Source organism: Mytilus galloprovincialis, chromosome 4 (assembly GCF_965363235.1).
Source record: "Mytilus galloprovincialis chromosome 4, xbMytGall1.hap1.1, whole genome shotgun sequence".
Classification (NCBI taxonomy): domain Eukaryota; kingdom Metazoa; phylum Mollusca; class Bivalvia; order Mytilida; family Mytilidae; genus Mytilus; species Mytilus galloprovincialis.
The window spans coordinates 70,207,136-70,346,456 of NC_134841.1; the positions used below are offsets into that span (position 1 = coordinate 70,207,136).

Sequence of the window (139,321 nt, forward strand, 5' to 3'; positions counted from 1 at the left end):
GTAGAAGTCCGTTTCTCATCCGTTCAACATCCGTTTTATCCGTTAAACGTCCGGTAGAAGTCCGTTCGTGAATTTGTCTTCCAGACCTCCAACGGATGTATAACGAACACGTAACGGATACAAAACGGAAACGAAACGGACGAGTACCGTACAAAACGGACGCCTAACGGACGTTCAACGGACATTTTATCCGTTGGACGTCCGTTCAAAGTTTTGAACATGCTCAAAATTGTCCTCCGGACAGAACGGACGTCGACGGATAAAACGTACGCTTAACGGACATGCGACGGATATGGACGGACGTCTAACGGATAAGAACGGACGTCTAACGGACATGAACGGATTGAAAAAAAAGTTATCCGTTAGGCGTCCGTTCGAGTTATCCGATAAGGTGTGACCGAGGCTTAAGAAAGGCAGCATTTCTTTCATTTATTTAAAATTACTTATTTAGATATAGGAAGATGTGGTGTGAGTGCCAATGAGACAACTCTCTTGTTTACTTTTCCTTTTTTTGGTACTAGTATATTTTATATGGTCTTTCTGGTTGTTGTAATACTATATTTTCATCTGTGTTGTATGACTTCTTGTACTTCTAATTCAATTTGTATTGGCTCCTTGTTGTTTTGACAGTTGAAGGATAAACGCACCCAAATTGTCCTGGTCATTTACAGTACCTCAAAATGCACCTTGCTGATATAAAAATAAGAAGAGGTGGTATGATTACCGATGAGACAAATACATTTTTGATATTTTACTGAAGTGTTATAATTAAAGGTCACCACACGGCATTCAACAATGAGCAAAACCCCATACTGTACAGTAAACGATAGTTTTAGACAAAGTAGTGTAATAGCAAACCCTAAAAAATAACTGGGAAAAATCAGTTGAAAAGGGACGATTTTAAGATCGGCACAAAGCACTAAAATAATTATTACCAAAAAAAACCCAATTCCAGTCATGAGATATTAGTTCATCACATATATTACAAAATAACAACTGGAAACAATTACGACATGGACATACAAGCTGTGGCCGTCCCATTCACATAGAAAGTGGTGTAAAAGTACACCAAAATAACAAACTGTTGAAAAAGACGACTCTTTAGATTAGTACAAAGCAACAAAAAAATTTTTATTTTTTTTATTTTTTTTTAATAGATAAAAATGATATTATGAAAAAAAACATTGGTCTTTTTTTCAAATTACTATATTTAACCTCCACATTACACCATAAAAAGGCGAGAAAATTGTTTATACCAAATTATCGATATCTCTTGTTGTTTTTCAGTTGATAAATATACGAATAATGTAGTTTCTGCAAACAATAAGGTTAACACAAGATGAAATTTTCAAGTGATTCGGACTTTTTATAAATTTTTACATGGCAAAGAACTTCAAGTCACGATTTTCAAATTCTTCGAAAAAGATGCCGTTCCAAATCGAAAACGAGGTCGGTGACCCCATTTTTTGTGTGGCTTATTTTGAAGCTTTAAATAGGCCAAAGTGTAAATAAAATTTAAAGAAGGTATTATTGGTAGAACTGAATAGAAGGATGTGTCTTTAAGTAAGTTTATGCATACCATTTAAGAATTTGACTTAACTAATGAAATTCTTAGTGAAATCTAAGTTTAAGGAATACTTAACACAGGCGGATCCAAGGGGGGGGGGGGGGGGGGGGGGGTCGCCGGTCCCCCTTAGGAAAAGTTCTGGATCCGCCACTGCTTAAGTTAAGATGTTTTATACATACGGCCCCTGATCACTAATATTAGATTTTATCACTTAAATATAGTTTGAATCTTGATGGCAAATGCAAATAATAAACAGAAAGTAGGTTTCTGATATAAAGAGGGGGGGGGGGGGCAAGGGGGTCCCAATAACAGCAAAACAGCAAATTGATTTGGCTCATAACAGATAACAAGGAATTAAAATGGACAAAAACAGATAACAGTAAATGAAATATTAAAATAATTTGGTCTTTGACAAATCAGTATTTCTTATTACGGATATAACCCTTTGTAATGCATTCCATTTTCTATGACTTTGTTTTTAGTATTATAATTTATGTATCAAGAATGTGTTTAAATTACTACTCAAGATATTATAATATTTTTATACGCTCGTTTACGGAACGTATTATGGTATAATGTTGTCCGTCTGTTGTCAACATGTCGGACATTAACTCAAAAACTCTTTAACCAATTTGCATTAAACTTTGGGAAATTTTTTATATCTATTGACGTGAGCTCCCTTTTTCTTTTCTTTTTTTTTTTTTTTTATAAATTTTAGATTTTAATATCAATTCTCTGTAAATATAAAAATGAGCTGGCCATCACATGATACAGAATTTCACCAAATTTGACCTCAATACATTTTATGTCTCAATTTTCAAAAAAAAAATATTTGTCACTCCATAATCATAATGTGTCACCCTGTTGTTGCCATGGAAACATGACTTTTCAGGTAAAAATAAAGGTAATTAAAATTTTGTTAAATTTTTGTTTGTAGGCTGCTTAATGTCATGAAAAATTTTCTCCAAGCTTATTTTAATGTTTTCAAAAGTTTTAAACAGCCAATATGCAGATTTATCAAGGTTTTCTACTTTTTAAAGAATTTAGTGGTTCTATAGATCCTTAAAATCTGTAGATGTTTTCATTCCTTTCCACACTGATTTCAAAGTATTATCTGACCTCAATATAATCTATATTATATAAATAACCAAATAAACTTGTAAATTGAATGGGATATTCATGCATGTCCTTAAAAAAGTATTAAGAAAATCTTCATTATTCATTATTGAGAATATAGAGTTATCTCCCCTGATAGAACTCTTCTGATATAAAAGCACACATGGTGTACACAGGAAGTATACACAAATGGGAGAAACTTGGCAGACGATATCAGTGATCAACAGTCAGGGTGTTAAAACAGTATGGTCTGTAAATAACCATGTCCTTCTGTAGCTTTAAAAGCTCACAGATATGTGAATGCATAGGTGAAAATTCCCCACTGACTTCTTTGTCATCAGAATTGCAGTCCATTATTCTAACTGAGGCTGGTCTACTGCCAAGTGATCTAACACAGAAGTTTCAAGTGTGCAGTGAACATTTTCACAGGTTTTTGAATAAAAACAAAGCAGGCTGTAAATCAAAGATATGTGGGATACCTGATATAATTTCGTCTCACAACAAAGACAATAAAATATATGGAGGATGGTATGGGGTAAAGGCAGACAGAAATGTATCTTTGGAAAAAGTGAAAGAGATTCATGCTAGAACAGGAATCATAGTTCCAGTTGGAACTCGAAAGTAATATAATTAAAATGATTTTTTTTATAACTGAGTATCACATAATTTGTTATTTATATTTAGTAACCAACTTGGGGACGACATCAAAAGTTCAATGTAGGATAAAAAACTTAGTTCACATAGTTTTTTCACCCCCAAACTACAAATGTATTTGATTTAAGTTTTTTTTTATCCTACACCATTCTTTTGATGTCGTCCCTTACTACAATATGTAAAGAAATGCCCATGTTTTTTAAAACAGAAAATTTTCGGCAAATGGGCATTACAGAATCACAGCTATGCATTAAGAAAGGGGGAGGGGCGGGCTACTTCCTATATGTATATACAATGTACAAGGTGATAGGACATTTTTTTTTGCATTTTGGTATTCCACGTTTTACATTACACACCACATGAAATGTAAACAATATTGGAAAATGTAAAATTTTTACCTAAGCAATATAAGAAAAGGTATACATTCATGACATTACTAGAATCTAAATTATATGAAAAGGGTAGGATAACAGAACCCCAGCGGCACCCCCTATCAATTAATTATTGAAGTGGACCCCACCTCCAGTCAATACTGGACCATTATGAATTAAATCAAAATGTCATTTATTTCCAAAATAAGAGACAACTATTATTAAATTTACGAGGAACAGTCAGGCTATTGCATAAATGGCTGACATCTTTCTAGAGTTATCAAAGAAGAAAAAACGCCTTTACATTGCATGATTTTATCATTTCTTTCCCCTACCTAAAATATTACCGATGTTTGCAGAAGGTAAACAAGAAACAGAATTTCAACTTAAAAAAATGTAGCTCAACCTGTCAACAACAAAGGTACAGAATAAGTTCAGCAAAAACTGACAGGGGGGGGGGGGGGGGGGGTGGTTGGGGGGGGGGGGGGCTTTTGGACTAGTTTTTATTTATATTAAAAACTTATGTACATGTACCGGTACATAAAAATCATCATAAATGAAACTGACATATAAAACAAAACAATCAAGGTATGAAAAATGTTAAGAGTTGTTACATGCATCTATTATTTTTTTATTTTTACTGATAAAATGATTTAAATATTCTTATCAAAAAGAATTCCCCCCCCCCCCAAAAAAAAATGAGCATTACATTTTACCTTCATTTCAAAAGCAGAAACTACAATATATTTTGGAAACAATGAATGATAGTGATTTCTATTATTCCTGGATATTCTACTTCAAATTTGCAAAAAATATTTGATATTACAAAATTTTAGCATTATAAACAAAAGCATGAAAAGTAAGATGGTAATTGAGTTGGAAATAAATTGTTTTGAATGTAAGAGAAAGGTAAATGATACTTATTTTATCAGTACAAATGTATTTGCATATACTAAAAATGTATCTAATTCTTTATAAAAAAATAATTTGAACTGTATGTTTCAGCAATATGTCCAAGATGCAGAAAGACTCTTTATTGTGGGCAATCAACTTCCTGTAGCCTAGCTGAAAATTTTGCAAATAAAAATGTAAGTTATAATGCTAGTACATGTTCTTATTTTATTCAGAGTCAATGTACATGTATGGTATCTCTATCTGTTAATGGGTTTTATTTTATCAGTCTAACTGGCATATAAAGGAGTATATCAAACATCATGATATATTAAAATAGTTTACCCCGGTACTGAAAGTCTGAATACCAGAATTTATAATGATTCTCCCAATTTATTTTTATTAAAAAAATATTAAAATATTAGTTAAATATTAAATTAAACTTAAACAAAAATTTGGTTTGGTTAGTTTTTCTATCAATTTTGAACTGAGCAAAATTACAGATACAGACAAATTTAGTTAGAAGATCTGACAGTGAATTTTTATTCAATGCAAAATACATGTACATGTAAGTGTTGTGTTTCTATTGACATTCAGTATATTTCAGCATTTTTAATATATATTGAGAAAAAAAAATGATGATACTTCAAATTTATGTGTGTACAAATTACAACAATATTTGTTCAATAAGTAAGTGCAGAATATTAACATTATTATAATTGAATATATGTGGGTTCATTCAGTACTTTAAAACCTCTAGTCATATATATATACTGTATATATCATTATGCAAATTGTGTTGTCCCATTTTTTCAGTACAAATATACTCATCAAAATATTTTTTTTTGAATTTGCCTATGAGGGTTGAAAACATACATGACATATGATGGACAAAAACAAACGTAAAATTCACAGAGAGTCCTGATAGCCTGTTAATGGATAAGCTTACTGTGGTTTATTTTTGTAAAGACTAAGTTATCATCTGATATAAGTAAACATTTTTTTTATGCAGTGTTTGATGAACAGTGACAACCTTGGTGACACGTGTAGCTATCAATATGAAGAACAGTATAATCTCAGACCTCATCGACTTGCTAGTGGTTATAATGTAAGTATCATTGAAAATTTCGTTTATATCAAAATTTGCAGTATTAAAGCTAGATACGATAAAGTATGCCCAATCACAGCCTTACGCTAGTTGGGTCTAGGTAAATGGATTGACATCATGTTTTCGATAAATGATGTTTGAATCGATTGTATTGAATAGGTTTATATAAAAATTTGTCTATATGTTGAATGTTACTCTGAATATTTTTTGCTACGTTACAAGGCCACAGACCGTATCGTAGCCCCATACAATAAGATGAAGCATCTCCTTGTCGTCATGGCTAAAGACTAAAAGATTTCAAGAACTTTCAATGTACTAACTACATGTTAAATAATTTTGTTCATTTGAGATCACTCTAATAATTGTCTAGAGTGTCTACAAATCTCTTGGCCAAGTTCAAATTTGGGAAAATTCCTATTTTATAGGAGTTATTGCCCCTTGATTGTTTTTTTTTAATGAATTTCATTTGTAAACATTCTAGCTTTTATATTTGTAAATTAATTGACTTCAAATTTATATTTAAAAGCTTCATAGTGAGAAAAACATGCATTTGTTATTTCAGCAGTGGTTTTTCAAATCCCATTAAATAAATATAGCATTAAAATTATTTTGTCAGTAATCAAAGGCACTCATTTAATAAAATTTGTGAATTTTTATTTATATTTTTTAAAATAACATTTATTTTCAGTTTGCTGTACATGCATCCACATCATCAAGTCAGGAAACAACCAGTTATTTTGAAACTGAAAGTTGCTGCAATACTGATAGTCAGGGTACAGAAGCATCTGTTATCAGAATTGATAGACTTGGAAAATTCAATGAATTCTTGGAAACATGTGACATAAGCCCTGTAAAGTGTCTAACTGAATCTTTAGAGAAGTCAAGTGAGAGAACAAAAAGAAGATATTTATCAAAAGCAAATACTTGTATAACTGCTCTACTGAACACTATTTGTCCTGATGATTCTGAGTTCATCAAAAAGTCTCTATTTGGAGAGCAAGAAAATGACAAAAATAAAACCACAAGCTCTTTGTTGGATGCTATTGTCAGCTCATACATGGTTGCAAACACCTCAACATTGAGGAGACAGTTATTATCAATAGCAACAAATGATCACAGTTTTGCAGAAGTCAGTGCAGTATACCAGGATTATCACACTACAAGTTTTATTCTGCTAAGAAGCATGCACAAAATATTGGTTTAGGTGTTCCTGCACAAACATCAAAGATTCCTCGTTCAAAAATAAATGATGGACAGCTTGACCATTTTTTAGACTTCATTACTTCAAACCACTTGATCAAAGATTTACCAATTGGAGAAAAAACATTACAGCTTTCAACTGGTGAACTCATTCAAACACCAAATGTAATCAGAAGTATTGCCCCTGCAACAATCATCAGGCAGTATACACAGCTATGTGAGGATGAAAACATTCAGCCTTTAGGTATTTATTTCATTTGGAATACAATTTTGTTTATACAGTTTGAATTTTATGAATTAAGTATGTTTGCTGGTGACGTCAGACATTTTGTTAACAAAATTTGAGGTTTCTGGCTAATCCCATTTCATTACCTTAAAATATAAAGTCCACAAACATTTTATTTTTAACCGCCCTGATGGTCGCCTTGGGGTGGCATGTCTTCCTGTGGACTGTTACCTTGTGTGGTAGAAAGTTAAAGATCGGGTTCAGCTTGTCCGACTAGTACAAAGCAGGCTTCATTTCATGTTCATGTTCATTACATACATACACTTCATGTGAAATATTGTAAAATATTGGTGTTCTTTTTTGGCCAAGAGACCTTCCTTCTTAAACAATTTTAATTCCATTTGCAGGCACAAGTACTATGTACAAGATTTTGACCGACTGCAGTGCTTCAGTCAGACAGTCTATGGAGGGTCTTGACTACTATATTTCTGAGGGAAGTCGAGCATTTACAGATCTGACAGAAACTGTAGAACAGTTAGATTTAACCTTGGATGAAAAGAAGAAAACACTGGATAATTTGGTGGTAGCAAAGCATTACTTAAAAACAGATTATAAGGTTTTTATTAGTTTTTATATTCCCTTTTTCATACGACTTCAAAATATTTTGTGGTTGTACATTGTTATAGGGTTATGGGTCTGTTATCCATCCATAAAATTTATGCCAGGTTTTGTGTCTACTTTGGGTAATTAATAGAGCCTTATCAAATGTTTACATATTGTATTGGCATATAACTTTGGTTATTTTTTTAATTTGGGATTCTGGTATCACATGTTTCTAAAAAAAAGTGCCAAAAAGGTCTGATACAGTATGTTATCCCCCCTCCCTCAAAACAAAGTTTTTAGGGGTATATAGAAATGTGACCTTCAAAGCAACCATTATTCTTTATATATATATATCTTTTCAGAAGCCACTCCAAAGATTGAATAAACTATATGTTTTTTTTTCAGCTACATGTAAATACATCATCATCCATAGCAGACCACTGTTGTTCGTATGCTTTGAGTGAAGAAAAAGGAGCCTTCTGCCAAAAATGTGATGACCATTCACATACTGATGAATGCCAACAGTGTAGTTTTGTTGATGAAACATTATCTTTTATTTCAAAGAGTGCAATTGAAAGACACTGGGATAATCCTGAAGCTGTGCTCTTTAAGGTATATTTAAATTCTGGTAAAATTTTATGTCCTACTTCATTAATAAGGTACTGTGTGACTAATACAGATGTGATTTGCATTTTGAATAGAGACAACATCTTATCAAACTTCATTCCTCATAGTTTTTGGTTTCAGTGTAGATAGATCCAAGTTCTTTTCTACGTACTAAATGAATGACAGTTACATGTATGCGACTTGGTAAAGGAGATACAGCACCGAGAGTCTGAGAGCATCCTTCCAAAAAATGGAAATTTGACCTACATCACACATTTCTCTGGTTTTTAGATCACCTGGCCCACAGGGCCAAGTGAGCTTTTTTCATTATTTGGCGTCCGTCGTCCGCAAACTTTTACAAAAATCGTCTCCAAAACTACTGAGCCAAATTAAACCACACTTGGTCACGATCATCATTGGGTATCTTGTTTAAAAAATGTGTCCGATGACCCAGCCCACCAACCAAGATGGCTGCCATGGCTAAAAAAAGTACATAGGTGTAAAATGCAGTTTTTGGCTAGTATATCTGAGACTTAGGCATTTAGAGCAAATTTGATATTAGTAAAATTATTCATTAAGTAAAGATCTAACTGCCCTGAAATTTTTAGACAAATCAGGCAACCAGTTGTTGGGTTGCTGCCCCTGAATTGGTAATCTTAAGAAAATTTCGCAGTTTTTTGTTATTATCATCACCAAAACAAATTTTATCATGAATTCTCATCTCTATATTATGTGTCCTTTGTTTAATATGCTACTTGCACATAGACCAAGGTGAGCGACACAGGCTCTTTAGAGCCTCTAGTTTAAATTCTAGATATAATTGTGAGAATGAGGTGAATATGAACTTGAACATAAGCACAAGTTTTATTGTATTTTGTTCTTATTTACAAAAACAAGTTCAAAATTTGTTTTTGTTTTAGGTGGAAAAAGCAATAGCTGACATTTATGAATGGAAGAGTCATATCCTTCGATTAAAAAATCAAGAAAAGGCAAGACAAGCTGTTGTGAACTGTATTGGGGAAAATGAGGCTTTCATGGTAACTGACTGGGCCATGAAATTTTTACCGCGAAAATTTAGAGAGGGCCAGACAGATTGGTTTGGAAAGAGAGGCATTAATTGGCACATCAAGGTTACTATGTTAAAATCAGAGGAAAGTGTGAAATTTCTTACACATGTGCATATATTTGAACAACCAACCCCTCAAGATGGAGCTACAACTGGAGCTATTCTTGTCGATGTGGTTAAAAATATTCCATCTGTCAAAAAGGTCAACATATGGTCAGATAATGCCGGTTGCTACAAAAGTACCTTGACCATAGCCACTTTACATCAAGAGCTAGGCAAGAAAATAAAATCCTACAATTTTTGTGAGGCTCAGGATGGGAAGGGCGCATGTGACAGGAAGGCATCCCATATCAAGTCGGCTATAAAAAGATATGTAAACGAGGGCAATAATGTGACAACTGCACACCAAATGAAACTGGTATGTTAATTATAATAAAGGCAATGAGTTTAAGAATATTTGATATGCAATTATAGTCAAAGTATAATCATAGAAAGTTTGAATTATTCAACTTTTTAATTTTTAGTCCCCTACAAAAAAAGTTGAAGGGGACTTTAGCTTTGTACTCTGTTCCTTCTGTAAAATTCTCTATCTCCTTGTCTGTAACTAAGGAAGCCATCATTTTGAATTGCTGAATGTATTGACATGTAATTTCTACAATAATAAGCAAAAAAACTCACATGTTGCACCTAAAAATCTTCTGTTTATAAAATTTTATTACATTCTAAAGCAGCATAGAAGCCAGAAAATGCCCAGTGTTTATGTTTGACGAAGCATACATATGACGTCACCTAGTGTAGGGACCAAAAAAGATAACATCTTTTCGCTGAATTTTTTTAATGAAGATTTTACACAGAAATAATGCTTAAAATTAAATTATGAACATGTTTTGCATTAAAATAGAGATAACTGTATTGTATTTGAAGCTTTGCGGACGTCCATAGGTAGTTTTACTGTCGCAAATACTCTGCGTTGCCAGGTAAACTAAATTTGCGACAGTAAAACTACTGATGGACGTCCTTAAAGCTTTAAATACAAAGCAGTTATCTCTAAATTATGATTTTTATCATCTTATTTCTTTTATTATTATTTTTCAGGCAATTGATTCGCAACAAAGAGGCCAGTACAGGGTGAAAGTGATAAGTCCTGTTATTAATGCTGATGATGATAAGGTCTCACTTAAAAGTATTCCATTGATTTCTATGCTCCACAATTTTAAGTTTACCGATAATGGATTGCAAGTTTGGAGAGCTTATGATATTGGTCAAGGTAATATAATTTTATGATTTACTTGTCAGCTTAACTATAGCTTGAAGAGCCATTTTAGTCACTTTGGATATCAATGTTAACATTTCTCAAGAATATTTCATTACTCCTGAGAATGGAAGAAAGTTTCCTTCTATTATGATTTTCATCTGTATCAATTTCTGCTACCCACGTAATTGTTTCTAGATTATCATAACCAAAATGGTTTGCATAGATAATAAAGGAGAAGAAAGAATGTCTACTTTTGATACTCCAGGTGACCAGAAATAGAAAATAACCTGAGGGTTAAGTCATTTGACCTTAAGCATTTATCTGTTATAAATTCACAACTAAAGAATTTTTGCTCTATACATGTACATGAAAGCATTTTGAAATTTAATTTTATTTATAAAAATATACAACTCGTCTTAACTTCAACCCAACAATGTTAGATCTGTAGAAAGCAATTTTTTTGTTCTTTCCTCGCGGGGATTAGAACCCATGCTACTGAGATATTGTGACACCAAATCGCCTGCACTTTAGCTGTCCCGCTAGACCACACGACCACCTGGGCTATATGTACTTCAGTATATTGATATTAGCATCCATACAAGATCCCTTTTAATTAATTTATAAAAAATAATTTATTTGCTTATATTTTACATTTTAGGAAAGTTGATATCATGGAACAGCATTATTGATAAGAAAATTCCTGTGATACAGCTTTTTGTTCATCATGATTGGTCTTATACCCAGAATGCAACAGTGGGTTCAGTAGTTGTTGACAGAGGTAGTTATGTTTTATTGAAAAACAGTGTATATGTAACAATTTGTGTTTCTTTGTGAAATTATTTTCAAAAGATACAATAAAAAAGATTTAGCATATAAATTCATGATACAGAATCCTTGTTCATACATGACAAAAAAAAGCAAATAAACAGTGCTTTTATTGTAGTTCTTTGTAATAGAGTTAGGCCTTCAACATGGAGCAAAAGCTCACACCTTCACAACCAGTTTATGGCACAACACTTACAAGGTCACATATAGACAACTCTTTTGTTATATTATGATGGATTTTTTTAATATTTTGCATGATGTCTTTCCATGAAAACTATGTTTTGTTTAGTATAACAAAACACTGAATTTTTTATTTATGTTTTTGTAGAGGATGATGATGTTGATGATGAGGAGGATGATGATGATGAAGATACACAAAATGATAGTAATGATAAAGATACAACTACAGAACCAGTTCCTAAGAAGAGACGAACAATACCAAAAATTTTTACTTGTCCTGAGGAAGGATGTACACGTTCTTTTAAACATTCATCCTCACTAGATAAACACAGCATGTTGGGTAACTGTAATGTAAAGGAAGAAAAACTTAGCCTTGCAGATAGAACAAAGGTTTTATATGCTCAGAAGTTGGAAGATGGGAATTTAGGAGTGTCATTTACCAAACAATCTGACAACAACAACAATACTGCTACTGACAAACTAAACAAAGGATGGGCATTAAAAGTGAACAAACCAAAAACAATTTTCACACAAGACCAAAAGGCTTACTTGCATGACAAATTTATGATTGGGAAAACAACTGGAAGAAAAGAGGATCCATCAAAAGTAGCTGAGGAGATGCGATATGTCTTAAAAAATGGAGAAAACAGGTTCACTAGATCTCAATATCTAACCTCACAACAAGTAGCTAGCTATTTCTCAAGACTTGTGCAAAAAGAAAAGAAGATAGATGAAACAGATTTAATAGCTGTAACTGCAGACAGTAAATGTTCTGTTTTGAAAAGGAAGGTTTTGAAAGAATGTTCTCTATAATTTTAGAATAAGATGAACAAGTTTATAGTGAAATATCTGTATTTTATAAGTATTTTTAAAATACTTATTTGTTTTAATATTTATATTAACTGTAAATTCAGAAAGTCATGAATGTATTTTTTATTGCAAATCCCTGACCAGTGACATACATGTGATCTCTTATTAATGTCATTGAAACTTTTTTTGTATAGGAAAATCGCCACTAAAAATGTCAATGCCAATTTAGGTTATTACAAACCTGATTCTAACATTTTTCACATTTTTCGCATTAATAAAAAAATCCCAAATTTTTTTAATTTTCAGTATACCTTTTATAACACCTATGCATCAAAAACACAACCTTGATCATGACATTCCCCTGGTAGGCTAACTACCTTGATTTTTGGGTAGGGAAGTGGCACTGAAAGATAAAAAAAAACTTAACCCCAAAATTTATGTATTACATTGTATGTCTCCCAACTACCACAAATTTGGTTAAGAGACATATTGTTTTTGGCTTATTCGTCTGTCCGTCACAAAGTTTATCAGTGCAACTCCTCTCAAACTACAGAACTGAATTTTATGATGAAACTTGGTATGTAGCAAGGACACTATATGTAGTTATGCATGTTAACAGGACATTTTGATCAGCTAAATTTGTGGAAGTTATGCCCTTTTGAACTTAGAAATTTGTCAAATAGTCATAAAACTAGTTTTTGTCAGCACCCACCACCAGACAATTGTAATTGAGAATTATAGTGCATTATAGTGTGAAAAGTTGCTCTGATACCCATCACCCATGTATTATTAATACAATGTGCCTTCCAACCCCCCCCCCCCCCCCCCCCCCCCCCATACATTTTTTTCTGGAATAGCCCTGAACTGAATAGGAAACTTTGTATGTAGCAAGGAAATCATATGTAGTTGTGCATAATACCCTGAATTTTGATCCACTAATTTCTATTGGAGTTATGCCCCTTTGAACTTAGAAATTTACCTCTAAAACTACTAAACGGAAGTTGACAAAACTTGGTATGTAGCAAGGACATCATATGAAGATGTGCATACTATTGGAAATTTTTTATCACCAACTTATAGGAGTTATGCAGCTTGACTGCATAAGCATAGCTATTATTTCTACTCAGATTAGTTTGCAGGACGGGGGAAGACATATGTTTTTAGACAAATACAAACTTTAATTGAAGTTATTTTACATAAATATATCTATATTTACTTGTAAATGCAAAAATCAAGACCCAATTTTTAATATTACTATCATTTACAAACTTTCTAAAATTTATACTCTTTCTTTTTTTCCAAAAAAGTATACCAAAATTTTTGGCACATTCCCATATTGCATTTTACAGGACTTTCATGCAAGATGATGGCAATATGATTCTGAAAAAAATATTAGGGAATATACATTTTTTTTGGATAAGGTTCTGAAATGTACACACCTCAGTCCTCACCTATTTTAATACCACGCCACACCTATTGGTGAGGTATTATGTGATACCCTCCAAGTTTGTGTGTGTCTGTACATCTTGGCTTGTCTGTCAGTCCCTGATGATTCCAGATGATAACTTGAGAACCAATCAAACAATGTGTAACAATCCTTACACAGTGTTTTAATCCTATAAACCACAGATCAAGTTCAGTTTTCATCTAAATCCAAAAAAAAGTTTTATGATTTATGCCATTTTCAAGTTTATGCCATCTGACCCCCCCCCTCTTTTTTTGAAAGTTTCCAGATGACAACTGGAAAACAGATAAACCTTTTATTTAAAACTTTACACAGTGTTTCAGTACTACAAAACAAAGGTCTCCTTCAAATTTCATCTAAATTAAACAAAAAAATTGAGAATTGTGCTATTTTCAAGTTTTCAAGTTTTTGCACCCCCCCCCCCCCCCCCTTTTTTTAACGGTTTCTTAATGAAAACTGGAAAATTAATTAACCTTTACAAAATGTGGCCAGGTATCATTATTTTTGTTGATTGTTTAGTAAAATATTTTGCCAAGAGACAATGTTAAGCAATTTGAAATGAACTACCATTTCCATGGAAATATGCATATTTTGCAATTTTTTGTCATTTTTTAGGATTTATGTACATAAAGGTCTTGAAATTTCCCACAATTTTTTTTAGGTGTTTAAATCCAACTATATATCTTCTACATATATTACCATTAGTTTAATTTCAAATCAGTGTGCAAAGGTAAAAAAAATCTATTCAAAAAAGGCTCCCAAAGGGAATTTTCTTGATTTGGTAAAATGCCAAAATTTGTATAAATAAAGTGCTGTTTTGAATTATGCAGAAATATTTTTATGAATAGTTTTTTATATGATAAGATACTTGAAATACAGTAGTTTAAGATAAATAGCAGCATATTCCACTTTATTGTAAATATTATACTATATTATGTCAATTAAATTTGTCAGAATTGCAATTTTTGTGTTTTTTCTCAGGAGGCCATTGTATGAAAAATAGGTAACACTGTTTCCATAGCAACCCATCATTTTGGTTATTTTTTTTTATTGAAAACATTAATGGTAATGTAGTGTGACTATACACAATAAGTTTAAAGAAATTTGAAAAGGTAGTGTGGCCAGCCAGTATTGACATTGTTTGATAATTACAGAGAATTGATATTTAAAAGTTTCTGGGTAATGGGTTTTTATTCAATAAAATTGGTGTTTTTTCCAGTTTTCTGATAATAATTATCTCAAAAATGCTTTCACAAAGCAAGGAATATGGTGAACTGTTTATATCTATTAACATGAGGTCACTTTCAATTTTTATAAATTTTAGATTTTACGTTTCCGAGTTGACGGGTTTTATAAGGGGGGATTTTCCAGTTTTCAGACATTAACACAAAAAATGTTTTCAGCAGTTCTCATGAAACTTTGCTGAAATGTTTATATCTATTGTTGTAAACTCCCTTTCGATTTTTATTAATTTTCGATTTTATGTTATTGAGTTAAGGGATTTTATTCATTAGAAAAAGGTGGTATTTTCTAGTTTTTAAAAATAACTCAAAAATGCTTTGAGCAGTTCTCATGAAACATTGGTGTATTGTTTATATATATTGACTGAAGCTCCCTTTGTTGCTAATACAAAAAATGACCTAAAAGAGTTTGAATATTCTGACTTTTTCTAAACGACCGTTTAATGAGGTGTGTGAATTTTTCTTAATAAGACTATGAAGGAGAAAATGTGGTATATTGGGTAGAAAAATCAAAAGCACCAAATATAAGCATGCAATTTATCAAGTACATGTACTTCGAACAAATTTTGACACTCCAAAAGCAATTTATTCCACTATTTTCAAAGGCCTTATTTGAACAATTTTTTTATCAGCTGAGGTTTTTGATTGTACCAAGTGTACTAGTAAGTAGAATATATAGTTTAGTAGGGAAACAATGGCTTGAAACGAAATAAATATTTGTTTGTAATGAGTTATGTGCAGCTTCGGACCCAAGTACATGGTTGGAACTTTCATTGTACAATGCATTTGGTTCTGCTTTGAAAAGAATCACAGAGCTGAGTCTATGTACCATGTTATATAAAAGGTTAAGTGGTTGTTAGGACCTAGTCCTTAATTGAGATCCTTGTCGGATATTCCTGGCCATATGTTTTCCTATTTGTCATATTAAGAATTGTTTTAATTTAACATGTTCGTACGGGAAACAAGGAACATTATTCTCATACAAAAAATTAAGATAATTCTAAATACACATTCATAAAAAAAAATGGAAATTATTACAAAGGATAATCATAAGATATACTTGAATTGTCCTGGACCTCACTTCTGAGTTGGGTATATGTTAATGGATTCCTTCACTGAATATGGGACAAACATATCAGTCTCCCAGGTTTTTTATTTGACCATGACCTCTTTTTCATGGCTTAATTTTTATGTTTTTGTCTGTTATTCTTGAAACAAAATCCATATATGCAAAAGGTCACTTACATTTGTTGTATGGAAGGATTGTAAGCTGTACATGTCTCACACTGCCTGGCATGGTTCATCTGACTTTTACCTCATTGTTCATTGGTCAATGTTAAGTTTTCTTTGTGAAGTCTGTTTCTTATAGAAACTATAATCAATAGATCAACTATATTTAGTGTATTGAATGATTGTAAGGTGTACATGTATTTCTTGATCGGTTTATTTGAACTTGACCTCATTTTCATGTTGAGGACTATTAACACAATATGAATGATTAGTAAGTAAGGCGAGACATTTCAGAGTGTGCACTCTACTATTGTTTAATATAAAGAAATATTTTTTTATTTATCAATATTCATAAATGTTTTATTTTTAACATTAAAAAAAAAAAAACAAAACAGGGAACAAATGATTCTTCAACAACTTGACATGTATATTAGGATCTTGACGTGGATCTTTAATTTCTGTATTTCATAATTTTTATGGCATTTTTTTTTTTTAAGAAAAACTTTTATTCTGTAAAATACTCTTGAAGCACATTATTTTTTTCCTGTCTGTAATACAGTCGGAAACCAGGTTGAAATAGAACAAAAGAATCGAAGCTCTTTGTTAGAGAAGGCGATAAATGTGTACTGTAATGTTTACTATAGTGACAAAAAATTTAAAAGTTAATAGAAACAAACAAAATTACGATTTTCTTCCCAATAACGAAAGTGTTTTATTTTAAACACCATTTGCATAAGTTTTCAATTTATCTAGTACATAGTTAAGCAGAACAATTAGATATCAGGCCGACGACATGGGTATCTATCAAGTTGGATGTAGAAAATGCATATCTTCCGATTTCTTTAAAAAAAAAATACCACGGACGGAAAACATATCAATCTATTAGTTCAGTAATTTTCGTGTCTGCCCTTCTATTATGTGACTCAAGAAAAAAATACCCCAAATGGGTAACAATAGTATCGAAAAGAGGAAATCGAGTGCACCTTTTTATGTTAAGGCACGTTTGAGTTGAATATTTTGTCTTGATATCGTACAAAGCAAGAATATTTCATACATCGTCTCGCTTCAGATTCTATCATTTTTATATATCAAAGCTACAGGTTGACTTTATAACTTAAAAAAATCACAGTACTAAAAGATGAAATATATGGGTCAAGTGAAATACCATTCTAATGAATCACAAAAACAGAGAAGGTGTGTTCGAACAGCTATTTTTTTTACTAAAAGTACTTGACGACAGTCTTTCAAGTTGGATGATGAAAATGCATATCTTCGAAAAATTATAATTTTTTGTGTGTGATAACTAGGGTTTATAGTCTTCAACCACTAAAAAAATCTAGTCTGCCCTTACACGAAATATTTAATTAGAATTTTTTTAAATGCTTATGAATTTTCGAAAATTCCACCTGACAACCGATCAGACAATAGTTTTAAGTTTAATCAATGCAGAAAAGATCATTAACTGATGCTCATTAACGAGTTGATACATTTGTCTTTTAAAATGCAACTGGCCGCATATAAGGATCGTACTGGTGCAATGTGGATAAATTTATCGGTTTCCAAGAGCAAAATTGGTAGCGCGTCATCCCTACAATGGCTTCCATTTCTACGATTGTGAAAATGAACTGGCGTAATGGGGAGATAATTTTGACGAAGTAGGATCCTGACTGTAATAAGAAGCCGTTCTGTATGGTATATATATCATTCATTTCTGTAATCAATAACCTAATTCTTTCAATTTTTCCAAGATTATTCTATGAACTTTTGCACCGAATTATTCTCTCATCTTTTCCCTGTTCCCTCACCCTTTTGATTCTCTTTTATAAATCCCAGCCATACCCTCGTGTATTGATTAGACCTAAATACAAACTAAATACGGAAACAAATCGGGTCCGCTGATACCGTTTTATGATTTATAATTTCCACAAACCGGAAAATGGCTTCTGTATCAAAATTGACAAGAAAAATGTAAAGTTCTATTTAAAATAAGACTCTTTGTTATTTTGACGATCTGTCCATTGGATTCTCGTTGATCAGTGATTTTGTATACCGTCTGACTGGAAACATGCAAATGTCGCACCAGGCAGCATAGACTCATTCTCCGTCTAGTAGAAGTATAACATTCTTGTAAAGAATTTATCCAGTCCTTATCAAGCTCTCCTTTTTTTCTGTGAAAAATTCGGTTTCTTATATAGGGAATCACTGAAGCATGACCGGAACGGGCCCCCTCTTAGGCAGTAAGTGGGCCCCCACTAATGTGAATATCTGGATCCACCACTGTATCTTCATTAGGAAATCCCTCTTTCAGCAGTTCGTAAAGAACAAGGTTTCAAGAAGTCTATATGTCTATATATACTTAGTTTGAAAATATAAGACATGAAAAATATAAATTTAGGCCCTGTGGGGTGTACGTTGGCTGCAGTTGTTGACCTTTGCGCTTGCTAGACGGGAAGGTCTTTTAAGAGTTCATTTCTCTTGGCATGACACTAAAGCATAGCATAATTTTCTGGATATGTATTCTATGTACATATCCACTGATATCAAAACACCTACATGTAATTAATCATTTCGAAAATAACAACCTATCATATGAATCCGGGGCCGTTCGCCCTGTACCTGTTTGCCTAGTTGTTCAGCAGCTACTGTTAGTCCTGATACCTTTTCACACAAGGTCTATTTGCCCTGATTTTGATTTTTTTCTTATTGTCTAGTTATGTTTAAATTTGATTAGAATATGTTAAAGTTTGTTGAAAAAAAGCACAATATTTGTATTGCCGCAACCATTTTATTAGTTTCCCCTTGATTTACATAGTTAAATACTGGAATACAATGTATTTATCTTTAATGATTAAACAAATTGAATATGTCCAGTGCACAATGTTTTGTCAATATTGTCAATATCGCAATGCCGTCTTTAAAGTGTTATAATTGTGTTTACATTGTATCCTCTCTTTATGTTCTGTACCTTTGTGTTTACATCGTTCACATCGTATATTAATGATGTTAACAATGTCATGTCAACATCGTGTTGATGTTGTATATCAACTCTATAACATGTATAACTTTCTGTTTACATTGTTGACATCATATACATTGTGATGTTGATTATATTGTTTTTTTTTACATTGTGTTTATGTTGTAGGTATAGAGTCTATACCTGTCTGTTAACATCGTTCACATTGTATATATCGTGATGTTGACAATATAGTTTTTACATCGTCACCATTGTATAGATGTTGTGAACCAAGGGTTAACCTTTGTGTTTACCAAGGGTTAACCTTTGTGTTTACATGGGTCACATCGTATACATCGTGGTGTTGATAATATTGTGTCAACATCGTGTTTATGTTGAATATAGAGAACATACCTTTCTGTTTACATCTTAACATTGTATACATCGGGATGTTGATAATATCATTTTTACATCGTCCACATCATATATATGTTGTGAACCAAGTCTTCACCTTTGTGTTTACATCCTTCACATCGTATACATCATGATGTTGACAGTATCTTGTCAACATCCTGTTTATATTGTATACAGAGTCCATACCTTTCTGTTTACATCGATCACATCCTATACATTGCAATGTTAACAATATTGTGTTAACATCGTGTTTATGTTGTATATCGACTCTATAACTTTCTGTTTTCATCATTAACATCGTTTACATTGTGATGTTGACAATATCGTCGACATCGTATAGATTATGTGAACCAAGTCTATACCTTTGTATTTACATCTTCAAACTTACATACACCTCCATTTTTTGTACTTACATGCGCAGCAGTTAGTAATCATCTAAAATCTGATAGATAACTATATTCTACTTTGTACTCCCTTTACAATGGTTCAGGTTTTAGGGGAACTTAACTATAATTTTTCATACTAGACAAAACTTAACTGTAAGCATATCTCACATGTATATGAAGCTTTACCCCAAAAATATGCATTTGTGACAGAAAGCTTGTTAACATAACCGATTTCCATGGTATAAGATCATATAATTGAACCTTGGTAAATTATTATGTCAGGGATTTTGTAACCACAAATTACTTAAAACTTTTACTATATTCATCCATAGATATGAAGATTTGGATTTTAGTATATCAAGCAAGTTATTTTTTCAATGTCTTTGGTAAAGGCATGCCAACTTGATAGAGGCAAATCATAACTCAGTGATATGTTTTCATACATTCTCATTGTCGATGACTTAAAATATTTCTTTTTCTATTTCAGAATGAGTCCTTGTCACTAATGTCAAAGACACTGATAATATAAAAAAGAAGATGTGGTATGATTGCCAATGAGACAACTATCCACAAAAGACCCGTACGGCCTTCAACAATGAGCAAAGCCCATATCGCATAGTCAGTTATAAAAACCCATTAGTGCTGAAAAAGCATGACAATTTTGAATTCTTCTACAATTACTAATACCCATAGAATACTCAACTCTATACACATAACGCTAATAAATAACCAAACTAAAGTTCAAATTGAATACTCACATGACAATGCCATGTGCTGATTTTAATTGCACATTATGATATATAATATCATGTCGACTAAATATAGTCAGTATTCCCCATTTCCATTCTCAATTTGAGTAATTTATAATTACTACTGAAATCAAAACATTAAACATAACATCAAATAAATTCACATAAGCAAAATAAAAAATTAGCTGTCAAAACACATCTAATTGAGTCGGCCTTGTCGTGCTGAATGGTTATATCCCATGAAGCGCGGGAATACAAATAACGGTCTATGGGCAGAAAACTCAAAGAAATTAATTTCAATTTAATTCAGTTCCTTCAAACGGTTGAAATTACATATATATTGTCATGATTGTCTGTCATACACCTTATCGCTATTTAGTCCATTCCGGGAAAAACAGTCATTTATACAACTTCCTGTTTTGGGTCACCGGCCGAAAAACGGAGGTCATCAGTAGTGAACTGAGGGAGAAAAAACTTTAGAAAGTGATCATCAAGAAACTTTGATATAGTATGATCCACTTTTTTCGAAATTAAAATGGAAGTAAAAAAATATTTTGTTTGAAGTATTTACGGTAGTTTAAACAGGTCTCATTAAAAAGTATCATGCATGGTGAATTGTTTAAACAGGGTCCCAGATAGCTTCAACTGGATGAAAAAGTTGTGTAATTTTAGAACTTATCCGGAATGATTGATTGATTGATTGTTGGTTGCTTAACGTCCAGTGGCAAATATTTCATGCGTATTCAGGACGCTACCCGGAATGGAATAAATAGCGATTAGGTGTATTGGTTAAACAAATCTTAAAAAATGAAAATTACTTCCCTTTGCTGTCAAGCAATAATTGTAAAGGGTACATGATATATTAATATATTTTTTTAAAATGGGTTCATCTAAACCCCTTAATCCCCCAAAGATTAAAAGAATAATAGATATAATTTGTACCATTGTCATGAAAGTCCAGTCAAACCCAAAATCAACTTCTGCCTAAGCAAATTCAGTCTCATACCAGGGTAGTCTGTATCACAGTAAACTCACACTTACTTGAGGTTCATTTCAACTTCTCAAAATTTCTTCTTCTGTACAAACAAACCTGTGTACTATGTGTACTACATGAAAGGACTCAATAATTCTTACAGCATTCAACAATAACACTAGTGTTACTTACTATTTACATACAACTTTTACAAAATGTAACATTATTTATTGAGATAGATAGCCAGATGTGATTCATGGTATTTAAAAAATGGTGAAATGATCAAATGCAATCTTAAAAACTTAAGTTAAATATTTGCAGATATCACTTCCATGGCTGTATTTTAAAAAAAAATTGACATGCTTTGCTTTGACATGTTGATTGTGTATCCCTTTGTGTTCTTTTTTTCAGACTCTTAAATTTCAGTTAAAAAGACTATTAAGTACTTAAAATGATTTAAATAATAGAATTTTGTATTTTATAGACCCTCAGATTTACTAAGATCATACCAATGTAGAAGAAAACTGTTATCCCAGTCATGGAGGACAAGAAACTACAGTCAGACAAACACATCAATACAAACCATACAAACAGGTACCTAAAATGGCAGTACAATATACATTTTCAATATTTAATTACTGTGGATTCATAATTATTCCTTGGATACCAATTTTCCTGGGTTTTGTTGACAAAGGTGAAACACAAATTCATATGTTTTAAGACTTGCAAATTTTCTAGAGGCTTTGAATGCAGAAACTAGCAAGGGGAAATTGAAATATCTAGTTTCTAAAAATTATAGCATGACATCCATAATATAATCTTTAAGACAATTTCAAATAGCACACATTTAAGATAATAGCATCACATTACCATGATGCTAAAATGTCTCTGGAGAGAACACTGCCCATGAAAATAAATGAATCCACAAAAATAAATGAATCCACGAAAATAATTGAATCCACAGTATAAGTTTTCCAAATGAAGAACTTACTTCTCAAATTTCCATTGATGATGAAAGTTAATCCATACATTGGTTCATGTCTGTCGAATTAATTTTCAGGACTAGTTTTAAAAGATTAAGCCGCTAGTTTTTACAAATTGTTTAAATTTTTCATTTTTGGACTTTTATAGCTGACTTATGATACCGTATAAGTTTTTGTCTTATCTTTGTCATTTGAATTCATTTGGATAGTTGTCTCATTACCAACCTTTTACTTTAATTATAAACTCATCTTTGAATATTGTTTTTATTGGTATAAATATTGATTTTGTTATCAGTAAATTAAAAGCTAACTAAATATTACTAGTATGTTATATACATATACATATTCATGGATCTACAATCTGTCGATACCTGTAACTTGGCATTGCATAAGGTCATGTTTTTCTCTTGCTGTTTATGACATCTTTACACTAAATCCATTGGATGTTGGATGTGTACGGATTGATAGTTTAGTCTTAGATGCATGATTTTTTATTAGTTGTTAGTGGCTTTGAGCTAGCTGTCAGATAACTGCAAGTACTCTCAGATCTGTTTTTGTGTCTTTTTGTGTCGGGATGTATAAGTACCCGGCCACGTTCACTTGTATGTTTGTCCATCTGATGAATTAAGCCTTTTTCAACTGATTTTTATAGTTCGTTCTTATGTTGTACGTTTTACCACTGTCCCAGGTTAGGGGGAGGGTTGGGATCCCGCTAACATGTTTAACCCCGCCACATTATTTCGGTATGTGCCTGTCTTAAGTCAGGAGCCTGTAATTCAGTGGTAGTCGTTTGTTTATGTGTTGCATATTTGTTTTTCATTCATTTTTTTATATAAATAAGGTCGTTAGTTTTCTCGTTTGAATTGTTTTACATTGTCTTATCAGGTCCTTTTATAGCTGACTATGCTGTATGGGCTTTGCTCATTGTTGAAGGCCGTACGGTGACCTATTGTTGTTAATGTCTGTGTCATTTTGGTCTCTTGTGGACAGTTGTCTCATTGGCAATCATACCACATCTTCTTTTTTATATTTGCATCTTTTATTCAATCTAATGGAAAACCAGAGTGCTTGTATTTTTGACAATATTCATTCTAAAAATTATTTTTGATTTATTAATATAGCAAGGCACAGACTGAAAGAATTAGTAGGAGCACAACTAAGTTGGGGGTAAGTTAAATACTAAGTTAAATACTAAGATTTATTAATATAGCAAGGAACAGACTGAAAGAATTAGTAGGAGCACAACTAAGTTGGGGGTAAGTTAAATACTAAGTTAAATACTAAGATTTATTAATATAGCAAGGCACAGACTGAAAGAATTAGTAGGAGCACAACTAAGTTGGGGGTAAGTTAAATACTAAGTTAAATACTAAGATTTATTAATATAGCAAGGAGCAGACTGAAAGAATTAGTAGGAGCACAACTAAGTTGGGGGTAAGTTAAATACTAAGTTAAATACTAAGATTTATTAATATAGCAAGGAACAGACTGAAAGAATTAGTAGGAGCACAACTAAGTTGGGGGTAAGTTAAATACTAACATTTATTTTTGTGGGTACCCGGTATATATTTTCGTTGATATTTGATTTCATGGTTTTTCTCAAGTCTGCATATAAGTCTTATGTTGTGCTATAATACCACTGTAACAGGTTAGGGATAGGTTGAACCCTCACAACCATAGATGAGGGTTTGGATGGGTCCTTCATTTCTGCATACTTTATTTTTTACAGTCATTGTTTTCTTTTCTTTATATATTTTGTCTATTATTTTATGTTCTTAATATTTCAGCACCCCATTTTTCTCTACTCTTAATTTGTTTTTTTCTGTAGTAATGATCTATAATTCTCTGTTCTCTGTTCTGTAAAACCCATCCAGACCCTTAATGAGGTCCTCATGACTAAATTTGAAGACAGTACAAATACTAAATATCCTGGCTTAGAAATAAGGTCCCCTTTTATGCCCCACTTACGATAGTAGAGGGGCATTATGTTTTCTGGTCTGTGCTCCAGTTTGTCCAATCGTCGGTCTGACCTACTTCAGGTTAAACTTTTTTGGTCAAGGAAGTTTTTGAAGAAGTTGAAGTCCAATCAACTTGAAACTTCGTACGTATGTTCACTATGATATGCTCTTTCCAATTTTAATGCCAAATTAGAGTTTTTTCCCTAATATCAGGGTCCAATGAACAAAGACAATGATAGTGCGGATGGGGCATCCTTGTACTATGGACACATTCTTGTTTCAATTAAGTCACAGACCCAAGATGTCTCATTTTCTAGTAAATTTAGATTTACCATGCACGGATTTTAATATTGCAGAATGAAAACTATCAAGGTTATTTTGTATTTATTTGGAAACCTTTGTGTACTGTGGATAATTATTCATGGGATATCAATTTCCGTGGGTAAAGGTGAACGACAAATTCAAATGTTCAACGAAATATAAATGTTATATCCATGTAGGCTTTTATGCAGACTTTGGCAAAACCACGAAATTAATATCCACCAACATGCATTGCTTATTGAATCCAAGAAAATTGATACCCACGAAAAATAAATGAATCCACAGTATGTTGCTTAAATTTCGATGTATATATAGAATGGCATAACATTTAAACTCCAACAATAATCTTATTGTGTCTCCTTTATCAAATTAATGAAAAGGTTCAATGAAATACTCTAACAGTGAGTGACTGAAAAATCTGTGTTGCACTATTTAACCTATGCACTACTGTTTCTAGTTTTATTTTGAAGGACACAAATACAAGATGCTGGTTCAGAGACAAATATTATTACACAACAGTCTGATTTACCAACACGTACAATATCTGACAGCTATACTGAAGCCATGATTCCTGTAGGAACGGATGAAATTCTTCGGGAAAAGTACATTAATTTTTATGGTGGAATGAGATTTGGAAGAATTTTAGAAGATCTGGATACTTTCGCAGGTAATTTTTTATTCAGCTGTTCTGAAGGGTCAAGTGAGCTATTCTCTTCATTTGATGGTTGCCTTATATATATGAGTAATTGTTTTTAAATGACAGTATTAAGCATTATTTCTCCATTTTTGAAAACTATAGAAAATGAAGAGAAACTTTTAAAAGCAAAATGATTAGCAAGACAAGATCAACTAATAGTAAATTACTGTTGAAATCGACAGTTGACTCTATTAGGCAAGTTATTGCCTTTCAATGACAGGTTTTACCAATTTTTGTGTTATACCCGGTTATTTTGTAATTATATTTATAATACATATGAATAAACTTTAAAGATCAAGATTGATTCAACAGACAAAATCTACAACTAACTCATATTATCTTGTAAACTAAAATGGACACAGAAATTTAAATAGCAAAAATTATTAACAGGACAAGATCTACAAATAGTTCAACATTGCCTAAATTAGTCTACTCTAAACATGAGTTATAACCCATAAATGATATTTTACAAATTATTTTTGTATGTTTCAGTTTTAATATCCTACACACACAGTACACAGGGAACAGAGAAGAAATCACCTATATCAATAGTCACAGCTTTGGTGGATAGAATAGGTTAGAAAATGTTTGCCATCTCTAGAAACAATTTGTTGAATGATTTAATAACTATCCTTTTTTGCTGTAATGAACCTAATTTACACCTTACTCTAAATGTAATCAACAACAGGGATTTTCATGTGACTATTATAACCTGAGTTGAAAATGTGAAAATGAAATGGCAAGTTGAATTCAAATAGATGTGCAACAGATTAGTTGAGAAAATGCTTTATTTGATATCCCCATTTTTGGTTGATTAGCTGGTACCAAATGTACAATAAAAAATTCATGTTTGCTATATGTACTTAAAGAAAAGGAAATAAAGGATTGTTGCTTCTTATGCCCCTTCTGACAAATCCAATTTTCACTTCTTTAATGATAAAGGGAAAGTTTTATTGATACATGATGAAAAATACTTTCTGACTTTCGATGATTCTAGTCAGGTGCATCTTTATTCATTTCAGAGCTAGGAGAAAAACCATTTTCTCCATTTAAAGATATCAAAATGAAAGGCAGTGTTACCTGGGCAGGAAAGACATCTATGGAAATAACAATGAATCTAGAACAGGTATGATATTTAATTGTGTTAAATGCTAAATCTAAGAGCCAAAAAATTAAGTTTAGAAAGAAAAGTTTTGTTTGTACATATATTTTACATTGTCAAAGTTGTCAATACTTATATATTATTTAGTCATTGTATTGATGTGCTATTCAATTTTAATACCTCTGATCCAAAGAAGGGTGTACTGATTTACCCCTGCCAGTCCATTCATCCCTTGAAACTTTGTTAGCATGCTTTTCTTATTTATATGTTTTGATATTCAGCACCTATCAACCTTTTTGTTACCTGAATACTTATATATTCTTAGAAATAATGGCCATGTATGAAATTTCTGTTATATTTTTCTCTTGAACTGCAAATCAGTGACTCGTCTCATTTCACCAAAAAATCTTATGAGAAAAAATACTCACAAGTCCTAAATTTTTCAGTATAGATTATTATCAATTTTCATCATTAGATATATCAACAATGAAATGTAAATTTTCATTGATTTTTATGTATTAAGGTGGTACCTAACACTACAGGGAGATAACTCTGTAAAATCAGCTAAACGTTTTAATTACATTGTGTTGTTAAGGGAATATTAAGCTTCTCAATGATCAAAATTGGTCTTTGTCAAATTGCTATATAACCAGTGTAATTTTTCTGACAAAACGGTTGGTTCAGAAAATTAAAAATTTTTATATGTTTATTAAAGTCTCAAAGTAAATACTTTGACAAAATTTTATGAAAATTAAACGAGCCAAATTAATTTTATTATAAGTGTTGGGTACCACCTTAAGTATACAAACAATGAATTAAATAAACCTTCAAACCACAAAAATTGTAATCCACTAATGAAGACTCTTTAACTGTATGTAACATAGAACTTAATAAAATGTTGCAGGAAGATGCATCAGAATGGAAGAAAGTTTTGACAGCCAGATTTGTAATGGTAGCTCGAAATCCATTGACTAAAAAGTAAGTAGAATTGTTATAGTTTATTGATTGTGGTTTTCTTGAATTTTTGATAATGAAAAGGTGAAAGTTTTGTTAGAATGGTTTGGTAATTTCATGATGGCTGTCTATTAAAAATAAAGTATGGTATAGGGAACTTTGTTTGAAAATTATGTCAGAGCTGTCTGTATCGGGTCACCTGGTATCATTAGTTACACAATGTGAAATTTTTCTAATACAGGAATTGACACTGTGTAAGGAAGTTATCCTGGTTTGTTATCACACCACTTATTTATTGTTTTTTCCATGATAAATTCTGTATTAGGACAATTGCACACTGTGGAATGAATTTATCCTAAATGTTTATCCATATTAGGATGGTGAAATGATTGCAAGTTTGAATCCAAATATATCCAACATATCTCACTTTTGTTTTTGTCAGTAATAAATAAAGGGATTCAACTTAAAAAAAATAATTTATTATTAAGTTTTTGGTATAAGGGAGATAATTCATATTGAAAATAGCACTGAAGTATTAAGACAATATCAGGCTATCAAATTATGGGAAATTACTCAAAATCAGAATAAAACATTTTCCATACCTATAGGGAAAGATGAGATAATCATCAGTGACTTATGTATACTCTATTCAGCCTATACTGGTTTAGTTATACATTTAGAATAGTTATTGTACTTCTTTTGCTAACTGTACAAGGTTTATTTCTTAAAATGAATAATTTTGAAAGATGGACATTGTTTTTAGCCTTTTCAGTTATGGTGTATTTTCCATACTGTGAATACCTCTGCACAACATATTGTAATGTTATTTGTAACATTTCAGGTCAGCTTTTATAAATGCATTGCAGCTAACAAGTCAAGAGGAAGAAAAAATATTTGAACTTGGCGAAGGTACTTTGATTTTCACATTTTTAAAGCACTTTGTATACTGTATATTCTTTCACACACTTAAGACCTTCTTGATGATTTATGCCTTTAGACTCTCAGAATCAAATTACAAAAAGAGTCCCAGCCAGTTTTACATACCTGAAAAAAAGGAACAAAGGAACAAACTGATTCCCTCTCTGCAATCCAATTCAAGACCAACTGCATTGTTCCTGTTTTCTAATTTGTTCATTGACACATTTCATAAAACAGGATTGATTAGTGATTGTTTGTAAATTAGATTGGACATTAGGTTGGATTATTTATGTCTTAAGATCATGTATGTCACAAAGACTCACTCACAATACTTAACTGCCAATTTAAAATAAGTTAAACATCTTATTTAGTATTACCTTATTTTGGTCAGTTACTAGTAACATGAATTGTACTATATTTTACTTCATTAAGATTAACGGTTTTATATTTTCTCAAAAAATGAATTCTGCATTTCAAACAATTAGATCATCTGATCACATTATAACATATATTATGTAAACATAATTCAAATGAGTGCCTTGCAATTTGTTAAATGTGTAAAATGGGTATAGTTTATGTTCATAAATTCTAGTAATGCCTAAGAAAACTATATAATTGAGTATGATGGTCCTTGGTAATAAAGCTAAATATTTTACTTAAACCTACAAATAAAAGAAATTACAAATAGCATTATATGTGCATATTATAGAGAATGACAGGAAGGAATGTAAGAAATAACCAGGAGACCTATACTATTTCTCTTGTTTAGTTTACAGAGGGGAAAAAGATAGCTTTAAAAACAGTAACTTCTTTGAGATATAATAAAATACATTTGTATATTTTAATGAAATAATTAGTTTAATTTAAAAAAAATGTTGTTATGTCTTAATAAGTTTGTGCATTTATTGTAGTAAACAAAGGAAAGAGACAAGAGGAGGCAAAGAGAAATTTATTGAAAACACCACCTCATGAAAATGAAATACAGATTGTTCATGAACATTTTCTTAAAACACTAGATCCAAGGTAAATACATAATTTCATATATAATTTTGTACTTTGAATATCACTGAAGATGAAGTCCATTTTGTTTTACAATGTGAATGCTATAGAGACTTAAGGAGACAGTTTATTAAACCTTATTATTATAGACGTCCATCGTCGTTTAAATTAGTGCAACTTCTCAGCACTGAAAATGTAAAAGATTTGCGTAATTTGTGTAAATTCTTGTTTAATGCACTTAATCATAGGACCGAACTGTTATTGGTCAATACTTGATATTTATTTGCTTCTCTGATGTATTATGTCATGTTGTGGTGTAGAAATGTATTTGTATTTATTGCACTGATAAGCATGATGTGCTTAAAGTAATAAAGAATTGAATATATAATTTTGATCCAGTGAACATTTACTTAATATCTAATCTTGAATAATTAAGCTTTTGAAACTTAATGGCAACTGAATTTTTTAGTGGCAAATTATTTTAAGTAGCATGACTCTTCAAAATTTGATACTTTCAAAACATCAGAATGATCATGAGATCTATACCAAATGCCTATTCAACTCCAAACTATCAGATGACCTCTTATAGAAGTTATTGCCCTTAAATGACTAGTTTTACTAATGTTTTTGTTGTTACCTAATATCTTGAAAATTATAATAGACAGACAGTAACTTTAAATTAAAAAGTTCAGTTGACATTTTTATACGCCCGTCTTTTAGACGGGACGTATTATGGTATACCGTTGTCCGTCCTTCCGTCCGTCCGTCCGTTGTCCACACTTCGGACAATAACTCAAAAACACTTTCACCAATTACCATGAAACTTAAGTGAATTGTTTATATCTATTGACGTAAGCTCCCTTTCGTTTTTTTTTAATTTCAGATTTTAAGTTTTGGATTTATGGGGCTTTATTCATAAAAAAGGGGGGATTTTCAACACTTCAGTAAAAAACTCAAAAAGGCTTTCACCAATGTCCATGAAACTTTGGTGAATTGTTTGTATCTATTGATGTAAGCTCCCTTTCAATTTTTATAAATTTCAGATTTTAAGTTTTCGATTTATGGGGCTTTATTCATAAAAAAGGGGGATTTTTAACACTTTGGACAATAACTCAAAAAGGCTTTCACCAATGTCCATGAAACTTTGGTGAATTGTTTATATCTATTGATGTAACAAATAATACTTAATAAAATCTGATGAAACATAAAATTTGTAAAATCTTTAGTTCAATTTAAAACATTAAATTTCTTGTAAAAAATAGGTTCCATGAATGTCATACGTTTGTACTATTATTGAATGGTTGCAAGGATGAAAGCACATTAGCAGTCCCTGAAATACTAACTGTTCCCTGAGGCATATATCATTTTATGATAACATTTTTACTATCTAAGCTATGGATAAAAATCAAATACTGTTTTTGCATATAGGATGTTTTACTCTTGTTAAAATTGGTTGCAATTGAAATCACAAATGATACCTTAGCATTGCAGCTTTTTTATAGAGTTCGGTTTCGGTGGAAGGGTTGAACGCAATAAAAAATGTTATAAAACATAACTAGTCTACAATAGCACATAATAAGTGAACAAGTGACAACATGAAAATCCTAACATGTGACTAAATATTCCTTAAATGTTAAAGGGTGTCATTTTACTGTGTTCAACAGAATCTAACTATGAGCAATATACCCCAAGAAAATTACCTTCTTTCAAACTACTATAAAATTTGGAAATCAGCCATAGAATTACTAAAACCCATAATCATATATCACTTTCCTTATATTGCATTGAAGACTTCTATGTTATATGCCAATGTTAATGATATTTGTGTTTTATGCTAAATATTGAAAAGCTGAACTAGGTTTAATCATCAGTGTCTTCTTCACTGTAATCACTGTCCTCATCATCAGAAAAATCCTCATTTTCATTCTCAGAAGAGGCCTCCTCATCATCAATGAAATCTTTATCTTCATCATCAATGAAATCCTTACTTTCATCACCTACTTCCTCATTTAGATCATAACTTTCAGTAGAGTCACTTTCACCATCTTCACTTTCCCTGTTATCTTCTTGCTGCTCCTCATTGTCATTGTAGTCTTTTTTGCCATTTTTATACGCCCGTCGTCAATGAAATCATTACTTTCATCACCTACTTCCTCATTTAGATCATAACTTTCAGTAGAGTCACTTTCACCATCTTCACTTTCCCTGTTATCTTCTTGCTGCTCCTCATTGTCATTGTAGTCTTACGTGCAGCTTTTTTGCCATTTTTATACGCCCGTCGTCTTTCAAACAACGGGCGTATCATGCGCTAAAGCGCAGCCCTTTATTGGCTTTATCTTGAAAACTATATTAGATAATTCAAAATTTTAAAAACTGAAAATAATCAGCAGGATAAGATCTACAACATGATCTATAGAAACATCATCATAAATGAAATTGTCAATGCAGAATATCAGATTACATAAAAGTTACTTTGATGACACGAAGAAGAGTTTGACAGCAGAAAGGGGAATAATTCATAATAGTACAGATTTTTTAAATCCGTATGATTTTTTAAAATGAAGTTTGTTTATTTAACAGTACCTATATTTTTATTTATTACAGTTCCAGTACATTTAAGATCAGAGTGAAACCAGACAACAGTGTTTGGATGGATCAAACAAAGTTGAAAAACCTGATAATTTGTTTCCCAGAGGTATGGTCAAAATAGAATTTATTTAGAAATCTTAAAAATATGTAGCTCTTATGCTCAAAAAGTTCTTGTCTATGAATTGTCAGTAGATGATTTTACATATAAGTTGTGTTTATTGAGGATTTGAACCTTTGGAGGTCTTGTGTGTTAGCTGATAGAAATTTCTGTGTCAGGTCAAACCTAAATCTTTATAATTGGCATTTTCTGCTTTAAGAAGTATAATCAATGAATTTTCAGCTTCTAGTCAAAATTATTTCTCTTTAGTGACTGACTGATGTTTTATGAATTACCATATAAAAAAATCTAGTCCAGTCTGCAGAATAAAGATAGCCAGTGTTCTAGGATTTTTTTGGCACCTTGACTTACCACGGGTAAGATCAATAAAAAAATTACTTACCCACATCTAAAAGTTAAATCCGCCAACCAATGCGGACGGCGCAAAAAACGATTTCTTACAAAATTTGACAAATATGTTATAGTTATTACTATGTCATTTATTAAGAGCTATAATAAATGCAACTGTAAGTTTATTTTCCTCCGATGACAAGAAAAAAAATCGTTTATGTCCCGATTTAAGCACCAGTTATCAATCCGGATTTTCCGATTTTACCGACACCGTGACCGACTTTTAGAATGATAGGAGAAGAATGTGGTCTCTTTTGCGCTTGATTACACCTAGTAAACGAGTGCTTGAATAAAAGCGCCGATAGACATCGACAAAATCTTCGATCTTTTATCAAAGTTTTTTCTCGTGATTTAATAAAAATAAAAAGCAGATATGGGAAAATTGAAGAGGACCGGGAAATTTCAAGAGTTTTTCGGCTTCCCCGAACTTGAAAATTGACTTACCACCGAGTGACAAAGGCTAAAAAATGACTTACCCGTTGTCCTAATCCACTTACCCCGGGTAACGGGTAATGGGAATCCTAGAACACTGAGATAGCAATGAATATTTCTGTAATATGTAAAACTACAGAAACAGTCAAGTTAACAATTTAATTAAAAGATCATTTAATAGTCTAACTTACATTATTCCCTCTTTATCATAGTATATTTCATATATATAATATCATATGGCTTTTTCAATATCGCATCCGTATCAACCCGAGACACCAATATAATCCCAAGAGCTCTGCAACAGTGACTGCAATCGATGATGTGACGTCATACAGATTAAAGGTGTGATAAAGCTTTTGCAACCGTGCTGATATCGATATCATCACGGGTGGCTGATACAGCACGCTTGCCATTGATTGTATTACACATACAATTTATCTGTATTTACTACTACATATATAATAAATAGAAATATCATATGGCTTTTTCAATGTCACATTCATTTCAACCAAGATGCCGACATCATTTTAACACCTCTGCTCCAGGGATAATATTGGTTGAGGGTTGATACAGTGTGTTATTTGAAAAAGCCATATCATATATACTTTATTATATTCCTAAATTAGATGTTTTTATGTGACATGACGTTATACAGATTAGAGGTTTAATAATGCCTTTGACACAGTGACTGCTATAGATGGTGTGACATCATACAGATTAAAGGTGTTGTTAAACCTTTGCAACAGTGACTTATATCGATATCATCATGGATGGTTGATAGAGCACAATTGCTGTGGACTGTATTACACATACAATTTATCAATTTTCACCATATGTTTACTACTATGAAATATATAATAATTATATATATCATTATTTCAGCAAAGAAATTTATATAATAAAATTTTTGGTGGATTTTTAATGAGGAAAGCTTTTGAATTAGCATGGACCAGTGCAGCTCTTTACAGGTAAGTGGAGATAAATACATAAATTACGGTACCTTTTTCTTAAAAATATTACGCCAAATTATTTTTTTTATCAAGATTTCATGGTTCATTGAACTTGGAAATGGAATACATTTTATTGCAATTAGGGCATCTTGTCTATCCTGTGGACACACATAATTGATTTTTGTACATTTAGAAATTAATTTCTAGAAAGATGTGATTTATGTATTCAAAAATGTTTAGATTCTGAATAAATTAGATGTGACATATAAAGTGAATGCCTTTCCATAATGGAAGACCATAAATGGACCACTTGTTATGCTTGTTAAATAGGCTGCTGTCTGGTTAACAGCTTTTTTTTTCATATTAAAACACAAGTTTTTTCTCATTTATTGCAGTAAATCGAGACAAGTGGCAATAACAACAGTAGATGACATTGTATTTAGGAAACCAGTAGAAATAGGATCTCTTTTATTCTTATCATCTGAAGTAAGTTTTAAATATACATTATCGGTAATGCCTGCTAAAGATTGATTAAATGGATTTTGACAAACATTTTTTTTAGACTGATGGAGTTAGCTCATTCCAATCATTTGTTTTCATATTTTGAAAAGGCATGGAGTTATGGAACTTTATTCTTTGAAAAAGCGATGGGCGTATCATACACTCATGATACAGCTCTTTATTATATCTATAAGTTATATGAACTTTATTGTGATAGCCCATGGACAAAAGTAATGATTCATTTTTGAAGGTAATGGAATGAAAAAGCACAAAATTCTTATTTTTCAATAATACGCTCAATATAATATACCTTTCTCTCTTTGTTAATTTGATTATGGATCGTCACAAACTTTATACACAATGTTTGCTTCAATTATGATCTTGTATTAGAAAAGCAACTTTATGATTTTGAGTATTCCACAATCGTAGGATATTCTCAGAAATGATCTTGTATTAGAAAAGCAACTTTATGATTTTGAGTATTCCACAATCGTAGGATATTCTCAGAAATATTGATCATAAATAAAATTTAATGGTGAATTTTGCTTTTTGAGATTTATGAAATCTTTTACACAATGTTTTGTCTACTAAGGAAAGAGCCCTTTTGATTTTGATGATATTAAGAATTGTTGTTGTGCTTTGTGAACTGTAAATTGTTTCTTTAGTATTTGATAATGATTTTTTCAGACATGTTCAAAATATGACATACATTTTTAATTGCACTCCACAGGTTGTATATACAAATGGTTCTAAGTTACAGTTAAAAGTTCATGCAGAGGTTGTCAACCCTACAGATTACACTAGAGCTACTACTAACGATTTCCACTTTACATTTGATACTAAGCAAGAGGATCTTCCAAGTGTCATACCTAAAACTTATGCAGGTAAAAAATTGGTAACATATCTGAAGTATGTCATTATTTTGCATCTGTATAAAAATAAGAAGATATTGTATAATTGCCAATGATAAAACTCTCCACCAGAGACCAAATGACGTAGAAGTTAGCAACTACAAGTGTTTGTATAAAAAGATATAGGAAGATGTGGTTTAAATGCCAACTCTCCATCCAAGTCACAATTTATAAAAGTAAACCATTATAGTCTTCAGCATGGAGCCTAGGCTCACACCGAACAGCTATCTGTAAAGGGCCCAAAAAATTACTAGTGTAAAACCATTCCAACGGGAAAACCAAAGGTCTAATCTAAAAAAAAATATACATAAACAGACGACAACCACTGAACATCAGATTCCTGACTAAGGACAGGGACAAACAATTGCAGGCGGATCAAACGTTTTAATGGTACCAAACCTTCTCACTTTTCTGAAACAATAGTATAACATCACAACATAGAAAGACACACTATAAAATATCAATTGGAATGGCTTAACTCTATCAAAAAACATAGTAACACAAATTAACACACAATGAACGAATGAATTTTATCTGTGATACAATGTAAATACATAGTTAATAAAAATAAGGGATAAATAATTAAAGTAAAAGTATAAAACGCTGTGAAATGTTGAACAATTGTAGAAAAACATAAACTATGAAAACAATTACATCATATTATACACAGGTAAATGAAAATAATTTTGTTGGCTGAACACAATAAAAAAAAACGTAGTGACACAAATTAACACACATTGAATGAATAAATTTGATCTGTGATACAATTTAAATACATTTCTCTAATTCTATGGAAATATATACCTTTCCGAACCAATTGTATAAAAAAATTTAATCAACATGTGGTTGCCGGTGATCTCAGAAGATGATTGGCTGAGTCAAAGGGTCATAACCTTTCTCAGCTCCCTGAATTGATCAAATTGTTCTAACAGTTGTTAATGAAATTGACAACTTCGTGGAAAGTGGAAGGCACTCAAAGGGGATTTTGGTTTAGAAAAGAAGAAAAAATATCTTTTAATCATTAGAGAAACAGATTATTACATAGTAACGCATGGATTATTGGATTTATCCAATCTCGATAGATAAATTATCAATTTTAAAATTCTCGCCGAGGCTTGGACTTTAAAATTGATAATTTAGCTATCTCGATTGGATAAATCCGATAATCCACTTGTATCAATGTAATAATCTATATATATATAGTTGATAAAAATAAGGGATGATTAATCAAAAGTAAAAGTATAGAAACGCTGTGAAATGTTAAACAGTTTTAGAAAAACATCAACTATGAAAAAGAATACGTCATATTATACACAGATAAATGAAAATAATTTTGTTGTTATGTATACTTCTTCTGTCTTATATAACAGCCTTAAACAATGAGCAAAACCCCTACTGCATAGGAATCTGTAAAAGGCTATTTATGGCAAATGTTTTTGTTGTCAGTCAAGTCACTAATAATAGTTTTTTCCAAAGTGCAGAACCTTATAAAATCTCTTTTGAACAGTTTCTCTTTAATATTCTCTCATATTACATCAATACATTTTATTTTTATAATTCATCTACATCATTTAATGCTTTGAATATCTTTTCAGAGTTCATGCTTTTTCTGGATGGAAAAAGGCATTATGAAAGCTAAAAGACATCTAAATATAGAACAGCAAGCCTTTTGTACCTGTTATAGTCCTTGTTACTAGGCTGTGCCTTATGGTTGACCTGTGAATAGGTTGTAGCAGTATAGACATTCAATAATCTGGAGCTGGAATTCCTCTAAATATAGAAAAGCAAGCCTTGTTTATGTTTGATAGTCCTTGCCTTGTGAATGACTTGTGCATAGGTTGTAGCAATATAGACATCAATAATCTGTGATATAGTGCTTTTTTCCCCTTGTGAAACCCTGTGAAGGAGACATTTGTTAAATAATCTTTTGGTTTGGTTTGGTTGAACAGAAATTTATTTTATTTCCTATTCCTATTTCCAAATCAAACCAAACTTGGCCACAATCATCATTGGGGTATCTAGTTTAAAAAATGTGTGGCGTGACCCGGTCAACCAACCAAGATGGCCGCCACGGCTAAAAATAGAACATAGGGGTAAAATGCAGTTTTTGGCTTATAACTCAAAAACCAAAGCATTTAGAGCAAATCTGACATGGGGTAAAAATGTTTATCAGGTCAAGATCTATCTGCCCTGAAATTTTCAGATGAATCGGTCAATCGGTTGTTGGGTTGCTGCCCCTGAATTGGTAATTTTGAGGAAATTTTGCTGTTTTTGGTTATTATCTTGAATATTATTATAGATAGAGATAAACTGTAAACAGCAATAATGTTCAGCAAAGTAAGATCTACAAATAAGTCAACATGACCAAAATGGTCAGTTGACCCGTTTAAGAGTTATTGCCCTTTATAGTCAATTTTTAACCATTTTTCGTTAATTAAAGTAATCTTTTACAAAAATCTTCTCCTCTGAAACTACTGGGCCAAATTAATCCAAACTTGGCCACAATCATCTTTGGGGTATCTAGTTTAAAAAATGTGTGGCGTGACCTGGTCAACCAACCAAGATGGCCGCCACGGCTAAAAATAGAACAAAGGGGTAAAATGCCGTTTTTGGCTTATAACTCAAAAACCAAAGCATTTTGAGGAAATCTGACGGTATAAAAATGTTTATCAGGTCAAGATCTATCTGCCCTGAAATTTTCAGATGAATCAGTCAATCGGTTGTTGGGTTGCTGCCCCTGAATTGGTAATTTTGAGGAAATTTTGCTGTTTTTGGTTATTATCTTGAATATTATTATAGATAGAGATAAACTGTAAACAGCAATAATGTTCAGCAAAGTAAGATCTACAAATAAGTCAACATGACCAAAATGGTCAGTTGACCCGTTTAGGAGTTATTGCCCTTTATAGTCAATTTTAACCATTTTTCATAAATTAAATTAATCTTTTACAAAAATCTTCTCCTCTGAAACTACATGGCCAAATTAATCCAAACTTGGCCACAATCATCTTTGGGGTATCTAGTTTAAAAAATGTGTGGCGTGACCTGGTCAACCAACCAAGATGGCCGCCACGGCTAAAAATAGAACAAAGGGGTAAAATGCCGTTTTTGGCTTATAACTCAAAAACCAAAGCATTTTGAGGAAATCTGACGGTATAAAAATGTTTATCAGGTCAAGATCTATCTGCCCTGAAATTTTCAGATGAATCAGTCAATCGGTTGTTGGGTTGCTGCCCCTGAATTGGTAATTTTGAGGAAATTTTGCTGTTTTTGGTTATTATCTTGAATATTATTATAGATAGAGATAAACTGTAAACAGCAATAATGTTCAGCAAAGTAAGATCTACAAATAAGTCAACATGACCAAAATGGTCAGTTGACCCGTTTAGGAGTTATTGCCCTTTATAGTCAATTTTAACCATTTTTCATAAATTAAATTAATCTTTTACAAAAATCTTCTCCTCTGAAACTACATGGCCAAATTAATCCAAACTTGGCCACAATCATCTTTGGGGTATCTAGTTTAAAAAATGTGTGGCGTGACCTGGTCAACCAACCAAGATGGCCGCCACCGCTAAAAATAGAACATAGGGGTAAAATGCAGTTTTTGGCTTATAACTCAAAAACCAAAGCATTTTGAGGAAATCTGACATGGGATAAAAATGTTTATCAGGTCAAGATCTATCTGCCCTGAAATTTTCAGATGAATCGGTCAATCGGCTGTTGGGTTGCTGCCCCTGAATTGGTAATTTTGAGGAAATTTTGCTGTTTTTGGTTATTATCTTGAATATTATTATAGATAGAGATAAATTGTAAACAGCAATAATGTTCAGCAAAGTAAGATCTACAAATAAGTCACATGACCAAAATGGTCAGTTGACCCCTTTAGGAGTTATTGCCCTTTATAGTCAATCTTTAACCATTTTTCATAAATCTAAGTAATCTTTTACAAAATCTCCACTGAAACTACTAGGCCACAATCATCTTTGGGGTATCTAGTTTGAAAAATGTGTCCGATGACCTGGCCATTCAACCAAGATGGCCGCCACGGCTAAAAATAGAACATAGGGGTAAAATGCAGTTTTTGGCTTATAACTATGAATTCAAAGCATCTAGAGCAAATCTGACAAGAAGTTAAATTGTTAATCAAGTCAATATCTATCTGCCCTGAATTTTTCAGATGAATTGGACAACTGGTTGTTGGGTTGCTGCCCTCCAATTGGTAATTTTTAAAGAAATTTTGACGTTTTTGGTTATCTTGAATACTATTATAGATAGCGATAAACTGTAAACAACAATAATGTTCAGCAAAGTAAGATCTACAAATAAGTCAACATGACCTAAATGGTCAATTGACCCCTTAAGGAGTTATTGCCCTTTATAGTCAATTTTTAACAATTTTCATTAATTTGGTAAATATATGTAAATTTTTACCAAATATAGTTCTCTGTTACTAATGGGCAAAGTTCATTATAGATATAATTGTAAGAAGCAAAATCGTTCAGTAAAGTAAGAACTTCAAACACATCACCATCACCAAAATACAATTTTGTCATGAATCCATTTGTGTCCTTTGTTTAATATGCACATAGACCAAGGTGAGCGACACAGGCTCTTTAGAGCCTCTAGTTTAATTAATTTTGAAAATGTTAAACCTTTGAATTCTAGACTCCGCATTTATTTGTTATAAGAACAATTAGTAACAAGATCACATCTTTCATAAGGAATTTTTTTTGCTATTCATGCAATTGAAATTTCCAAGAAATTTGGATAAGCTTAATTTGTTGGAAATTTCAATTGCATGAATAGCAAAAAATAATGCATGAGACAGTTGTTTAGGATTTGTTAGATCTATATGGATTGCCATTTGTTGAGGGAATTTCCTATTTGAATTTCCCTTGGATTTCTTAAGTTTTGATATTTTACTTTCTACCTGAAAAACTAATTATATGACCAAGTTTTTTTTTATAAAGCTTACTACGGTAGTTGTTATATATATTTATCTGTATTTATTTATATTCTAAGCATTTGTTATGATATTTATCACGGATAATATCAAGTTTTCATATGATTTCTAGAAATACAGAATATCAAATTTGATAGAGAAATTTCATCATCTTAACATTTATAGTTTGCAGTAGTTCTTTTTATCACCTTTGTTTGATTCTAAATTGGTGAAAAATCAAAACTTCAGACATAATTATCCCTATGCAATAAACTCTTTTTAATACTATATATATGATTTTAAACTTAAGTGTTATAAAATATACAATTTGAAAATATATTTCTTTTAGACGTTACTGATTGATATGTTAATTTAGTGAACATTCAATTTATGAAGATCTTTAACTTCCCTTTCTCTCTAAATTCTAGGTTTTGTCTGGAACTCATTTGAAAACTTTAAAATTATTCTTAAATTCATTAATTTACAAATCACGTTGTTAGTTTATCTCATTTACACTATACAATTAGCAATTTTATTGATTGTTTTAACCTTTGAATAAAATTATATTACAGTTGCTTATAGTTCTAAATGTTTTTTAATGTGGTGCTAAAATTTTCAGGCACATAAAGTGGAGTATGGAGTACTCCGGCTTTTTAGTTGAGCCTGTGACTACTGTCTAGCGATCCTGCGTCCACACCTTTAACTAACTTCTTAAAAAGTTTTTATTTTAGGAGATGGAAGACATGGATGCTTCATACTTTTGTATATATGCCTCCATGTCAGGCTGTGCCAAACTGTTTTAGGGTTTGTCTGACTGAAAGAAAAATTTGGACTTTTCTACTATATATTCAACCAAAATATTTTAAAATTTCTGTCTGTCCAAATGATTTTTTGTCTGACATTTTGTCGGTCAGACAGAGTTTGGGATACACTGCTATGTTATGAAGTTTCTGTTTGTCATATGTCCATTGTTCTTGACCTAATTTTCATGGTTCAGTGACTACTTGAAGAATTTTTTTTTTAATGTTAAGTTCTCTCTTATCATGAGTAAAAGGATAAATATATTTAGTATGCACATACCTTGCAAGGTTCTCATGCCTGTCAGAGTTTTCACATGACCTTGACCTCATTTCATAAATTAGTGATCAAGGTTAAGTTTTTCTGGTCAAATACATATCGCAAATACTATAAGCAATAGGTCTGTATTTGGTGTATGGAATGATTGTACATATCCAAATTTCATTAACACCTGTTAGAACATTTTGGTTCGTTCAGTGAGCTGAGAAAGGTTATGACCCTTAAACTCAGCCAAGCATCTTCTGAGATCACCGGCAACCACACGTTGATTAAATTTTTTTATACAACGGGTTCGGAAAGGGATATATTTCCTTAAAATTAGAGAAATATATAATATATAAGCAGTAGGTCAATTATATTTGGTGTATGGTATGCTTGTAAGGGGTATATGTCTTTCTGGCAGGTATCCTCTGATCTTGGCTTAATTTTGATGGTTCATTGGTCAATGTCTAGTTTTATGGTTTAGTTTATTTCTTAGATACTAGAAGCAATATGTCAACTACATTTAATGCACATATTGATTATAAGATGTACATGTCTGTCTGGCATGATTCATCTGACCTTGGCCTCATTTTTATTGGACATTGGACAATGTAAGTTTTCCTGGTTTATATAAAAAAGAAGATGTACAATTGCCAATGCGACAACTCTTCACAAGAGATCAAATGACACAGATGTTAACAACTTCAGGTCACCATATGACCTTCAACAATGAGCAAAGCCCATAATGCATAGTCAGCTATAAAAAGCCTGGAAATGACAAATGTAAAACATTTAGTTTGTTTCTTAGAAACTAAAAGCAATAGGTAAACTATATTTGGTGTGTGAAATAATTGTAATGTGTACATGAGGTGACCTCATTATCTTGGATCATGTTGGGTTTATGTGATAGTTGTAGTAAAGCTGTATATTTCAGATTATCAACATAAAATCAATTGTCTCTAAAGCAGGTGAGACATTTCAGTGTGTGCACTCTTGTTTATGAAACATATGTGTGAATGTACACAGGTGGTGTGCCTACTGACGAGTCAATTCCTTTCCTTCTGATTCTTTTTTTTTTTTAGATTTTGTCAAAACTCAAGGCAGGCTGTTTCCATTTTTGTAGTTTATAATTATTCAATTTAAGGTAACAACTTATTGTAGGTCATTGATATTTGTAAGGCAGTTGTTTAAAGTATTGGCATTTTTCATTTTCATGTAAATTGTTTCGCCACGCTCTCCGATGCACAACTTTGAAACTTTTGCTTAGTTTAAATATAAAGGTTTGTTATGAGGTCACTTAAATAGGAATCAGTAATAGCAGATCAAAGATATATAGTATGCAGTTGTATCAGCATTTGTAAATCTCATTTCTATGTGAACTATTTTTCCTGTCCCTCAATCATATTCAATTGACTTTGAAATGTTTGTATGGTTTAAATTAGGTCTAATGGTAGCTCAATGATATTTGGTAGGCAGTTGTATAACCATTTGCACATCTCATTTCTATGGACATCATTAAACCCTGTCCCCTCAAGTTCTATTGATTTTGAAACTTTTGCATTATACTGTCAAAATTACATACAGCTTCAGAAGTTTATTTCTTCTGTTGGGCTGTCACACCACTGTCCTAGTTAAGGGAAGGGTTGAGCCATTGCATACATGTTTAACCAAGATTCATTGTGTTTGTGTCTGGCGCAAGCCAGGAGCCTGTAATCTAGACACATGTCTCTACGCATTTGTAATCTATGATAAAGTTTACTGCGCATGATGACCATTTAAACAAGCATTCTACCAAGTACATGTATGACAGTTTTGAGTGTAAATAGTCAGTAGAAAGTTACATTCATAAGTCAATGAGCTACAGAAGAATAATAATTATGTTATCTGTGTCATAAAACTTAAAACAAAGAAAGTCAAATCAACATGGCAGAATAGCATAATTCTCTACAACTGATGACAAACAATACTACTAAGAATGAAACCATCAGGTCACAGTCTGATTTGAGTACTGTTCACAAAGTGTTAAAGGGGACTGACAGTTTTAGACTATTACAACTTCCCTCAGTGTTGCTTGGCCAATATATTTTAAACATTTCTTAATTTCCATCTTTTACTAATATAAATAAATTATCACAGATACTTGTCACAACTAAAACAAATATATAATTGCTGTAGACATAGTAAAATAAACATGAATTACATGTAGATGTGTTTTTTTCGTTTTTTTCGTACAGGATCAAATAAAAGAAAGCTTCAAATTATTAAAAAAAATACAGAATAATTTTTCAAATATTGAAAAAGAATGTACTTATATATTGAAATATTCATATAAAATTATACACATTATCATGATCAGTCGTTTTAAGATTGTATTTATATTCCTCACACTGCTTCCCATCAAAATAGTTCTTTCCACATAACTAGCTTTTGAATGGTAACAGGTAAAATGATTGTTCCTTGCTTGTGTGAAGTATTCTTATATCTTCTTTTCTGGGTTACTCCTTATCGCTAGCTTAATTCAAAGAACAGAGGCCTTTCAACCTTGATTTCCTTATTTTGAATGTTCCTCATGTCTATTGTCATTTTTCACTCTGATTGTAAATTACAGCTAATCTATTTCACATGATGCTAGTAATGATTGCAGTGCTTTGGCATAAGCTGTAAGTAAAATAGAAATTATTAATAAATATGACAGATCTTTAAATACATAAATGCAAAAACGATTTTTAAGGTGGATAATTGCAGACACTGATGCTGTTTTCATTTTGATGAAAATAAAAGTTATTTGGCATGTTGAAGTGATTTCAACAACTTATAATTACATTAGATGTATGTTTCATTATAATATGTTATTCTGATTGGCTACACTACATTCTCGTGTTATTCCTTAATCAACTTCATTACACATAAAATTTATCATTTAATATGACACGAGGTCCCACAATAAAGTGTACAGGTAAATTAAATAAAAACTTGATAAAAATTGTGTTTTCATGATCCTAGCTAAAAAATGTAATTATAAGTATTGAATTCTTTTTTTTTTGTACCTTCATATGGTTGTAAAAGCGTTGACCATGAGCACATTTTTAGAATGAAGCGTGTCCGCGCTTCATACAAAATGTACTTGGTGAACGCTTTTACACCCCAAAGAAGTTACAAAAAGAAGCATTCGATTCTTAAATAATGTATCTTTCAATTATGTTTTTGATTTGGTCTGGTTTACCAGTACTTCTGTTCAAATTTTCCTATACCTACTGATTGTAAGGGTAACTTATCATATTCCATTAAACACATCAATTTATTTTGAACAAATAACCAGTGAATCAGTATGCAATATAAAAAAGTAAGATTCTATAAGTTAAAAGGTTATTTTATTGAAGTCCATCTATAATTTCTTTAAAAAAGGTGTTTTTAATGTTTCTTTTACTGTATCATATCAAAATGATGGAATTGATTTATAATAAGTATATTGCATGTAGATGCATTATGTGTAGGATATCAATCAATATGACATGAGGTCCCGCAATAAAGTGCACAGGTAAATTAAATAAAAACTTGATAAAAATCGTGTTTTCATGATCCTAGCTAAAAAAAGTAATTATAAGTATTGAATGCTTTTTTTATACCTTCATAGGATTGAAAAAGCGTTGACCATGACCACATTTTTAGAATGAAGCGCTTCCGCTTTTCATGGATTGCTTTGGTATAGGTGAACAGAACCACAAATTTAAATGTTCCTTGAGTACAAATAATTTATAGGCTTTGACAAAATCTCCAAATCAAATAACCACAAAAATATGTGATTTTCTAAATCCACAAAAATTTGTACCCACAAAAAATAATAAATTCACAGTATATATATATTATCAGTATCAAACAACTAACCTTTATGATTTTTATAAAATACACAATTATTGGCACATGTGTCTGGGTTTGTATCCCAGAGAGTTTCTCCACAACAACACATAGCTGGGAGTAGCTTCCCTCTAATTCCTATCCTTTCTTTTAACTGATGTTTTAATGCTTCCACAAATCTGTAAAGAAAAAATATTTCATGATAAAGATGTTTGATATCATGTTTGTAGAATATTAAACTTCTTCAAAATTTATTTACTAGCTGCTAAACTGAAGGAACAAAGGAGAAGGGCCGATTTTGGCCTCAAATTTCAGGTTCATCTAACAAAACATTTTGGACTCTTTTTAAACACTTAAGTGTCTATTTCAATTGATTTAATTAGTTAATGTGAAAGATTTTAACTGATTTAGTCATTAAAAACGCTCCGATTCAAGATTTATATCAAAAATCTATCAAATATGCCAAAAAACGTCACTTTTCAGATGGTTTTTGTCAAAAATGAAAGTGGCCGCATTCATGTTCATCCTCAACCTTTATATATGTTATGTATTATCATCAAATACAACTTACATTTCAATATTATGAATGAACATGAATGCGGCCACTTTCATTTAAGACGGAAACCGTCTAATATTTAACTAAGATGCTAAAATTGTGAAGATTTCAGTAATTTAGCATGACTTAATGATGCTAGTACTCAATATATGTGCATTGTATTGTCAAAAACAGCCCATATTTGTATAGCAGAAGCATTCTACTTTTCAGTAAATAGCTAAAAGATTACATTTTCACAATTTTGTAAAACTGCTATATTTTGGGGCCAAAAAGGGGTCTTACTGAACCTACTCCTTTGCTTCTAAAACAAATACTGATACTTGTTTAGATTCTATAATTCAATAATTTAATTTTGGATTTAACGCATCTTCTGATTGGCTGAAGTTGCTTTGTTTAAAAGCTCATAGATTCAAATTTGTCATGTGATTGTGACTTCATCAACGTTTTTTCATGATTTGTAATATAGTTTAAGAATTGAGTATTAAATTATAAGAAATGACTGTAATATTTTTACTGCCTAATTGAAATAACATAAAAAATGTGGTGCACTGCTGCACACTTTCAAATAACCCGCTGCACACTTTCAAATAACCCGCTACACAGGTTATTCAGTGTGCACCACATTTTTGGTGTTATTTCTTCATAGACAGAAAAAAATATTAGTCATTCCTTAAAAGTTCCTAAACAAATAAACATGTTTGATCTTTATGTCCACTTGATATGAAAAATAAAAAAAAAGAAGTGTTTTTTATTCTGATTTATTAAAAAAATTTGTTTGAAAATGATACCTTTCCATTTCTCTGTGTTTTCTGATTCTCTGTTCATTTTCTTGTACTTTTTGGCGTACATATTTATGTTCCTCTATTTCCCGTACTAATAGTTCTAGAGCTGATTCTCCTGTTAGAGGATCTCTTGGTTCTATTAATTCCTTTGATGCAGTTTCTTGTACCTTTCTTTCTTCTTCCTTGTCTTTCTTTAATCTATAACCAAGCAAAATGTTTACACCACACAAAAATAACCAAAAAAAATCTCCCCTCCCATAAAAAAAATATTCAAAAAAATAATAATGATAGGTAATTTCATTCATGAGAAGATGTGAATGTCAAAACAGGCTTTTATGTATTCCATTTTTTTCTTAAAACCAAAAAGACTACAATTTAATGGAGATGTTGCTAACATGGCAATCTTTTTATTGAGCATCTGTTTAAGTTTTTTAACTCAAGATAATCTGAAATTTTTAATCTTAATTATGTACAACAGACACAGATACTAGACTTTCTATTTAGATTTTAGAATATGTTGCATACAAATGATGCTACTGAGAGATAAAAGTTTGCAAAAGCTATTCCATGGCAAATATTGTAAAAATAAAAGCTATTCCATGGCAAACATTGTAAAAATAAAAGCTTTGATCTTTATCACCTTTTAACTTTTTGTATATGTTTAATAGAATGTACAGCACAAAACAGGAACAATTTGGTGCAATATTAGATATAAAATAATTTGGGGACATCATTTCAGCTCAGCATGTGTGACTCCATATCACAAAGCTTTATTTTACTTTATTTTAAGACTAAAAGGTGTTGATCTCTAACAAACTCTTTGAATTTTAGGAATAATGAAATATGTTGAAATATGAAGTCAAAGAAACACCATTGGCTTGTTAGTTTTTAAATTTGTGTTTAGACTTTATGCATAGATAAGTTTATAAAAAACATGAATTTCTAAGGATATAAAAAAATTCATGAAATATATATTAGAAAAATATACATATCTGGGACTAGTGTTAAATGAATATTTGAATTATATAGATATGGCGAAAGCTGTTGCTAAGTCTGCTAGTAGGGCATTAGGTTTGTTAATTGCCAAAAGTAAAGCTAATGCTGGTTTTGAGTTTTCAATTTTTACAAAACTTTTTGATACACTGCAGGCCTCTACATTAACATTTTTTCTAACTTGTCCCTTCGGACAAGTGGCAAGAAAATCAGCTTGTCCGAACTCTTAACTCACTTGTCCGAATTCATAATTGAAAATCTAATATATTGATGATTTATGCAATAATAACACTTGGGCTTTGATTGTACCTAATAAAAGGAGCATTTTGTAATGTTATATGAATACCGCATCAAAGTACATTTCATTATTTCAGAATGAAAGTTTTTTTGCAAGACTGTGTTCTCTGACTCAATGTCACTATCATTTGTCAATCATTAAATCATCATTTCTTCCCAAACCACTACGTTCCCCATTATGGACCTATTCATTCTTTAGTAGTGGTATGGGTTAAACCAAGGACGTAAATACACCTGGCCACCTTGAACATGTATATGAGTAAACCTTTTTAATTTATTGATGATGTCAAAACAAGCTTTTACAATTTATTTTGATTTGTATATACATTGATATATATGATCATGTACATACACATTTTACAAAAAAATCTGCCTTTTTAGATTTTATTTTTTTTCATCTTAAATTTTTATATCATAGATCTTATCAAATAAAACCTTTTTTAATGTATTGTTATGCATAAAAGCAAAATCAAATGAAACATACTTTGATTTAATATCTTAAAGTTTAGGTAAAACTCCATATGGAGGTGCTCCTAATTCAAGGAAGCTTATACTAAGAAGATACATTAACATTGGTTTCTTTCCCCTTACTTATATCCCCCTGGTCAATGGCTGCCAGCATGTTCAAAACTCCAAATCAGAGACATATTATACAAGTTTTATATGTCTCTGGTTCAATCAATGAATAATTATTTCATTAAGTATGATCAATAAAACAATCATTCATATTTTTGGGAATGTATAAGTCTTGAATTTGATCTATTTTTATCTGACCTTGATTTTTCACTTGTCCCATCGGACAAGTAGTATGGTGAATCTACTTGCCCGACACCTGTGTCCACTTGTCCCGGACAATCGGACAAGTGTTAATGTCGAGCCCTGCACTGGTTATGTCAGTTATTGAATATGGTGCCTCAATATGGGGAGCTAGGGAATTTACATGTATTAATGCAATTAAAAATAGAGCCATGAGATTTTTTATGGGTGTTGGAAAATATACCCCAAATTTATCATTATATGGAGATACGGGCTGGATGCCATGTATAATTAAACAATGGTCATGTATTTTTAGAAATTGGTCAAGATTTTTGAAAATGAATGATACCAGACTTAACTAGATATCATTGAGATGGGAGCCATCTCTGTGGGCCCCGCTGTGAATAATGTGCATTAAAAAATTGTATCTTTACCATAGGACATGGGTTTGTCAACTGAAATCAAAGTTTTTGACCTTGACCTTTGACCTAGGAAGTTGTAAATAAATTATGACACACCCTTTGGTGTTGGTTTATAAACATGTCAAGTATAAACTTTGAAATGATAACGGTTCTCAAGATATAGAGCGGACACGATCTTTACCATAGGACATGGGGTTGTCAACTGAAACCAAAGTTTTTGACCTTGACCTTTGACCTAGGAAGTTGCACATAAATTATGACACACCCTTTGGTGTTGGTTTATATACATGTCAAGTATAAACTTTGAAATGGTAACGGTTCTCAAGATATAGAGCGGACACGATCTTTACCATAGGACATGGGGTTGTCAACTGAAACCAAAGTTTTTGACCTTGACCTTTGACCTAGGAAGTTGCACATAAATTATGACACACCCTTTGGTGTTGGTTTATATACATGTCAAGTATAAACTTTGAAATGGTAACGGTTCTCAAGATATAGAGCGGACACGATCTTTACCATAGGACATGGGGTTGTCAACTGAAACCAAAGTTTTTGACCTTGAACTTTGCCCTAGGCAGTCATTCATAAATTATGACACACCCTCTGGTGTTGGTTCATATACATGTCAAGTATAAACTTTGAAATCATAACGGTTCTCAAGATATAGAGCGGACACGATCTTCACCACAGGACACAGGGTTGTCAACTGAAACCAAAGTTTTTTGACCTTGACCTTTGACCTAGGAAGTTGTACATACATCATGACACGCCCTCTGGTGGTGGTTAATAAACATGTAAAGTATAAAGTATGAAATCATAATGGTTCTCTAGATATGGAGCGGACACAAAGTGTTACGGACGGACAGACGGACGGACAGACGGACAGGCTGATCACTATAGGGCGATCCGCCTTTGGCGGGGCCCTAATAAAAAAGTGTTTTATGGGCAAATAGAATATGCAACAGTAAAATTAAAAACTGGAATTTTAGAGTTCATAGTAAATTTAGAGAAACTTAATATTGAAAATTTTTGTAATATAAACTGCACTTTTAGTAAAAATGATATTAAGAATATTGAAAGTAATGTTTTTGATATGTACAAGAGAAAATGGTGTAATGATTTAAATACAAATGATTGCAGTAAACTGCGTACATATAGATTATTTACACAAGAATATTATAAAGAACATTATTTAAGTGTTCATATGCCAGGAAAATATAAAAGCGCCTTTGTTAAATTTCGATGTGGTGTGGCGCCGATTAGAATTGAAACAGGCAGATATGAAGGGGTTTTAAGTGAAAATAGATTTTGTTTTAATGATTCATGTATGCAACAGAAACTCATTGAAGATGAGAAACATGTTTTACTCAAATGCCCTTTATATTCACAGGCAAGACAAGAGGTTTTTACTAAAGCAGTTTCTTTTAATATTGATTTTTTAGACTTAAATGATGATGAAAAATTTATATTTTTATTTACAAATGAAAATTTGTGCTTTTATTCTGCCAAAACCTGCCATGATATTTTAATTCAAAGGAAGAATGTTTTATATAGATAAAAAATGTTTTGTATTTTTATCGAGCTGTCCTTTTTTATGTAAAAGTCTCTCATAACTCTTTTGAGAGTGGCTCTCGAATGTTTTTAAGATTGTTTTGTACTTTTAATTAAAACAAGTTGTATATATTGTAGTCATGTTTGTATTGTACATGTAGAGAGATGAGACTATAATAAAATATTTGATTTGATTTGATTTGATTTTATTAACATGTGAAAATTCTTTTATCTAAACTAATTACTTCATTATTCTTTTTCTGTGTTCTTGGCGCCTGATATTTTCTTTAACTTGTTCTCTCTCTAAATCCATAAAAAGTCGTCTGTAAGTTGCATGTTCACTTTTCTGTCGTCTTTTTTCTTCCTCAGACTGAACCCCAGTGTAAATACTAGGTACCTGCTTGACTCTAGGAACATTCCCCATAACTTGTGTTCCTTTACATGTTGTTGCTGAAATAGAAACAATGAAAAGTTAATATTTTTGTGATAATATGCTTATTGTGTTGCCATCTATATAATGTTACCTTTCTATGGTTTGAATGGAATACAAATTTTATTAAAAGATTAAAGATTTAAATATGTGTATCTATTTTTGAATAATAAACTCCAGTGGTTGTCATAGGGATGTCTGCATTATTTTCCCCCTGTTGGATGTATATGTAAATCCGGATGCTTGTTATCCATTTTGAATTGTTACACACTTTATATACTATGTGCTATGTATTTTGCTCAAAGTTAAAGGCAGTACAGTGCCTTATTGATGTTTATATCAGCATCCCTTGGTCTCCAGTTAATATTTGTCTCATCGACATATTTTTACATGAGCTAATTACACAGTTACAGCATTTGTCATAACTCCCTATACATTTATGTAACAGCTAAATTTAACATACAACATACTAGTTTATGAAAAAGGTTATTTTTTACACCAATTTTTTTGCTATTGTGAAAGACTTATGTTATTTTTTTAATAGCAATACTACTAGACAAAATACAATTTTACCACTTTTTCTGCTAATCCTCTCTTCTCTTGTTTCTCCTTTACTTGGTTCCTTATCAAAATGGACAACCTTCAGTCTACTTGTTTCTATATTTTCTTTTTCCTCATCTATCAACATAGTGTACAAATAAGTTCAAATTTAATGTCTTTATCAAATTGCTTTATATATAAAAAAAAAAAATACCTTTAATTGACTAGAACTTTATACATGTACTATCTGTATAGTAAAACTATAAACAAATTTAAGTTTAAGATAATTCTTGATAGGTTGAATAAGTAAGTGTTGTTTTTTAGCCTCAAAACATATCAAATAAATCCTCTATTCAATGTTACTTGAATCTTATCATATGCTAAATATACCGAACAAATATAAGGCATTTTAAAAGACTTAAGTGTTTTTTGAAAAAAATGCTTCCCTCATGTTTATTTCCTAAAATTATAGAGACCCCACCCCCTTTTCATAAAATATATGTTGGGGCCTCGTTGGCTGAGTGGTCACAGTAGTTACTACTGTTATCACTAGCCACTCAACACTGGGGTTGTGCACTCTTCTCCAATCTTAATTGACTAGGATTATCAGTTTTCCTATCGAAGGTCATGGTTTTCTCCAGGCACTCCGGCTTTCTCCACCAATAAAAATTGGCTGCCACGAAATAGCCTAAATGCGGTGCTTAAAAGTGGCGTTATAGCACCAAAATTAAAAAAATCAAATTAAAATATACGTTCCATAAGAAAAAACATAACCAAAACACAAATATTCTTGTATGGGTTTTTCCAGCATTAATTGTATTTTAGGGAGGAGGTCAGAATGCAATTTAATCAAAATTTGATGAGTGGTGGTTATTTAAGAAAGATTGCTTAAACATTTGAAGGAAATATCCAATTAAAAATGTATGTATGGTGGGGCCAATTTCAAAGTGCCTTCCAACCCCTGAACTCTATACATTTGAACAACCCTAAGCAGTGTGTCATATTTGCCTGCAACCATGTCTCCATTCTTATTTATGATCATAAATTCTCGCTTACTTTAAATCAGTGTATGAGGAATGCAAAATACTTACAGGAAAACACTAAATATCTTAAAAACAAACACTAAACTTTTTATAGCAAGATAAAGATATAAGATGCTAAAGCTAGTAAAATCAACAAAAAATATGTACACATGTTTATACACCATTGACAAATGTTACCTTGTAAATCTAAAGACTCACTATCTTCTATATCAAATACTTCAGGGTCAGCTGTACTTCTAGAAGCAGGGTGCTGTAACATAAATAACATGAGTCAACTAAAATGTATAGATACATTGCATGATTATGCTTTAATAGTCTTATGGACTACTGTATACTCAGTCCATTTAATTTCAAACTTAAAAAATCTATTAAGGGTTTTGGGGAACTATTTGATACCTGCTATTGCTGCTCTCAGAGTTAAAGTGTAATGATAGCTGCAAAAACTATGTGCAATTATCTGTTAAATACAGAAAAACTGAAGTAAATTCTGTCCAAGTTTCATAACATTCAAAATACATCAGACATTATCTCTTAATCATAAAAAGCTTCAGGCACACTATCAAAACATCCATGAAGTTATTTACTGATGTCTAAAAGACTTTAGTCCTAGACTTTCTTTAAATGTTTACTAAACTACTAACTAAGTCCTTTACCTTATATCAATTAAATACGGAAAAACAAAAATATCTAAATTAAATTAAAAATAAAATTCACTTGTCACAAGTTTCATACAATGCCACGAGGGTTTGACAGAGTTTCATCTGATTTTTTATGATCCACAAGTAGTTTTTGTTAGTCTTACATCTCTTGTACTTGAAACTTTCCATACACCTCCAGGTAAATCATCTGCCATGAAATCATCTGTTACTATTTGTTTCTTTGCCAACTGTCTTCTTGCTTGGTTTGTTAATTTATGAACCTGTAAAAATAATAATTTCCCTAATGTGATACCAAACACTAAAATTAAATTGGCTTGTTTAATTTTCGTAAAATTTGACACAATATTTATTTTGACCATTTTACAAAAATATAAAAATTTAAATTTAAAAAAAATTAACCACACACTTGATCAGAAATTTTTTATTGGATAAAAAGCAGTTTGACAGACACTAATTCTGATCATTGAGAAGCTTAAAATTTACTTAACAATATAAAGAACATGATTAAAACTTTTAGCTGATTTTTTCAAAGTCGTCCCATTAGTATAATGTACCACCTTAATTTATCCAATGCTAACATGATTTTTTTTTAATTAAAAATATAATTAAACTTTATGTAAGAATCCTGGATTTTTATTGGTTGATAGCCAGTGTGTTTTCACCAATTTACTGTTATCAAATGAATATCGTTCATTTTTTAATGCCGCCAGGGTTTTTGCAAAAAGGATATGCCTTTTTACCCTCTCTGCCGTGGTATTTGCCAAAATATACTCTATCCGACTGGAGGCTTGTAGCATCACGATCATCAATGCGTTTTTGAACGCTAACATTCAGTGTAATTAAACAGATATATAGTATGTTCTTGAGGGGTATTTGTGAAAAATACCAGTCTTGAGTATGAATTTCCCTCGCCTTTACGGCTCTTGAAATTTAACATTCCCTGACTGGTATTTTTCGCAAATACCCCTCCTTAACATGATATATCTGTTCAAAATGCAACTGATAACTGAAATATTTTTTCTCAGACTTTTAGATATCTAATAACTAATAAATCAGAACAATTCTGCAATTTGTTATTATCTTATTTTGTTTTTTTCCCCTATTGAAACTTTGTTATTAACAATGCCATAATAACTGTTCCTGCTTGTACAAATATTCTATACCCTTTATTCTGTAAGGAACAAATACTGTAATATTTGTTCTAATGGAAACATAATAATAGAATATTTCTTTCATTTGGAACTAATGTTATAAAGGAATGTCAATACTTCTGTTTCATGGCACAGTAACATAATCTAACAAAATTTTTTTGGACAAGAATTTCTAAATATTAATATTACAAATTGTGATGCAGTTATGGTTCTTAGGCTGTAGTTTCAGGTTTATCTTGTTAATTGTGTGAAAAAAATACTATTCTTTTTACTATATGCAGTTATACAATATATCACAAAATTTCAAGAATAAATATCTAAATGAATTTATTTGCTCGGAGTAGTATTGAAAACATCTAACCTTCAATTCAGTAATACTTGATTAAATGTCAATCTTTGCTTTGCCTGTGGTGTGTTGGTTTTTATTTTTTCTAGAATAAGATGTACTAGGTTCATTATATTTACTGGATAAAAATCCATTGATTTGATTCTTCAAAGTTCTATGTTAATTTTGTCATCTTTATGCTAAAAAATAATATGTTTAAATCAGATTATATTTAATGTTTGTTCATGTTTATATGTACGTACATGTATATGTCTGAATTGGAGAAGATGTCACTAAGTTCAAAAACTTTTGTCTGAACCATTTGCCTTTTGAACAATAAAATCGTTAAAACTAATGACATACCTCATTTGTCTGATCACAGAATGCTCTATAATCGGTGCCATCATCTTGCAGTCTTCTCCCTGTGTATACATATGAAATAAATAAACATTGCAACCAACAAAAATTAAAGAACCCTAGTGAGCACACTCACAAACCCCACGTCCCCTCATTGTCACTGGACAAATAAAATAACTGTAAGGAAGAAAAAATTGAATCATGATTTCCTGTCAATATGCACATCTACATAGTATGTCCTTATAATCTAAAAGGTTTCATGAAATTCTGTTGCGAGGTTTCAGAGGAGTTGTGATGACAAACTGTTGCAGTAGTATAATGGGGCAAATAAGTTCAAAGGGGCTTAACTCCTAGAAAAATTTTGAATCATAATTTCCTGTTGATATGCACATCTACATAGAATGTCCTTATTATCTAAAAAGGTTTCATGAAATTCTGTTGTGTGGTTTCAAAGGAGTCGAGAAGATAATTAACAGAGGAATGATGGACAGACGGACGGACGGGTCAAAAACATTATACCCTCCGCAACATCGTTGCATGGGGTATAATAATAATTACAAATATAGCTTTATAGCTTGCTGTTTGGTGTGAACCAAGGCTCCATGTTGAAGGCTATACTTTGGCCTATAATGGTTTACTTTTTACAAATTGTGACTATGATGGAGAGTTGTTTTATTGACACTCATACCCGATCTTCTTATCACATCTACATATATATATTAAGAGAATAAGTTTTTCCTTTCATTCAAATTAGAAAAGAACATTCCTTAATTTGTGTAATGGTTTACTTTTTACAAATTGTGACTTGATATGAGATTTGTTCCATAGACTGTAGACACTCATACTATATCTTCTTATATATCTAAGTAATTAACAATATCTTTTGATTTTTTTTTTATTCAAGCTTTTTTTGCATCAAATCCATAAGGTTTTTTTAAAAGTACAAATGTAACTGGAAATCTTCAAATGATGATAAAGGGAAAAAGCTGTAAATAAAATTGAGAATAGAAGCTTAAGCCCCTTTTTAAATTTGAACTATTAACTTCAAAACATAAAATCATTAAATTTGCAAAATTGTTTACAAAACAAGTTTCCTACATGTATATATATATATACAATATATATTACCATCAGGGGCTGACTTTGGTCTCATTCCCAATGAAGCATTATCCTTTCTTACAAGGCAACTATCTTTTCGATGAGCTGTTTCACCAAAAGCACTCTGTCTTACAACTTTATGTTCATGTTGAACCTGCAGTATAAAATGCATCTGTGTACTGATCAACATACAGATATAATAGTTTCATGAGTTTAGTCCTTAAAGAGTTTTTTTTTACTTAAGCATGTTAAGTGTCTACTGTGATTCTTAATTTATCAAAAGAAGTAATAAGATCCAAAGTGAGCACTAAAATATTTTTAAACAAGAGGCTGTCACAACGACAGCAAACCGGATTTATTAACATTTATTTGTGTCCTGGCAATATCACAAGAACCATTACTGATGAATGGTGAAAGTGAAAATCGTCAATATCAAATTTGACCTCCATTTTGTCATCAGTATCAACATATTAAAATTTGAAAAGCTTAGATTGAATGGTTCATGAGTAAATGCAACAACCTGAATGGAAACGCCATTTTACGATCTTTCAAGAACCATAACTCCTGAACGGTAAAAGTTAAAATCGTCATTATTGAACTTGACCTCTATTTTGTCATCCGTAACAACATATTAAAATTTCAAAAGCTTTGGTTGAATGGTTCATGAGAAAATGCACGGACACGACGGGAAACACCATTTTTCAATCTTTCAAGAACCATAACTCCTGAACGGTAAAAGTCAAAATCGTCATTATTGAACTTGACCTCCATTTTGTCATCAGTAACAGCATATTAAAATTTCGGAAGCTTTGGTAGAACAGTTCATGCATAAATGCACGGACACGACTGGAAACTCCATTTTTCAATCTTTCAAGAACCATAACTCCTGAACGGTAAAAGTCAAATTCGTCATTATTGAACTTGACCTCCATTCTTTCATAAGTAACAACATATTAAAATTTGGGAAGCTTTGGTAGAACAGTTCATGCGTAAATGCACGGACAACTCCATTTTTCAATCTTTCAAGAACCATAACTCCTGAACGGTAAAAGTCAAAATCGCCATTATTGAACTTGACCTTCGAATAGTTGTCAGTAATAACATATTAAAATTTTAAAAGCTTTGGTTGAACGGTTCATGAGTTAATGCACGGACAACATTTGATTGCCGCCCGCCTGCCCGTCGTACATCCCCAAATCAATAACCGACATTTTTGTCACAAAAATCCGGTTAAAAATTGATAATTTCTGTCAACAAAAACATAAAAGACAGCAATTAACCTTTAGGCATGTTAGGTGGATAGGGACCATTTGACTGCACATAATTTCACGCATGGATTACAATACACACGAAACTATGTGTCGTAAATTCGATATTATTTTTTAAAATATTTTGATTGATTAGAAATGTTAAATCATTCTAGTTATGTCACTAAAAGAATATTATTGTTATAATGTGTATCTGTGAAACATGTGAAAGGCTCAAAATGACATTTCACCAATTTTCATCATAATTTGGGTTTTAAGGCAAAATATTTTTTTTCCTTATCCGTGACTTATGTTTTTTATTTGCTCATTCTTTGAAGCTATATTTCAGCTTTTTAGATTACAGTTTTGGACCAAGTGTCAAAGAACGTTTTTTTGATATTCCGATAAAAATATGTCAACACCTCTATTTTTCCTATCATTTCATTGAAAAATGGTCCCTTTTACATACCTGCTTAAAAGTAAAATTTTGAGCATACATGGTCCGTGACCCCCTATTTTTTTCTGAACAATTTGATTAACTTTCTGTAAAGAATATAATAACAAAAAATACGGCACTTCTGATAGAAACTTCAAATAGGCCCGAGCCACCTTAAGTACAGTGTTCTTTACATTTTTTCATACACTCATGTAAGATTAAAGTTGTTCAACACTCTTATTCTGCTACTTTTTTAAGGCAAATATCTTCTGTGTAAATATATATATATGTTTCTCTAATTCTTAGCCAATTTATTGTTTTCCCTTACCTGTTGATTATTTTTATTTAATCAACGTGTGGTTCATTTGATCTCTCAGCTATTGATTGGTCGAAATTCGATTATGATGTCAGATTTTCTTGCTTTCTTCTGAATTTCCTATTGTGACGTCATGAAAAAAAGTGACCATGCCTAATGACGTCACATAGAAAGAACACATCTTTTAGAAGACAGAATAAGTTTGCCTGCATACTGCATAAAAATCATTAGAGAAACTGATTCCACCACCAAATCTCGTGTAATACTATATTTATCCACTCTCGACAGTTAAATTTTAAATATTTAAAATGCTTGGGCAAGCCTTGCGTTTTAAATTTGAAAATTTAACTTTTGAGTGGATAAATATCTTATCACACTCAAAGCAGTGGTAGAATCTATATATATCAAATTTAAACTTACAGCTTTAATTGTGTTGTCTTGCTGTTGTTTCTTTCTTGCCTTTTCCAGCATACTGACTCTGTGTTTGACGTCTTCCCTGAATCTTTTCAGTCTAGCATTTTTCTCTTCTTGCATTTTCTGAATTCTTTCCTGTTCTTCATGGGCTGCATGCTGTAATTAAAAACCTTTTCACTTATATTTTTATAAAGACACTAAATTAAATGCAATGAAGTACATGTACCTTTGAAAGGCTGTCTTCTGATTTTCATGCGAATCTCTAATTGGTTTAATAAAGATGAAGTATTTACTTGACCAAATAAATCTTGATAGATATCTACAACATACATGTACATGTACATAGTAACATTTTTCCCTTTTGTCAATTGAACTTTATTGCAATGACACATGTAATGTGCATGTAGGTGTGTTACCAAGAACCTTGATTTATGCCAAAAGAAACTTGTTTTCATTAACCATGTTAACCATTGTTAATGTTTATGAATGTTATAATTTTAGAGACTGCATTTTTTAAAATTGTTTCATAATCAGGGCTTTGTATATATGGGAAGAAGTCCCCTGTTACAGTAGAAAAATCAATAATAAAAAAAAAAAAATTGGGAAAATTTCGTGAGGTATTTTCGATTCTTTTTTTTTAGCAGATCTTGAAGTTTAAATATGTTTGAATTAAAAAAAAGTCATACAGACTTTGTCCCTTTTCACATGTAAAGCCTGCCTCATATTAGCTGTTCATAACGTACAGATTTAGCTAAATATTCATTGTCATGGAAGCCATACAGTGAACTACAAACAATGTATAGTTGTAAATTACATTTTCTGTACTAAGTCATTTGGACTCTGTCATTCTGTTGGATACATTTGTGTCATGTGTGTTGTTCGAAATTCTCTCACATTGGAAATCATTTCACATCTCCTTGATTTATTTTAAGACTTTGCTCTGCTCTTTTTGCATGTCTCGCTTATTTTTACTAAAATTTGGCTATTTGACCACAATTACTTAGATATGGCACAAAATGTGCACCTGAATAAACTAAAGGTATCTTGTTTTGTTTTGTGTTGAAGCAATGTTTACATTGTTTTGTGCCTTATATGCAATTACTGGACTGGGTTCCCGTTAGTCCAAATAATTATGACGTCTTGAAAGGCTATGATAATTTTTTTCTTTGACGCCTTACTTCGACATCATAACGCCAAACTCATATTTTCAGTTGGACTTTGAGAGGGAATGTACTGCTTTATTAAAACGTTTAGCTGATTTCTCCTCAAGATGCTTCATTTTAGGAGTATAAAATATATTTTTGAACCAAACTTGGTACATTTTGACGGACCTGAATTTCCAGATAATGTAAAACAAAAGTTCCGGAAATTCGGGTCTGTCAAATTTTACCGAATTTGGTGTAAAAATTAATTTATAATCTCCTAAAAAGAAATCAGATAAACGTTTTTAAAAATGCAGTCGACATGTTCCCGCCTCGGATGGAATTGTTACTTATATTATTATTTCTGTAGGGATTAATTGGAAATATCTTGCACAAACAAACACATAAAAGGTAAGAATTTTTATATATGAAATTTTTATAGCTTTCAATGAAAATTTGATGGATAAATTGGGTCTCAAAGTCCAACCGAAAATGGCGGCTTCAGCATTATGACGTCGAAGTAAGGGCTAAGGCGTCAAAGAAAAAAATTATCATAGCCTTTCAAGACGTCATAATTATTTGGACTAGGTTCCCGTAAAATATGACGTTACAATAGAAAATATCTGACCCACAATGGAAAAGTATCATTGTTGAATGTAGTTCAAGATTACTCCTTTGACGTCCAACAGCTGTTTTGCCAGACAAGCTGGGGCCGTGGGGTCCAGCTTGTCTAGCAAAACAGCTGTTGGACGTCAGAGTAATCTCGGACAATGTTGTATGACGTCATAAGTTCAACCTGCACACATTTTCTTGGCTAGTTCACAGATCTCCAAATAGCATTAGCATTAAGGTGTATTATTCCAAATGCAAAGTAAGAAGCTATTAAGAGGAAAATTAAGGAATGAACCCCCCCCCCCCCCCCAAAAAAAAGTAAATAAATTCAAACCCCAACACAATGATGTGAAAATCCATGGATGGTACCAGCGGGATTCGAACCCTCAATCTCGGGATCTAAAGACAGCGCTCTAACCAATTGAGCCAAAGAAGATCTTCCCTAACTCAACTAGTTAGACTACCTTTATATCGCCAGGTCTACAACACTCTTCTCCTTTTTCTTTTTTCGGGCTGCATACCATCCATCCGAGCAACTCACAGGTCCACTACCTGTACAACCCCGAGACATCTACCCGGAAATCCTCTGGCCAGTTCCACCTAGATATGTCATGGTCATCTTATGACCGCTGGTCAACCACCATGACCCCATATCAAACTGCCAGGCACCTATATACACTTGTTTGTACAAGTAGTAATTGCTCGCAGCGCCAATGATGTGAAAATCCATGGATGGTACCAGCGGGATTCGAACCCTCAATCTCGGGATCTAAAGACAGCGCTCTAACCAATTGAGCCAAAGAAGATCTTCCCTAACTCAACTAGTTAGACTACCTTGATATCGCCAGGTCTACAACAACAATAACACTTGAACAAGTTAATGGAAAAGAAGGATGCATGCAAAAGCACATGTCAACGATAAAATTAAAACAGCAGGTAAAGAAACATGCAAATGTCGCACCAGCATACAAAAAAGGGGAAAAATACAATGCAGTCAACTACAGACCAATCTCTCTCACTTGTATCAGTTGCAAACTAATGGAACATGTCATTACTAAACACCTAATTAACCACCTAGAAAAAAACAATCTATTATACGACCTTCAGCACGGCTTCAGACACTCTAGATCATGTGAAACACAACTTCTATCTTTCATACAAGAACTAGCTTCAAATTCAGACAATAACACCCAAACAGACCTTGTGATTATGGACTTTGCCAAAGCCTTTGACAAAGTCCCTCATCAAAGACTCTTATATAAACTACATTTCTACGGTATTCAAAATGAAACACTTAACTGGATCTCTGCCTTCTTATCAAACCGCACACAAACAGTTGTCCTGGATGGAGAGTCATCAGACATTGCTCCAGTTACTTCTGGTGTCCCACAGGGAACAGTTCTGGGTCCAGTTCTATTCCTGGTGTATATTAACGACCTACCAGAATATTTGAAATCCAGTAAACTCAGACTGTTCGCTGACGACAGCATCATATACAAAAGCATCAAATCTCAAGAAGATTGTGATAGCCTTCAGGAAGATCTTGATGCTGCCGCAAAGTGGGAAGAAGACTGGCTGATGGCTTTCCATCCAGACAAATGTACAGTTCTCACTGCCTCAAACAAGAAAAATACCATCAAACACGACTACATTCTTCACGGCCACACTCTAGAATCTGTCTCCTCTGCAAAATACCTTGGAGTAACACTGCAATCAGACTTAAAATGGACACAGCATACAAATAACATCATTGGTAATGCTAATAAAAGCCTAGGCTTTCTAAAAAGAAATCTGAAAACATCCATTACAAACATTAAGTCTCAAGCATATCTAGCACTTGTCCGACCTAAACTAGAATATGCTTGTTCGGTTTGGAACCCTCACACTGCTGAACAATGCAATAAACTTGAGATGGTTCAACGTCGGGCTGCTAGATATGCCTGTAATCGTTATCATAACACCAGTAGCGTTACAGACATGCTCAATACTTTAAATTGGCCTACTCTACAACAACGCAGACTTAAAACAAGACTTATAATGTTTTATAAAATTGTTCACCAAATTGTCGCTGTACCATCAACATTACTCATACCAACAGACAATAGAACCCGACAATTTCATCCACAAACTTACAGACATATACTTACATTTAAAGATTGTTACAAATATTCATTTTTCCCGTATACTATTACACAATGGAATGTACTACCTCCAAAGGTAGTACTTTCTCCTACTCTAAATATTTTTAGAGAACAGTTGACACCTACTGTTCTCTACAATATAGAACAGTAAACTTAGTAGTTATGTAAATAGTTTTAACCACAAGTCATGTTAGTATTTGTTTATTTTTTGGCACTCTTATTTTGTAAATATTTATTTATTATTATCCTACGCATGCGCAGCAGTTAGTAATCATCAAAAATCTGATGGATAACTGGATACCATAAGAAGAAGAAGAAGAAGAAAGAAATAAAACAATTATGGTCCCATACACATGATCAGACATGTCGACTGCATAGATTTTTAGCTTACCACAGCTTCTGATGAAAAAGCGCTCGCTGGCTGAACCCAAGCACCAACAGCACGGACTTCAACATTTCTGTTACCCATTACATCTGTACTGATAACAGGTTTACATATTTTTCTAAGCCCATTATTGACAGTTTTTACGGTAAATGTTTCTTTGGACTTTTTGGACGCCATTTTGACGCTTTCCTGTGTCTACGTCAATTCAATGTTTTGATCTAGGTCAATTCGGCGATAAAGCCAAATCCCCAACCTCTCACCTAACGCAAAGAAGCACAACAAACTTTTTCATCATTATTTACTTCGGTTTACCTTAGGTAATTTTACTGATACAGGAACGAAAGTTCCTCTTCATCAGTCTGTTTATCTAAATCTTCTCCACTTCCGGTGATTGTTGATTTATAGTCTTCGTACATCATTGTTTGGTTCTTCCAGTATTTGTCTAGCCTATTCTTAAATGTATTTGTGGTTGGTGATGTCACTATAATTTCGGGTTATTCCATGTTCTCACCACTCGTAGAGCAAAGGCATTCCTCCTTAATTCTGTTCTTGCTCTGTGGAAATATTCAGTTTCAGCCTGTTGCCGCGTACCCCTGTTCGTGTTGTCATATCTTTCCATAATTTAACAAATTGTGCCGCCTCTTTATCATATTTTCCGTTCAGTATTTTATATAATTCAATCATGTCACCTCGGACCCGTCTAAAATTTAGAGATGGTAGTTTTAATTTTTGCAGTCTTTCTGAGTATGTAATTAAATTCTTTAATCCTGGTAGTTCGGTTTATTTGCCCGGCGCTGCACATTCTCAATCACGTCAATACATTTTATTTTATATGGATGCCATACTGAGCCGGTCCAACGATTTACAGAAAAGAGCGACGATTTACAGAAAAGAACCGAAAAGAACCGAAAAGGACCAAAAAGAACCGAAAAGTACCGAAAAGAACCGAAACAAGCATACATATAAATTATTATTTAATATATATACACCAATTTTCCCCCTCGTAATAAAGGAATGTATAGTTCAAATTTATTTTGAACATTTATAGGGATATGTAGACTTACAAAAAAAGTTAGATTTCCCTGTATCAGATTAAGGCATTTAAATATTTAAAAAAAAATAAAAATTCAGTGTCATTTCCTTGCTTTAGAAAATAGAATTGTAAAAAACATTTGAAGAAAATTTCAATTCCTGCTACATGTAAACCATGGCAAACTTTAAGATGTTCCTGGTTCGTTTCAATTTCTTAATTCAATTTACGGTATAAAACGTTGGGCTACATGTGAATAAAAGGAGATAAATCAATAAAAAAAAAAAAATACATCATTATCTACATATTATAAATGTTGTGCACATCACATTCATTTCATTTCGTCTTTCAGGAAATATAGATAAATGAAAAGCGCACCCGCTTTCGATATAATTGATAACTGTTTACTTTTTTATAGGTATAGATTAAAGGGTGTGAAAAAGTTAATGGCCTGTTGATTCCTAATAATTTTATCTTATAAACCATTTAAAACAGCTATGTACATTAGCGAAACGATGTCAGATGGTGATAAAATAAATGTTGGCCTGTGCTAGTATATGTATCTATAGAGAAACTTGTGCATGGAGATAGCGGGACTTTTCCTTGAAGAATTCAAATCCTTGACAGGTTTAACGTGTCAAAGTAACAATTAATGTGTTTTCATTTAACATGTAAGATCAGGGTAGGAATGGGGGTACCTTAATGACGTATAACGGTAAAAATTCTAACCAAAGACGTTAACGATAATTTTTAGTGAATGACGATAACATGTACACTTTCTTTTAGACGATAAAAAAATCAGCTGAATTTGACGAATCACGCTATTTTTTCCCAAAAATAACGGTAACGATAATTATTTAAGACATCGGACGAATCACGATAAGGATATTTTGACGAATCACGGTAAAAAATTATACATTTGACGCTTATGGTGGTAGCCGAAAATGACTGTTTGACGCCTGACGGTAAAGGGCATTACCTCCCTCATGTAATACACATACACAAACACAAAAAAAGAACGAAATATTCGTATTTATTCAATAACTACTGTAAAGTTTTCCGTCACGATATTTTTTTTTTTGTCCGATTGTACGAATGTCCGTGTTATTATATATTCACTGATGAATGGAATATATATACACATTCCAAAAAAATATATATAAGGAACTGTTGTAATGTTCGAAATGAATTAGCGACCGAGATTGGACAAAATAATGACACTTAGCTTATAAATACAATTAACGTAGAACGATTGTTTGACAGTAATGAATAAATATCTTATATGTTCTTTTCTGTTCTATGTTTTCTATTCCATAAGTTAGGCATCCGACCCTACCTATAATTTTTCACATTTATTATATGTAGTCCTGTCGTAGTATAAGGTTTAAAAACTTATGATAAACTTTTGTCAAAAATATCTTTTCATTTTTAATAGACTTAAATAATTTGCAATTTGCTAATTTTCTTCGATTACAAAAAACGTTGATCTCCTTTTCGGTTCTTTTCGGTCTTTTTCGGTTCTTTTTGGTCCTTTTTGGTTCTTTTCGGTTCTTTTCTGTAAATCGTCGCTCTTTTCTGTAAGTCGTCGAACCCATACTGAGCTTGCAAACTCTAAATGTGTTCTTACGAGTGTCTTGTATAGTGGTACAAAGGTATATATATCTAAATATTGGAAAGTCCTTCTCAGTAGTGCAAACATGGAATTTGCTTTATTAACTTTCTCACTTAATTAACTTAAGTTTTATGGTCTTAACCAGTGGCGTAGCTTGCATGTATGCTCAGATGCTCAAGCATCCACATCATTTTGACAGGGAAAAAAAAATATAAATAAAGATATGTTTGCAGCAGTTAAACTCGGAGGTATCCGTATGTAACAAAGGTTAGGATATGAGGATAGCATCCAGTTATTTCCGATGAAGTGTGCGTGGTCTTTTATTAAGGATAATTTAGTTCATGTAATAAAACAAGATATCGCAGAAAAGTGTTCTCGATTTTTTTCGTGAAAAGACTACGTCGTCGGCTACGGCAAGTGCAGAAAATGATGCACATATCCTCGGACATGAAATTGTTTCATCTGAAATTGAGCCTAGCGGAGCAATGGCTTCTACAACTGACTAACAACATAACTGACAACTAAACCACCATATCCTGATATCGTTTCCTGTGAAATGAACGACGACGTGAAAAAAACTAATCTGTAATAGAGTGTGACCATTCCTAGGCTTATCAGAAAATTCCAGTTCCTATCTAGGTCCACATATTAATTTTATTTTCAATAAAAGAACAAAGTTCCTATGTCCCCTGCATTGCACATATTTTATGTAACCAATGAACAAGAGCAATAACTAATAAAAATTAATGTTTCTCCTTTTGGAGAATTTCGAGAAAACATTAGAATTATGTTTGAAATATAATTATATGAATTGGTGGGTATTTTGAAATTAAACAAAAATCTATATAACCAGTGTCGGATTCTATGGGAGCAAATGTGCCTACAGGAACAATGTCTGAAAAAATATAATTTTCTGCATAAAATAGTCCAAAAAAAAATTCGCCTCGCTCCGCTCGGCGAAGGCATCCACATCATTTCAACCCTGGCTACGCCACTGTTAACAGCTTAAGGCAAAAAAACATCCGTCGTATTATTAATTGTGAAAAAAATGTTTTGTGTCTGTTTAGTTTGTTTTCCTCAAAACGAACAATAAAGTTTATCGTGACAGGTTAGTTAAAAAAGGTAAATATGCTAGGTATACCTACTCAGTGTAAGTGTGATGAGATGATTGAAGATGTTAATTTTCTCCTTGATAATATTTATATACGTTTCGGCAACAAAGTTTATCGCCGATATTTAATGATTGTAGGTATTTATATGGGCACCAATTGCGCCCCTTTAGTTTAGTTTAAACATATTTATTTATAGTGGATTGGGAAACATGTTATTGCAACTTATATTAATCCCTTTCCACTTTGCGGCCCATTTGGTAGCAGACTTGTTATTGCACTGTTATGAAAGACAGTTGATGACCAAACTCGAAAAGGCCGTCTTAATTACATTTTAAAACTTATAAATTCAACAAACTTTCCGCCTTATAATCTAGAATTTCTAAATACACTTCCGAAATTAACCCAAAAGAACTTACCTGAAATAAATCATATATAAACGGTATAATAATTGTCCTTTCCTAGATTTTGACATTTGAGTTTAAACGGGAAACTCCACATTAAAATGTACGACAAAAGGGACGATTTTTCGCTCCGTATTGTTAATTTTCCATTGTTGGATGATGATGTTCCTTTGACACCATCTCACGGTATTCATATATCAAAACTCGTTCGATGTGCCCGTGTCTTTTGTGACGTTTTGTTTTTTAATGAACATACTCTATCTATGTATTACTGGTAAATTATAAAGTCAGGAATTTCGTTACCACAACATGCAGTAAATTGTTCCATATATAAAGATTTGGTATTGAGTTTGGCTGTAGTTGCAGAAAACTTATTTCAAACGGGATTACATCGTAATTTTTACGGAGATGTTCTTTTCCGAGCCTAGAAATTTAGAAACGATCCTGGTAAACATATCGATCCTTTAAATAAACTTATTTTAAAAGATTACCAGTTTAACACTTTAATTAGATCTATGACTTTTTTTAACATTGTTTGTTGTCAGTAAATTATAAATCAAACTAAATATTATTGTTAAATACATATGAACATGCATGGCTCTACAATCTGTCGATACCTGTATCGTGGCATTACACAAGGTCATATTTTTCTTAGACTGTTTATGACGTATTTACACTTAATCCATTTGGTGTTAGATGTTTACTGATTGATAATTTCGTCTTACATGCATGATTTTTTTCTATTAGTTGTTTTAAAATGGCTTTGAACTAGATGTTAGTAACTGCTAGTGCTCTCAGATCTGTATTTAGTGTATTTTTGGTGTTTGGGTGTACAAATACCCGTCCTAGTACATTTTGTGTTTCTGTTAGTTGTATTTCTATTTGTATCCATCTGATGAGTTAAGCGTTTTTCAACTGATATTTTTAGTTTTTTCTTATATTGTACTGTTACATCACTGTCCAGGTTTAGGGGATGGTTGGCGCCTTTCAACTAGTTTAACCATGCAAAATCCTGTATGTGCATGTCCAAAGTTAGGAACCGTCTGTAATTCAGGGGTTTAAATGGTACGCCCTTATACAAGTTATTAAAGATAAATTTGAAACGTCTGATTTGGCTATATTGTTTGTTTTTGCAAACTAGGATATTCAAAATCATAGGTCGAAAACGAATTGATAATGGCAAGTCATCAAAAATGAACAAAAAACGACCAGCAGATAAACAACAGTCTACAAAAATGAACATAAAAAGTATATACAGTCTGCCTTATGAAATGAGCATGTGAGTTGTGGTAGATCTGAATTTTTATCAGATTAATATATCTGAACGAAAGTCCTTACTGTACACGCAATGCAAGTTTATTGATGCCTCGTTCACACGGACATTTAATTCGAATTGAATGCGAATCGAATTCGTTTATCACGTTCACACACTCTTCTTTTTTAATTCGAATTGATTCGAATTAACTAATTCGAATTAGTCAATTCGCATTAGAAATACGTTTTTGTTAATACGAATCAGAACTGACGTTACTAGGACGTAAAACGTTTCGAATGCGAATTAAACTAATTCGAATTAGTTAATGCGAATCGAATTCGAATTACGTGTGAACTCAGCATAAGATCTGAGATTAATTGTCATAATTATAAACTTGTTCGGAATTAATGTAGATCTAGTGAACACATGTTAAAACTACAAATCAATAAAAGGGCAACACACTTTGACATTCGATTATAATGTTATAAAAGATTGAACCTTAATTTAAAGCGCAACTCGTTTTTCTTTAATCTATCAAATCTGATGTTAAAAAACTTCTCATTTTTATTTTCTTGAATGCTTGATTAGTCTAAACACTGACAAAACGTAAAAACACCTGCCAAAGTCATGATTTCTTATGCAACTAGTATCAACACTTGTTTTAAGATTTAAAGACTTTTAGTATGTTTACAACATTTCTATAAATGTCTTATACAATTGCTAACGTAACTTGAAAAGAACTCTAATGAAGTAACTTACAGCTTTTGCCTTTAGATTCAATAACAAGTAGATTAATAATGTTATAATTGTGTTTTTGACCACATGCTTTCCAAACAAAACTGAAAATTTCGAATGTAATTTAAGGGAGGTTATGATTAAAGAAATAAACCACATTTTTCGCGTATGAAAAGATCAATTTGACATGAATTTGAAACCCTGAACTTGCTTCGACTTACTGTTGTAAGTCAATACAATATCATAAAAAATGTTATAAGTAATAATCTTATCTGAATTGTATAACATTTAATATTCATCCATAAATAACGAATGCGGATAACAAATATAAACTTAAGTCTCTCTTCCAGGAAATACAATTAAATGTCATGTAACCTTGTCGACGCAGTTCTGGTATCTGTTGTAGTTACACCACTGTCTTGGAATTGGTCGATACGATTGGACCGCTTTAATTTACAGGTTAGCTTTAGACTGTTCCTTATTTCTTCAATGCGCAAGGTGTACACAACAGGATCCATCAGAGGTTTAAATCCACATACAACACCGGAAACAAACTTTATAAGCTGGAATCCATCAAATCCACAACATATAATGACAAGTGTCGCAAATTTTGGTAAGACTAGAAGGATGGTCAGACAGATGAACAGTCCCATTGTTATGACATTATGTCTAAGTCTTTTTTCGGACAATTCCCTTTTGCCTACTAAGGCCACCATACGTTTGTGGTTTCGGAGCAGACGAGAGACTGTCATGCCATACACAATTATGACCAAGATAAATGTACTGAGCAAGGGAATATAAGTAAAACAAGAAGCACGAATCCAGTTCTCTCCGAAAAATATATCTTCATTGCAGTCGAATGAGGTAACATCAGCACAGCTATAGAATACAATGAAAATATAGATCATGATTATAATATGCCAAACGGGAACCAGTCTCCATGATGTAAATCGTTTGATGTTGTCATTCATTGTCGTAAAGGTTGAGCTGTACTGAAAGATACACAAAACAAGCGTATGGAAGGTGGAACAAAGCTGCATGGCTTTCAGAAGAGCCATTCCTGCCACGCAGCCTCCATCGAAAGTTAACTCCTCATTGTAGTCACACGCTAAAACTATTGCAGAAATAAATATCATGCATACACTTAATCCAGTAGAACTTATACTTAAACCAAGAATTAACACCAAGAACGGGTTCTTTTGAAGTTTTGAATTCGTCGCAATTAATATGATTGATATGCTATTGAATATCAAGGCAAATATTCCGTTCCATCCCCAAATAATGAATTGAAGCTTAACTGGTAGGTACACTTCTTCTGAACACTGATATCTTGGATATGCGGTTTTGTTATTCATTACTTAGAAGTTGCTGGAAGCAGTATATATAGCTTTAACGTTCGTTCCTTTAGAACGATTAAATTAAAATTAAATTTCTTAATAATTTTATTTGAAAATGTTCTTAATTTACATAAATCTCATGATCACTTTCATCTTAGTCCATTATAGTCACAAAATGAAGTAATTTCTTCACAATATCATTGCTATCACAAAATCCATTTTATAGTAACTGAAGAAAACCACTCGGACACTCAAAGTGAGCAATTGTTTATATATACATGTAACAGCATTTTATATGTCCTTAATTGCAATAATGCTGTTAATCGTATGTCATAAATTTGCTAATTCATTAATATTTTTGCTGATTTATCAATTATTGAATAAATCTATTGTGTAAGCTAAGTGTCAATTTGTCGTTCTTCATTGTTTGGTGTAAAATACTGTACAATCAAAATGTTAAATCCAGATTAATTGGAAAACAACTCTATTGTGTGGTTGAGCACGCGACACAATATTGTGTATTTCACGCTCTTAGTAACCATATCTATGATTTACGAAACTGCATAATAATTTTATTCATCAAATATTGCTTGTTTCATAAACTATCAAGATTCCAAGTTTCTCTTGACGTGTACCCTGTTACAATCCACTGATTACCCAAAACTTATGTTGCTCCATTAACGTCATTAACGGACTTCTGATATAAATTAATTATTTCAATACCGTACAAGTATACCCATAAATATCAATCTCACATTAACGGAACCTTACATGGTCGCTACAGAAACTATTGAAAGGGTTGTATATGTATCTTTATTTTGCAACAAACCAAATTACAATGGTATAGAGATACACACAATAATTACATAGTGTATATGTACAGACATACAAAAATTATACGAAAGCAAGAGGGAGGTACATATCATATATTATACAAATATAGCCTTTGTATGAGGTCGATACAAGGATATATTGACCTGAAAGAAGTATATTGACTGAGGACGAAGTCCGAAGTCGATATACTTCTTTGGGTCGATATATTCTGTATTGACCTCATACAAAGGCTATATTTGTTATATTATTAATTTCCGACCATATTTGTATCAAAATCGTCATTTAGGTTTGTTGGAATTTTATAGATATTACAGTGTTTCCTTGACAATAACAACATATTAGTTGTTATTTCATTTACTTTTTTTTTTTTTTTTTTTACATCTTATGTATTTGAAGATTTTTTTCGTCAAATAAGCGATCACAGATATCATGTGTTTCAAAACGTTAAACAATATCCTGAAATTCATTACATGACGTCACAAAGTATATCGGTTTTTAGATATTCTAAAAATAACCGTGCGATATGCTTTTTGCCAGTCAATATGCATTTTGCTATCCGCCGTTTTCTCTCTACCTTCGAAAATATAGTTTAACATGTGACTATCCCTAAACGAATCAAATTTGTTAAAATATACGAATTAATAATATTACGGTATACATATTAAACTAAATGATATCAAGTACATGAATTACCCAGGAGAACCTAGATCTAAATGAATATTTACATGTCTTATAAATTTGCACAAGTTGTTAAGATCAGAAAGATTTTTACTATTCATCAGTTCATTAAATTTCAATGAATTTGGTTGATTTCTATATCTTTTTCTCAAAAACTGTTTACGGACTTCTGATATAAATTAATTATTTCATATGGCACCTAATATCGAAAAAGTTCATTTGTATTTTTTAAAACGTATTCTTAAAGTCAAAATGAGTGCTGTAACTAATATGATTTATTGTGAATTAGGTAGATTGCCAATGTACATTGAAAGGCAGTATAGAATGGTCAAATACTGGTTAAAAATTTTGAGTACAGAAAATTGTATATTAAAGAATTGCTATGATGAGATGTATGACAGAAGTTTTATTAAAAAGAACGATAAACAAAACTGGTGTTGTAAAATTAGAGATATTTTGTTTAGATATGGATTTAATTATGTTTGGTTAAACCAAAGTGTAGTTTGTAAAGATATTTTTCTATCGCAATTAAAAGAAAGAATGCTTGGTGCATTCATTAGTGAAGTTACTATGTTTTTTGAGAATTCAAATAAATGTCATTTGTATAGATGTATAGTACACACACATTGCAATTTTATTTAGATAGACCTGTAAATTATATATACAAACCATACATTTGTAAATATCGTATATCAGCTCATATATTTTAGAAACAGGTAGATATTATAATGTTGATAAAAATAATAGACTATGTACAAATTGTGATACTAGCTCTATTGAAGATGAATACCATTTTATACTTGAATGTAAAAAATATAGTCAAATTCGAGAAAAGTATATAAAAAAGTATTATTGGAGAAATCCTTCTACATATAAACTTATCCAGTTGTTCTCTGTCAGAAATATTAAAGAATTGAATAACTTAGGTATATTTTTAAAATCTGCAGAAAAACTTAGAATTTAATTGCAATAAATAATATTTTTGTTCTCATTATTATATCATTCTCCGCTCGTATTTCGTATTTTGTATTATGTATTATGTATTATGTATTATATGTATTATATGTTCTTTCATGCACACCTTATATTTATATATATTATATATCTCTTGTAAAATTCTTATATTGGTGTAAAATTGTGTATATGTATCCTATAAGCTGTATTGCTTTCGGAATAAAGTATTATATTATTACGATCATCATTGAATTTGACGCTACAAATAACCTGCTAATGAGTAGTTTGTAGTTATAATCTATCAGTTTTTAAATCTCGAAAAGACTCGTGAAAAACAACTTTCAATAACTTTTTGCCTGATTGAAAATCATACATTTGTTTATGGAGAAAACGTGTTATCTCTTCACGTGTCTATGCTGTTTGATACTAATTGGTGGGGGACGTATATACATTTGATTTAAAACGAATTTTGCTAGATCACAATTAAAATTGGTACTTGTATAAGTAATTTCCCCCCTGTAGCTTTTTACCACCGTAAGCCGAGCTCATGAAGAGTAAATGACGAGAAAAAAAGTAATGGAGTCAATGCATAACATGATATCATAGGTTTGATAAGTTTGCAATTGAAAATACGACTACAATTCCGGCCGTCTTCAACCATAACTTTAGTGTTATTAACTGAGGCAAGCTGTATTAGACCCGAGACTCGAAAAGAAACGAACGTTCAAAAGATATTTTCGTTTATGTTAATTCATAAAAAAGGTCGATAATACGAAATTCCTTGCTACAATTTACGACAAAAGTTTTAACATTTTACCCTCAATCGTCGCTTTGTAGAATTCCTGAATAAAAATCCAGCACTTACAATGTTATTATGAAAATATTTTTCTGAAACTTAAAGATCTCTTTAGTTGAATATATATGTTGGTTCCATTGCTTATGGCGTTACAAAGAAACCTTAGCTTTGAGCTCAATTTTGCATGTTGTGCATCGCATTTCTTCGTGTCTTACTTCCGAATATAGAATGTCACCAGTTACTTTGTCCGAAAAGGCTAAAGAACCCAAACTCTATCACGGATACTTCAAACGTTTTCTTCAGTTTACTAACAAGATATGAAACATAATCAAACGATCTTGGTAAATATAAAAAAGAAGATGTGGTATGATTTCCAATAAGACAACTCTCCACCGTGAAGAGACCGAATGACACAGAAATTAACAACTTTAGGTCAACGTACGGCCTTCAACAATGAGAAATTCCCATACTGCATAGTCAGCTATAAAAGGAAAAAGAAAATTGTTCAATTCTTTATACGAATTAATATCTTATTTAAAACATTAATGCACAACCACTTCGTCTGGTATACTATATTACTCATACGATATTCAAGAGCTTGTAGCTGCTACTCAGATTTTGTAAAACGGTGTCTGAGTAAAAATATATTGAGCCTGGCCTTGAAGGCATAAAACTTTGCTCAGTGCTCGGAGCACAAAAATCATGCTCGAAACATGAAATCCAGCAATTTGATTGGTTGATTTTCGAGTCTGAGTACAAAAATCATGCTCGAAAGTTTTATGACCGTGAGGCCAGGGCTTTGTCAAAGAACTTTTCATCCCCTTTCTCTAATACTTTATCGGAAAATACCAAGACCGTATAGACAGATAAATATTCAGTGTAACTTCAAAAACAATACAAGATGGTCTTGAGTTATACAATCTAAGTACTGATGTTGTGTATCTTTTCATTTTTACTTTAGATTCTCCGTTATTTGTCTCCTTGCTATTATTTTTCTTTTGATCGATTCGTTTATGTAACGTTTGACGTGACACGGTTTTTAAATATCTAACCATCGAGTCATTGTCAAATTTAAAATGTAATATCTACTACACATTTTTTGTTGTCTTCTTTCTTAGATTAATTTGCATGTTTGTTATAATTTTTTAGCCCATTGTGGTGTATGACTGTGATATGATTGCAAATGAGATAACTCACTCTTGTATGTCTTTGATCTATGTTTAGAAAGTTTTGGCTGCGGATCTCAAATATTGTCACATTAATGTATGATTTTCTGTTTGGGTTGTTAACGGAGTTATAAACAACTGTCATAGAAATGGGAGGTTTAGCTATCTATAAAACCAGATTTAACATACCATATTCTTCTGAAACTGTGATGCCCATCCCAAGTCAGGAATATGACAGTTGTTTTTCATTTGTTTCGTTGATTGATATATGTAAATCGTTGATTTGTTAGTGTTTATGGACTTGTCCTTATTTAATTGCCTTGAAGTTCAGATATACTTTTTTAAAACATTCACTCAGAACATTTCAATTGTTTTTGTTTCGACTCTTACATGTATTTTCCCCGTTTGAAACTACCTTTAAGTTATAAGAACACATGCATTTTCCTAGTATAATAAATCAGAACAGAATTTCACTGTACGAAATCTTTTAAATTGGACATAAAAAGACAGATACAAAATAAAAACACCACCTTACAAATTTCGTGCGTCCGAAGCACTTTTCTGCATATGTCTCAACTTTAGAGTGGTTTTTTTTCGTGGTCTTCCAATTTTTCGAAAGACGTTAAAAAGGTCGTCTGATTTCAAAACTTACGTATGGTGAACTATTCACTGCCGTGGAATTTAAATTGAGAACTAATTAGATAGATAGATAGATAGATAGATACTTTATTCTCTAAAAACTAGAGATACAAGTTTACAGAGAAACATACAATATAAATACAGACACAATAGTTAAGGTAAACAAATACCGTAATTATGATGACATACATGTTTAGTAACATGTAGAATTAATGATATAAGAAGGAAAAATGATCGGTAAGAATGTCGGGTGATGAATGCCTAGCTGAAGACGCTGATCATGTAAGTAGACGCAAGTCATTTCTCTTGCTTGGAGCATTTCAATTGGATCCAGGATTTCAAAAAGTCGGATAACTAAACTACGATTTTCAAGTTATTAAAAAAACCTGTTGATTCAAAATCTAAAGAGTTGATAAAGGGACTCCATAACTTTGGAACAGTAAATATTTACAGAAAAAAACGAAAAAAAAAGTCGAACTTTACCTGTCTTTAGTAGTCCAAAACATTAAATTTAGATATCCATTATTTTCAAAAAGAGGTTCTCTATTTACCATTTTGAAACATTTATTTTGAATTTCCCAACAATCAAGTATTCTTGAACTGGAAAATGAATACGACGATAATCGAACGTAACCTCTCTTACGTGGTACAAAGAATGCTTTTAAAATTTTAATGTATTTCAAAAAGCAATTATCTTTTTCATCATATGGAAACCAAAAATGTGACCGAGGGACACACATGAAGATTTCTATATACCTCGACACTGTAGAGAGGGGATTTAATGAATAATACAATAATAGGAATTTGAATATTCTCGATAAGGAAAATTATTTTACAGTTTGTTGGTACCCACTCACATTCATATCCCTGGAAACACAATTGTAGACCCTTACAGTTACCTATATGATAATGATAACCTTGCCATTGCACTGACAAAAGATCCCAAAAGGATTCAATAATTATGATTACTAATTAGCAGAAAAAACAATAACTTGGTGTTTCAAAGTTATGTTTGATTTCCCAAAGAAATGCAATAATCATGGTTGCAAATGCTTTCCGTGACAGGATACAACATTGAGTTAAAAGACACAAACGTTAAGGTTTGATTTATATCGTAGTTTCTCGGTTTAAAGCATAAGCATACACATTTTGAAGTAAACAGGGCTGTACAACGTTCGATTGAACCCAGGTTTTTAGTTTTAAGCAATTCCGTCCATATTCCGTGCGATAACTTGAGAACTTTTGTTTCGTTCCATTTTAGGTTTTAATATGTTGTTTGACGTGACAAAATGGAGGCCAAGAAACATATTGATGATTTCTCCTTTGTAGTTCTTTTTTCGGCGACACTAATAAATGTCAGAAATTCCCAGTTTGCTGTCATTATGACAGCGTCTTGTTTTAATTTAAGAAATAAACTGCTTATAGAGTAAATTCCACATTGGTGTACATATAAATAATGTTTTCATACTTAATGATTTTAAACATTTGAAAAAAAAACAACCACTATTTATTGATGATCTCGTTACGTAAAAGATATTTCGCCCTAACGCAATTTATGGAATAACTAAACAACCAAGTTTATACTAGTATTTTTATAAAACAAAATAATTTCCACTAGATTAATGTGTACACATGCTTAATATAAAAGCGATGTTTGTGCAACTTGTGTCAATTAGAGTTATCCTTCTTACCTAATGCAAGTCGTGGTGTATATGAAAACGGAAAGTGACATAACGCAGTCCAACGTCAAAGCAAATTATTTTTAAACATTGTTATAAAGCGCGAGTTTTAACGTGCCATTAAACCAGGTTCAATCCAGTATTTTTTTTCTTAAAAAATGTACTGTGCCAAGTCAGGAATATGGCAGTTGTTAACAATTAGTTCGTTTCTATGTGTGTTGGCGTTTGTTTTTGTTACACTTTGGTGTTCTTGTTGTTCCTTTGTTTTACTCTTATAGTGTCTTAGCAGAAATTTGATAAATCAGGGGTATGCCAAAGACATCTTGTCATTTTTATTCTAAAAAAGTTCACTGGAAGGTACAAAGACTTTGATGATAAATATTCCGTATCAAATAATACACGATGGTCTTGAAGTATACATTCTGGGTACTGACGTTGATTATCATCTATATACCGTGTTATACTATTATTTTATTTGTCTTTATGAATATTACTTTTACTGTTTAGTCAGTTTTTATTGATATTCATTCGACGTGGCTCGGTACTTGTACATCCCTTCATTGTATTATTGTTCTACGATAATTCTCGTAGTCTTGTCTTTAGCTTTTGCTAATATGCTTGGCCTATATGGCATTTTGTGCTTCTTTGTTACACATTTTTTTTGATTTTATAGTGACTAAGATTATAAGACAATGTTGACTGCTGTACCCCTATTTTTGACATTTTACATATTATGTCTGTTTGTTTGGTTCACACATCGTTGTTAATATATGTATAATGGAATTTGATGCGACTGTCATACAAGTAATTAAGGTTTAGCTAGCTTTAACACCAGATTTACACCACCATTTTCTACATAAGAAAATGCTCGTACCAAGTCAGGAATATGACAGTTGTAATCAATTCGTTTTATGTGTTTGAGAGTTTGATTTTGCCATTTCATTAGAATTTTCCACGAAGTTCAGTATTTTCATGATTTTACTTTTTCAAAGTTGTGTACAAAGTTGTGTTCTCTTTGTGTGAGGTCATCAGGTATGGTCGCCTTTTTCATGACGTCACAATGGGAAAATAAGAAGAACCCATGAAAATTTGACGTCATAAAAAAATTTCGACCAATCATTTGCTGAGAACAGATAATTCACTAGTGACGAGAAATATATTTCTCGCAAAGATTAAGAAATGTGAAAATATTAATCACAAAAAATAGAGAAAAGATAGTATGTATTTCTAACCTATCTTTTGGGTACTTTGTAAGGTGGTAGGAGACGTAATGTTGTTAAACAACGTAAAGATGTGACAATAAGTTGTTATCTGCTATACATTTTATATAGGTTTATATTTATTGTACATAGTGTTTAAAGATTGACATGATTTTTTAATTATCTCATAGGAAAACTATATATTACCATATAAAGTTCCAATTGGAATTCTGAATAAACAATTGTGTCATAGTTTACTCGTCATATTTTACCCAGATGTTGTGATGTCCTAATTTAAATTTTAAATACGCAAAATATCTATAAATAGACATACATCCCTATCCTTTTCTATTGACAGCGTATTTGATGTAAACATCGTCACATGTCATTTGTTTACGTCTTTAGATTTGTTTTGAAGATATTCAATTTTCATTTCCATATAAAACAAGATAACTTTTTATTTTATTCATCAGATATTCAACTGGTAGATAACCAAATATAGGGTAAGTACACAAGATACTAAGGCAGCAACCATTTGATTTTCTGGGGGGGGGGGGGGGGCGCTATGGTTTTTTTTGGAAAAAAAAGTTTGTTTCCAGTTTTTGGAGAAAAAAATAATTTGTTTTTGATTCTGAGAAAAAAAAATTGTTTGTTTCACCCTCAGCTGCCACTATATGTAATGTTAACATTGAAAGAAAAAAATTGTTTTCGACTTGTCGCGAAAAAAATAGATCGTTTTTCGCCGCAGTCGAAAAAAAAAATTTGTCCAGAAGAAAAAAAACCATAGCCCCCCCCCCCCCCCCCAGAAAATCAAATGGTTGCTGCCTAATTTATTAGAATTTCAGTCCCCAGATTTCGTTGTATATTTTGACTAAATATTTTTTTATTCTGTTTTTCTGTGTATTTGTATTATAAAACAATCGACGAAGTATGTTTTATTTATGATTATCCCTCTCGTCCCGAATCTTCATGAAATATGCAATTGAACGATAAAAAAAAATATAGTGTATGTATGGAATTTCTTTGTATTTAATGAATGGCTATTATCTATTTTGAATTTATTGAACCATAAAACTAATTTTTGACTCTTCACATTGAATTCGCGGATTATGTAAAATGTGAAGAGTCAAAAATTAGTTTTATGGTTCAATAAAATCAAAATAGATTATTGCCATTCATTATAAATAAATTTCTATCAAAAATAGGGCTCAAAGAACTTTTTATATCATTTATATTAACAATAACAACGTACACACATGTTGGCGTATGAATACACAACGTCGACAGAGTGGGCGTGTTGCAATCAAAATTGACTACATTGAAAATAAAACTAATAATTTTAACCAATCAGAAGACAGTAAAAACACCAAATTTATTTATTACCGTATGGAATGAAAAATTCTATCTTGTCAATTACTAAGGGAATAACTCAGAAAAGACCAACCCGAAACGTCAAATTCGTCTCAAGCTGTGTTTTTTTTTAAAGTCTGGCAACTGCAATACCAATTGAAGAGAAACCTCTAATTGTCCTTTTTTTGGCACTGTTAATCGCATAGATTGAGCACAATATTTAATTCGAACTTGTCATGACAATACTCAATCATCCGTATTATTACAGAAAGCCTATGTAAATTCTATATATACAATTACAGTACTCAACATGTGTATGGTAGGTAAGATTGTGCTTTTTAAATTTATGAGTTATTCATCGGAGACCTAAATACTAGTATATTTCTAATTTTTAAATCAACTTGACCAAATACAGGAATGACCATTGCGGAACAAATGTCAACTCCGTTATATAGTTGTCTTATTGGAATTAACACCCCATCTCCTATTCAGAAAAATTAAGCGATTTTAAGCGCTTGTTTAAATATCGAATGATTTTCTTAAATCAACAAGAAGATATTATACAGAAACCTTAAATTTTGCTATTATGTACATAAGCGAGAGTTATAATTCTGTGTTAATTTCTAACTTAGACGTATATTTAGGAATTCCCAACATGGTCTTTCACAGATTTTGTTGAATCATGCTCAAAGAAATGTCATTCTACAATATTTTGATTTGTTGTGTGCTTATCAAGAAACAACAAACACAAATATTCATGGCTTTGGTTCAACCAACCGAAGAGTTAAACACTAGACCTTCCACTAGCACCAGACCATCAATGGTGGTTGGATTATCGAAATTATTATGAGGAAATAAATCTGAAGTTATAACTTGCGCAAAACATGAAATGTGTAAAATTTGAGCTATAATATGTTTCCTAAGATTGCGATAGTTCTCTTAAACTAATGTTTTAATAAAGTACATTCAAATTATTCAGAAAACACACCAAAGATCGAAGGCATATATTTTGTCGCACCTGTTTCGCGTTTCGTCTACGATACGATACTGAAGCTCGAATCAAAACAGGTGGAAGGCCAAATCAAATACAAAATCGATTCAGTTGTAGGAAAATTTCATTAAAGATACAAGGTGTATGTTTTATTACGCAAGGCGCACGTTCCGTCTACATATGACTCATCATTGAAGCTCAAATCAGAACGATTTGCTGCCAAAATCAAATACAAATTGAGGAGCAATAGAACCTACATTTCCGTAAAGTTTGATCAAATATGAATAAGACAATCTGTACATTTGGGAAGAAAAACGTTTGTGTTTCGAATAACGAATTTTCAATAAACAGTAAATGTACAAAAATTGAACATATCAAAGGTAGTTCATATCAACGCAAGAGTGTTGACTACAAGTCTGTTAATACACCCAGGGACGAACGAAGAATATACCCTGGCCAGTGGCTGTAAACACTCCCCCAATATATAAGGCTTATAATTTGTTGCGTCAGTCTACATAAAACTAACACGTTCCGGTCAAATCAATACAGTTTGAAGCCTTAATCAATATGTAGTAGGAGAGCAACTTAACTGAAAATTCAGAAAAGTTGTACGAAACGGGGCTAAGGCAATCTATGTATTGTGAAAGAAAAACCTTAGTGTGTTTTGAATAATTTAACATTTTATAAACAGTCCATTTACAAACAATAAACATACCAATGATATTTCTTGTCAACACAAACGTATTGACTTCTTGGTTTTTATACTCTCGGATACAAAACGTCCTCCAGCGACCCAGTCGTTGGTAAAAACTCACCAAATATACCAGGTTTATAAATTGTTACACCAGACGATTGTTTCGTGTACATAAAACTAACCATCAACGCTTGATTCAAAACGTTGAACAATAAAAACCGAAAAGTTTCGCAAAATAGGAATAAGACTATCTATGCATTGTAGAAGAAAAATAAATCGTGTTTCGAAAATAAAAATCATAAACAATTTATGTACAGAAAATGAGTGTATCGATCATATTTCATGTCAAATCAAAAGCATTCAATACTTATAATTACATTTTTTAGCTATGATCATGAAAACACGAATTTTATATATTTTTTTTATTAAATTCACCTGTGCACTTTATTGTTGGACCACGTGTTATCATGAATAAAAAGTTGTATTGAGCAATGCATCTGCTTACGGAATAACACGTGATGTGAAGTTAGCCAATCAGAATAAAGTATTATAATGAAACATACATCTAATGTAATTATTAATGCGTAGCCTAACTCTAGCTAATGGGTTAAATTGGAGGTAAAACAAATATGAATGAGCTCGAATTATTCACATGCGTGTCCGTTTTACTGTGCTGGGTTTAAAAAAGAATACCAATAAAAAAATGCACGTCAATGGCACGTATAGGGATCATTTAGTGGAGTTTCGGCTTTTTCATGTTAAATAACCGTTGCAACATACATGTGATTTATGCAATTCCAAATATTTAACCGTTATTAATAAACCGTATTTACAGGCAGTCATTGGGAGTTCTTTTTTCCTTTTCGGTGCCATACTTCCTCTCCGATCTAACAACGTATTATAATATTATAGATGTATGTCCAGGATTTCCCGTTTTGAATTAAAACATATATTCTTAAAGATTGACCGATAATTTGTTTCCCTTCCATTCAGCAAAACTGGTAACGTAGTCTGTCCTTCAAGTGAACTCTCTGCTTTTGTTTATGATTATTGCGTTGAAAGCGATGACATTAATGATCTGTTAAAGTTGAAAAACACTATATGACCAATGAAAGACATACGTAAATGAAAGTAAAAATTAAATATAATTGAGAAAAAGGCCTTTTTATTAACATAGTGATTTGCTTATATTTTGTGCGTCCAAGTTTTAACAAATTTTCTTTTAAACTTGACTAAATGTTTGCTAAATTAAGATTGTCTTTGATTTAAAGACAAACTTCATATATTTTCATAGCATAGGTATAACCTCAAGCGACGCTTTATAGAAAAATAACTAGTTATCGTTTCATACACATAGTTATTGCGAAATACAAACTACAAAGATAACAGACCTTTCGTTCAATGCCTAAATGATGTTTATGAAATGAAATAGCAGTAAATATAAATCACTCTAATGTATATATATTAGGACAAATATTTTTTATTTTTTATTTTTCACTTTTTTTTAATAGATATAGATGTTCTTCTTCAGAGTTTGTTAACTTTTTTCATAATCTGTTTTAAAAAAATCATGCTAATCACCCCAAATGTGTTCGCACAAATCACAATAGATTTAGAAATAGCTTATATAGCATGAAATAGCAATTTCAGTACATATTATCCCCCATAAAATCATTTTAAAGTTTAAAAACGAAGACTCCTAAAGTTAAATATAAACGCGTATCGTCACTTGTTCTGGTTTTAACTAGTTTTGTGGGTCAGACTGATTATATATAAATGTGTACTTGTCCGCTGTTAGAACAGTATTCCCAAAGACATCACTGCGCTGGTAAGAATGGGTAATTATGTGTCTTTAATGATTTTAATAAAATATTTGTATTTAATTATTTCTCTTTTTACTTTATAAAATGTAAGTTATAAGTCTAAATTAAATCTGTATTTTCAAAGGTAAAGAATCGATCTTTTTCATTTTTTCTAAATGTGGCTAATATTTTTTCTTTGATAATGATATTTACGTCTTTATTGCTATATTATTCTTTTTTTTATGATAATTCTTTTTAAGACTAAAGTATACTGTAAACCAATTGGTTTTATTTGAAGAAAAAAACCCATTAGTTTTACGGGCAAAGCAATTTTCTATTTTTCTTTATGTTTCAATTAACATTTATGTTCAGAAAACTTATGTTACGATTTTTTTCATATATAAATTTTTAAAAAGGCATAATTTCAGGTACTAGTTTAAAAAAAAGATTAACTAATTAAAGAAATGCCAGAACATGATATACAAGTATCACTATAAAAAGTAACTCCCGAAAGAGCGCCATTTCCCCCCACTCGTTGAGCTAGTATATAAATTTCCATTCTGTCTTTTTTTCATTGACTTTCCCTTATTGCATTTATCTTTGAGATCAGTACATGCAGTATGTTTTGTCATAAATAGTTAAATCCATGATAGAGTACCACTAAATATGAAGTCCGCGCATATTATAACTATAAAAACTGCAGCTAATATTGATGTATAAATTCATATATTAAGCTGGCGCAAAAATGGATTCGAAAAATATTGTGTATATATTTCAAACTTCTACTTGCTACGATTAATGTATTACTGCAGTATGGAAAATCAAAATTGTCGCCACTCGATAATTTTTTTATTTAATTGTATTGTCAACTTTAAGTAGAGAGTTATTTTTTGACATCTTTTATTATTTATTAGACGCTTGTTTTATTGTTTGTGTTCATTTTACATTATTATACATTTGAAGAAAGATTAAAAACAGATATAATGATGTAGATGCATATACCGTTAATATTGATTTTTATCATGTTTATAATGCAGTTGTTCTACTTGAGAAGTAAAAGTATTTTTGTCGTATATGAAATTGAAGATAATAGAATTCGTACCAATTCTAATATATAAATAATGAATGTCAGTTTTGAGGAAACGGATACCGTTTCGAGTTTGCTTTCGTTTACTGTTGGCTTTCGGAATGTACAGATATACAGATACGTCCGGTCAGAATCCGCTAGCTCATGCAGAAAACATGAAGGCTATCTAAACCCTGCAATATCTCTTAAAGGGGTACATTGATTGGCTATTGCAAGGTTTGTTAATGTGATATCTACATTACCCCCTGTTTTAATCGGCAGTCTAAATTTATCGCCCAACATTACGGTCGATCAACTAGAAAAAAACCTACATATGGAATTAATTTTCTAACCGCTTACAATTGTTTTACTCAAAACTAATGTACCTTTCTTATAACACGGTATTTGATTGAAGCGAAGTCTGACTTTTGTCTTTTCAAGCATGCAAATGAAATCAGAAAGTGTATAATTTCCGCTACAATGTGATATTTCAAGGACATTGTTTAGGAATGAAATGATAATTTTTTTATTTGTGTCATTGAGTTAGAAGACTTCGTTTGATATGTCAAATTAAAATCAAATTAAAAACTAATTGATTTGAATGGAAATGGACAGTATTTGAAATACGAGCAAAAATGTACATGTACATGATATTTTCAAATCAAGTAAAACATGAACGAGCTGTATGTAGCCATGTTCGCTAAATGTTAAAAACATTATTTTGTTTTAAAACAGATAATTCTTTCATAATTTTTACAACCTTTTTTTACGTCTTCATTACATGAATTTAATTTAGTTGTATATTTTCATCAAATAGTTATATTCCCAACTACTAGCTTACTTTAAAAAAAAGTTCACATTTATTTTTGACATAACCTAATTAAAAAAAAATATAAATTTGATTGTTCATTTATTTTATTATTGAGCATTGACTTGACAAATTCAACAAAATAGAATCAGAGTAACAGTTTGTTTATAAATCAATATGTTTCGTTTCACATTTCTCTATCAAATATAATTTTTAGTCTTCCACTTCTGAATGTAAATATAGGGTGTTTCAATTTCAAACCTGCATCGAAACGATGAATGACTTAGTGCATTCAATTTCCCCTGCAACGCATACCCAATCCACCATATACCAGTTAAGAAGGCAGACGCATGTTGTTCCGTTACCATATCAAGGTAATAATGTTGTTCAGACACCATAACAACTTCAATATTGCAGCAGTAGTAGTTCTAGTGTACTATCTTTAGACTTGCTTTTCATCATATTCTTTTGGAGCACAAGATAACCCTCTTGAATGTCTTTTCCATAGAATCTTTTCTCTTTTAGATATCCTGGAAAACAATATGGAAGCCTTAAAAGTAAATGATACATTATTTAAAGGCAGTCATTCAACTGAAGATCTACTGAAATACTACAATAATTGGGCCCAGACAGGCAAATATGACGAGGTAAGGCAAAAAATTATTACTGTAACGCATTCCTTGATAAATCTATGAGTTGTAATTGGCTTTGAACTAGCTTTCTGTCACTGAAAGTACTCGTAGATCAGTATTTTAGTCTTTTTGTTAGTTTGTTTTGTACTTTGTTCCTGTCTGAAGATTAATGAGTCAAACAGTTTTTAACTAATTTTCTCTCATTTTGTTCTTATGTTGTGCTGTTACACCATGTTGTTTGCAAAATATATTGCATGCAGTTGTTTTTGTTTTTTCCCTATTAGATCTTACTGTTCTAATGTTGTGCTGTTACACCACTGACCAAGGTTAGGGTACTACCAGTGGTCAAAACCTATTATTGAGTGGTTGTCGTTAGTACCGGTAATCGCTCGTTATGTATATTTGAATGTACGGTATGAGTTTTGCTCATTGTTGAAGTCCTTACAATTTCTTAAAGTCACTTTCATACACACGTTATCAAAACTCTGGTAGTTAGTAGTCTTGGTATATGTTATTTGCATATTATAAATTAGATTAACATGTTTTAATGGTTACGCTAACATAATGACTATCTACAACACTAGCAATGATGGATGAACGACAAGTTGTCATTTTTTTAATATATGTGTCACGGTACTTGTCTATCCCAAATTCATGTATTAGGTTTTGATGATATATTTGTTATTCTCGTGGGATTTTGTCTGTTGCTTGGTCCGTTTCTGTGTGTGTTACATTGTAGTGTTGTGTCGTTGTTCTCCTCTTATATTTAATGCGTTTCCCTCAGTTTTAGTTTGTTACCCCGATTTTGTTTTTTGTCCATGGATTTATGAGTTTGAACATCGGTATACTACTGTTGCCTTTATTTACCCATATCAACACACCCCCTTTTTGAAATTACTTTGGAGGTCAGTATTTTAGGTTTATTTTTTTCACAGTAAGCATTTAAGATAATGTGTTATTTTATAAGTTTGCCAAAATTATTGAAAGATATGTGCTTGTAACGCGACCAAGTATTTTATTTCAGTCAATTGTCACAGTAACATATAAATATTTGCTTAAAACGCGTGACCAATATTCGTAACTGCAACTGCTATATAGGTTATCTCTTACAGGTATTTACTAATGTTTATTATTGGCGTTGTTTTGGTCGGAAAGCAGAAGTTGAAGTTAAAATATAGGATAGTACACCTTATATTTTGAACTTGTTGATCTGACCTGATTCGAATAGTTAGTAAACAGTATATTGAACTGTCTAATGGCTGTCCATGAGAGATAATATGCGATGACTGTTAAAGACTTTGTAATAATAAAATAAGTTAGAGGTCTGTCTTGTACCAGAATGAAAGGGAAATGTGGATGATAGCATAAACTATTACTTATAATCATATATGATAAATACACCAAAAGTTTCCTTTATAAAATCTGAACTAGAAAGACAAGACTTATTATGAATAGTTATTGACTTCTTTTTATTGATGTAAGAAATTGCTCGAAAAATATTTTGCACTCCATGCTATCATCCTTATTTCCATTTCCGGTTTCTTACTTTCGGAACATTTCAGCTTTTTATCTTAGTCACAATTATATGTTGGAAATAGTATCGAATAAGTCCAAGGAGTTCCGAATGCACAATCTAACACAACCTGTTCAGTTCGCACAAATAAGATAAAAAGGACTTCACCATAGTAAACCGTTGGTTTTATAGTCTCTCGTTATCAGCTGACACCTACGTCACGTACATTGATAATGTAAAAATAAATAAGAAACTCCTTTAAATTTAGAAGTGATATGTTCGTAGGTACAATGTAAGGTAGAAATTAAATTTAAATAAATTGTTGAAGCTATGTTTATTGGGATGATTTAAATGTTCAATTACATCCTTATCTATAAACAATAATTAATGTAGCAATAATTTGGAATTATAACCATACTTATGTCCTGGTTATACCAAACTGATAAAACGTGCTGAAAACTGAAAATTTATTTGAGTTACAGAACAAAAACTACGATTTGTGGCTTATACTCTGATAATATTAAGATAAATTAAGCTGGGATCCCATCTCACTATTACTAATGCAAAATAGACATTCAACGAGGAACAAGGGATGTATCTAACTTCAATAGTACCTAAAACAAAACAAAATTTAAGACCTCAATCGAAACCTATAAGAATCAAATATGCATGTAAAATCGAATTAATTTGCGAAAGGATGAAATAAATCAGATTCTTATTAGTCAGTATTTGCATAGATGAGTATCGGTTATCACAATTTTTATCCAGGCCTCTTGTTTGGGAAAACAGCTAATAGATGGTACTATTAGAATACAACTTAGAGGAACATGATTGTCATAGAATCTGTCATACGATGATCAAATTGATTAAATAATTTTGAACATTATCAATTTACTGAAACAGGGGTTATGTCTCACTTTTGAAAGTTGAATAAACCATATTGTATTAGAATCAATGTATTTATTTAATAATCGGCATTAAAGCCGTTTCCAAGTTTTCATACATTATATTTGTGTTTGAGTCTTATTTCTATATTTTGATACTTGCTTAGGAAACATATTCTATATTAAAAATTTTGAAAAGTCTAGATTCAAAAAATGAAATTTTGGCCTTTTCTAAACGTCCTTGACATTATTTTGTGTTTCAAACAGTATATTTCACATCAAATAACAATCTTTTATATTTTTTTGTGCAGCACTTATCAGTAGACAACGGATATAAAGGCCCTCATATAACGGCTCAAGCTGCTGCAGAAGTTTTTGAACCAAATCGTCGACCTACAGTTCAAATATTAGATGTAGCAGCGGGAACTGGTAAAGTCTCTCAAGAGGTAAGGCGGTAGTATAAACCAGTAAAAATATAAAAAAAAATGTCAACACAAAATTATACATTTCATAACAAGGTTGAGGTTATACTCTTACTCCAGATGTATTCAAGTTACTTTTATTAGTCACAGCTTTAACAAAGCTTTATAGAAACCAAACAAAACATCACTTGCATGTGAAAGACATCTTTAACAACGCAAGCAGTCAGTTAGATGATAAGTTGTTTAAAAAAAAGATGTTTCTAAGTGTACACATGAAATTTATCCACCTGAACTAATTCTTAGTAAGTTGGACCCATAGCGACTAATGTCCCCTTTAGAACATAATATTACAAATTCCCAAGATAATATCCATACTATACCATATGATAAACGGGACTTATTTTTCTTTCATTGATGGTGATGTTTCTTTCGGCACTTTTAAATGGCAAGCTAAACTCACAGTTTGTATGCACATGTTTTTATTGAAGTCTATTATTTCGATGAACTTAATAATTTTGTTACTAAAAATAATTCTTTTGAAGATTTTTTTAATCAAATAGCCCAGTGCAACTAAAAAATTAGTTTGATATTGGCCTACAGGGGAAATTAACAAAGCTTATAAATTAGTTAATGCATCCCTAGAAAACGGCATATCTCAGATCGATCAGAGTTCCAAATTTCAAAACTAAACAAAATTGAAATATAGCTTGCTTAATTGGGTAAAACAAATTCTAACATTGATCAGATCTAACATTCTTTTTTAGCTTCGCCAATTGGGATTTACTAATATTGATGCATTAGATCCCTCTGGTTCAATGTTGGCTCAGGCAAGAAAAAAGAATCTATACAATAATTATATATGTGATTTTCTTAGCGAATATACAATGCCAGCTCGAAATGGTAAGTATCATGGACTTTGCTTTGGCTAAGGTTATGAAAGCCTCATACAGAGATATTTTGAATAATTGACTAAAAAATGATTGCAAACAAAATTAACTATAGATGATTATGATTTGCCTCATTTTAAGATCCACTTTTATTAATACTAGTACATTAACTGTATTTCTTTTTAAATTGTTTACCCTTGTTCTCGAACGAACCACTCTGTTTCATGAAAAAAAAAAATTGGTTAAATTAAAGGATGTGAGTTCCCTTTACAAAACACCTGATGGAATTACTCAGTTTGGAGCAGTAGTTCTATTGAGCATGCACAATTTGTTTCAATATTGAATCTAGGTGCACATTGTAGTAACAATAGGCTATTGGTGATAAGTAATGTTTTTTTTTGTCATATGAATACAAATGGATCATTTTAAGCATTATTCTTTTAATTGCAAAATGCTGTTTGAATTTACATAACTGAAAGAAAATAAAGTATAATATTGTATCCACAGCTTTTTACGATTGTATAACTACCTCTGGTGGGTTTGGATTAGGACACATTCCTGCTGATGCACTTCATGATCTGATTCGATTGACTAAAAAAGGTATGATATTTATTTTTAAAAAAAAGTAACAAACAGATTGGAGATAAAGAGGACAATTGTTGATATAAAACGTTATAATGATAGTAAATAAACTCATCATATATACCAGGACTAAATTTTGTACAGTAAAGAAGTCCTGTTAAAACGTTTAAACCCGCTGCATTTGTTTGCACCTGTCCTTAGTCAGGAACCTGTTGTTCAGTGGTTGTCGTTTGTTGATGTGGTTTATTAGTGGTTCTAGTTTCTCGTTTATTAGATAGATAAGACCATTGGGTTTCCTGTTTAAATGATTTAACATTAATCTTTTTAATTAATTTTTTTGATAAATTCAAATTTTGTCTTAACAGGTGGATATATTATAATTGCAATGAGAGAGGAATACATCTATATGTCATGTTATAATGATATCTTAGAACCACTGATGAGAAAATTAGAAAATGAACAGAAATGGCAAATGGTACAACGAACAGTTATTCAGGAATACGCCTTCAACAAAACTGGAGTTTTGTATATATTTGAAGTATCATAGTGTGAAGAAACTAACATTAGGAATAATGTATTGATTTATGGCCTTAAACCGAAACATGGAGAACTGAAGTGGTATGCATTGTCTTTCAAATGTGCTGAAATGACTAGTATTGTTTGTAAATATATGATGTAAATATATGTCGTCAATTTATGTTGTTTTTTAACAATAAAAACAATAGATACAGTGATGTTTCAATGGTTGTGTTAAACCTTTTGGGACCCTATGTAGAAACAAATCAGAAGTTCAGATACGGTAAAATTTTTACTAGTGGTCATATTTGCTGAATATTGTCATTTTACTGAAGGTAACAAGCAAACCTGAAGTAATTGAACGAAATGCAAAAGGAACAAGAAGAGATCGGTTTGCTCTACTGGGTACACGTTACCTGCTATGAAAATTCCCACTCACTCAACATGTCATTACCGGATATAGAGTTCAGACAAATACCCCCAAACGGTTTTCGAGACATGTTTGGCGTTACTTCAGGTCCTGATTCGGTTTGATCTGTGTTTGTATGTATTTTCTGAATTTAAAAATATGTGTACCTGGAGCATTACCCAGGAGACATTTATTACCTAAATGCACATTCTATGCATTAAAATAGGTACCGTTAAAAGTAATTTCCTCTGCAGGGTCGATTACTCCGATGCGATTACTTACCAATCCAGTAGGTCAATGCTTTAGTACGTACACTGTTTTATTACAACTTGACCTTATAAAGTAAAGAACTTATTGCAAATGAAGGAATATTTCCCCCTAGTTGACAAATCTGATTCCTTGTCCGTTTTAGTAAAAATTGTGCTCGTTTTCGGTTATAACAGCCTGTCAACGTTTGTTTGAGATTGAATTATAGATATTTTGACCTGCAGCCTCACCAAAGAGACATTTATCGTCGAAATGAACATCGGGTGCTATTTAGGCATTAAACCATTTTGGAGCCTCGACTATTAAGAATGAATGTAGATTTAAGTCTAATTTAATTCACAGAAAACTGTCGTAGACTCCAGGTCATTGTACACTCATAAAATATCTTTTAAAATGATAACAAGAGGACTGAAAAAAACCACAACAATAAAATTGAGAATGGAAATGGGGAATGTGTCAAAGAGACAACAACCCGACCATAGAAAAAAACAACAGCAAAAGGTCACCAACAGGTCTTCAATGTAGCGAGACATTTCCGCACCCGGAGGCGTCGTTCAGCTGGCCCCTAAACAAATATATACCAGTTCAGTGATAATGAACGCCATACTAATTTACGAATTGTACACAAGAAACTAAAATTAAAAATATACAAGACTAACAAAGGCCAGAGGCTCCTGACTTGGGACAGCAGCAAAAATGCGGCGGGGTTAAACATGTTTATGAGATCTCAACCCTCCCCCAATACCTCTAGCCAATGTAGAAAAGTAAATGCATAACAATACGCACATTTAAAATTCAATTCAAGAGAAGTCCGAGTCTGGTGTCAGAAGATGTAACCAAAGAAAATAAACAAAATGACAATAATACATAAATAACAACAGACTACTAGCAGTTAACTGACATGCCAGCTCCAGACTTCAATTAAACTGATTGAAAGATTATGATTTCATCATATGAATATCAGGCACAATCCTTCCCGTTAGGGGTTTAGTATCATACCATCATAACATATATGAGAAGAACATAACCCGTGTCATGCCAACAACTGGTTTTTTAATAAATGTGTTTAGTTCCAATGCAAAGACCCTATAAGTGAATCAATATTAACGCCAAAATAAGCAATGTACAGTTAAGACATTTTTAACTGATTTGTATAGATGGTTCTTGTGTTATACTTTTAAACCATTCCTCCAAGTTTAGGGATGGTTTGACATCAACAAACACGTTTAACTCCACCGCATTCTGTATGTGTTTAACCCCAGTAAGGAGCCTGTAAATCAGGGGTTGATGTTTGTTGCTGTATATTACATTTGTTATTCGTTTATTGGTTTGTACATAAATCAGGTCTTTGTTTTTCTTGTTTGAATATCATAACCTTTGTCATTTGTTTTACCTTCTACAGCTTCAATGCAGAATTGGATTTGCAGGCCGAACACTAATCTATCGTTGTAACTTCTACGTAAGTTTGTCTCTTGTGGACAGTTGTCTCTATGGCAATCATGCAACATCTTCTTATTTTGATATGTTGGAAGTGCACGACCCTGCATTTTCTTTGTTTCTTGTCATTATCCTAGGCTTCATATGAATTTCAAACAGCGGTTTACTACTGCTGCCTTTATTTATATCTTCATGATGTCAAGGCGCTTATTCCCGAAGAAGGTAAATTCAGAAATGCGCTTCGGACGCCTGAAATATGAATTTATAATTATTTTTTCTTAATAAAAGTTGTGATTTGTGTAATAATGAATAAACTCATCATAGATACCATGACTAAATTTTGTACATACGCCAGACGTGCGTTTCGCCTACAAAAGACTCATCAGTGACGCTCGAATCCAAAAAAGTTAAAAAGGCCAAATAAAGTACGAAGTTGAAGAACATTGAGGACCAAAATTCCTAAAAGTTTTGCCAAATCCAGCTAAAAAGGTTGCAAAGAGCAACCGCAAACAAAAGGTCGAAGAGCATCTGACAAATCTTTTGCCTAAGCAAATCTACAAGATAACCAACAACAATCAACACAATACTAGGTTTGAGAAATACTTCATTTGACTTATTATCTCTAAAATGGAGCAAATTTTTGAAATAAAACCTTTTATATTAATCTCCTAACAGGTTTGGAGAGCACAAATTGTTTTGATTTCGCGTATGTTTAAGTGTATTTAATGTATACATATATGGAAACGTCCGGTAATATTGAGATCATAAATAAGTTCATGTAGAGAAAGGTACTGATTGCACATTGAAAAGAAATGAAACAGCTCTCATAGGAACCATTCGAAGGCATTGTATCAGGCAAAATTTCTGTCGTATTTAAGATTCTATCGTTTTGAAGTCGCATATTCACCAATATGTCATGTTAATTTTTCATTACACATTACTTAGTCCTTGTGAAACATGCAACAGACATAAGTAAATATCAAGCAAAAGAACTGTTTGCCTCTCCACGTATGTCAATTGAAAAAAACCCCATTGTATTTTGAACCAAAATGATCAATGTCTTTTTGTGTTTCGTTTGAAATGGCTAATTTCAAGCCCTATTTATGGTGGAATGGGAAACAAGTTTTGTAACTTATGTTAATCCGCTTCCACTTTGCGTGTCGAGTGCTGCCTTGTAGCGGCATTAGCCTCCTCTTTTTTTAAATCTACAAGGGTGTCTTGTACGTTCAAGAGATATGACTCTCTCTCTTTTTAATAACACGGGTTTACCATTTTTCGTCCCCTTCCGATGACTATCATCGTTTCCTCAAGACCAATTATTGATTTTGAATAGACACAAAACTGTACTTGGCGTTGTTTGCTGTGTGTCACACTTCTTTTTTTCGTTTATTGATTTGTCTTTAATCAAGGCAACTGAGGTGTAAAGATGGTCAAATTCTGTAAATCGATTAGATCAAAAATGAAATAAAAATAAAACAGGGAGACGTTCATAAAACCTGACAAAACCAAATGCTCGACTTTATCATTCAACGAAACGAATGGAAAACAATTGTTATGTTTTGTCTTGATGTCTTAGTACAGGCATTCTGTAGCGTGTACTACTATACATGCATCTCCCGTTATCTTGTCGAAATGTCTAATCGGGAAAAGGACACAATCCAAAAATTACATATCAGACAAATTTCAGACCGTGATTAAAAAATCTTTACACTAATCGTTTAAATAAAAAGAAGATATTCATACTATATTTTTAAAAATATGACACTTTTGAAATATATTTTCATATTTCAGCATTAGACTAAGTAACGTCAAATGCTTGTTTACTGTATATGCAACAGTTGTTCGTCTGAAATGTAGATTGTCCGTGCCATATTTCACTTCCATAGAATTATATAGAAATGTATGTGTGCATTTATTTTCATCTTTCTCCTTTTGAAGTGTAAAGTACTGTCTGTTCTATACCTGTAATAATACATGACAGATCATTCTGTATTTAACTTTCCAACTAATTACACAATCCATTTAGCAAGGCAGTGGTGATGTTTCGCGACCATATCTATGTGGTAATGGTATTTCGCCTCCAAACCTAAGTAGTCATAATGTTGAGCGACCAAACATAGACAGTATTGTTTTTCGCCATCAAACCTTGGCAGATTTGTTTTTTATCACAGTTTCAAGGCAGTAATGATATTGTAAAAGGCAATCTTTCAATTTTGTAAGTGCAACAGTAGAAGTTCTAGTTGTCTATATTCCGATTAAGGTTGTCATCACATACTGTTGTATCAATTGAACCTCAAACTTGATTGTCTTTTTTTATCTTCTTGAAAAAATATTGTGGATGCCTTAAAAATAAAAGAAACATAATTTAATAGAAATTATTCTACAGAAGAACTCCTAAACGTTTGATTATTGGTTGGTCCAGACAGGCACATATGATGAGGTAAGGGATGAAGTTAACACTTTTTATCGTAGTTTTACAAATGAAATTGTAATGAAGAAACTCTAAACATGATGTCAATGAATGACACAATAACATATTTATTTAGTAAATACTAGGCGTGAAAGGACAATGTATCATAACGCCATTTTTGTGGTGCCCTGTAATTCGAAAATCAAAGAGCATTTTTAAATCTGAGAAACTTCATATTCCAGATGATCATAACACATCTTAATATCTGTTTTTATGCCCCACCTACGATAGTAGAGGGGCATTATGTTTTCTGGTCTGTGCGTCCGTTCGTTCGTTCGTCCGTCCGTCTGTTCGTTCGTTCGTTCGTCCGTTCGTTCGTCCGTCTGTCCCGCTTCAGGTTAAAGTTTTTGGTCAAGGTAGTTTTTGATGAAGTTGAAGTCCAATCAACTTGAAACTTAGTACACATGTTCCTTATGATATGATCTTTCTAATTTTAAAGCCAAATTAAACTTTTGACCCCAATTTCACGGTCCGCTGAACATAGAAAATGAAAGTGCATGTTTCAGGTTAAAGTTTTTGGTCAAGGTAGTTTTTGATGAAGTTGAAGTCCAATCAACTTGAAACTTAGTACACATGTTCCTTATGATATGATCTTTCTAATTTTAAAGCCAAATTAAACTTTTGACCCCAATTTCACGGTCCACTGAACATAGAAAATGAAAGTGCATGTTTCAGGTTAAAGTTTTTGGTCAAGGTAGTTTTTGATGAAGTTGAAGTCCAATCAACTTGAAACTTAGTACAAATGTTCCCTATGATATTATCTTTCTAATTTTAATGCCTAATTATATTTTTTATCCAATTTCACGGTCCATTGAACATGGAAAATGATAGTGGGAGTGGGGCATCCGTGTACTTTGGACACATTCTTGTTCTTAAATATTTTTATGAAATTTATATTAGATATGTGTATTAGGGATTCAAAAAGTTTGCGTTTGGTGAAAACCTACAAAATATACGAAAGTAGACTCATTTTGAAATCTTGTTTTCAATATTCAGATATGAGCATCATATTTACCCTAAAAAATATAGTGCTACGGGGTGTTTACAGGTGCAAATTGTGTGAAAAAAGCTTTTGGGTTTGACTATGTTTTTTTATGCCCCACCTACGATAGTAGAGGGGCATTATGTTTTCTGGTCTGTGCCTCTGTTCGTTCGTTCGTTCGTTCGTCCGACTTCAGGTTAAAGTTTTTGGTCAAGGTAGTTTTTGATGAAGTTGAAGTCCAATCCACTTGAAACTTAGTACACATGTTCCCCATGATATGATCTTTCTAATTTTAATGCCAAATTATAGTTTTGACCCCAATTTCATGGTCAACTGAACATAGAAAATGAAAGTGCGAAGTTCAGGTTAAAGTTTTTGGTCAAGGTAGTTTTTGATGAAGTTAGAGTCGCAACTACTTGAAACTTAGTACACATGTTCCCTATGATATGATCTTTCTAATTTTAATTCCAAATTTAAGTTTTGACCCCAATTTCACGGTCCACTGAACATGGAAAATTATAGTGCGAGTGGGGCATCCGTGTACTATGGACACATTCTTGTTTATATATATTTTGACCACAAATTGTCAGATTACATCATTCTATTCATGTATCGATCAAAGTGCTATAATATCGAAATACTTGAATGATTTTTCTATAAATACAGTCATTTTAGGGGTCAAATTATAGTTTTTGGCTCTCATCCTCCTTTATATTTTATACATTAATATGCTCTCAAAGTAAAAGTTTCTACTAGGTAACCGAGACAAAAAATGTCTGGTGGTTATTGATAATTGAAATAACATATTTACGTAGTCATACTAACATTAATACAAATAAAAACTTATATAAAAGGTAAATGCCGTCTTTATGACATATTTGAACTTTTTAGATACCTAGCAAGTATCAAAAAGTGAATATTAAGAAATTTAAGATTTGCCCGAAGAATTTTGATTTTGTCTGTAACAAGGTCAACAACATGACAACATATTTAACTTCAACTAATTTTCCCAGTAACATGTGCGTATTTGCTTATGCCGCGTGATCAGCCATTTATCTGTCTTCGTAAAAGGCCACATTAAGTACATATCGGTTAAAGTATAGGTTATCTGTTATAATCCTATAGTTATGTATACGATAGGCGTTGTTTTGGTCCGTTAGTACAAGGCTTAAGTTGAAATATAGGGTTCTGTAGCTTAGATTTTGAACTTGTTTATCTGACCTGAATTCAAACTATTATATATATATATCGTCAACATTTATATGACTTTGGCTAATGATCTTCCATGATGCACTAATAAATATTCAACAACAAATATTATGTTATTCCAGTCGATAACAAATTATGAATGATAGCATGAAATATTTACAACTAAAAGGAATGTTCTCATTTATTTTTTGTACAATTTCCTGTTTAAAATTTCTATAAAAAACTAAAGACAAAACCTTTTCAATATTAACGTAGAAAATTTGACTATTTTTTGTTGAAAATAGCTAGGATTTTTTTTATTCCAATCTATGCTATCATTCATTGCCATTTCCGGTCTCTTACTTTCGGAACATTTCCGAATTTTATATTGATCGCAATCATTTGTTGAAGCTTGTATCGAATAAGTCCAAGGAGTTCCGAGTGCATACTATAACACAACTTGTTCAGTTCACACAAATGAGATAAAAGGACTGCACAATTGTTAACTGTGGATTTTATAGTCTCTCATAATCAGCTGACTATAACGTCACTAACATTGATAGCGTATAAATAAAATAGGAAAATCCGTTAAATATAGAACAGATCTATATAGGGTATACATACTGTTAGGTAAAACATGTTGACAACATTGTGATTAATTCATTATAAAAATAACAACTATTTGGCTTTGGTTTTTTAATATCTTGATGATACATAATTCTCGATGAAGTAAGGATCTTCTTTGAATCATAATATATGCTGATTCCAGAATAAATATACTATTGATCATAAGATGTAATACAAATTAAACAAAGGCAAATACCAAAGTAATTTCTATTAACCGGACCGGACGGAAATTCACTAAAATATCACTAAGAAAAAAGACGGAAGGCCATTATAAGGGTGGGATGTTAAATAAAGTCCTGAGTCGTTGCATCCGATAAGAAGCAGAGAGAGGACTAGGTCAATATCATATCTTACTTCAAGGGTATCAAAACAATATCTATAATTTAAAGTCCATGTCTGAAGTTCACACATGTTACGCTTACATATTTTGCAATACGATGAAATAAATCAGATTGTAATTAGTCCTTATTTGCATAGATTATTATCGGTTAACACCAGGTCTATCCAGGCCACTTGCGGTTCACAACTGTCAATATATATTAGTATTCAATCTAGTGCAAAATGATTGTAATGCAATCTGTTATACCACAAACAAGTTGGATAAATGATCATTTAATGTCACCATACTAAAGGACGGGTTATATCTTCCTACAGCCCCACTTATAACTAACTTAGCAAAATTTAAATGTACCAACACTGTCATTGTAACGGTATAATTTAATTAAAAGCGATATAATGGTTTTTAAACAATGAAATTATTTCTCCAATCATCATTGACGTTTCTATCTTTTCAAATTCCTCGACATATTTGTATTCAACTGCCCGTTTTAGGAAATACTTTTGTTTTTTTTAAAGTTTTTAAAATGTGTAGATTAAAATGCTATGTCAACCTTCCCGAATCGTGTTGATCAATAAAATGTTTAAAACAGAAGAAAAAAACCCATGTTTTTCCCCAGCAACATGTTTAACGGACTGAGTATAGTGAAACAAGCTGCTATATACATTTTATACCACATATCACACCCTACAGTCTAAATATAAAAAGTAAATTAACAAAAATACCGAACTCCAAGGAAAATTCAAAGCGGAAACTCAAAATCAAAAATCCATTACACATCAAATGATGTTTGATTACATAAATTATACAAGTTGTTGGATTGTGAAATTAATCAAATTGAAGAGGCAGTATGTTTCAATAAAAATATTGCAGCATTACTTTTTTAGGGTTATGCATATCAATTCTTATGGGTTTATAGAACTCAAAACAAAACACCTTTTAAAGGATATTTACAACAAATCAACTTGAAACAGATATTTAAGTGATCCATTCTTGGCTACAATAAAGATTCTTCTAGATATACACTTGGTTTATACTTATCCACTTATTATAGTTCAAGAAAACAAATATAGTGACGGATGTCCTATATAAATCTTGATATAGGAATTTCGTTTATGATATTATACCAAGATGTTTAATGCATTGGTGTTGTCAGTTTATGTTCGACTTATAAGTTTGAATGTCCTTTTTAGGATTACTCGCCTCTCTTTTAACAAAAAATCATCAAACAGTCCAGGCTTATAATTTGGCTCGCAATTTAAGTACGATATTAACGAGCTTTAAAAACCGAAGATTTCCATCTATGAATGAGGTTAAGTATAAACCAATTTGCGTTCAAAATATTGATAGATTACCTTATTTATTAAATATAAAAACAAAAGTAGAATGACAGAGACAAGTATTTACTATTTCATATTTTTTTAGAAACAAATCATTCAACATTTCATTTATAGTAGATTTGAAAAATGAACAAACCAATGATATTTGGTGTCAACACAAAGGGGACATTTTACCAGGCTGGTAAAAACGTGCGGACGACATGTCTCGAAGCAAAGTAATCGATTTAGTGGATGAACTGACACATAAAGGATGCCAGATTTATATTTTGTACGATCGACAAGAATGAAACTGAACAAATTACCCATTTCGGGAGGGTGATTTTTTTTGGCTATTTGTTGTATGTATTGTGTTTTTTTCGGGTGGCCAAACAACGACATTATTTCAATGAACTATACATGTACCGAGAAATTGGGATCTTATTTTTTCACTTTATTTTGCCTTTCGTACGTTTTTGATTATAAGCCTATTGTATCTGAAAGGCGCTGTATTTTGAATTTGGAATGTTTAAATTTTCAAAAATGAATGACTTTAAAAATGTTGATTATGTGATATAGATACAATGGATAAGCGTTGATTCTTGAAAAAGAAACTATGAGCCCGGAGGGCGAATGGTTTGTTTTTCATGAATCAACGCTTATCCATTGTATCTATCACTTAAACTATTGTGTTAATGTCTTTTAAAAATTAACGCCTATTCTTAATTAGAAGGTATTGTAAGTGAGTTTAAATAACCATGTTATCGTGTCAAACAATTCATTACAATAAATTGAATATCACAATTAAATGGCTAAACAAAAATAAAAATATATTATAACACAACACGTCTGTCCTTAAAGATCTTCATACTATCAGGGATCTGCATATTGTCAGTTCTTTACAAAATAAGATATATTCGAACTTATTTCTATTAAAATTGAAAATGGAAATGAAGAATGTGTCAAAGGGAATACAACCCGACAAAGAACATTTTAATTCTAGGAACATCACGATTTTCTAGCATAAGAATTTACGAATTAACAGTTGTAAAGTTATGTAGTTAAACAGATGAAATCATATTATTTTAATTTATAAAACAAAAGTGGACAAATCATGAGAATGTAATCAGTTTTGTTTCAAATATGTGGAATAGCCAACAATAATCCAAAAATAAACGACCAAACTCGCTTTTATTACACAAATTATCCACAATAACATACAAAACAAGAACAAAAACTTGAAAAGTAGAGAATAGGGACAACAAAGATAATTCAGGGATTCGAACCTAAAAATACAAGTCCGTACCTTAAACTCATTTATCTTACTATGAAACCTCGTGGCTACCTATTCATACTATTCGTTTGCCTGTTATATGTATATATATATAAAGGTAGAAGCCCTGTGTGTCTGTTGTACTGATGTATATCATACATTCATTTATATATATAAAATAAACATCTAAATCGTAACCGATTGTTAGTCCAGAGGTTTCGTCGATATGTTGATGTCAGTAACACGTATCAGAATTCATGGACGGGTTCGAATCCCAGTGAAAGCATATAGAAATCACAAAAATGAAAGGTAAGTTTTTAAAACAATTCCATTAGTGAACAGAAATCAGTTAATTAGTCAATTCAAACTTAATGAAATTAGGCACACAAAGATAACAAAAGAATCATTTCAGCGACAGATTTAGGAAGCGTTGATTCTAGAAAAAGAATCCACGGTAAATGAATAGGCTGACGTCACCACAATGGTTTAACGTGGAATACATTAACATGTCTTTTTATAATTACATTCTAGAAGAAAGGAAAATATTATGTAAATATATGTCATTTTTTTCAATTTATTTTCGTTTTCAATTTTCAATTAATGTTCGCAATGGTTTGAATGTATATGGGTTTGTTAGGAAATCGAGTGTTCCTGCAGTGATGAAGCTAAAGTCTATAAAATTTTCTGACAGCACTGTGTAGCACAGTTGCTTTTTGAATTTTATATTTATTTTAGCTTATTTGATAAACAGTTTGTTTTCGCTATATAGATTAAATTTATTTGTTTTTTCTTTGTTAAATTTTTATCTCATGAAAAATTAGCTTGGACTGTATCAAAAGGACAAATTTCAATGTTGGATTAGTCAATGTTTTATTTTAGACATGGTTATAAGAAGAAAGTGTGGTGAACGGGAGGCAACTCTGAATAAACAATTTATATTAAAAGCATAGGATTCATAGACAAAACTTTGAAACAGCTATCGCTGGGGTTTGCATGACGAGAATATATAAAACAATTTCATGTGTTCACAACATTTTCCTTGACAATTTAATATATGTTAAAGAAAGTTACCATCTATGTTCAAACAAAGGTGATTGTTTTAATGTCTCAGATAAATGCTTGCAAACTGAAAGACGCGTTTAAACGACGAGGGATAACTTCGTTGTCCTCATCGGAATTGTCAGGCAACGGCGACTTGATATTCCAAAATATTGATTTTCATTTCCCCTTTCAAATAAACGATATTGATTCAACGTTTAGATTTTTGTTAAAAACGTTTCCTTACTTATTGAGATATTTTTACCTCCAGGAATGACATGTCTTTGTCTGTAACCCACTTGTCACAAACAAAAAAGAAAAGTGAATGTGGAAATTTGTTGTTATGGTGAAGGTCAATAAACCTCAGAGAAACAGTTTAGCCTAATCTCAGTAATATTTTTTTATAGAATAAACAAGATATTCTGGCCATAAACGATCCTTAGTAATACAGTGTACAACGTGATTTGGCTTCAGTATGAAGATATTACTTTTTCAAAGACATATTGAAAATAATGATGCCGACAGGCATAAGAGAAAAAAATTACTAAACTACTACACTCTTATGACACTGTAAGGATTGTAAGAAAAAGCCGGACATTTTAGCAATGAGTTAAGAAAAATGCCGTCCAGATCGATGTTTTAAAAGGGTTATATGCTTTGTATTAGGTCTTGGATCTTAAATATTTGGTCTCTAGAATCAGTGAAGGGTCATCAATTGTCAACATGCGCGTCTGGTGCTTTAAAAAAATAAAATAATATTTTATATTATTACGTCGACTAGGTCGATACCTCTACATGATAACTGTTTACCACTATAACAGCCGAGTAGCTGAAAACTTCAGATATGGAATGAAAATGCAGAATTATTTTTAATTGAAATTTTCCTTTCAACGGGAATCAGATTTACGCCACCTTGCCGACCTATTCTTGTTTTCTTATGAGTCGGATTAGAGATAAAAGAATCAACCGACAAATCTTCCTCTATATAATTTTAGACATATATCTAATATTGGACATAATTTGTCATCGCAGTGCCAGAGTCTATGACAAATGAGAAAATTTTGATTTAAAATGATTGATTTCTCTCAACTGAGTAGCAGTTTATATATATCATCTGAATAAAAATAAAAAAACATACCTTTCCCAACAGATACGATATTGAAAATATTGCAGACGGTACTTATACTCAATCTTCATGGGTGTCGGAGCAACATATTAATGAGCAGTAGATTTGTCAAAGATCTTTATCTCAAACAGTGCATTTAAAAGTATAAAACCTAATTGAATATTAAATAAATATGGTTGTCTGTGTACTATTATGTCTCTTTGGTCATATGTTGGTCAAGAAGGGAGCTACAGTTGTATGCCATTGTTACAGTGCTATTTTTATTTTATGTACCCTCGTATATATATTCTACTTTTTCTATTCTATTTTGGGCGGTGGTGTTTATGTCATAACGTTTTACTAGATTTACCATCAACTGCAAATCTTTTTTTATTGGTGTCTTTGTTAATATTGATTGTATAATTGTGTCAACATAACGAAATTATACACAACTATAATATAAGTAGGAGGTTGCGTTAGCTATACAACCAGGTGTAACCCTCAACTTTCTTCGGAAAATGCTTGTACAAGGTAAAGAGTAAGACATTTGTTTACAAGTATTTCCATTGGTAAGTAAATTCAATTGCGTATTTAAGTCAGTTTTATGAGCTTTTCCCTTATACAATTACAATATCTATATGAGTTAGGTATTGGACAATTCCGACTTTGCGGTTATAATTCGGAATATTGTTGCCAAGCAAGGACAATAGGCCCAATGTACATAGATCTGACAGTCTATACTAACTTAGCTATAATTGTTGTTGTTTTGTTTCGAAAAATCAGCTCATAAACTTTGTATTAGGTTTTGGATTTTCAGATATTTTAGCTTTTAACATTTTTAAAGAGACATGCATGGTCTTGAAAATGCATTTGGGAAAAAATGAAACCTGATATCATTCGACATCTCAACAAAAGGTCTATATAATGCTTCAAGTATACCAGAGTCCTTTTCACATCATGTTATATGTATAGTTACTATAAATATCAAAAACTGGCTTATTTAAAAGTTCTTCACTTAATTGTATATTTAGGACTACTAGAATAGATGTCAAAGAGCATCGACACATCCAAAATATATGATGATTCAACTTTTTTAATCATAAAATGTTATTAAAAAAGGATGCAGCAAAGCATTTGTATTTGATTGAGAAAATGATTTGTGTTAAAATGAAGTTTTCATGGGGGAAGTGCATATCACTGAAGCGTTATAAACTACATATAATATAGTGGCAGATCGAAAACAATATCCGGATGTCCCAGTCGTTTATTGTTCTTCAAAGAATTCTTCAACAGTATTTGCAGGAAACAATGTGATAGAAAAAAGCCAAGTAATTATTGATAACAAAACGTTAATATCCATTGTTAACTATTTACTTCTCTAAATTACCATATGTTGAAGTGATTCAACTATATTGAGTTTTAACAAGAAACATCACGTAAAATGGCTAAAATCTATAATGCCATGATGCAGATAACAATAAAAACTGCCTTTACATGTTACATAAACTCATTAAATCATTCATCTCAACTATGCTAAAAGAATAGACTCGATTATCTAGCCACTAACACGTAAAGATAAACGTCTTGATATTGCAAAGAATCATAGAATGAAGGTTTTCTTTTGCTGATCCATTATCTTACAGAAAACAAAGGATTAGGTTATGTAGGTGTTCTACTTGATCCGTTATTTTACATATGAATGCAAAGTAGTTGATAATGAATATGCTCTCCCATTTATCCGTAATATTACAGGCAAACACAAAATAGCTTGCCATGAAAGTACTACTGATCTGTGATCTTAAAGGGGAACACAAAATGTAAGGATATGCAGATGTTCTCAAACTAATCCGTGATCGTGTAGGTGAACATAATGTAACATACCGTGTTAATGTTCTTCAACTGAATCATTATCGTTTTGTATCAAAGTATCAGGTTATAAAATTGTTCCTGCACTGATTTCTGAAAGAACAGAAGAATACAACAGAGCAGGTCACACATATGTTTTGTTAATATGTTATCTTACAGAAGTACCAAAGTAACTAGTCAAGACGATTTTATCCGACTGATATGTTACATCAGTCTCTCAATATACTTTCAGCACCAACAACTGTGTGTATATAGATATAGGAAGATGTGGTGTGAGTGCCAATGAGACAACTCTCCATCCAAATAACAATTTTAAAAAAGTAAACCATTATAGGTCAATGTACGGCCTTCAACACGGAGCCGTGGCTCACACCGAACAACAAGCTATAAAGGGCCTCAAAATTACTAGTGTAAAACCATTCAAACGGGAAATCCAACGGTCTAATCTATATAAAATAAAAAAAAAACGAGAAACGAGGAACGCGTATAAATTACATAAACAAACTACTGTACAATAGATTCCTGACTTAGGACAGGTGCAAACATTTGCAGCGGGATTAAACGTTTTAATGGATCCAAACCGTCTGCCTTTTTCTGAAACAATAGCATAACATCACAACATAGAAAAACACACGATAAAATATCATTTGGCAGGCTTAACTCAATCAAAAAACGTAGAAAAATATGCTTGTAAAAATATATGCTTGAACTGAATTTTAATTTGCGTATTGTTATGCGTTTACTTTTCTACATCGGCTAGATGTATAGGGGGAGGATTGAGATCTCACAAGCATGTTTAACCCCGCCACATTTTTGCGCCTGTCCCAAGTCAGGAGCCTCTGGCCTGTGTTAGTTTTGTGTAATTTTAATTTTAGTTTCTTGTGTACAATTTGGAAATTAGTATGGCGTTCATTATCACTGAACTAGTATATATTTGTTTAGGGGCCAGCTGAAGGACGCCTCCGGGTGCGGGAATTTCTCGCTACATTGAAGACCTGTTGGTGACCTTCTGCTGTTGTTTTTTTTCTATGGTCGGGTTGTTGTCTCTTAGGCACATTCCCCATTTCCATTCTCAATTTTATTGTTGACTGCCTTTGTATGTTGTACTATTATTTGTAATTTTCTTTGTGTTAATTTCTAAGACAGCAATTTGGACTACAGAAAATGTATTGCCTGGTGTAGTCTATTGTTTGTATCCTCTGTTTGCATTATTTAGAGGCAGCATTGACGTAATGTATTAATTTCCATAATGTAACAAAAAAACCCAGAAATAAACATTATACAATTAGTGTCTTTGTATGAGGTCGATACCAGGATATATGGAACTGAAAGAAGTATATTGAATGATGACGAAGTCCGAGGTCGGTAAACTTATTTGGGTCGATATATCCTGTATTGACCTTATACAAATGCTATAACTGTTATATAATTATTTCAGACCATATTTGTATCAAAATCATCAGTGAATTATATTCTCTATTTTTCAATCATTTAATTTTGTTGGAAAGTTTTAGATATCATATTTTCACTTTGAGAATAACTACATATTAGTTTTTATTTTAAATTTTGTAAATGCTTTTTGGTGTATATCTTGTATACTTGTATTTTTCGTCAAATAATCTATCATAAATATACACTTTGTAAAATCTTTTAACAATATCATGAAATTCATTAGATGACGTCACAAAGTATATCGGTTGTTTAGATATTCTTAAAATAACCGTGCAATATCACTTTTGCTATCCTCTGTTTTCTATCTACCTTCAAAAATATTTGAGAACATGTATCCATGAATAAATCAAATTAGTGAAATTATACGAATTAATAATATTTTGAAATATGAAACGACTGGTGTTGAAGTTACAATTAACTACATCATCCATTTAAATCTATTAGGTCAGAAGAAGTATTTAAAGTTGTTCATGTGTTTTTGGCATGTTTTAGTTGAGAATGGAATTATGTTCATTATCTTATCAATCAGCGTAACGTTTTCGTGCTACGACCGTTTTATTTTGTTTAGTCACTATGAATCATTATATTGTGTTCATAATTATGAATGTAGATTATGTCATATGACAAGATTTGTCTGACCCTGTCCTTCTTGTTAGATGATCAATGTTAGGTTTTCTTAATAACCAAGACGTGTAAAACAACAATATATTTGGTTTTTAAAGTCATTGTAAGTTGAACACATCTGTGTGACAGCGTTAATATGTTATGAAACGTATTTTGCGGCCTTCTTACCTTACATTGGTTTCACGTAAAGGTTAGCTTGAAAGATACATGTTTTATACCATTTTTTTAGCATTTATATTTTTGACACTCATATAACGACCTTTATCTAATACATATTTGATATAAGGTTCATCAGTCATTTCTAAACTTTAAGATTAGTCGTACTTTACTACCATTTACTTGATTCATTGATCATCGTTAAGTTTTGGGAAAGTATAGTACATTTATCTTGAACGCTCAACTTTTGAGTTATAACATATTAATAAGGCAAGACATTTAAGTGTTCCCACTGTAACTCATTTTTAAACGGACAATATATCATAAACTTCCTCCTTATATAAAATTATGTAAATAATCAGCTAATTAATTATGCCATTACAATTTATCTCATATTTACTCATTTGCCTGTACCAAGTCACAGTTTTTTTACTTCGTCTGTTGATTGATAGCGTTTGATTTTTCAGTTTTTACGGACTCAACATGTTTGAAAAAAGTAAAATCACAAACATACTGAACTTAGAGGAAAATCAATTCGGAAAGTCCATAATCACATGGCAAAATCAAATAACAAAACGCATCAAAAACGAATGGACAAGAACTGTCACATTGAATTTGCTTTGGACTTTGGTAGTTTTGTTATACTTTTTTGTATTTATTTTTGATGTCTTCTATTATTTGTTAATTATAATTAATCACAAATTTGAGCGAACAATATCGCATTTTTTTTCTTTATCAATTCAAATTGATATATTTATATATATATTATGTACAGTTAAAACCATAAGCGAAAGATGCTGGTAAATGATCAAATATTTGTTTCATTTCATCAACTAGGAGTTCTCAATCATATTACTCAACCGAAAACATTATTTGATATATTACTAATTTTTCATCAAGAATTTTTTCTGTTCTGTCTTTCGAAGCTTATCAGAGAAATATCCGGACTCAATTAGGAATATATCATGCAAACATTTTGAAATAAGTTCATATTAACGAGAAAGTAGACGAAATTAGCTTTATCTGAACAAGTTGTAAATTAGCCGATCCTGAAAATAAACTTCACATTGAATTTTTCTTTGTCATTTTAAAGCATATTGCGTGATTATATATATCCTTTATATACTTTACATAGAAATGTGTCTCTTTCATTTTAAGGAATATTGCATTATTAGATATTCAATATCTTATAATTATAACAGGTCACGGATATAGATTCTCAGATTGTATTTACAAATATCTAGGAGAACTTGTATCTACAACTTAAATTCAAGATACACAAAGAACATTTGAAAAGCTTTCCGACTCGTCTTTCGTACACTTTTATTTACTTGAAAATCATAAATAATTCGGCAAAGGACCGACAAACGGACAACGATGTTCAGCCAATTTCCTGAATGAAAAAAAAAAGATTTCAAAGAAGTATTTATTAGTAATTCTTTGGCTGATTGCCCTAAATTCCATTTTTTTACACTTTTCAAATGTTTGCTATTCATCTATAATGAAATTTATTTGATTAATATTGTTTAAAGCTGCAGTTATTTGGTTTTAAATAGATGTGTAAAAATGCCGAATATGTGTCCCCCGTTGACAAAAAATCATGAAATTTCAAATACCTTTTAATCACACTTTTCAGATCATTTTTCTCAAAACAAACACGTTTTTAAGCTAAAAATATTTTGCATTTGAAGTTATCTTCATATAGAAATATCAGTATACTTCAAAAACACAAAGACCTGAACATAAACTGAAGATAACATGGAAAGATATGGCGAAAATGAGCACGCAACTCTATGTAAAACTTTCGCAAAAATGCAGGTTTTATTTCTTTTTGACTTTTACAATAATGTAAAACATTAAAAGAATCTTTTATGATAGATAAAATGTCACAGGATATATAAAGTCACAAATAATATAAATTATTTGGGGACAATTCTTTGAAATTATAAAAGAAATATTTGAGTTATTTACCCGTAGCTTTTCATACTTGTATAACTTTTTATATTTCTTTATTATCTATATTTTTATTTTTCATGAAGTTTACCTATTTTACATCCAGCAGATTTATATCGGTGCCAACATTAATTTCATACAACTTTTGTCTTAAGATACACGTATTCATTATTATATTTCATAAATGCCAAATCATTGAAATGCAACCTTTGTTCACGTTTACACGAAGAGTGCTTTCTTTCACGTCCGCACTTCTATCGACTATGACATGCCAAATAAACATTTAAGATCATTATTACGGATCAATAACATACATTGTGTAGTCAGAAGACACCATGTGACAATTTTAATTCGTTTTCAATATTCAAGTTATGTAACTTTAAGTATTAATATAAATTTGAACAGAATTTAATATCATTTAATTTTACAATTATGCAAGTAGTCATACAAATTGCTGTGTATAATGAGTTTTAAAACTAATATGAGGCAGGCATTACCCGTAAATGGGGACGAAGTCTGTATGAATTATTTTTTTGTAACTTAAATATTTGTTAAAAAAGAAAACCGGAAATACCGTAACGTTTCCAATTTTGGTTCTGTTGTTAGGGATTTTAGTTGTGACGTTATTTAAGTTATGACGTCAAATGCAATGTAAACAAGGACACGCTATCATCAGGTAACGTTTTTTTTCATATCAAGGAATTATTAAAAATGAAATGGGTATTGCGTTCCTCCCTATTGTATACTAGACCGTGATAAATATATATTTTACTGAAAAGTTCATACAAACAAGACCGGAAAAAGGAATTACATTATAGATTTCTGCGCAGATGCGGGAATTCAAAACATGACATCAAAAAATTGAACGATTTTGAGTTCATTAGTACAATAAAAATTTCGGGAAAATTTCCCGACTTTTTTTTTTCTTTTTTTTATTGATTTTTCTACTGTTATTCGGGACTTTGTCCCCATATTATATTGCGCAGGAAGTGACGCTTATACATAACTATTATAAAAGATGAAAATATGACGTCGTGTGAGAGGGCATGGTATATTTTTATTGGCCATTTTTCTGATCGTGGATATGGAAATTTCCTGCTGTATCATGAGTTTGACATGATAGATTTTTTGTCTGTATCATTAACATCTGTATGACGACACTACCCAGTAACCACCCCACCCCTCCTCTCCCCGATATATTTATCAATTTTGACTAACATCTGTTTAAAACCAATCAAAGGAGAAATTATTTTACGTTCTTTGTAATAATTTGGATATCTGAGATAATAAACAGTAGAGAGGATATACATTAGGATGACATTAGATATATTTGATCCTGCATGTATTTGGTTTGAAGATATGATGTACATGTAACAGTACCCGTACTGCAATCTAATTAAGGTACCAAAGGTAAATTGTGAAAAGAAGTTTAAGAGATATCTGAAATCTGATAGGAAAAAAGTCGACCACCAGAACTAGATTTTATCCTTGATTGTCCAACTAAAAATGCTATAACCCCCCCCCCCCCCCCCCGGAAAATGTTAACAATGTTTCCGTCCCGGAGTATCAGTCAGATAGCCCTTAGCAAATTGTCTTCCTATCTTTGCATTATTACACAAACCTTTGTGTTATAACGCAAATCTTTGCCATATGACGAAACCCTTTGCAAAATAACGCAAACCTTTAAGTTATAATACACGCCTTTGCGATAACGCAAACCTTTTGATTCCAATTTTTATTACAGCCGATAGTTGAATCGTGAAGTCGTTATTAGGTAAGGTATACTTCCCTCCTTTCGAGGTAGTCTTATCCTACAGACAGACAGATAGATTGGTTATCTGTCGGACTAGCCTACTCTTAGAGGGTAGTTTACCTAACCTATAATAATGACTTCACTGCAGCCAGCAAACTAACCAAAGATATTACCTTTACCTACACACTCAATGCAATCGGCTGTTTTTGTATATATGTCCTTCTGTCATTAAATTTCAGTTGTAATTTAATTAACAAAATAAACATAAATACAAGGCCGAATCATTATAACAAATATGCTTAGGAATACCAGGGATCAGAAAAGTATATAATTTAACAAGACAATAGATATGTTAAAAGTTAAATTTTGATTAAATAGAGAAAGCAAAAATAATGTCATACAATTGTAAAACTGTTTTATCAGTGTTTTTCTGACATAATACATGAGAAGGATGTACGGTGGACTTTGTCTGCAGTAGTGGACGAAATGATAGGAAAAGATTTGTTTACTCCTCGTCTCAGATCGTGATTATGGAGCAAATACTGATGCTTATGAATGTACAGAAATTGCATCGCTTATGTATACAAACATCAGTTGACTAATTCCGATTACGACCAGTTCAACATTTCATTCGTTTTACCTTATTCTTATCTTTTATAAGAAAAATGTACATTTTAGCAGCCCATTAATTAGCTTTTTAGACAAAATTGATGCTGAGTATTTATCCTTAAAAATGTATGAAAAAAATGTGTAAAGGAGTAAAGAAGTGTATGTTCCTAGAATTTGATTTGTGATTATAAATGAAGTTCTTCAACGCAAATACTATCATCATTTGTAATTTTATATGAAATTACCGTCAAAAGTAACATTTAAGATGTTTTTATATACTTAAGTATGGTTTTGGCTATACTCAAATATTTAAGAATATTCTTAACTTTGAGTAAGAAAATAACTGAGAATTTTTTTTTATGGCGGAGTATTTTACTGAGAATAAAAAAATTGAGAAAATTCTCAGGCTGAGTAAAAAAACTTTACTCAAATAGTTTTATGGCGCTGGGGCCAGTACTTTTGTTATTTTACTTTGTCATCAGTGGTGCTCGAATAACAACAGTTGGGAGGCCTTAAAATATAATAAGCGAATCAAAAGACAAATAAAAAGATCAAAAGACCTACGAAAATTTAGATGAACAATATCACACAAATGCTTTTGCTACACTTTTGGACGAAATGTCAAATAGGAAAGGCATCTTTCAAGAGATTTTAAAGGGATAATTCGTGATATGAAAACTAATGAAAGAAGAAAATGGGGAATTATTAATTTTATTCAAACTTCTTGACTTATGTGACGTAGTTTAAGTCTTTTTGCATGCTGGGAATGAAATTAATCACATTTAAGTCTTGTTCGTTAACCATCTGATAACGTGATTTAAAGCGCATCGACGACTTTTGGTGTAGCTATTAACCAACGAAAAATAAGTATAGCCATGCAACTTTTAAAAATTAGATTGTAGGACTTATGTGTAGATTTTTTAAAACGAATTCTAGTAATAAAAGTAAATCATACAATAGAACATTTTTATGATTTTTTTTTGCACTTTAAACAAGCATATGAAACTTACATGATCGATAGTGTATTAAAAATACATGTTTGTATTCTGACCTTTTTGCTTCATTCCAGCAAATATTTTCACTTGCTTGTACTGTGGAAATAAAATGTGTATTGTTTTGTGACACTTAGTGAAAGTGAATGCGTAGTTAAACTCAAGGTAATTAAAAGATTAGCATTATGTAATTCTAATCTTTTGATCTTCATTCGGTGAAATCTAGGTGTCACGGTTCATCGGCATTTCAGGTGCGAACAACATTTCGTATGAATGATAAAGGGGAGTCAGGAATGTTTTAGACACAGAAATGTAAAAAAAAAAAAGAATTAAAATTAATTTACGGGAGTAATAAGGTCGCACAATAACTTGATAGCTGTTGTATATTTTTATACATTGCATAAGCTCACTTTTAAATGAATTATGACTTCTGATTACTTTTGTAACGATAAAATACTGAATTATTTTAATTGAGTAAATTTATAAATAGAAATAGCTTTCTAAGCACGAGTGTATGAATTAAAAATTGTACTATTCTAAATTAGAATCGGCATTTTTAATATTTCAAACAGATCATTAACAATTGCAATTATATAATGTAGTCCATCCAAAGCGATCTCTGAAGATGTTTTAAAAAATTGACAGGAAATTTTAGGATCTTCTTGGAATGGAATCGAAAAATTACAAACAACTATTCTTTTCAGGTATGAAAAACATAAACAAAATTAATTCTTAATCGGGAATGTCCTTATTAAAATAGTCTTCGTCTCACAACGTATAATACTTTAGCTATTTGACCAACGATGTTTAAAAAGAAAGACAGAACGAATTTAATGTCATCTTTCCCTATTTTTGAATGTAATTATAAATCTGTTTTAACTGGCAAGAATACCCCTAAAACGGAAAAGCAGTCTATTCTTTAAATTGCTGTCATTGAATATCAAGAAAGAAAATAAATCCCGAAATTGATTTGAAACTTTCATACTCAATAGTTTTCGTGGAAAATATTCACATCCCTTGGAGATAATGAGTGTACGTCCAGTTGCATATATATTACATGAATGTCGGAACAATTGTGATGATGACGAATTTCTTCCTTTATTCGAGAACAATCTAACTGATACATAAAACTGTGATTTTACTTGTCCATAACTTCGATGAACCAAAGTAAGTTACATGTCGACCTATATTTAGATCAAATTGGTTCTCTTCTTCTTTTGGCATACAATAGTCTGTCGACATTCAATGATTACATACTGTTTGCATACGTGGACTAGTCTATTTACAAAACTTTTACCCCAATTTACACAACATGTATGTTTCTTTCTTATGTTCAATGTATACATGTATATATTTTAAATTGCGCTATAGTTCCGGAACTTTCATTTCTATCTAAACGAATGTTCGAAAAGTGCGTACATTTTTTTAAATCAATATTTCTGGTATGTTCCAATCTTTCCTTCACTATTGACAACGAGCATATATTTATATAGTGCTTGTTCACACTATCCCGACTTCATACACAGAAGTGTGCTCCTTACACAGAAACTGCTTCAACAAAATTATGTGGAGGACAGATTAAAATTGACATTGCGTAAATTTTATGGACACCATCACGAATTAGTTGATCCATACGATGTGTCTTTGACCAAACTAGCTAAGGACATTTTTACCACATGGTAGATTGTGGTTTGTCATTACGTCGTCTAATCTTTTAATTACCGAACGTGACTTTTTCCCAATTGTGACTGTTTTGTTGAGTGTGAATTCGCATTACTGTAAGACGTGTTACGGTACTGTATTTTTTGGTCTTTGTATTATGTTAAGACTTCAGTTTTATCATGCATATCTTTTATATTCATTTGATAAAATTTACTGTTTGCAATAGCATAAATTGTTCTAAATAATAAGGATGTTCTTATCACAAGCGAAAAAAACTCTAGCCGTATTTGGCACAACCTTTTTCAACTTTTAATCCTCAGTGCTGTACAATTTTGTACTTTTTTTGACTTTCGAACTTTTATATCTGGGGGTCACTGGTACGTCTTGTGTGGATGAGGCGCGTTTTTGGCGTATTGAATTTTAAACCTGATGCCTTTTGTTATCTATTATTCATGTGTTTCTTTGCCTAATACGCTCTCCTATTTATTTGTATTGTAGTCTTATAGTATTATGTTGTCATTTTAATGTTATATTAAACATTGCCATTAAAGTGCGAGGTTTAGTATGCAACAAAACCAGGTTCAACCCACCATTTTTTTCTTTAAAAATGTCCTGTACCAAGTCAGGAAAATGGTTATTGTTATATCATAGTTAGTTTCTGTGTGTGTAACAGTTTTACGTTGTGTTTCCGTTGTGTCGTTTGTTTTCTCTTATATTTTAGTGTGAATTCACATTACTATGAGACGTGTCACGGTACTTTTCTATCCTAAATTCATGTATTTGGTTTTGATGTTATATTTGAGCTGCGTCGGATAGAAATCGACCTTATGCAAATGAATATCAATACATCTTTTAACATTTTGTCGGTTTAAAAAAATCGCTATGAACAATCAGTATATGTAACTGTTGATATGAGATAACTTCGTTGATATGAAAACTCTATATATCAGACCATAATTTAACTTTGAATCGTTTTTTAAATGTTCCAAAATTAAACAAAGTCTTATACATATGTAAAGATACGTACACTCGCATAAGGTCGATTTCTATCGACGCAGCTCAATTTTGTTATTCTCATCGGATTTTGTCTACTGCTTAGTCCGTTTCTGTGTGTGTTACATTTTAATGTTGTGTCGTTGTTCTCCTCTTATATTTAATGCGTTTCCCTCAGTTTTGGTTTGTTACCCCGATTTTTGCTTTTTGTCCATAGATTTAAGAGTTTTGAACAGCGGTATACTACTGTTGCCTTTATTTACATTTTCTCAATTTTATAAAAATATGTATATATATTCTTATTTCATCAATTCTTTTTTTTTGTTGGTATTATTTATATTTTTATAAATAATATTCTTTACCCCAGAAATGTTATTTATAAACAAGCGTATGAGTTTAGTACTGACTAGTATATTATATCACTTTCGGACACGCAAGACAGAGATGTATATTATAAACCTGATAGTTCAAAATAGAAAGTTATAAGTTATCGGCCGTGTACACTGATTAATACCCTCAAAAGTGATTCGATGCATGAACTTGCAAGCCCGACAGGAAATCGCTTGAATACTTGGACGTGTCACCTCACACCTCTCACAATACCTTTTGGAGTAATACATTTAGCCATGCTGGTGATCAGACGAGGGAAGATCCGAATTTATTTGAATAAAATTTATTGCATAAAAGAATTATGAACAAATTAGATTTTCAAAAACAATTTTCACGGAACACTTATTTATGATTTGAACTTTTACTTTTTAACTAATTCCAATATTTACAGTTTAAAAATAGCAGACCATGGTTATTTAATAAATGTATACAGAATATACAAAACGTACGTACGAAAGCAGGAATTATGTCAAAACATATTTGTAATTATATCTTGGCTAACCTTTAGACATCACCATAGGTATAGCGTCAATTAGACCCTTATTTTGCCTAAACAGTCATTCAAATTAAAAAGTAATAATAATATATAGTAAATAAAGTTATACAAATTTGAATGAACGTGGTATGTTTAGAAAGAAATTTTTTTTTACATTCGATGAATAGTCAAGGACACACCAGGAACGCACCAACCTCACTGTTGAAATCAATGATGTATACACTTCATCCATAGGATCCAAAATAATATCAATTAGCCAAAGCTACATACAGCAAACGTTGTCATTGTTCCTTCTAACATAAGTTGTATATGGACAAACGAAGAAATAAAAACGATTTTTGCCTTAAATCATGACAGATTACCAGAGTAACGACTCCTGAGCTAATCAAGCATAGCAATCTACGATCATACTTACCAACCCAGCGCTAGAAAAATTAAAATAACACCTTTCAAATTTGGTGCATATTGTCTAAATCATATCAGTACAGAAGCACGGACTAAAGACCTTATGTTACCCTCGGGCCCGTAGTCCAACATCAGCGGGATTGACCAAATGCTACAAAATGAACAAAAATGATACGCTATAAAAGAGGGGTGAAAGATAGCAGAGGGACATTCAAACTTATCAATCGGAAATAAACTGACAATGCCATGGCTGAAAAAAGACAAACATACAAACATTAGTACACAAAACACAACATTGTAAAAAAAAAGACTATGCTATACGAACCTCACTCAAAACTGGGGTTCATCTCCGGTGATCATTAAATTTGTTGCTTCCCATGCAAACACTTCTTTTATTGATCTCCAGGAGATTGAAATCTGTATACATATTATCTCTGACGAAGAATGCAAGATGATTCCTATAAAAGGCACAATTTCAAAGATTTTGTTCTATGTAACTGATGAAACATATATAAACATATGCAGTTTTATTCGAAGTCCATGCTGAATCATGGTGGGCTTCCACTTACAATATTTTATTTTTTTTAGTTCTTACTCATTACTTTAATAAAAAGATAGTATATCTTGTTTTTGCAACTGTGCAATTCAAGTTTTTTTAATGATTTATCACGAACATTCGTTTCCTAAAACTCGACAACAAAAGATACAAGGTCAAGTGGAATAAGATATGACATTTTGCTTCTTACATTTATTCATTTGTCCACGAAAAGTGTACAAAGTCAAGTTAATTCCCATTCTTTTACATAAAAAAAACAACATTGAAAATAACATAGCTGTAAACATGTGTTCATTTAGGTAATGTTTATTTCATATCAATGAAGTTACAATCAGTTCCATTATATCTGTTGTTTTGCAGTTTTTAAGAATCAGAAAGGTTAACATGACATATTGAAATAGTATATCTTGTTTTCTCTTGAGCTGTTTAAAGCGTCGATTGACCAATTGTGTATGAAATCGCTAATATTATGCATTTATTTCAAAGTCATTAATTCAGATTTGTAAATGTTTTTATGGGTTATGTTTGAAATTAAACTTAAATATTAAGATTCAAATTTTTAAATGAACATATATTTTTGCTGCTTACTTATATGAATGTAATGAAACATTCGTTTCACAGATGATATCGGATATTTCGTAACTACAATCCCGTTCCCTTTCAACAAATGTGACCTACCGAAATTTGATTATTTACCGGGTTTGTATCAACACGATACGTGCCACGTGTGTGTCATTTTCTGTATTTTACCAAAATTTGTATCTTTATGTATTCATGAGAGTTAAACCTTGGATACTACAGTTCTGAGTTGCATCAAATTTACAAGCAACGTATTTATGTCACTACTGGTTGGCTATTCGTTCTACATTGTATAAACAATGTACAGAAGTAGTCATGACTCCTTTACTGAAACAAACTATTAATAAGACATTAATGTTTTTCAACCCAAGTCATCCATAACCATAAACTTTGCACAATTTTTATATATCATATTCAATGCTCTGCAACTTTGCACTTGGTTGGATTTTCCAAATATTTTGATTATAGTTCCACTGCTGAAAGACAGGTGGGCCGTACTAAGTTACAATCCAATGGTAATCGGCTGTAAATCTGTCGGATCTTAATTTGACAAATCATATTTATATGATGTATATTTTGATTACTTTTGGTCCTCAGTGTTCTTGAACTTGGTGGTTTTTTTGCCCTTTTATCTTTTTTTTATCCGAGCGTCACTGATGAGTCTTTGTAGACTAAATGTACGTCTGGCGCCAATGTAATATTGTAATCCTGCTATCTATGATGAGTTTATTTGACGATGTTAAAATCTTGTAAAACCATTGAGAAAAGATAAATCAAAGTAATAAAAACTGAGTTGTTAACATACACACTAATTGAAACGAGACCGATGCGTCGCCATAGTAAGTGTCACCTGCTATACATGCACCTGCAAACATAGGAGTCTACATTTAGTCAAAATGTGACAGGACTTTACTTTTATCTAAAGATTTAAGACCGAACAAACATCTCAACAGTGAATTGGGACACTTAATCGTCGTGTTGGCCAAACAATAAATGATTGTGAAAATAACTGAAGCAACGTCGATTTATGAGTAACAGACGACATAACATGATCAGTGTTATTCCTAATAATTTTCATTTAGTAGTTTTATATAACTTAAAGAACTTTTACATCATTGTCATATTTCCCGATTTTACCGGTCTGCTTGTCAATGCAAATATTTATTTCCGTTTTGGAAATTAGTAAAAATATTTATCTCCGTTCCAGAATAACAATTCTGAACTATAAACGTTTCAGTTAACATTAAATATAAATGATTATTGTTCGACTGTTTGGTATCTATGTATTGAAATAAATATGTGTGTTTTTGTTAAACTATAGCGTTAATCTTTGGTTCATACGATTCAGATGTGGAATCATTTAACTGCAATACATACATTCTTTTATATATAATATCAAAATGCAGACAAAATATATACTGAGAATCTAAATGACGTCGAAATCACAATTAATTGAACGAATCAAAATGGGGGATCGTCAACACTTTTAACCATTAGATTTAACGTCTATCTAAAGTAACTGTTTAACGACGAAGGACGCTACTGGTGTCAATGATTTATTAACTGACTGTTCTGAATATAAATAAATACAAATAAATAATAATTTCTTTTGTCGTAAAGTTTTGTTTTCAATCGACCCTCATTGTCAATTTCTAGAGTATATTTTATAAAGATGACGTCAGAACCAACATCTGTTGAAATAAAGTTTTTTATATTCTACATTTTCGGTTATTCAAAGAAGCAAAGAGAATCATTAACCTATGAATCAGATGTAGAAACGACAACAACTTTTAAAAGATAACAAATTTGATATCTACTTTATCCCTTACTCCACTCAGTAATAACAGTTAACTTTAGTAGAAGAAGAAGCATAAAAGTGATGGATTAAATGCCGTAGTGAAGTAATTGTTAAAATATACACGTTTATGAATAAAAATCTCAGTTAAGAGCTTCAAAGTTATAGAAATATACTACCAGTAATATGAACATCAGTGATTGCGTCTACTTACTATTCTTAACTTTACACATTATTTATAATTTGAAGAAAACCAACAAATCTGATAATTTCTGTTATAATTTGATTTTGTCAAAATACAAACTATTACTTTCACTTTTCTACTTGTTAAAATAAATATTCTTTTTCGTTTCATAATTGCAACAAATACGTATCATTGTTCCATGAATACAAGTTAAATTGAGAAAGGTGTTGCAAATTGACGATCGCTACACCTAGACAGTGTTGCTGGAAATGTTTCACATTAATATTGCAAGAGAAATGTATTTGTTTCTATCAATTCCATAATTGATAGGATTTCAGGTGCTAGAACATGCATTAAATCTATGTACATCTGTAACAGACAACTCTTATTTTATTTGGAAACGTGCAGATATAATTAATCAGCATGAAAGATTAATGAAAAAAATCATTATGAATTCTGATATGTCTATGATGCTAATTTGTTAGATTAAAATATGATTTTTTAGTCCATTATGATATCTCAACATTGTTTGGAGTGAACTGTGAAGATTTCTGCTGTCATTCAATGTGCACCAGAATTAACATGGCTGTTGTTTAGTGAAATATTAAAACAAATAATACCATTAAACTTTTATATTTAACATTTTTACAAGATGTAACAATCAATGGTTTGCCATTTTAAAAACAATGCACTTTTTAGCAAATCCGTGAACAAATTAGAGTGCATTTTTTTCTAACCAAAATTTTGTAAACATTGAGTTGCGTTTGTTATCGTTTGGTAAACGCTATAAAAGTAGAAACAAATACATCGTTTAACCAGTGTTTACTAACCATGTTTGAACTTTCAATAATGCTATTATTAAATGCGATTCCTTCAACCAGCATACATAATAAATCTCAAGACTTTACACCATTTATTCTATTTCATATATATGAAGGATGTTGCCTATCATTAAGATTATTACTTATATTGTTTCTAGATTTTTGCTTATACTGTAAAAGCATGGGACCCGAGAACATAGTTATTTCGAAATGCATTTCTTTTAGACAATGAAATCAAATCAAAAATATTGCGCCTGCTCTATTGCATTTTGTTTTTGCAGTGTAGTGTACAATTATTGGGACAAAAAATTTCAAAATGATAGAAAAGTCTACCAGATCTAACTCAAAATATTGACAATTGCTGTGTTCAAGGAGTCTAAAATTCAGATTGACAGTTTCAGACATACTAATTTTTGACCTTATTTTAACTAGACCAAATCACTACTTAACATAAAGATCCAGCACCCATTTTTTTAAAACATGTAATTTCATATCCTTCCTTGATATTTCATGTATCAAGTATGGAGAAATAAATTGGAAAAGTGTATGGAAAAAAATTGCAAGTTATATAATGTTACACTAGGGAAAGTAAAGTATAATAACTGTGTTTTTGGACCAAGGGTCCCTTTTCCCCAACTATTGGATTGATTTAGCAAGGTATTCATTATATTTTTGTTACGTTGTTACGTATATATGCTATGATAGGCACTTGGTTGTAGATTTTACTTCATTGCTTGTCTTTTTGCAGATTGTTCCAATGTTTGTCTTAAGCGGGGAAAAAAAACCACGTGCAGATAGTTGAATCAAAGTTAAAGTTAGAAACAAGTGTAGCGTTTGTACTAACAAGCGACGAACAACAAACTGTAGACGCATTTTTAGCGAGTGCATAGTTTGTCAAAGTTTATGTTAACTTTGCAAACGTATGTTAGAAACAAACGATCAAAATATTGCGCGCTTAGCCGTTTGTATTGTTTGTGTTAGAAAGAAATGCACTCATATTAACAACCAAACGCAATCAAGGACTAAACGCTGAAAACAATTTGAAGTAGGATGCTTAATGCCAAGGTGACAATTGTTGATTGTTTGAAAACAGTTCGTGATCACATGAAAACGAAAAGATTGCAAATCAACATCTATTTCATCAAGTTTTCACGCCCTACATCTTTCAGAAATTTAATTTTCTTGTATTTATTGTAGTCTTTTTTTAATATGAATATTATATTAAAAATGTATGATGTGAAAATTACATACATAGTTTTAAAAGGATATTATTTGTGCATGGAAGGGTTGAATACGTATCCCCATCTACTTCAGGAATAGATTACCTTAGCTGTATTTGTCAAAATCTTAAGGAATTCTTAGTCCTCAACGCTCTTCAACTCCGTACTTTATTTAGCCTTGTTAACATTTTTTTATTCGACAGTCACTGAGGAGTCTTTTGTAGACGAAACGCGCGTCTGGCGTAAATATAAAATTTCAATCCTGGTATATATGATGAGTATTTTCACAGCTATATATCGTTGTAATATTAGAATATTGTAATCTTTACAAAATGTTTTCAAGTAATTGGAAATAATAGTAAAACACTAAAGTCTGGAAAACTGTATACATCAATATCTGTTAAAAATAAATTTGGTGTAGGGAATTCTCTAGTTTTATAGAATCAAAATTTGCAGGTTAAGGTTAAGAATAAAATTAACGACACCGAATGATTGATAATATGTATTAAGAGAAGTTTGTTGTAACATCATGACCATTGATTCAAATTCTTTCATGTAGGTAATACCGACACAGTTCCAGATATAATCATTTTAATCCAAATAAAACAGTTGCCCATAACGAAAATTCCCTAATGAAAGAGTTTGCATTATTCGAGTTATCGTTTGTCATGGGATTTAAGTTAACAAGATACAATAGATATTACACTGGTTCACAGTCCATGTTTTTTTTCAATAATCTAGTGGTTTCCCTTAAAAATATAATATATATGTAAACATTACGAGCAAATTAAGGAGATACAATAAAAGTAAAAAGTCATCGAATATGAAACATTTATGTGTAGCAACTGCTGATCAATAATATGCGAAACCATGTTTTATTCTACATTGTAACTATTTTTGAAATGTTATGCATACCTTATTAGAACATAGTAGATCCTATAGTATTTACTATATAATTTATCAACAACGTGCATTCAATTAATTTTTTTTATTTAAAAATATGCAGTTCAAAGCAAGGATTTGTATAGTGATACTATACAAATCCTTGTTCAATGTAAAAATATATTTTTTTTTATTTGAATACTATTGATTGATTGTCTAATGTCTGAGTATATGTTCATAAAGGTTTATAGTCTTATCAACAAGAGAAAGGTGGGGAAAAGCGACATAACAATGCCTAAATGTCCTCTTTAATTTTTCTTCTGATGTGTACAATTGTACGGACAATATTACCAATAAGATTGTCTAAACAAGGATTTTACCACTCAGCCAGTGACAACTCTACAACAGATTTATCCATCGGACCACCAGCAGTGATAGTATACATGGTTGTGTACATTATGTATATACAACTCGTCTGAACATCAACCAAACAATGTTAGATCTGTAAATTTGCGAAATATATTGTTAATATGTTCATAAAGATAAATACATGAAATGAAATGGATGGGTACTTGTCTCATAGGCACTCATACCACATCTTCCTATATTTGTATAATCCTTTCAATTCGTCCTGGTTTTCCATTTATTTCAAACATTACCCAATGCCTTATGAAAATTACGTACCATAAGATTCAAACTTTGTCCTTGTTAAAATATATTTTTTTAACTAGGAGTTGGCTCGTGGTGTCAATTTTATCGACAAAATGGTCCAAGACTACGACATATTATTCGTATATCATACATTTATGTAGAGAATTCCGTATGATAGATAAAAACAAAAAGTGATGCATTACACAAACGTATCGAATATTTGATATTATATTAGTACATAATTTAATTAAGACCAGTTTTATTTAAATGTGTTCACTATCAAATCGAGTTTAACAGAATCAATTCAGACTCACATTCTATGATGAAGTTTTAATTACACATTTAAATTCAGGACTTGATATCAGTAACAATTAAATGTCTTCTTTTGTAATAAAACCCAACAATTAATTTCGATCTACTAATGAATAGAACATAATTATTTTCATTCATGTTATAAAACGAAATAGACATTTATCAAATAGATAACGAATCGTCGATAAAAAGCACAGTTTTTTCATTAATTTAAACAATATTGTCGAGGGTAACATATGTTGTTCTATATTTTCATGTATATATTAATTCGAAATTAATAAATCTGTAAACCATATAGAATTTCAAATCTTTATATCACGACCATGGTATACAAGTTACAAAATTTACATTTTAATGACTTGTCAGACTCGATATTGAAAGTTCCCTGCTGTTTCCGTACACGAAAGCAGATCTAAATGTGTTATCATATCATAATATCCTTATAAACGTGAACTACGGACTTCATTAGAGTGCTTAAAGTTAAATAGGTTACTTACTGTTATTCGTCTACAATATCATACATGAAATATACTTTTTTTTAAAGAGTTTCTTTTTACGTCTTCTTTCATTCAATAGTCATTTTAAACAGATTTTACAGTAACACTTTTGGATAGGTCGTATAATTCATTATTTTATCTCGCCACATTCTGTATGTATGTGTCTGTCCCAAGTCAGGGGCATATGACTCAGTGGTTATCGTTTGTTGTTGTGTTATATATTTGTTTTTCGTTTCCTTTTTGTACAATAATTAGGCCGTTAGTTTTCTCGTTTAAAATATTTTACATTTGTCAATTAGGGGCCTTTTATAGCTGACAATGCGGTATGGCTTTGGTCATTGTTGAGGGCCGTAATATGACCTATAGTTTTTAATTTCTTTGTCATTTGGTCTCTTGTGAAGATCTCTCTCATGGCAATCAAACCACATCTTCTTTTTTTTATGTTATAGAATGAAATTCAAAACAGTGTGGCTGTGGCCATTGATTGACACATTAAATTCATCCATTGGCTGGGACAATTTACGTGAACGTTTGTCTGTAACGACCACTGTTCACGACGTACCTACGATAGACATTTAAACTGTGGGGTGACCAAAGGTTTCTTAAAGCCTTTAATTATAAAATAATTCGAAAAATTAATCAGGAATAACCTTTATGTTTTGATTTATGTAATTGATATAAATCAAAACATCGTGTTATTTCTGATTAATTTTTCGAATTACTTTATTAAGGTGTTGAGAACCTTTGGTGACCCAATAGTTTAAGTGTCTTTTAAAAGTACACAGTGAGCAGTGGTCGTTACATACAAACGTTCACCTAAATTTTTCCAGTCAATGGATGAATTTAATGTGTCAATCAATGGCCACAGCCATACTGTTTTGCATTTCATTCTATACAAAATTGATGAATTGAGAAAGAAAAGGGGGTGAGGGGATGAGTAATGTTTACCATTATGACATTGTTCATAAAATCGTTTGCTTTTTACATACTAAAAACTCCAACTAGTTCTTAACAGACAAGAACCGTTCAGTTTACGATGTTTGCTTACACAGCTAACTTTTGTCCTTAAAAAATATACTAAAAAGGATGTATCCGGAAAATGACAGGAAACTAAAGCGATAGTAATGTATGGACCAGGTGTCATTTATATTAGGCTATTCAAAGTAAAATAACAAAAAATCGAACTCTAAGGAAAAGTCAAAACGGAATGTCTCTTATCAAATGGAAAAATCAAAAGCTCAATCACATTAAAGTCCAATTTGGATCCATTCTTGTAATCTGTCCTTAAATTTATATGGGGAAAGTTTGGTAAAGGAAATGCAGTTATTGTTGAATTTGTTCTATTGCAAGATGAAAATGACTAAGATTGTATCTTTGTGACAGATGTTTGAAAGGACAAGGTACAACGATAAGGCCTGTTTTTGGTCTAAATCTGATTTACATCGCACATTCAGTGGATGTATTACAATATGATATAGTCCGTTTCTACGTATATTAGCGTTTTTTGTTGTTGCATCTCAGTCTTTCTGCTGTTCCGTTTTTTCTTATAATTGATTAATTTCCCTCCGTGTTAGTTTGTAACCTGAATAAGTTTTTTTTTTAATTGATTGATGACATTTGAACAGCAGTAAACTACTGTTGCCTTTATTAACAATATTTCTGAAGCCCTTATTTGATTGCTGATTAAAATTGATGTTATAAGAGTGGAAAAAGGTTTGGCAAGCCTAGCAATATAACGTTGATCTTCAGGACACTTATGTAACTCAGGTATCCAATGTAGTGAAGAAAGATCTGCTTCTGCATTTCTGGTTTAAATTCAAATGGAAAATAGCACAGACCTATGACTTTTCAGGATTCCCTCTTTGTTGAGTATCGTGTCGTACATGTTGTGTATCGTGTCGTACATGTTGGGTGTACAAGGGAATTGCCAATACCTACGAGTAATTCCTGCATCTAGTAGTGTAATTACTATATGATTTACACACTAAAATCTCATATTTTGGGATTATATATGTTGGGAAAATAACATATTCGTCATGGAACTAGGAAAGATGCTTAATAATTCGGGTCTTTGAGGGTCGATGAGGCATGAGCCTATAGAGACTCATTTAGACAAGAATACAAATCAAGCTAATTTGAGGGTCGATGAGGCATGAGCCTTTAGAGACTCATTTAGACAAGAACACAAATCAAGCTAACAACTAAACATGAGGGAATCGGCTAGACTATAAAAAACCCGAATATAAGGTAAATTCAAATTTGGGGGAAATGAAAAATGAAGATAAAACAGAATATTTCCAATTACGCGTCTTCGGTCAGCTTCTCCTATTCAACTTACATTGCTGCAAATCCACACTCAGTCAATATATTAGAATCGGAAATAGATCGCAATCGGAACAATAAAAGGGTGATGACGTATATAGGTATCAAAAGATGTCAGACTGTGAAAACATGTCACTAGAGAGTTGGTATGTATGTCCTTAATGCTCTTCAACTTTTTAGTTTTTTGGCTTTATAACTATTTTGATCTGAGCGTCACCGATGAGTCTTATGTAGACGAAACACGCGTCTGTCGTATGAAAATATAAGCCTAGTACCTTTGATAACTATTGACATACAGATGTCTTTTAATATTCAACCAATTCATAAAAATTACGCTAACGTTTGTACTTATCATCAAGAAATATCATTCTTTTTAAATAAAGATAAATGCATGTGAATTCATTCATAAAAAAATATATTAATTAATATACTTATGTACCTACTTATAATCAATAGCTGTACCACTTTGTTTGAAGTGAACATATGTTGCCTAGAAAAAGATAACAGAATGAATCTCAACAATAAAGTGTTGCAGATGTATTTATGTGAAAGGCTTGACATTTAAAACCATACTTTGATGGTTGGTAAAATATAAAATATCAATACCTCATTATTTCGTCCCCTTTATCGTGTCACAGTTAGTTTAATTGAATAAAGGATATAAAAATCTTATTAATGAAATTTTATGAGTTCATAACGAAGGTCATGGTTTAGTATTCAATGAATTGTCCTGAACTGTCTTTGATGTCCAAGGTGGTTTGATTGTAAATTAAACTTAATTGTATTTTTTATGGTTTCCTTAAACATTTGACAGATTCAAAGAGAATATTGGTACTAATATCGATGAAACTTCGATTTATAAGTATGAAAGTCGAACTAATAATTTCAACGAATTCGTTATCTGCATCTCCGCAGTGAATGCAGGTACTTACCAGTTACCTCCAATTAACAAGGATGCATATGGCAAGCCGTTCTCGTCAAAACTATGTTTTAACCCTTTTTTTCGAAAAAATACACACTGAGATTTAAAAATCTAAAATAACACACTGAGAAATCGAAATTACACACTGAGATTTAAAAAAAAATAAAAAACACACACTGAGAATTCAAAATTACACACTGAGATTTTTAAAAGACACCCTGAGATGAAATAAATTGAAAAACACACACAGAGAATTGTTAATTACACTCTGAGATTTTAAAAATACACACTGAGATTAATATGCAAATTACTAATGAATATTCATGAATAATTCAACAGATTAATATCTTGATCTCAAGAACTCTTGTCATTATAATGAAATGCGATTCCTTCAACCAACATTCGTAATAAATTTCAAGACTTAAAAATCGCTCATATTCATAAGTTTGTTCCCTATAATTGATATCATTACTACCAGTGTATCGGGATTTTTTTTTAACCTAAAACCGTTTAAGCATGGTTCCCTTTTCAAAAGTCTTCCAACTGTTACCCTGATTTCGCAAGTTAATCTTTAATATTTGTGTTACGTTTATATGCTATAATAGACACTTGAGTAAAAATTTCACTGCATTCTTTGTTTTTTTGCTGATTGTTCCAATGTTTTATTATAATTTTAATAAAGTTTTTCACCATTTGGTTATATTTTGTAATAAGAGTAAATGGGTATTTTTCTTGTTCTTGTATTTCTAACGTTTTTTTTATAAATAATTTGGAACCAAATCGAAGGACTAACGAGTTCTGTCCCCTAGTTGTTTTAAGCTTGTAATAGATTCAGATTAAGTATGCTAATTAGATATGTGCGCATAAAAAGTGCGCACAATTCTCAGTGTGTAATTTCGAAATTTTCAATGTGTGTTTTCAGTTTATTTATTCTCAGTGTGTCTTTTTGAAACATCAGTGTGTAATTTTCAATTCTCAGTGTGTAATTTTCAATTTTCAGTGTGTGTTTTTCATTTTTGTAATCTCAGTGCGTCTTTATGAAATCTCAGTGTGTAATTTTTAATTCTCAGTGTGTGTTTTGAAGTTTTTAAATCTCAGTGTGCTTTGTTGTAATTCTCAGTGTGTAAATTTTTCGAAAAATGGTTTAAACATAGTTTTGACGAGAACGGCTTGCCATAGATGCAGCGTAAAGCAATCAACAACCAATCAATCAAATTATCAAGAATAGCACCATAGTCGTCTAATCTATAATTGATCTACCGATGGTGTCTGTTCCCTTTTGTAATAGTTTGACTGAGATTGTATACATGTAGCTGAAGAAAATTTCCATGTTGACACATCCGGTCACGTTCCTTTTGGAGTTTATGCGATTCCCGTAGTTCGTTTGATCTGGTTTGTTTACTTAAATATGTTTACGAGATTTGAACATCACAAAACAAAAAATACCACATTAGCTATTATTATTCACAAAACATTGTCACTGATCAAACTCAGTTTAGATGTTTACTTAGTACCTTTGCACATTCCAGTTCAGCTAAGAAATCTCTCACAACAATGAAAGGTGATATTGTTCGAGAGAAAAACAATTTATTTTGTCAAAGTAAAGGGTTTTGCCTACTTTTGTATAACTATTCCTTCAATTCATGGAAATAATAATTTTCATCTTTTCATAAAACATTTACAATCCGAATTTTGAACCCGAAACCTATTGATTTAGGCAGCTAATGCGTGAATAGTAAGAGGCATTTACTCTTTCGACTCACTCGGGCTCATTCCTTTTGAAATTCATGTCATGCGTTTCCTTCAGCTTTTATTTGTTACCTTGAGTTTTCAGTTTCTGATGGATTTACGAGAGTTAAAAAGCCGTTCTATAATTCATATATGTATCTTGACCTTGGCATGCTATACAATGCAAAAGACAAAGATTGAAATCAAGACGTGGACAGACATGCAAATGGACGCAAGTTTATATACAGCCGTACTGGTAATTTTGGCAAAAACTAGAACTAAGACTGCAATGTTAACATATTTGGTTATAATGCTCTGTTTAAATCAATAAAACATAATTGTATTGTATTGTATTGTACTGTATTGTACTGTATTGAACAGTATTGTATTGTATTGTATTGTTTCTTTCATTATTTGTTTAGTAGTAGTACATGTATGCGATTAAACTATCCTTCTAGTAGCATATTAATCTATTGCCATAAAAAATCATAATATCTAATAAAATTTGTAGATTTATCTAACAAAGTCCTTTTATTTGTATAAAGTAACATTCGTTTATAATGGAAAATTGTTTTAACGTTGAATAAGCTACAATAAAAAATTGCTTGCTGGTCCCTCTCAGTAATTACCATTAGATTACGCTGGTTCATTTCCAATTATCATGAATCTATCACCAAGAGAAGGTATTAAATTCGATTTTCGTTCCTAGTCTTTTTCAAAAATGATGAACGGTCCTTTATATTGGTATGTAATCATTTTAAACGTTTCAAATTTATGAAATTATATTCGTACATCAATGTTTTTGATACACCAATAACAAAAACTGAAATATATTGAATTGATACATTTTGTAATTATTCAAAATTATATCAGAAACCTAAACTTAATTATAAAATAATGAACCTGTTAAGGGGAGAGAATACTCGCATAACTTTTTCGAATTGGCACATAATACAACGGAATGTCACTCTTGCATACAAATGGCACATCAATATAATTAATTATCTCTGCAATCGTCCCCCACCTTCAATGATGATTCTATATTATAAATATAACCAAAAGTTGTTCATCTATAGATATTTAAGACTAATGAAAGCTAACCCACTGTAAAAATATTTCTTTGCAATTTTTTAAAACTTCCTCAGAAAAATGCTCGAGCCACTTCACCTTCATAGCTCAAAATTAACGTTTTTACACAATATTTGAATAAAGTAGTTGAAGATTATTCGCTTCTCAAAGTGTAAGACACAATAAAAATCGTATGCTTGCACCATCCTACCGAAATACAGATTTAATTAAGTCCTGAACATTTCGACATTTCTTCGTATATTTTGATCAAAACCGGTTTTAACCAAATCACAAGTACGTGTTAAGATCCGACTTAATACCTATTTTCCGATATGGTCATGTAAATTTGCTACTTCTAGTGGTATGATGTAGAAATAAATATATAAAATTATGTAAGTTTGTAATGGTATCCAAATTACGGTGTCAATTGTCCGGTACAATCATAGGCGTTTCATCTGTTGGTCAGGTACATTTGATTCAAAGCTCACTTACACATATTTGGAACGTTTAGTTTTCATGATAGCCAATAAGTCACAAACGGAAATAGGACATACAGTAAAATAACATATTATATAACTACGGAGAGTGGGTCCGAGCAAGAACTTCTCTATGTTCATTACTTTAGGAATAGAATTTTTCTTGATGTACTGAAGACATTTTGGTTGCCTTCGGCTGTTTTCTGCCCTTTGGTCGAATTGTTACATCTTTGACGCATTCGCCATTTCCATTATCAACTATTCTGGTAACTAAGACCGAACACACAAAATGTTATAGCGCATTTCAACACTTACCAACTACGCAAAAACTCTGAAATCATGTTTTTACTGATTACAGCAACATAAAAAAAAATATGCTATAAACGTATCTTGGAGTTGTCAAATAATTCTTATCAAAATCAAGCCCAGCATGAAATTATTATTTTACATATGTACGAGAACTATGAGGATATAGAATAAACACTTTATCATACTAGCATATCAATACTGGAAATCTGACTTTCATCGATCAAAAATATTGTTTATAAAATTAAAAGATCAAAGGTTATTAAAGTATTCTCAGATTTCCCGTTATTCAATAATATATTCTCTAGATCATATCAGTAGTCAAACCTACCGATGGGGATCTTTCCATGTCTTGATTTGGACAATGATTGTTTTATTTCGTTGATCGCTTAAATTCGTGGATAAAGTCATCCACGAAAAACACGAAAATTGGAACCCTACGAATAAAAGAACTTGCATAGTAATACGAAACCATAAATAAAAAGAGAATGTATATAATAACACTCGAGCAGCATTTTTCTTAATTTTAAAAAGTAACAATATATATACGTTTTTCTTAATTTAAATAAGTAATTTAAGGTCAGGTTCTGACTTGATCAAGCGGCTCTTTTGTTGTTTTTTTTTCAGTCTCGAGTGTTTCTCACCTTTTGTAACACGCTAGTGTTATTGGACAAACAGTTGCTGCATTACCAAAATAAATAAATTATCTTAAGGCGAATATCCTCTTTGTTAGTTTTTGAGAAGCTTCTTTTCAGTTTTATACCCTTTTCATGGCATAGTTTAGACAATCTAAAAGATGTCAAACCGCTTGATCAAGTCAGAACCAGACCTTAAATTAATTATTTTGCTTGTTATAAACTTTGTTTTATCCATAACTCTCATAAAACTGTAATATAAGGAAAACGTAAATAAAAAAGAATAGGATATAGCAAATCTCTTTGTTATGTTTTACTAACTGGGTAACAATCTAAAAGATGTCAAAATAATAAAATATCCTTAACATACGTTTTAAATTATTTTACAAATTTTTATAAAATCTTGTGGTTTTCAGTTCTTCATTAAAGTAAATCAAGAAGAGCACTTGGGACGCATGTATTATTTATCCAGTGTTGTTTTCAATTTTACAGCATTGAGTCGATACTACTGCCGTGGGTATTATCATGTCAGTTCTTCGGCACTGACATGATATATCACAAATTCACTAAAACTGTCCGTCCATAACTTTAAATTTTATTTTAGAAACTAACATTTCAACTTCCTCTGGCAAAATTGACCTTGGATTATATAGCTCTTCATTTATTTCGGAACTTATACACTTAGTATACGACGTTGACTTTCAAATATTCGGCTTTCAGCGTTCCCGATGAAGGTAAAAAAATGCGCGTCCGTTGCGTGACATTTACAACATGTTGTTTTGGTTTTTTTTTTCTTGCTGCTGTTGAAGGCATTTTGACACAAAATCCTAAAATTTACCGGTGTTTGTCAAATTTGCACCAAAGGACGATGCTTAGGAAATAAAGAACAATATACTATTTTTCGAAAGACGAAACAAAGCTTTACTTCAAATAAAATTTTCATTTTGCAGTGTATGTAAAGTGCGGATCCTAAAATATCATTTTTACTGTATATGCCATAAATGTCTAATGTAGAATGATAAATAAACAGACGAACTTTTTTTTACTTTCGAAGAAAATGAAGAAAATTAGTTAAAATGTATATGTTCAGAAATACATAATACTAATAAAACAAAGTAAGAGATGCGAGCGGGGTTTTATCGCGCCTAAAGCCATCCAGCTTTGAAATATTTACCAAAATAGGTGAATATTTATGACATTTCACGAACAGATCGTGCAGGTGCTTTATAACTAACAGGTAAGATGTTGTTGCAGTACAAAATATTCATTTTAATACAATTAATAAAGTTGTATAACGTAGAATATGTTTTGTCATTCAGTTTCTTCATATTTAACTAAATTCCACTATGATGATTTCGTAATGCTAGTCATGTTTACTGTCGAATAATGATACTATTCTTTCATTTTTACTGTGGAGCGAATCATTAGTACTGTATATGCGGTGCATTTTCACTGTATAATTTTTTATTTATTTTTTTTATCTATTACAGCTCATTTCTTTAAGCATGTAGAGGAAGACTTTAGTTGACTTGCTTGTTTTTCTTTTATTGGATAATCGTTATGATAACACCCAATTTAATTCAAATATTAAAAATACAGGTTAAACTAGCATATGCCTAATCATATTGTTTAAAAATGTCAATCTTATTTACAAAGTTTGTATAAACAATTAAACAAACAAAGCAAGCAAGCCAACCAAAGTTTTGCTTTGCATGCATTATGAAATTAGCTGTAAGGCCTTAATTTAGCCGACTTGCTCAAACAATAGATAAAGTAAGAGAAAGATTTGATAAAATTTAACTTACGGAGGAAAGTTTGGTTTTAAAACACTCTAATAAATTCAATAGAAATAACATTTATTTCAAATGTATTCCATTTAGTTTCTTATAAAGCGTATAGGGATCTTTATCCTTATTTTTTTATCCATTTCCATGACACTTCACCACTAATTACGTACATCTTGATATAGATTGAATCTTTGTTTTCCCGTTTAAAAGGTTTTACACTGGAGCCATTTATAACTTGCTGTTCGGTGTGAGCCAAGACTCCATGTTGAAGACCGTATGTTTACGTATAATGGTCTACTTTTATAAATTGTGACTCGGATGGAGAGTTGTCTCATTGTCACATACGACATCTATATATGGCTCAAAAACGAAACGAGACGGGATAAAAAGGTATAAAAAAATCCACACTACTTTTTTAATATATGTATAATGAGCTTAATATGATTCAGAATAGAGTAAAATAGTGGGTCGCATTTGGGTATAAGCGTGACGCCGGATTGCCGATTTTTTGCAAGCGTGACAGGTGAAAGTCAAATGATTGTGTCGTGAAAAACGAGAAATGAAGTCTAGCGGGACACAGGAATCTGCCAAAACAATAAGCGGTATACGGGAATCTGCCAAAACAGTAAGCGGGATCCCCCCCCCCCCCCCAATGAGACCCCCAGAATAAGATATTTGTGTATATCAATCCTATTGTTACAGTCATGCCTTCAATAACAAATGTATCCGATGCATGCATTTTTTTTTATATTTTTGGTCCCTTTTTCAATTTTGAGGGGTCCAAATTTAAAGACAAAAGTCCTTTAATATAGATATTTGGGATTCGTTGACATGCTGAATCTAACCGTGTATCTAGTTTGGGGATTTTTTGTCTAGTTGCTGAAACAGCCCACATAGAGTTCCAAAAGGTCTAAAATCAACAAAAATGAATTGTAGCAATCATTTCGTGTACAATAACTCAAATGTGTATGGTTTTACCTCTGCGGTAGTATCCATTCGCGGATCTAGAATTTTTCATTTTGAGAATCGCTTTTGTTACAAGTTTGAAAAGCTATATATTTAATGAAGAATGAATGAGGAGTTTGTATTTCAATTTGAAAATACATGTATCATAAATCCTAAAGTCATCAACTAAGTTTTTTCGTTTGTTGCAAGTGCATTTATCACATAATTCTACAATAAAAATTCCTCGCATCTTTGAAAATTCTACATTAATAATGACTGCACTAACAGTGATAATTCATCGCATCTATAGCTAAAATGGATCGCTTTCAATAATCGATATGCTATATTATGATGCTTTTATAACACTTATTTGAACTTTAATGCTATGTTTGTATATTATAAAGACATATCACAATGAAACTTTGTTAAAACTTATCTTCAAATCACTTAACTTGATATTTTCAAAACATAAACAAATACAGTTTTCCCATGATCCTTTATTCTACAATAGACATACCCGCATATAACAGTAAAAATGAACTAGCTGGATTCGCACTTTATATACACTGATTTTGTCTGTTTACACATGCTTGGGATTATTACTAAAAATTTGTCAAAATGTTTCAAAATTTCGGTTTTGGGCTGTCTTTAGGCGTTTAAAATTTGGTGATTGAATTAGTTATAAACCAATGTAACAGTAGTGTACCGCTGTTCAATGGTCGTAAATTGAACAAGTGAAAATAAATCCCGGGTCACAAATCAAAACCAAAAACTATAAAAGGAAAACAACGGAGAAAAAGAAACACGGAACTGCAATATAAACAAACGCTAACACACATAGAAATGTACATTTTGATACCAACTTCCATATCACTGACTTGGTACAGGAAATTCAAAGAAAAAATGCGGGTAAAACCTGGCTTTATGGATATCAAACCTCTTGCTTATAAAAAAAGCTTTAAAAGATAACATTGCGTGACAGGAATACAGTGCAAATGAACGCAAGAACACTTAGGACAGAGACATATATAAATAAATAATAAAATAGTACATTACATCATATAATCAACAGAATAACAACGGACGTTTCCTGAATTAATGACATATACCAGACTGATCTATCCATTGGATCACCAGTGAAGGTGATATACGTCTGAAAACACATATGATATTCATAATTCGTCTAAATATCATCACAATAATGTTGAATCTGCAAATTATTTTTGTTGTTCCCTCGCGGGGATTCGAACTCATACAATGTGGATACATTGTATCTTGATGACACCGCCCGCACTGTGTCCAGCGCCCAAGACCACTCTACATATGTAAGATAATGATCTCGCCTTCCGTCAAAACATTATAAATAATTTTTTGCTTGCAAGAATGGTACATAGGAGATCACATCGATCTACACAAAGTGCGTTCTTAAATATTAATAAAAACCTTCAACTCTGACTTGATAGAGTCCACGGAAAAATTAAATGAGAAAAACTGGCCATATTTGACGCGGGTAAGTCTTTGATTTTAATATAAAGTTCCTAATATTAATTGGGAAAACTTATTTTAAAATGTCTATGTTCAGAAGTACCAATATTAAAAGATCTATATATTTTTGAACATAAGGATATTTGCTTTAATTCTAGAATGTGACGTACCGAATTTGAATCATTACCAGGTTTAACAACATGAGCAACACGACGGGTGTCACATGTGGAGCAGGACCCTTCGGAGCACCTGATATCACCCCAAGTTTTTTGTGGGGTTTGTATTGCTTAGTATTTATTTTTCAAAGTGGTTTTTTGCATACTATTGTTTGGCTGTTTGTCTTTTTCCTTTTTAGCCATGCCGTTGTCAGTTTATTTTCTATTTATGAGTTTGAATGTCCCTCTGGTATCTTTCGCCCCTCTCTTAATCTTTTTGGTTATCTGCTTTTTTCTCTTTTTTATATATTAGCGTTCATTTCTTAATTATTTATATTTATACCATTTTTAACTCAACGGGCCCAAAGGGCCCCATATGAGTCTATGCCATCACTTGGCGTCCGTTGTCGTCCGACGGCTGTCGTTGTAAACTATTTAAAAAATCTTCTTTGAAACTACGGTGCCAAATACCTTTAAACTTTAACTAAATGTTCCTTAGGGTATCTTGTTTATGAATTGTATCCGAAGTTTAGATCCATCGACAGACATGGCCGCTATGACTAAAAATAGAACATAGGGGTCAAATTCATTTTTTGGCTTTTATCGCAAAAAACTGAAGCTAAAGGAGTAAATCTGCCAAGGGTAAAATTGTTCAATTGGTCAAGATCTATCAGCCCTGAAATTTTCAGAACAACCCATTGTTAGGTTACTGCTACTGAATTAGTAGCTTTTAGGAATTTTTGCAGTTTTTTGTTATTATCTTGAATATGATTATAGATAGATATTATCTGTAAACAGCAATAATGTTTAGCAAAGTAAGACGTACAAAAAAGATCAAGGACCGAAATGGTCAAGTGACCCCTTAAGGAGTAATTGCTCTTTAAGACTATTTTACACAATTTGTTCATCAAGTTAACATTTAAAAATCTTCTCCTCTGAAACTACGGGGCTAAATACCTCCAAACTTCAACTAAATGTTCCTTAGGATATATCTAGTTTATATGTTGTATCCGAAGTTTTGAGCCATTGATAAACATGGCCGCCATGGCTAAAAATAATACATAGGGGTCAAATGCAGTTTTTGGCTTATATCTCAAAATCTAAAGCTTTAAGAGCAAATCTGACATGTGATTTAATTGTTCAATAGGTACAAATCAATCAGCCCTGAAATGTTCAGACGAATCGAACAACCCATTGTTGGGTTGCTGCCACTGAATTGGTAGTTTTAATGAAATTTTGCAGTTTTTTGTTATTATTTTGAGTATCATTATAGATGATATAAACTATAAACAGCAATAATGTTCAGCAAAGTAAGATCTACAAAAAAAATGAATATGACCAAAATTGTCAATTGACCCCTTAGGAATTATTGCCCTTGAAAGACAATTTTACATAATTTGTTCATGAAGGTGGAGCAAGATCTGCTTACTCTTCCGGAGCACCTGAGATCACCCCTAGTTTTTTTGGTGGGGTTCGTGTTGTTTATTCTTTAGTTTTCAATGTTGTGTCATGTGTGCTGTTGTTTGTTTGTCTTTTTCATTTTTAGCCATGGCGTTGTCAGTTTGTTTTAGATTTATGAGTTTGACTGTCCCTTTGGTATCTTTCGTCCATCTTTGCTAACATTTAAAAATCTTCTCCTCTGAAATACAGGTGAGCGATTCAGGCTCTTGAGAGCCTCTTGTTTCCATTCTTTTTTTCTGTACAGTATAGCACTCTATGTTTCTCTATTCTTCATCTTTATTTATTGTTCTCCATTCTTTAATCTCCCCTTTATCAGGTTTATTATGCATTTTTTATGAAGTATTCTCTATTCTCTAAACCACAGTCAGACCCTCTTATAACTGGTTGAAAACTTTAAAGAAGAAGAAGCTGCCTGACTCGAAAATACATTATAAATAAATAAAAAAGGAGATCTGATATGATTACCAATGAGACAACATTCCACAAGTGACCAAACGACACAGAAATCAACAACTATAGGTCACCGTACGTCCTTTAACAATGAGCAAACTAGCTTGCTTGATTTCTAGAATTGAGATCTCCGTCCACCAAGGCCACGACACAAAGCAGTGGTTGTCCTTCTGCCTGAAAAAGGATAAAAAAAAATACATTATTAGTATATAAAAAGGGAGATGTGACAATAAGACAAGTATACGTTAACGTTCGAATGAAGTTGATGTAAGCAATTGAGCCAACAATACGGCCTTCATCAATGAGAAATTCAATACCATAAAGTCGACGAAAAACATAAAACAATTCAATTTAGAAAAAAACATAATTTATAACAAAACAATTTATGAAAAACAAGTATGACATACATGAACCAACGACAGAGCTACAGACTCCTGACTTGAGACAGACACGCAAAACAAAGCGCCAACCCTATCTCTAATCACGGACACAACATAAGAAAAAAGGGCCTTTATTTTAAATTAATCATATGAATACAAAGCAGAAAAAACATCTAACAAAAACATAGACCGGAAGTGACAGGGAATTTATCTCATTTGACTTCATAAAACAAGGATATTCTAGAAGGAAGAAAGAATAATAATTCGGAGCATTCTTAATATGAAGTAAAATCAATGCATACAAGGTTTATAAAAGCCGATATTTCTTGAAAATTAGCTAATCGCTTCTGTCTTGTATAACGAATGAGGAAGCTAAGTTATAATTGTTCTTTTGAAACAGATATTAAATTATATGCAGTAAGTAAGGTCAATAAGTGCATTGTTCATTGTAAAATTCAAGTAATTTGTTTTATGGTTCAAAACTACAATTACCTTTTTTCTTGACAAAAGCTACTAAATATTTTATTTAATAAGATTGTAAAACACAAGAACTCCAATATTCTGATTTTTTAAACGAAAGCATTTACGTAATATTTTAATACTTATGGGAAATCTACAAATATCAAGTACAATTATCCACTAAATAGCATGCTAACAAAACAGTAATAATATACATGTAACAGAGGCAATCAATCGTTAAGAATTTCAATTGATTTCGATAACTATTTCAACTAAAGGAATATAGAAAACAATGTTTTGCTGGTTGCCAGTAGGATATAACTCATTTCTTTTATAACTATTTTCAATTAATTATTTTTTATCTGTTTTTTCTTATTTGCTTTAAAATATTAATGACCACCATTTATAGATATTACAATAATAAAGTTCAGTTGCTGATATGATATTCTGAAATGAGTTTTTAAATCGAAAAAAAGTGGGAAGAAAAGTACAACAGATAAAAATGTCTTTAACACAGATTTAAAAACAATTTTGATAAACAGCAGTAAAAAAATCATACTTATCATTGTTGACTCAACAGATATTCATTTCTTGCTTATATTTTGATAATGAAATCGTCGTTAATGGAACAGATACTATAATCA

At 31.6% G+C, this 139,321-nt stretch overlaps 4 protein-coding genes and 2 long non-coding RNA genes across 9 annotated transcripts; 3 read left to right on the forward strand and 3 right to left on the reverse strand.

Annotated features, from left to right (window-relative positions):
- The first annotated feature begins 6,825 nt into the window (after positions 1-6,825).
- LOC143072844 (uncharacterized) lies at positions 6,826-14,993 on the forward strand. The gene is made up of 7 exons (XM_076247957.1): positions 6,826-7,151; positions 7,541-7,749; positions 8,142-8,348; positions 9,263-9,826; positions 10,504-10,675; positions 11,322-11,441; positions 11,817-14,993. Exons 2-7 carry the CDS (start codon positions 7,552-7,554, stop codon positions 12,479-12,481), a joined length of 1,926 nt encoding a protein of 641 aa, XP_076104072.1. The 5' UTR covers positions 6,826-7,151; positions 7,541-7,551; the 3' UTR covers positions 12,482-14,993.
- A 3,344-nt stretch (positions 14,994-18,337) lies between these two features.
- On the forward strand, positions 18,338-37,676 carry LOC143072845 (acyl-coenzyme A thioesterase 9, mitochondrial-like). Of its 2 annotated transcripts, none has more exons than XM_076247959.1 (14): positions 18,338-18,382; positions 22,374-22,483; positions 24,350-24,395; positions 25,622-25,818; positions 26,341-26,424; positions 26,871-26,974; positions 27,855-27,928; positions 28,746-28,813; positions 29,734-29,845; positions 32,426-32,516; positions 34,233-34,318; positions 34,696-34,786; positions 35,532-35,685; positions 37,308-37,676. In XM_076247959.1, exons 1-14 carry the CDS (start codon positions 18,351-18,353, stop codon positions 37,349-37,351), a joined length of 1,293 nt encoding a protein of 430 aa, XP_076104074.1. In that variant the 5' UTR covers positions 18,338-18,350; the 3' UTR covers positions 37,352-37,676. The 2 variants fall into 2 exon arrangements, with proteins under 2 accessions (XP_076104074.1, XP_076104073.1); XM_076247958.1 differs by lacking the exon at positions 24,350-24,395 and adding an exon at positions 23,994-24,039 and having other exon boundaries at positions 37,308-37,675.
- Positions 37,677-43,808: 6,132 nt separating this feature from the next.
- LOC143072846 (uncharacterized) lies at positions 43,809-63,443 on the reverse strand. The gene is made up of 11 exons (XM_076247960.1): positions 63,234-63,443; positions 58,954-59,103; positions 56,565-56,688; positions 55,443-55,501; positions 53,747-53,863; positions 53,122-53,194; positions 51,935-52,039; positions 51,177-51,381; positions 46,916-47,107; positions 45,602-45,750; positions 43,809-44,374 (listed from the first exon to the last, which is right to left on the reverse strand). Exons 1-11 carry the CDS (start codon positions 63,402-63,404, stop codon positions 44,325-44,327), a joined length of 1,395 nt encoding a protein of 464 aa, XP_076104075.1. The 5' UTR covers positions 63,405-63,443; the 3' UTR covers positions 43,809-44,324.
- Positions 63,444-79,004: 15,561 nt separating this feature from the next.
- LOC143072847 (methyltransferase-like protein 27) lies at positions 79,005-91,020 on the forward strand. Of its 3 annotated transcripts, none has more exons than XM_076247963.1 (6): positions 79,005-79,157; positions 85,891-86,012; positions 88,706-88,840; positions 89,581-89,716; positions 90,211-90,303; positions 90,651-91,020. In XM_076247963.1, exons 2-6 carry the CDS (start codon positions 85,908-85,910, stop codon positions 90,830-90,832), a joined length of 651 nt encoding a protein of 216 aa, XP_076104078.1. In that variant the 5' UTR covers positions 79,005-79,157; positions 85,891-85,907; the 3' UTR covers positions 90,833-91,020. The 3 variants fall into 3 exon arrangements, with proteins under 3 accessions (XP_076104078.1, XP_076104076.1, XP_076104077.1); XM_076247961.1 differs by lacking the exon at positions 79,005-79,157 and adding an exon at positions 83,451-83,517; XM_076247962.1 differs by lacking the exon at positions 79,005-79,157 and adding an exon at positions 83,465-83,527.
- Positions 85,455-87,764, reverse strand: LOC143072850 (uncharacterized). Its single transcript, XR_012977333.1, has 2 exons — positions 87,544-87,764; positions 85,455-85,895 (listed from the first exon to the last, which is right to left on the reverse strand). It is a non-coding gene; the product is annotated as an uncharacterized LOC143072850 (long non-coding RNA).
- A 3,627-nt stretch (positions 91,021-94,647) lies between the features above and the next one.
- LOC143072851 (uncharacterized) lies at positions 94,648-98,044 on the reverse strand. Its single transcript, XR_012977334.1, has 2 exons — positions 97,918-98,044; positions 94,648-95,256 (listed from the first exon to the last, which is right to left on the reverse strand). It is a non-coding gene; the product is annotated as an uncharacterized LOC143072851 (long non-coding RNA).
- Between the last annotated feature and the right edge of the window lie 41,277 nt (positions 98,045-139,321).

What these genes read in the sequence shown, in the direction of transcription:
- LOC143072847 (XM_076247961.1), top strand. Translation starts at nt 83,466, where the DNA reads ATGTGTACTTGTCCGCTGTTAGAACAGTATTCCCAAAGACATCACTGC. An exon ending in CCAAAGACATCACTGCGCTG is followed by an intron (nt 83,518 to 85,890) that starts GTAAGAATGGGT and finishes TTTCTCTTTTAG; the next exon opens with ATATCCTGGAAAACAATATG. An exon ending in AGACAGGCAAATATGACGAG is followed by an intron (nt 86,013 to 88,705) that starts GTAAGGCAAAAA and finishes TTTTTTGTGCAG; the next exon opens with CACTTATCAGTAGACAACGG.
- LOC143072846 (XM_076247960.1), bottom strand. Translation starts at nt 63,404, where the DNA reads ATGGCGTCCAAAAAGTCCAAAGAAACATTTACCGTAAAAACTGTCAAT. An exon ending in TCTGTGATCAGACAAATGAG is followed by an intron (nt 53,864 to 55,442) that starts GTATGTCATTAG and finishes TTATTTTTACAG; the next exon opens with GTTCATAAATTAACAAACCA. An exon ending in ATTTTATAAAAATCATAAAG is followed by an intron (nt 44,375 to 45,601) that starts GTTAGTTGTTTG and finishes TTTTACTTACAG; the next exon opens with CTTATGCCAAAGCACTGCAA.
- LOC143072844 (XM_076247957.1), top strand. Translation starts at nt 7,552, where the DNA reads ATGTACAAGATTTTGACCGACTGCAGTGCTTCAGTCAGACAGTCTATG. An exon ending in CTGCACACCAAATGAAACTG is followed by an intron (nt 9,827 to 10,503) that starts GTATGTTAATTA and finishes ATTATTTTTCAG; the next exon opens with GCAATTGATTCGCAACAAAG. An exon ending in TTCAGTAGTTGTTGACAGAG is followed by an intron (nt 11,442 to 11,816) that starts GTAGTTATGTTT and finishes ATGTTTTTGTAG; the next exon opens with AGGATGATGATGTTGATGAT.
- LOC143072845 (XM_076247959.1), top strand. Translation starts at nt 18,351, where the DNA reads ATGGCTTCTGTATCAAAATTGACAAGAAAAAT. An exon ending in TGATAATTTGTTTCCCAGAG is followed by an intron (nt 32,517 to 34,232) that starts GTATGGTCAAAA and finishes TCATTATTTCAG; the next exon opens with CAAAGAAATTTATATAATAA. An exon ending in ACCAGTGCAGCTCTTTACAG is followed by an intron (nt 34,319 to 34,695) that starts GTAAGTGGAGAT and finishes CATTTATTGCAG; the next exon opens with TAAATCGAGACAAGTGGCAA.